The following is a 139,504-nucleotide window of genomic DNA, read 5'->3' as shown; positions in this document are numbered from 1 at the left end:
CAATGTGGTTCATCTTAGGTCTAGATGATGAATCAGATCCAGGCTTTGAAAAAAATAGAGGGAGGAAGCCACTAACTAGCCGTTAGAAAAAAACAACTAGTTTGACTGAAAATATTTATTTAATTATTTACTTATTTATTTATATATATAAATTATTTAATATAGATCATATATAATATTAATACTAGTTTTTTATATACTAATACAAAAATAGTTCAAGAATAGGGGAGAGCTCTGCCGTGAAACCCTAGCTGCTCCTCGGCGCCTCTGCGGTTGCACTGCGGCCCGTGGCTTTAGGCCCTCTACCCTCCTTCTGCGCTCTTTTTTTTGAGTCCCTACAGTTCAGAGCGCTCATCTTCTGCTGGGAGGGACGAGCAAGCCGAGCTTGCCCTCATGGAGGTCCCGAGCTTGCCCTAGGCAGGCCCGCCTTCATCTGCCAAAGCCTTCTCTCAGCTCTTGGCCGACTTGCCGCAAAAGAAAAAAAGTGAAGCAACCAAATGTGTCAAGAGGCTGGAAGACATCCCTAAAATCTCCCTGCCACCACAGACCTCGATCCAAGTTGCCCTTTCCTTGGTTGAGCGGGCTCTCGTTAGCCAGTTCACCGATCTATGGCCTTCTCCTAAGACCACCGAGACCTGGGTTAATAGGAACTGGACTCCCCTAATCAAGAGCAGTGTCAGCTCTTACTTCTTAGGACGAGGGTTTTTCCTTTGAATTCACATCAAAGGAAGACAAGGATCTGATTTTTCATAACAACCCCTACTTCATGGGCCCCCAGGGCCTTTGCCTCAATAGATGGACGCCAGACTTTGACCCTGTAGTCGACGTTCCCACTGCTGTCCCTGTTTGGGTCAGACTCCCTAATCTCCCAGTCCATTACTGGAACTGGGACTCATTGAAACACATCGGAAACGCCCTTGGGAAAATCATAGATAGGGCAAATAACAAAGATCAATATGATTGTGCCCATATCTTCGTTGAAGTAAACCTAGAGGTGGGTCTCCCAGAAGCCATCAAAATCAAAGTAGGAAACTGGACCCATTTGTAGAAGCTGGATTACAAGCAGTTGCCTTTCAAATGCCGAAAATTTCATGTCTACGGCCACTTCGCCAGAGGATGCCCAACCCATGTGGAAGTAGATAAGGGGAAAGAAGAAGGTTGGAACCAGGTCAAGCACGCCAAGAAAACCCAAAAGTAGGTTGGTCCAAATGGAAGAGGTACTCAGGCCCCTCCTCGGCACCCCCCTCCCATAATGGATCAAGTAAATAAATTCGCTCCTCTAAGCTCGCAAATAGAGGAATCTCAAGAACCAGAAAATCAAAAATCAACCCCACCCTCTAAAGGAACCCCCAAAGGTTCTGGAAATGGAGTTGAGCAAGCTGGAAGTGGTGTTCCAGCAATAGATTTGGCATTCGCTGAGAGCTCCAAAGGAAATACTGTCGAAGTAGAGGAAGATGAGCATGAATCGGATTGCTCGGAGGAAGAAGGAGAAATAGGAGAATCCTAAGCTTCGATAAGGAGATCCACAAGAGGCCGTAAATCAAATCGGGAAAAAAGAGAGCAAGAAACTTTCAAGGACAAGCTCCAAGGCAGCCAGCCAACCCTTGAGAAGTTACTAGCATCAAAAGCAAAGACGGCGAGAAACCAACCCCAAGGCTCCAAGGGAGCCAACCAAAAATACAAATGATGAAGATAGTCTCCTGGAACTGTAGAGGTATGGGGAGCAGAATCAAAGAAGAAGCCATCATAAGTTTAATAAGAACAGAAACTCCTGACATACTTCTCATCCAGGAGACCAAACTGGAAGACTTTGTCTTCCTTCAGGCAAGTAAGAAACTCTGGAACAAATGTGAGGCGAAAGCAATCTCAGCCCGAGGGGCTTCCGGAGGGTTGGGCACTCTTTGGAACGCTAGCAAATTCACATTCATCTCTGAGACCCTCAATACTCACTGGCTGCTCTTAAAATTGCAGCACATAGACTCAAAAGAGATTATCAGTCTCTTCAACGTGTACACCCCCGTGAACGTTGTGGAAAAAAAGGCCTGCTGGGACTCCATAAGAACCCAAGCAGATCTAGTTAATCTTGAGAATATCATCATAGTAGGAGATCTCAATCTCACTCTCTTATCAGCAGACAAGAGAGGAGGCAGCATTGTTCGAGATCCGGCAAGGGAATGGGCAAAGGACCTTATGCAGGACTGGGACCTGCTAGACATCAAGCCAATCTCTGGTAAGTACACTTGGACTAATAAAAGAATTGGTCCTGGCCACATTGCTGCTAGATTGGATAGATTCTTAATTCAAAGCTCTTTTCTTCTGCTTGGATTAGAGGCTAGAGTGCATATTCTCCCATGTAGCACTTCGGATCATAAACCCATCAAGATGAACTCATGTTTCAACTTGACCTTGGACCTATACCTTTCAGATTTAACCTACTCTGGGCTAAGGAATCGAACTTCATGCAATTAGTTAAGGACACTTGGTTGTAGCTGGTCAAAGGCTCCCCCTTTTTCGTCTGGGAAGAAAAGCTCAAAAGAGTGAAAAGGGCTTTGAAAAGCTGGGCCAAATCTCTGCCCAATCCAGCCAACGAAAGGAAAAAAAATCCAACATATGCTGGAAGTCCATCAGCTCCAAGCCGAAACAGCTGACATAACAAAAGAGATTCTAGATAAAGAAGCCCTGTTTCAGCAAAACTATCACAAGGCATGTCTAGCTGAGGAAGAATACTGGAGACTTAAGTCTCGCAGTCTTTGGCTTAAAGCAGGGGACAAGAACTCTTCCTTCTTTCACAAACAAGCTCAGGCAAGGAAATGTACCAATTCCATTTCTGAAATCAAAGATGGTACCATCATTCACAAGGATAATGCAAACATCAAAAAAGCAGCTTCTCTTCATTTTAAAAGCCTGTATAGCGAAGATATAAATCTGGATCAAAATTCAGAGATGATGGATGGGATCCCCTCCCTGATTTCTGCTGAAATGAATCACCTCCTTGAAGCTAAAGTCACCAAGAATGAAGTCAAGGTTGCCTTATTTGCCATGAACCCAAACAAAGCCCCTGGGCCGGATGGATTCTCAGCCAGATTCCTCCAAATTTGCTGGTCCATTGTGGAAAAGGATCTTTACAAAATGGTTCTAAAATCCCAAGCTTGCCAGAAAATCGGAGGAAGCACGAACTCTGCTTTTCTTGCTCTCATCCCCAAAGAGAAGGGAGCCAACTCCTTCAACAGGTTTCATCCGATTTCGCTTTGTAATATAGGTTACAAACTGATCACCAAAGTCATCGCTAATAGACTGAAGCCCATCCTCCCCAAAATCATTCCAGAAAGCCAAGGAGGTTTCATTCAAGGTAGACAGATTGTAGACAACTTCATTCTGGTTCAAGAGGCGATCCATTCAAGCATGAGTCGCAATGAAAAAGGTATGGTTGTTAAACTCGATTTAGCAAATGCTTTCGATAGAGTTAGGCATTGTTTTCTGTTGAAAGTCTTACATAAGCTTGGATTTGGTGAGAATTTTATAAATTGGATTTGAGCTTGCATCTCGGAGCCTTGGATTGCCCCATTAATAAATGGCAGAGCTGCCAAATTTTTCAAAGTCACAAGAGGGCTCAGGCAGGGGTGCCCTCTCTCACCTCTTTTATTTGTTCTTCAAGCCTCTATCCTCAGTTTTTACCTAGACAAAAAAAGGAGCAGATCAGGATATTGTTGGGCTCTGTATTGCAAGAGGTGTGAAAACTATTAATCGTGCCCTTTTCGCAGATGACTCGCTTCTATTGGGAGCAGCTTCTGGGCTTATTGCCTCCAGATTTAAAAGAGCTTTGGATGAGTATTGTTTGGTTTCAGGAAGTAGTCTAAACAAAGGCAAATGCCATATCTATTGCTAGAACACCACTTCCAGCTTGCTCAACTCCATTTCCAGAACCTTTGGTTTTGCAACATCCTCAAATTGGACTTCCTTCAAGTATTTGGGCCTCCCGGTTTTTCTCAAAAAAGCTTACAACAGAGATTGGCTCCCCCAATTGGAGAAATTCAAGAACAAGCTGCTTGCCTGGGGTTATTCCTGGCTTAACATTGCTGGTAAGTCTGTCCTCATTAAATCTGTTCTTTCCAGCCTTCCCTTGTTTCAGTTTTCTGTCCTTCTCGCTCCCACTGGTATTCTCAGAAAAATGGAGGAGACCATTCGAAAATTCTTTTGGAAGGGGGGCAAGCAGAATGAGAAAAAGATTCCGCTGGTCAACTGGGAATGTATCTCCAAACCGCTATTGGAAGGAGGCTTGAATTTCAAGAATCTTGGCTACCATAATGTAGCAATGGGAGCTAAATTAATCTGGAGAATTATTGCCCCTAAACCTGACTAGGCACAATTATCTCTTTGGAAAAAATACTTCAAAGACTAGCGTTCTCGCTGCCTAGATCACCCTAAGATGCACCCAAATACGCCCTTTCTAAAGATTTGCAGCAAAGCCTGCTCTCTCATCAAGGATCATGCCTTCTAGATCCCCGGTAATGGAAAAAGGATCAACCTCTGGACAGATAAAATTTTGAATAATGAGCCACTGGGAGACTTTCATTCACTCCAAATGCTCTTCAAATGGATGAATGAGGTTGGAATGTGAACTCTGTGGGTCATTTCAGCGTGGCAGAACTCATGCTGGGCTAGCTGGAATCTTCAAACACCCCCATAATTATATATGGAGCGCGAGATTCTGATTTCCAAACTCCACGGCCTTTCTCCATTGCTGGCTCGAAAAAGGGATACAAGAGGATGGGGTACGTAGACTGGTGGATACACTGTTGCTCAAGGTTACGCCAAGCTGTGTGAGCGCCCCCATGTGGCCACAAACCCTGAGCCTTGGAAAGGGATATGGCATTATCCCACCTTGCCTAAAATCGACTTCTTCAACTAGCTGTTATGTCACTCCAAAATCTCGACAGATGATAATCTCCAGAAACGTGGTTTTCACGGTCCTTCAAGGTGCAACCTTTGTAAGATAAACCGGGAAAGTGTAATTCATCTGATGCTTGAATGCACCTTTACTTTGCAGATTTGGACAGAATTGTTAGGAACTCTGAGTTCCAACATCGTGTTGCCTTCATCCATCCCCGATATTTTTACTAAATGGTTGCAAAGGTATCCCAGGACTCCCACAAAAAACAAAATTATCAGAGTTGCTTGCACTGCTCTCCCTAAAATAATCTGTTGGCAGGTTTGGCTTGAGAGAAATAAAAGGATTTTTAGAAGCTACGAACATGAGGCCAAGCTTGTGGCAGTTAAGATTAAAAGCCAACTTAAAGAGAATCTGAGAGAAATTAAAGATGATTTAATCTTAGCCAACAAGATATAAATTGGGGCTCCTCTCTCAAACTTCAGTTCCAAAATAGTGCAAATAGTATCTCCCTCCCCAAAGATTGGCAAATAAGACTTTCAGTAAATGACTTCAAGGATTGGGCCACGAATCAGCAGAGATTCTCCCTCTTTTTTGATGGGGCTGCAAAGGCCAATCATGGAAGAGTTGGCGCTGGAGGCATCATCTTGAACCCTGATGGCATAAGGATACACAGTTTCGCCTGGGGCCTTGGCATAACTTCTAGCATTCAAGCTGAGACTTTGGCTCTTTTCCAAGGTCTCAAGATTATGAAAATGTTGAACATCAGGGAAGCAATTGTTATTGGGGACTCCCAAGTTATCATTAACATTATGGTGACACATTCTAAGCCAACGGATCTAAGGCTTGCAAGGCCGATTTTCAGAGTAAAAGATCTTAGAGACTCTTTCCAAAAGTTGAATTTCTATCATGTGTTGAGAGTTAATAATAAGGAGGCGGACATCAAAGCCAACAAAGTAGCCATCCTTACGGGTACAACCTTACTCAGAGGAGGACAGGAATCATGGGAATCAATTCCTTAATTTAGATAACTGTCATGTTTTACTGCGTTTTGTTAAATCAGTTTGTATGTATCCATAAAGTTGGGAAAATCTCTGAAATAGACTACATAGTAGCAGTCAAAAAGAGATGTGAGCTAAGCATAAACGCCATGGCGTTGCGTGGTTGTGCGGGACTTGTGAAATTGGACTCACCTTTTGTAATCCGCTTTTTGGCATTAAGGCCAACTATCTAATATATCCTCTATCTGTTTCTGTTAAAATATATATATATATATATATTGCTGATGCTCCAACCATCGTCTTTGTTCTTAACAGGCCTTTTTTCAATTTCTAAGGCCTCTCTGAATTTACTAATAAATAAATGATAATAATAATTTATTAGTATATAAAAAACTATTAATAATATTATATATTATCTATATTAAATAATTTATATATATAAATAAATAAGTAAATAATTAAATAAATATTTTTCAGTCAAACTAGGTGTTTTTTTTCTAACAGCTAGTTAGTGCCTTCCTCCCTCTATTTATTTCATAGCCTGGATTGGATTCATCATCTAGTCCTGAAGATGAACCACACTGGTGGGTTCGAAACGCATCGACGAAATTGCTTCTATGTGATTATTTCCGAAAGAAAACTTTTAAGAATTTGTGTTGTGTTAAGAAGCACTTAGCATAGGAGAGAATTCACATACATTGCATTAAAAGATTTTTTTAGAACAGGTTATTGTAGCGAAGGAATGGGTTGATGGAACCCTTCTTTCGGTCTCATCCTTCAGCATCAACAATCGTCAAACCTCCTCTCGTCGACATTGCTCCGTTCCCCTCCTCCTCCCGTCAACCTCGGGCCCCACCGTTTGTGGCCTCCCGAGAGCCCCTCCTCCTCCCCTGCCCCCACACCCTCTCTTGCCCACGAACCCCCCGTCCCATCACCCCTCCTCCCCTACATTAATTAAGATGTTCTAATTCAAAATGTCATTCCTCTGCACGCCCACTCACTCTGACATTCCCCATTTCACCATTCTGACATTTCACCATTGCAATTCGGAGCTCGACAGGCTTGCATTACACTCAGGTAGTAGCGCCCACTCACTCCGACAATTCGGGCAATTCGATAGCCTCCAACTCCAGCAATTCGGCAGCCTCCAACTCCAGCAATTCGGCAGCCTCCAACTCCAGCAATTCGGCTGGCTTCAACTTTAGAAACACTATAAGTATGAAAAGACTCTGCAAATTCTTGGAAGGCCAAATTGTACCTCGAATGTTATGAAGGGAGGCATCGTTTGGTTTGATTTATATTTAAATTTCTATGAAGACATTAAATGAAAATTACTTAATTTTGAAGCTCAAAAAAAAATCTCCACCCCAGTCCAGCACCCATCTACCTCTAGCATGAATGCAAAAGTGATTAAATGAAAGCTTGAAGTTGGGAATATAAGGCCCGACATCCCTCATCTTTAATACCTTTTAACATAAGAGAGCTAAGAGGAACAGAAATTGTCCTGAAAATGGAAGAACCAAGGGACCTAGAGTTGTTATATTGGCCTTCAGTGCATGTCGTGCTACAGACATCAGATCTCGTGAAATCGATAAACCCTTTTCGTTATTCTCATCTTCTCCTTGATAAACACATTGGTAGCTCTCGTGCTCGGCTCCTTTATGGGTTCTCACAATATGTTTCAGTTGGTACCCTGATTTTCTTCTCTCGGTTCTTTTGTTAGACAGAAGAATTGCATAGCCCCCATGCGAAACAGGCAATTGGGCAATAACATAGACCTGTCATTGCCTGTGTACCAATTCAATGTTATGTTCTTAGTGCTCAATACAATTGCATATGTATTGGAATGGACCTGCAATAGGTCTCTAGCTAAATCCACTGCAATAATCCTTGCACTGCATCCCATTCCTCCACAAGTTGAAGCTCAGACTATTGCTTCTCATCTTGTAGTGGCTTATGACCAGGATTCATGCAAAGTTGTAATGGTAACGTATGTTCGCATATATACCTTGGATTAGACTACTTTTTCAAGCATACTCAAAATTACTGTGTAGCATGCTAATTCAACTCATACAAGCCTCTTTCACCAGATTTATAGACACTCAACATGTACCAATCAACTCACTAAAAACATGTTATAATAAATTAATTAATAAATAAAACCATTATCCTTTGTTGTTGATGCTATTGGGGATTTGAGGGGAAAACCAAGAAACCCTAGGATGGGAAGAGAGGAAGAAAGGAGGGGGATTTTAGGGCAAAACCAAGAAACTCGAGGATGGGAAGAGAGGAAGAAAAGAAGGGGATTTTAGGGCAAAACCAAGAAACCCTAGGATGGGAAGAGAGGAAAACTAGTCAGCATGAAGTATTCAAAATCTTGTCCCTTACAAGTTGCCTTGATAAACCTTTTCAGATTCCCTCTCATCTAACTCTCCACACAAATTGATTGAACTAATCTATTAAACTAAATTCTTAAGTCTATCCACTCAAATTGATTGAACTAATCCATTAAACTAATTTTTTGAGTCTAAATTGAGTTCAACAATTTGTATTGAAATATTTTTCATTTTCCAAGTTAAGTTGGATGAAACTTAAATATATGGTATGATGTAAGAATTATGACATGTAAGTTTATTATTTGTGAAAAAGGAAGTAGATGTATAAGTGGTATGTACCTAATTATGTAATTAATTGCTTGGAAGATAGGGTATATTCACACAAGTTGAACATCTTAAGGTCATTGTTCACAGACATGGACCAAATACGAGTACACTGATATATGGATGGTTTAAACAATTTTTCATTATATCAACACAAACCATTCTTTGACAATTTTTCAAAAGTTAAATTCCTTCACAGCCATACTACTTCCATAAGTAGGTTGTCAGCTAGTGATGAATTCACCATTAACACATCAATCATTAAGAAAATACAGAACTAGTTTCCCCAAGTACTAGTTTGAGGGGCCTTGAACATTTGGGGAAATTAGATATCAAGCAATAACAAAGCTAGTAAGTGGGAAGTTGAGAATATACATACAACCATAACCATCTTAATGGCAGTTTTTTATAGTTATGTAGCAGAATCTGTATGCTTTCCTGATTGATTTTCTTATGTTATTACCCTAGCCTTAGTGCCACTTCTAAATGACTAGTAATTTTATTGTATGTTTTTCTCTTTTGTATCCTCATTTATTATTGGCACTCCAAGTTCTTTAATGTTAAAATTTAAATGACTAGTAATTTTATTGTATGTTTTTCTCTTCTATATCCTCATTTATTATTGGCACTCCAAGTTGTTTAATGTTAAAATTTAAATGCATCATTCTAATATCATGTTATTGTTATCTTATTTTTCAACTATTGTAAGCATAAAATTGGTGCAAAGGTGGATCATGTGCATTGAGGTCTCCTGTTATCCTAATCCGAGATGAGCAATCGTTCAATTTGTGCTTTACAATAGTGCAACCAAACATGTGTTGCATAGAAAGAAAGAAGTGCATGGAAAGACTACAAACAATGAGGCATACTACATTGCCCTTATTGAAGGGTTGAAAGAGGCAACAAATATTGGTGTCAATGATATCACCATACTCACAAATTCAGAGTTAATTTGCAACCAGATGAAAGGCACATATCAAGTTCGAAAGGACAATCTCAAACCGCTTTACAAGGAAGCCAAAAACTGGAGTTATAAATTTCAATCTTTTAACATAAAATACCATGCAGATATACAAAGAATGTCCACTCATCTACTGTGTGGAGTTGTGAATGATGACATAGGATCATCATCTGTTACACTAGAAGTCATTGAGAAGCAGCAAGATAGGTCGTCGTTATGGGAATGCGTGTTTGTTGTCATTTTTGTGGGGGTGCTCATGGCATGGTTCTTCCATTAAAGAAGAACCCATTAATGTACTTTTTCCCCTAACCTGCAAAGATTGGGTTCTCTTGTATGGGTGACAAGTATATGGAAAAATGTGATATATTCCATGTATACGGAGAAATGTAACATTTGCATGATTTGAGAATAAATAATTGAATGTTGTTGAGGTTATAAATATTTTTTTTTGTGTGTTATTTTACCATGTTAGTGATTTGGATTTTCTAATGCATTGAGGCAATTATGTCTAGATTTAAAGTTTAAATTAGTCAAGGGGCCTAAAAATGTTAACATTAATGTGAAAATGTTCTATTTTTGTGAGTTAAAACACAACACCTAGCAACCTCCATCGCCCTCTTTCATGTTTTTTATTGGAATTGGAAAATTACGCTTAAATTATAAGAAAGAAAACAATATTAAAAACATTAAATCCAATGACTTTTATATCCATAAAATTGAACAGAATGTGGGGATTACGCTATACATTTAAACCTTCTTTTTAAATTTTGCACAACTTTTGCATTCTGGAAACCATAATTTTATCTAATAAATACAGGCTTATACTCACCTTCAAGTTGACAATCCAAAATTTTATCCATATAGTATAGGGGTAGTCTTACCTTCAAGTTTTCAATCTAGAAATTTTATGTATGAAGTACAGGTTGAGCCTCACAATCCAGGTCTAGTCTCAATTTGCACAATGCAATGTGTTATGTTTCCTTGGCACTTGCAAATTGCAGGAAAGATGGCTTAAAATGTTTTAATCTCTTGTTTTTGTGGGTTAGTTTCAGAATTTGATTTATATTTTTAGCCAGAAAAAATGAAACAGGTGAAATGTAAGTCAATGGGTTTGTTTCAGAAGTAACCTTGAAAATATATAACTCGGGTTGTCTCAATCACAAACAGGATTAATATGTCAATGTAAGTACTATTATGATGAATCTATCCAAATTATATGTATTATTCAAAACATCTATATTAGTATTTAGATATATTCTTGCAGATTTCAATGAATTACAAATTGCAATTCAAATTAACCAATAAAAATGTTGCCTAGATACCCATCTCATTACATGAGGAATAGAATGGGTCATTATGACTGCTACAAAATTTCAACTTGACAACTGCATAACTACTTGGCCTAACTAGCATGGTCCCTCTTCAACCAAGGATTATATTTTACATGTAAGAAAGACAGACAGTAACAAAATGAATACTTTTTAAAATAGAATCCTCATTAAACTTACTTGACTACGAAAAAATTGTATACAATGATAAATTTAAACACAAGAAATGTATTGCCTGCAATTCCAAAAATCTAAGATGGTTGTCTAATAAACAGAAAATTAGAAGCAACAAACCAAGTATTAAAATCTGGAAGATTCACATCAATGCCTTCTTTACATCACCTATGAGGGGTCAACAACATACAACTACCTAAGCATTATTTGTTACAAGCATTACTTACCAACAATATGAACGCCAAAAGCTGGCATGTAAAATATTCTCAAAAAGAGACGGCGTATTGTAGGAAAAATAGAGCAATGTGAAATGCAAATTGCGCAATAAATAAAGCAAAAATTAACCACCGCAGGAATTGACACGGAGATAACAAACAATACATAAAAGAAACGACACTAACATTTTGCAAAAGGCCCTTGTTAGAGGAAAACTACTGTAAAGGGGGTGCATAAGTTACCATCCCCTTCCAAAAACAAAATAGTGTAAATAGTTTGCAAAGAAGTAGTCTTGGAAAATAAATAAATCAGTTCATAACCTAACATCTACCATATGTAGCATTCAAAGCCCTTTATTTTGCTTCACTCGGTTTATTATTGAAATTCCCTTTGTTGACTTGATGTATGGGACTCTTTTGTTGAACATAACTACAAATTACTATCCCCTATGGGTAAAACTCGACTTTTATGGGTGAACGTTTGTAGGTGACTGTTTGCAAACTTTGCACCCGTTGTCGTGCTGCCTAGACAATCTATGCGATAGCGCGACAACGGGGCCATCTTTTGAGAATGGGAAGACCTTTGTAAAAGTAGTTATGTAACATAGATCATTTTGTTCCATATCAGGGATATTCCTTTCCTTTCCTTGGTTGAATTCAATAAAGGTAATCAAGTGTAATACATATCAATTATTAACATGATCATTGTTGTGAAAAAACTCTTAAGTATATCCTTTCTTTTGTGTTTCTTGAACACATCCATTCCCTTCTGAGTTAAAGTGGTTTGATATTTGCATTTCACATTTTGGGGTTCCATTTTAGCAACTTAGACATCTCAAAATTCTGACATGCAGATTTCCATGTCTAGTAGCCTTTGCCTAAAGAAAAGTACAAATTCAAAGGCCATTGGCACATCCATTAACGGATTGGACTTGGTAAAGACAATTCTTGAGAGGTTGGACATGAAAACAACCTCTCAGAGACCTGGACTCTCCTTTAAGAGGAATAAAGATGAGGCCATCTAAACATGATGCTACAGACCATTCCTGTACAGGGAATGGCTTGAACTCAGGCACATTATCTTGAAACAACATGTAGTTAAGAAAGATATATACAATTTCCTACAGGGGTTGGTTGGAAGAAACATGGTTTTTTGGTAAGAATCACTTGCAAATGACACTGCTAACAGAAACACAATGAATATATTCAACACCATGAAAACAAAATACCAAATACAACGAAGCATCCTTTCAACAAATTTTTAAGGGAAAAAGGGTAGGAGATGACTAAGGGGGAAATTATAGGGCACTCCATTAAATGTTATGAAGAAATCATTGCTTTGAATTAATTGTCTAATGAAAGGAAATTACCAACTTCATAAAAAAGATGAAATGAGTGTGAATGTTTGGTATGTAAAACACCAAAATGATTTCTTCTTTTACTTTAAATAAGAAGATTGAGGTTACCACTGTTAGGGTTTTTGAGGTTGTTGAATTCATCTTCCTAAGTTAAATTTAGATTTTGTTTGGTTCCTGCATATATTGAATGTGATTATTCAGAAAAACCAGACAACGTTGAACATAACCACCAAGCTGTAGATTCAAACTACTATTTTTGCCCTCTTTTTTTTAAGATTTATGACCCTTTTTTGGTAGGGATTTTACAGTTATTTTGAAGTCATGTATTTGCTTAAATACAACAGTTTGAATGTTAGCACTTCAAGTTTACAATCTTTCCACCTTAGAATTGTGATTTCAGAGGTTCATGAGTAGTCTAAATCTATATTAAAATTGCAATTTGAAGCATGAAAATTACAATCTAAGGATTTCTTGGTTTGACATATTTCAACACAAAACTGAAAAGACCATTGCATAACCTAAAAGGCATAACAAGAAATTCAAAATTTCCCTACCTTATCACACAAGTTATCTTCGACTCTTCTCTTTCTACAATCCTTACTTGGTAGTATTCCCACCTCAGTTCTAGCTTTCAACGAACCTTTTCCTCAATGAACTTGTAAAAAAAACACACCACCAAAGCTAATGGATATCAAATTTTGATGGTTTTCTTGATCAATACATGATAATCCAAGCACATCCATAATTATGGAATGTCCTCATTCTTTTGGAAGAGGACTAGTGTGCCATATATGGACTTAGTAGGCGGTGAAGTCAACATGAATGAGCTCAATCAATTTCCACCTCAACTCTTCCAGAATGGATTTGGAACGTCAATAGGGATCTCTAGTTGTAAGCTACAATTGAATTTCAAGATCAATATCATGGTCAACTATGAGCCTAAGTGGGGACAATTTATGCACAGAATTAGGCATCTAACCTACACACTCATCTAATACATGATTAGAAAGTGCTAGTAAAACATGCATCTCCACTCCACCTTCGTAATCTAATTGTACATGCACTATGGATGCAACCTTCGTTGTTTCCCTATCCTTGGTATTGACTACCTTAACTGAAACATTAATCCACAATCATCAGGTCACTTGACATGTCACTTAGTGACTTGAGGTGCTCAGTACTCAACTTAAAGAAGAGCAAGACCCCAACTAAAAACTCTACCTCCATTTTATCATGATCTACCCAATATTTCATCCTTTCTACAACATTTTTCAACTAAATGTGATTCATCTCCAATTTGTCCTTCCATCCCTCCATGAACCTTAAGGTTGATGGTTTTATGTCATAGTATGATTGCAAAACTATGAGGATTTACAACAATTACTATCCATTTTGCAACACAAATGAACTATAACATACTGCAAAACTCTTCAACATGATATAGCTAAACTAGATTAAATACAACAACTCTAGGAAATGATTTCTGCAGGCGCTGGAAAAACATTTTCCAGTGCCTACAACAATGCTAGAAAAGTGTGATATTGAAGTTATAGTTTTCTTACCTTGAAAAACCATTATTATTGAAGTTAAGGGGTCAATAAAGTGATTCTAGGTAACCATGTCTTGATGTCTTTTAGAGTCTAATGCTTCAAGTGAGCATCACCACTCACCAACACAAAGAGAAAAATGATATATAGGAAGGAATTATATAGATATATTGATTAACTTAGAGTAGAGGGCTAATAAAGAGTGATCATTTACAATATCTACAGTATCCACCAACTTGTTTGCAAATGAAATGATAACTAACTACATTCTTCCTAAGAATTCCTACACATGAATAACTTCAAAGTCATCCATCTGCAATATGTTAAAGTTTGCAAGGCCCTTCCACTAGTCTAATTGTACATGAACTATGGATGCAACCGTAGTTGTTTCCCTGTCCTTCGTATTGACTACCTTAACTGAAACATTAATCCACAGTCATCGGGTCACTTGACATGTCACTCAGTGGTTTGAGGTGCTCACTACCCAACTTAAAGAAGACCAAGTGCCCAATAAAAAACTCTACCTCCATTTTATCATGATCTATCCAATATTTCATCCTTTCCACAACATTTTTCAACTAAATGTGAGTCATCTCCAATTTGTCTTTCTATCCCTCCATGAACCTTAAGGTTGATGGTTCGATTTCATAGTATGGTTGCAAAACTATGAGGGGTTACAACATTTACTATCCATTTTGTAACACAAATGAATTGTAACCTACTACAAAACTCTTCAACATGTATAGCTTAAACTAGATTGCATCAACTATGGAAAATAATTTATGTAGGCGTTGTAAATGATTTTCTGGTGCTCTTGTAGGTGTTGGGGAAAATCATTTTCCAACACCTACATAAATCATTTTCCAAAGTTGTTGGGTGCAATCTAGTTTAACTATAACATGCTGAAGAGCTCTGCAATAGGTTATAGTTCATTTGTGTTGCAAAATGGATAATAATTTTTGAGCGCCTACATCAATGCTAGAAAATGGTGATATTGAAGTGTCAGTGCAAAGTTATAGTTTTCTTACCATGAAAAAAATTATTATTGAAGTTAAGGGGTCAATAAAGTGATTATAGGTAACCATGTCTTGATGCCTTTTGGAATCTAATGGTTCAAGTGAGTTGCATCACCCCTCACCAACACCAAGGGAAAAATGACATATATGAAGGACTTATATAGATATATTGACTAAATTAGAGTATAGGGCTAATAAAGAGTGATCATTTACAGTGTCTACGGTATCCACCAAATTGTTTGCAAATGACATGATAACTAACTACATTCTCCCTAGGAATTCCTACACAAGAATAACTTTAAAGTCATCCATCTACAATATGTTAAAGTCTGCAAGGCCCTTCCACTAGTCTAATTGTACATGAACTATGGATGCAACCCTAGTTGTTTCCTTATCCTTAGTATTGACTACCTTAACTGAAACATTACATGATCCAAATCTAAGTTCAAATTCACTTGCTAAATCCTTCCCCAAGTTCATTACAATCAAACATGAATTCTAGTTCATTACAAGTATATTCCAATAAGAGTTGCAAATCCTTCAAAACTCTGCCAAAGGCAAGACAAGTATTGGCTTCTTTGTTCAGATTGTAAAAATCATGATGTAATAGAAGAATAGCATATTGATCTAAAAAAAACAGAGCACCACACAGTGATTTTTGTAACCTCTAGATGGAAAATCGCTTAGAGCATAGAGGAAACTATATTGATCTTGAAAAGCCCACAATACACAAAAGTTTTTTTCCCAAACAGTTTTGAAGCCTTTATCCTTCTTTTTCATACATTATATATCAAAATGTACAAAACTTTAAGATCCATAATATCCGAGAAAGAAACCATATAATATTACAATCTTTTCATGATATAATTTACTAAACAAAGTCTATCCCTATTGACAAAAAACCCTTAGCAAAAAACCCTAGCTTGCAATGGCCTTTATTGTCTTTACAAGAATTCTTAGCTTGTCATTTTTTGTGATTTCCCTTGTGGCCCTTGCTCTTTCGCTTTTCTTCTGTGGGGTTTTCTCAACTGCTAGAGCTCTTTTTCTTTTCTTCCGTGGGGTATTCTCAGTTGTTGGAGCTTGTGGCATTGATTCTACTAACAACCCCTCCTTATCTATAGCAGGCTCATCTTCCTTTTCATCTTCAATGACAATAGGCTCCTTAAGCTTGGGATTCAGTTTAGCTTTAAACCCCAACCTTAGTTTGTTTGTGGGTCTAGTTCTTGGCCTCCTTGCATAATCTGTTCTAGGGTCAGGTTATATAGGATCTTCACCCTTCTTTTGGCCTTCCTCCATGGTCTCATCTTCCTTAGTCTCCTGGACTTATGATTGGTGTCCTCTAGTCCTTCTTCTATAAACCCTAGGGTTTTTTCTCCTATTAGGTTTTTCTGTTGTTTGTCCAACAACTTGTTGACTACTCTTGGCCTATATAGCAACAATTTTCTTCTTCTTATGCCTTCTAGAAAAGGGGTGTCCCAATGTCCTCCTCGGCTGCTATGATTTCTTGTTCATTTCATGGGTGTATAGCATCTTGATCAAACCGTGGTGGTATACATCATGTGGGTACCAAACCCTCCTTTTTCTTGTAGAGGCCACCATCTTAACCAAGATTTGATGAAGGTAAAAAGGCAGGTTCATCCTGTTAAAACCAGCCAAATGTACAAGAAATCGCATATGGTATAAGAAAACTTTGGAAAAACGACCATCACATGTCAGATAAAGTTGAATCTTCCTCATATGCTCAACCCATTATGGCTTTAAAATATTTATGTGCACCCCAACGCTCCAGCAAGGATCATGGTTGTCGTCCTTCAAGAAATAATTTAGATTTACTCCTTGCACCATCTATCTCTTAAACCATCGTTTCCCCTCAGCTAGTGTTTTCGTTGCCTCAGTGATGCTTTCTTCTATTACTTGAAATAGCAGCCCCTGAACCCTAGCGATATTGTTATCAAACGAATCAATGAAATAACTAGTGAGCTTAAGATCATACCCGGTGAAGAGTTGAAAAATCGGCTCCCAGCCAACTTCTCTAGAAATTGCAAACGTGTCAGCCCCATACACCTATAAGAGTGTTGCTCCATCTGGCTAATACCATTTTAGGTGGCCACTTTTATCCATTTGTCCAGCTAGTAGGTTCGAAGAATTGACCAATTGAACTTTTTCCCCTTGCATGCTGCGCTACCTTGGACATGGTTACCAATGCCTCGAAAATGGTTTCCACTGACTCAGATTTGATAAATGCTTATTTTTCATGCAATTGGGTGCCACCGGATCAGATTTGATAAACACTTGTTTTTCATGCACTTGGTTGCCACTTTATGCAGTAGGCCTACTTTACCAAACATCTAATTTACTAGTGCGTACAGCAGTGCCGAAAACTCACATTGCAACACTTTTTTTCTTCAAATCTTCTTCAATCTCTGTTAAAGGAGCATTACGATATGGGCTAATATCAGTAACATTATGATATGGGCTAATATCAGTGAGTACCTATTTCCTCACTATTCCCCCTGTTGGTTTGTGGTTTCATTCAAGAACATGGTGGAGACTCCAATCTCTTCCTGCTCTCTTATGGTTGTAGTTGGGTTAATTGTCTTTTATTCCAGCCTTGGATTTACTACATTTCCCCTTTTTCTCTCAAAATATGGGAATCTTTGGACATGCATCCTTTAAATAACTTATAAAACTCATCAATGAAAACTTAATGCCCAAGCACATGTGGACACCACAAATAAAGGGGTAAATCAATTAAATGTGCCCACACAACAACGATAGTTATAGCCATGGTTGTTGGATTGGGTTATGAGAACCTAGGTGTGATGAAAACACCCACTTTTCCCATAAACCATGGTCCCTCTTGTAAGGACATATGACATGGGGCCCTGAAAATTCATTAAAAAAAAAAAAAAAAAGGACAAAAACAAAAAAACAAAAAAAACCTTTAAATTTTAGAAGAAGGTTAAAATTTATGGACTATGTTTTCATAAGCCAATCATGAAGAACTACAATGAAAGGATACAACCCATTACATATGTATAGGAGACCATGGGTTTTGTAATGAATAATGTATTCAATAACCCCCTATATCTATAATTTTAGAAATTAATTAACATTGAAAACTCCAGTGTATGGAGCCAAAGGAGAGGAGGAATTCCATTTCTAAGGGTGTGCCTCTCCTCAACACACCACCACATTAGCATAACAATGACCACATAATGGCTTACTCATAGATGACATATTATCTTATAAATATGCATTTAGTTGCTTTCCAATAAATAGGAGATGTCATTGGACATGAATCCCCTACTTAAACCTAGGTTTGTAGTTGTGAACTAGTAATAATCTAAAGTAGTCATGAACAAAGTGGTAGTGCATTGAGTTGGTGTTCTCATGACGATTGAAAAAAATGTAGCTAATCCAAACGAGAGTTTTGGACTCTGGTTGATCCTTCCATTGTCTCTCTTATATTGCCATGTAAATTTTCCTTTTTCTGTCTCATTTATTCTCATTCACTTTCCTGTAGATACTATAAATGATCAATCTTTATTAGCCCTCTACTCTAAGTTAATCAATATATCTATATAAGTCCTTCATATTTCTGATTTTTCTCTTGGTGTTAGTGAGGAGTGATGAAACTCACTTGAAACATTAGACTCCAAAATACATCACCATTTTCTAGCATTGTTGTAGGCATTGGAAAATGATTTTTCAGCGCTCTTGTAGGTGCTGGAAAATCATTTTCCAGTGCCAACGGAAATCGTTTTGCAGCTTTTTTCAAACGCCCAAGCAGAGTTGATTTTTTCAACTCATTTCAACTCAAACACTAATGTGGGTCTCCTAGAGATAAGGATTGAAAGAACTTGGGGGTAATAAGGAATTTTGCCAATGAATATGCTCTTTGGTTTGCCATTATTCACACATGTTTGAAATCACAATCCTCAAAACAAATCTTTGCCCGATTGATCCATATAACTTTACTCGAGATCCCCTTTTAAGGGTGGTGCATGATACCTTTGAAGTGGCTAATAATGATTTCAGAATTCATTTCTAAGATGATGTTCTTGACACCCAGCCTTAGGGTGTCTTTCATCCCTATAGCTGACACTTCAATATTAGCTTTGATTATTTGTTTTCTTATCTAGGAAACTAAAAGATACTGTCATAAATTAACTAAGTTGCCAAATTGGGATTTCTTTTCAATGCTCCCTTGAAATTGACTTTTAGCTAGTCCTCTGGTGAGGAAAACCTCACTCGATTACGAATCTCCTTACCAAACTTAATATGCCAATGGTGGCCAATTCATGTGGTGGGTAGTGTGACCTATTTTTTGTTTTTAATGTGTTTCAAATTATTAATATTATGCACATAATGCATTCTTATCACTTTGTCTCAACCAGGCCCTTAAAGCTTGGGAATTTATGCTCCACCTGCAATGTTGTATGTGTTGTTGTAAGTTCCCCAATTTCGATTAATTTTTTTGTCTTCCTTTCTAATGTCTAACAATGCTTCCCAATAGGGACAAATTTTGGAAACCTGGAGAGTTAAAAAGTGAGAGGTTCTCCTTGCTCCAGAACCAATAACATGATCTGTTTATTGCTCTTATGTAATGGCAACATGACGTACGACTCCCATAAAACAAGAAGGTGTATTATTCAATTACAAGTATTTGAGCTTGCATGTAATGGCAGTATCGCGTTAGTTTGGAGGGTTTGTGTATTAAGGTAAAGTTGACTCCACCAGCATAACCTCGCAGATAACATCATGCCATGAAAGCACTTGTCAAAAGTAAGGGAGAGGTTCTCCTTGCTTCAGAAGCAATAACATGATTTATTTTCTGCTCTTACGTAATGACAACATGAGGTAAGACTACCATAAAACATGAAGGTGTATTATTCAATTACAAGTATATGAGCTTACATGTAATGGCAGTATCGCGTTAATTTTAAGGGTCTGTGTATTAAGGTTAAGTTGTCTCCACCACCATAACCTCGCAGATAGCATCATGCCCTGAAAGCACTTGTCGAAAGTAATATTCCATGGATTTTACAACATATACAGATGGAATTTTATTATTAGAATGTGTTGAAGTAGCTGATGACAACACAACAAATGCAATAAATAACATCCTTGAGGGCTTGTCTATATACATTGTTGGATGTAGCAAAAGAATGGAGAGCAGGGGAGCAAGACACATACCAGTTTTGAGCGTAGGGGAGTTGTCGGAGAGTAGGGGAGCTGACGAGCCCCATAGATGAGTAATTATATGGGCTCATTCAGCCTCCTAATTCGACTTAATCCACCATTATCATTAGTTTATTGCATGTATTTTATTATATTTATGCTAATAGAGTGAATTAGGTTAGTCATTATGCCAACAAGTCTAATGTGTGCTTTATGCAGATTTGGTCAATTTTGAGACAAAATCAAAGGTTTAAATGAGCACTTGGCAGCCAAATTCGTGGAGAGGATTTGTAGGAAGGTGTCCTCTTCATTTATGAGCCCTTACCTCGAATTCTCCATCAAAAACTCGGAGCACAAGGGGTAGCCAAGCAGGTCAAGTAGGACTGCTGTTAACTGCAAGTTTTGGCAGCCGAGTCCCTAAAGTTTAGGAGGGTTGTTGGGGTCCTCAATTTGTATAAATAAGAAGGCTTAGGGCCTCATTTCAGTTAGTCAGTTTGTAGGCAGATGGTAGTCAGATTTTAGTTGGATTGTAGTTAGATTTTAGTCAGTAGGTTAGCACTTTAGTGCAGCTCTGTATCAGCACATTTTTGAGCTTCTCTTGTAGACAGTTTTGGGATGTAACTATCATTTTTTTTTATCAATAAAGATGAATCCAGCTTTGCACCAGCTTTAATCTTTCTTAGGAGGCTGTAGCTCTTGGGGTTGGGCCCAACCCAAGTGCCTAGTACCTCCTTTGTGTACTTTTATGTGTCTTTTCTGCATTCCTAGAATAATTTCTGTTACTTAGATTAACATATTGCTTTGTTATTTAGGTTTCTTTTGATGATTGAAATAGATTTTCATGTTCAGGTTGATTTGATAGGTTGGTAACAGAAAAGATCTTCCAAAAAGGCCATCAAGCAACCCTTGATCTCACCTCTCCCTCCCCGGGACCATGAGCTGAGACCAAGGTGTCCTTGCTGCCACAAAAACAATGTTCTTGCTTCTTCATGCAATTGCTAGTGTTAGATTCTCAGTTGTAAAAGTTGATACCAGCTGTGATTACATGCATAAATCTATTCTTTCTTAGTTATCATAGTTATCTTACATGATTTCCTACCAATAAAGTTCTATTCATCATGATTGCTGGGTTTTTAGGTCAAATTAGGTCAAGATAGTTAGATCTTTGGTTTGCATAGTCTTTGTTTGATTAGTTTTGAGAAATAGTGTGCAGAGCATCTGTGATACTTCCCTGCCTATTCTTCCTCCATCATCCCACCTGCTCCAACCTCTAATTCCAGATTCCTTACCTTCATTCGCCACCCTTTTCCAACTTGACCTAATTTCCACATCTTTGTGCAACCTTGCTCCTTCCATCCTTGAACCAAATCCAACCACTTTCATCACTTATTAGCTTCATTTAATAGGTTCTAGACCCCTTCACATCCTCATCCATCCTCCATTCCCACTTTCCCACTATTTTTCCACCATTAACCCTCCAAAAATCCTCTCTCGGCCCTTCCTGTAGAACATCCTATAGAACCCCTGCAGACTTCCTGTAGATGATCACGTGAGCAGTTTCTCGAGATCTAATCACTGTGAAACTCTCTTGAAGGGTGCTAGGGACCCCTTAGGCCCTCTTCTCAGCTTCCCAACCTCCTGCAAGCGCCTACTCCATTTCCTTTTGCCAATCAACCTCTGCACAGTAAAAAACAGTTAAAGCACATGCATAATAATTCTACAAAATTACTCAAAAATGCAAAAAGATGTTTTTTCCAGATTTTACTTCAGAAGTAGCTTATTCACATGCATTTTACCTTTGTAGTAGTCCATGGCATCCATTTCAGTAGTTTCCTCCCTTTTTCTTGCAAAGGTAAGGTTAATGGGTAAAACTAGGGTTTGCTAGGGTTTGCGTTTCCTTTCAACTTTCATATTCTTTCTGCAAGTAGAATAGCCCTTTTGAGATTAGCTTTCTTCCATCATGATTAAAAGCTTCTTCTGAGAACTCATAGAAGTTGGCTTGAGCTCCTAGCGAACTTGTGCCAGCTGATCAAGTGACAACCTACAGTAAGAGCTAGTACTTGTGCATACAACATTGTCACTTCCAAGTTTGTTACGAACTACGGGGTTGATAAAATTAAAGAAGGGAGTCCCAGGAGTTGCAGCATCATTGCTGCAGTACTGGATCCCACCATATTTTTGGTGCCGTTGTCGGGGAAGCGTCAGAGTATTGGTGATTGCTGCTTTTCTTCTATTTTCTACTACAACCTTCTGCTAAGTAGTTTATTTCAGCAAGAGTAGAGTAGTTGTTTCATTTCCATTCTGCAATTTCATTTCCGCAAAAGTAGATTAGACATTTCCTGCTTTCATTTCATTTCAGCAAGCGTAGATTAGCATTTCCTGCTTTCATAGATTAGCATTTCAATTCCGCAATTTCAATTCTACAAGCGTAGATTAGCATTTCAATTCTGCAAGCGTAGCTTAGCATTTCATTCCTGCAATTTCATTTCAGCAACATAGATTAGTCCTTTCCTGCTTTCATTTCAATTCTGCATTTTCATTTCAGCAAGATAGATTTTAGTTAGTTGCAGTTCAATCTATTTCAGTTTTGCAGGTACAAGCAAAAAAAATAAAATAAAATAAAAAAATAAAATAAAAAAATCAACCAAAAAGATTTCCTTTCATGCCTTGTAGGAGTAGAGATAAGTCAGAAAAATGTTTGCACAACACCCCCACTGCTTCACATAGCCAACCTTCTCTTCTTCGATGGCTGTGATTAAGAAGAACCCCTAGGTGGACAACAAGACATATTTGAAGAACCTCTAGGGGAGAAGAAGAAGAAAACATTCCTCTCGAGCAAATGGCTAGAAACAGAAATGTTGGGAGTAGTACCTTTTCTTCCAACTCATCCATTGAAGGTGAAATTGGAAACATGTGGGAAGATGTCAAGAGCGAGATCAGACAGACTATTGCCATGCAAATGGATACCTTGTGGATCCAGAGGAAGCAAGAGGAAGCCAAGAGGGCTTTGGCCATATTTTGTCCCAGGTGCACTAGAAAGCATCCTAGGAATGAATATCCATTGCACTCCATAGAAGTGTGTTTTGTCTGTGAAAGAGACCATCCTACGAACCAGTGCCCTTCCTTACCTGGACTCAAAGCTGCATATCAGAGGGCCAAAGGAGCCACTGAACCACTCTACTTCCTTAACCAAAGGAGGCCACATGGATACAGACCTTACCAGCAGGGGATGCAAGGAACATCTCAAACCTATTACAACCCCTATCAAGCCACTTCCATACCATCTTGGGGCCCCCCTACTCATCCTTCATGGTCCACACCCCCTCCTTGGTCATATCATCCTCAATATTATGCCCAACCAGCTGCTCATTTATTTCACTCTTATGCTCAGCCACAGCCTCAGTGGAATGCACCTCATCAGGGGTGGAGGCCCCAGTACAACTCTCCTCCTGCTCCTTTGCCTCCATCACCTGCCCAACCACAACCCCATCGACATCCATCTCAAATATACACCCCCACTCAACTACCCATACCACCATTTCCAAACCCGCACATTGGAGTAGCTCAACCTAATTACAACGCTGAGGTACAACACTTCCAAACAACTCCTTTTGAGCTCAATGATATTCACCATAGCTCAAGAAGAGTATTGCAAAAAAGAGATTATATTGACAGCATTGAAGGACCACATCTAGCAAAAGAAGATGCAAAAGAGAAGAAAAAAGAACCATGGGCTGCACTTGATGAAGAGAAGACATCAGAATCAGAGATCGAGAGAGCTCCCTCATGGTTACCATAAAATCCTCCATGTATTTAAGAGAAAAATCAGGAAAAGGAGGAAGATGAGAAGGTCATGATAGAAGGTGACATGAAGAATAATCCAGATCAGCAAAAGGACCAAGGATATCAGAGCTATATTGAGATATGGTTCCAGACAGTCACTAAGTTGAAGCAGTACTCTCTTCCTCAGCTATGTTTGATCCCTTCAAAGTCAAATCATTTGGTCTCTGAAATCCGGATACCTGTCAAAGCTTGCATTTCAAGCCTCCACATCATTTTGTCTCTAATCTCGATGTGCACATGGCTCCATTGGAAGTATTCTTATACTTGAAAATGATTTTGTTTTTTAAGTAGGGTAGGCTAGAAAAAAGAAAAAATGAAAAAATGAAAAATAAGAGCAAAATAAAAATAAAAATCTAAGGTGAAAACCTCCTTGGAGGCGCCTCAGATTGGCTCATTGATTGAAAACCTCCATGAGGCGCCCTGGTTGTTTTCAAAAAAAAAGAAAAAAACAAAGAGAACAAGAAAAATAGACCTAATTTCTGGTGAATAAATTGCAGGTTGCAGGAAGGACATTGCAGGTTAGGAGGATCGCATAAGAAAAAGACAGAGGAAGTTTTGTGTCTTCTACAAGAAGATCCTGTAGAACCTACAAACAAGCCAAAATCGATCTCAGAAGAGGACCCGAAGGTTGAGAATCTGTCCATGAGGCCTGTAAACATCCCTGTTTCCATCCCTCACCCTTCTCCATCATTTTTCCCACCTCATTGTGCTTCTTTCCTGAAAACTGTGTTTTCTACAGGGAGTTCCTGTAGAAATTAGAGAAAGCTAGAAATGGATCTTAAAAAGCAGTTTGGTGAACATGGAAGCTTCATAAAGCGTTCATAAATAATCTTACAATCTTCAAACCTCTCTCCCATCAATTCCAAATCTGCATTATAGCCCAAGCTCATTTTTTCTTACTGTGCAAAAAACTGCAGAATGCTTTGAAACAAAAGTACATAGAGCAGAAATTTGTTTTTCCCCTAACTTGAAAACCGTGCATCCATTTAAAAAACTGTTCTATGGGGAGTTGTATCGGAATGATGGCAACATGCCCGAGCAATTTTAGCCAATCCCAATGCATGGTTTCCAAGAAATCAACCTCCATCACCTTCATCCATTTTTGCATTTTCTCCATATCCATGCATCCATTTCAAAACCCGTTTCATGGGGAGATGCATATAGGTGATAGTAACCTAGTCAAGCAGTTTCAACCAATTCTAGTGCACGATTTTCGAGAAATTGACCTCTGTCATCTTCAGCCATTTTCATTTTTTCTCGATATCCATGCATCCATTGACCACAATTTTGATATGGGAGGTGCATACCGATGATAGAAACAAAGTTTCAGGTCAATCTGATCTATCGTTTGGGAGCTATGGAGAAAACAAGTTGTTGTCCTGTAAAAATTCAGCATCAACAACATGAGGGTGCAAATCTGAAGGATGAAACAAACTTCTGCAGCTTAGATCCAGCCAGAGGATACCTGCACAAGAAAAATAGCCACACATCAGACAACAAAAAGCATATAGCATAAGGGATCCAGGCATGCAACAATGGAATATGAGCATGCAGCAGCAAAAAGAACCAAGCAGCACGTCGACTTACAGGTAAGTGTCTAAACCAGTTCCTCTATTTGCATCTGTATGATTCAAAAGTGCATGAACGAATGAAATGGTTGGATTAAGCCAAAAAGCTAGCCAGTTAACCCAACACCCTCAGCTAGTTCGATTGCACGCATCTGGAGATCACCCAGTGTACGTGTATAGTCAACTCACGTGAAATTTAAAAAACAGGTAGTGACAGATGTTCTGAACTCCAGCGCACATGATGTCAAGTGATTAACAGGTAGAAAACATGAAGTTGCATAATAGCACTGCAGTCTACATGTGGCCACGTACACCTGGCCACCTCATCTCCTCACCATGAATCACGCCAGCAGTTAAAAAGACAGCTCAGTTCATGCATTCGCCACTCTTTGTTCATTGTGCCTTCACGACGTCCCCAACTGGAGTACACGTCCACCACTTCCAGAGCAGCTAACCAATGGTCCTCTGCAAGATTTCTGCCTATTTTTTTTTTTAAATCTCCCGCCTATCGGCATTCTACAGGAAGCCTAGTTTTGTTCTACAGGAAACGAGAGCCGTCTACAGGAAGGCTTCTACAGGAAAGGCAGAACAACTTTACGGAGCAGGAAAACCTGGGATTTTTGTTGAATTTGGAGCTCCAAATGAGGTAGGCTCAAAAAATTCTCTGTGCATGATTTTTTGGTGCAAAATGGTGAATTGAACACGGCATTAAATTGAAAAAGGAGAGTAAAAGTCTACCTGTGTATTCAACAAACTATGAAAGATTGCCTACATATTTCACTGTATTTGCCCAAGTTCTTTCTCTGCACTCCGAAATCTCCTCATCATCTTTAAATTTCTCCTATAAAGAAGATATATGCTGCAGTAGAGGCCACCCTGTGTGCATGAAAAAACTAAATTTACATATCTATCTATTTGTTGAGAAGAGAAGTTGTGCCCTTGTGTTGTGCCTGTAAAAACAAAATTCTTCCTTTCATAAGCAAACAATCAAATTCTAGGTGACAACAGTTTTAAAATAGGGGAATTACTGCCATTTGATTTTGTAAGGAGCATATGAAAAATTCCTTCTTGGGTTCAGAAAAAACCGATTTTAGCTATCCTCTGTTTCAGGGATTGACTGTGTTTTTTCCCAACTAAGAATTTTCTTTCCTCGTTAAAACACAAACTCAACACCATGCTAATTGAATAAATTGAGAAGAACATTGATAAGGGAGCACAGGACATTCAAGCAGAGGGCAAAACAGAGGAAGAATAGAAGGAAAAAGAGGAATTTGACAAGACCCCTGAGCATGAGACAGAACAGAGACAACAACAAAAACAGAGAAGGCGAAAAAGGAAAAAGGTTGGGAAGAAAAAGGCCAAGAAAGCCCAAATGAAGGCTGCCACAGCCAAAGCAGGCACACAAAAACAAAATGAAAATAAACACCCTGAGATCTCAGTAACACGCATAGAAAAAGTTGACACAGGGATTTCTACAGGAAGCAAGGAAAAAGAACAACAAGAGGAGAAATCACCTGAGATATGGGCAAGGGAGGCAGCAGTTGTGCTTGCTACCTTAAGCACACCTCCAAAATAAAAAGGGAAGCGAAAGAGGCAAACCTCCATGTACTTTAAAGCAAGGAGGAGCACACGGATCAAAGTGGGCAGACCCCAGCCACAGTCAAAGGAGCCAATTATCATTGAGGACACCACAGCTAAACAAAAGGAGGAGTCTCCTTCAAAGATATCCATCACCTATGAACGAGGAAGCCCAAAAACCTCCACCTGGAGAGAGAGAATTAGACTCAAAGATAGCTCTACAGGAAGCTGAGACGGTTCTACAGGAAACTCTGGCTAAGTTAAAAGAGACTAAGAAATTGGAGGAAAAGGCAGCCAAACCATCACAGGAAGAAGAAAAGGCTGAGGAAATATTGGAACCAAGCCCTCAGCCTAGCTTGGGCTCATACTACAACCTGTTAGAAGTCGGGAAGATAATTCCTCAGAAATTTGCGGTACCACTCTTCTTTGCACTAGAACAAGAAAGGGTGAGGACTCACACTTGGATGAGGATTGCCAAGTCCAAGGGTGTGGCAGACATAGGTCACCTGGAAGAACAACTCAAGGAATCAAGAAAGGAATTGGCCATGGTAAGGCATGTGGAAAGTAGTCAGAGGGCCAAACTACAGGAAGAGAACGAGTTGTTGAAACAACAACTACAACTACAGGGACACTATAAGGAAGACATGCCCTCCGTTTTGGATGAATAACAGCAGCAAGAGGGACCTCCATCAGGCAAGGAAGCATCTGATGGACAATAGGAAGAGGACAAGTTGTAGGTTGAGGTTGAGGCGCTAACAAAACAACTACAGGAGAAGGAGTCACAGGCAGTGGGAGGAAGTAGAGAGAAAAGCAGGGTTTCATGACCGAGAAGAGGACATCACCTCGGAAGTGTGGGATGTGAGAGAGGCAGTCAAAGCAATCAAAGATGAAGAGATAGATTAGTTGCTCAGAGGATGAGAAACACTTTCAGTAGGGGGGTGATGATGAGCCCCATAAATGAGTAATTATATGGGCTCATTCAGCCTCCTAATTCGACTTAATCCACCATTATCATTAGTTTATTGCATGTTTTTGATTATATTTATGCTAATAGAGTGAATTGGGTTAGTCATTATGCCAACAAGTCTAATGTGTGCTTTATGCAGATTTTTGGTCAATTTTGAGACAAAATCAAAGGTTTAAATGAGCACTTGGCAGCCAAATTCGTGGAGAGGATTTGTAGGAAGGTGTCCCCTTCATTTATGAGCCCTTACCTCGAATTCTCCATCAAAAACTCGGAGCACAAGGGGCAGCCAAGCAAGTCAAGTAGGACTGTTGTTAACTGCAAGTTTTGGCAGCCGAGTCCCTAAAGTTTAGGAGGGTTGTTGGGGTCCTCAATTTGTATAAATAAGAAGGCTTAGGGCCTCATTTCAGTTAGTCAATTTGTAGGCAGATGGTAGTTATATTTTAGTTGGATTATAGTTAGATTTTAGTCAGTAGGTTAACACTTTAGTGCATCTCTGTATCAACACATTTTCAAGATTCTCTTGTAGACAATTTTGGGATGTAACTATCATTTTTTTTATCAATAAAGATGAATCCAGCTTTGCACCAGCTCTAATATTTCTTAGGAGGCTGTAGCTCTTGGGGTTGGGCCCAACCCAAGTGCCTAGTAACTCCTTTATGTACTTTTATGTGTCTTTGCTGCATTCCTAGAATAATTTATGTTACTTAGATTAACATATTGCTTTGTTATTTAGGTTGCTTTTGATGATTGAAATAGCTTTTCATGTTCAGGTTGATTTGATAGGTTGGTAACAGAAAATATCTTCGAAAAAGGCCATCAAGCAACCCTTGATCTCACCTCTCCCTCCTCGGGACCATGAGCTGAGACCAAGGTGTCCTTGCTGCCACAAAAAACGTTGTTCTTGCTTCTTCATGCAATTGCTAGTGTTAGATTCTCAGTTGTAAAATTTGATACCAGTTGTGATTACATGCGTAGATCTGTTCTTGCTTAGTTTTCATAGTTATCTTACATGATTTCCTACCAATAAAGTTCTGTTCATCATGATTGTTGGGTTTCTAGGTCAAATTAGGTCAAGATAGTTAGATCTTTGGTTTGCATAATCTTTGTTTGATTAGTTTTGAGAAATAGTGTGCAGAGCATCTGTGATACTTCCTTGTCTATTCTTCCTCCATCATCCCACCTGCTCCAACCTCTAATTCCAGATTCCTTATCTTCATTCGCCACCCTTTTCCAACTTGACCTGGTTTCCACATCTTTGTGCAACCTTGCTGCTTCCATCCTTGAACCAAATCCAACCACTTTCATCACTTCTTAGCTTCATTTACTAGGTCTTAGACCCCTTCACATCCTCATCCATCCTCCATTCCCACTTTCCCACCATTTTTCCACCATTAACCCTCCAAAAATCCTCTCTCGTCCCTTCCTGTAGAACATCATGTAGAACCCCTGCAGACTTTCTGTAGAAGATCACGTGAGCATTTTCTCGAGATCTAATCACTTTGAAACTCTCTAGAAGGGTGCTAGGGACCCCTTAGGCCCTCTTCTCAGCTTCCCAACCTCCTACAAGCGCCTACCCCATTTCCTTTCGCCAATCAACCTCTGCACAGTAAAAAACAGTTAAAGCACATGCATAATAGTTCTACAAAATTACTCAAAAATGCAAAAAGATGTTTTTTCCTAATTTTACTTCAGAAGTAGCTTATTCACATGCATTTTACCTTTCCAGTAGTCCATGGCATCCATTTCAGTATTTTCCTCTCTTTTTCTTGCAAAGGTAGGGTTAATGGGTAAAACTAGGGTTTGCTAGGGTTTGCGTTTCCTTTCAGCTTTCATATTCTTTCTGCAAGTAGAATAGCCCTTTTGAGATTAGCTTTCTTCCATCATGATTAAAATCTTCTTCTGAGAACTCATAGAAGTTGGCTTGAGCTCCTAGCGAACTTGTGCCAGCTGATCAAGTGACAACCTACAGTAAGAGCTAGTACTTGTGCATACAACACTATTGCTTCCAAGTTTGTTACGAACTACCAGGTTGATAAAATTAAAGAAGAGAGTCCCAGGAGTTGCAGCATCATTGCTGCAATACTGGAGCCCACCAGGAGCTATCGGGACCGATCTTTTCGTTCGAGGGCCTGTTGAGTTGAATATGGAATGGTCAAATGTGTCGAAGGTAGATTAGGGAACAACCTGCATGCGCAATTTTCATTTGGAATGTTCAAAATCAGAAATTTAATGTAGTTAGGGCATCGGGTTGTTGGGTAGGGGAGGGTGGGTGGAGGGTGTGAATAGCGGAGGAGGGTGGCGAAGGAGGAGGGTCTCCAGGAAGGCAATGTTCGGTGGGGCCCTCAGGTGACGATAGGAGGAGGTGGGTGGGGCAGAGTCACCGGGACCCAATCGTCGGAGTTGTCAAGTCAGCTCCATTCTTTCGCTATAATAGCTTGTTCCAATTTTTTTTTAATAACGATATTAAAAAATAAAAAGAGTTTAATAACAAAAAAGAATAAAAATCTTTCATTATTGAACATAAATATTGATAATAAGAAAATATTTCAATGTTGATGATAAATAAAACAATTCGATGTCCACAGTAAATAACATTGGAAAAGTAATTGATAGTAAAAAATTCTAATTTCTTCCACAACCTTTCTACTTTTCAGTATAAAGGATATGTGTAATTCTTTCACCACACAATATGGAGATTCCGCATGGCATCTAAAATAACATTGATATTGCAACCCATTATGAAGAGAATGTGAAATGCAGTCCATGCTCAACAAAGGGTTGAGATACAATGTTTAAAAAGGAAATATTAATAACAAAAAAAAATTAGTGTCAGCCATAAATAATATATTTCATTTCCTACATTAAGTAACATAATTTTATATCAAGAGATAAAAATAAATTGAATGTAAAAAAATTCTTATATTTTTACTTTTGCATTACTATAGTTTGAGATAAAGAATTTGAATGTAAAAAAAATCTTATATTTTAACTTTTGTAGTATGAGCTAGCTATGTAACTTCTCTAATATGTAATTTGAATAAAATATTTGAACATTCCTATCAACTAATATTTTAATAACAATTTCATACTTACACACACATTAATATATATAAAAAAATAAAGTAAAAAATTTTATTTTAACGTTAACTATAAATAAAATATCTCAATACTCACCTTATGTAAAATAATTGTATATCAACTTAACAAGTGGTTTCTAATTTAGTGTATGAGGTAGATGTGTAATTCCTGTAATGCTTAATATGGAATTGAGATGTAATATTTTACAATAATATTAATAACAAACAAAATTCAATGTGTATACACACACAAAGAGAGAGAGTGTGTGTGTGTCTTCCTATTCCATAGGTACATGCTTTCTAATCCCCAATATAAGAGATAACTCTCTATATATATATATATATATAGTTTGACCCATGAGGGATTTGAACCTTGATTTCATGGTTTACATAATACTTCATAACATGACCATCACAAATTGAGTTTCCCTATGGGTTTGTCAACTATGTATATATTATATAAAAATAAAAATTAGGTATGGTTAAAATGTTTTATTGGTGTGTTATTCAAAATAGAAGAGACATGGAATTCTTTTTATGCTCAACAAGGAGTTGGCATATGGCATATATTCATCTTACATTGGATTTATCGTGGGTTGAGAGGGATCTAAGCTTATGGGGTGTAAACCTTTTCTCAAGTTTTGCGCTATAAAAGACGTTTACACCTTAAGAGATTTGATCCCTCTCGGTGCTTGGTAGATACAAGCTTAAATGGACCTGTGCTTATTTAATATAATAAAGAAAAAAAAGATACACAAGATAACAATGCTTTAAAGAAAATCTAAATGGGAAAAACTCTAACATAATCTTTAATTTAAATAAGACAACTAATTAAGTGTTTACAAATAAAAATTTGCACTGCCTCTAGAATTCCACATGCGCAAGGTTACATACACAAATGCCTTACATTTTTATTCTATTAAAGAAATTATGTGTTGCCTCTATTGTCTCTCATCTAGGAATTTGTCTTACCTATTACAACATTTAGCACACCAAATGATGTTCACATTGTCTAACAACATCAACTTTGAAGTCAAAGTCCCTTTCTGCAAAGTCTGAGATGGTTGTGATCCTTCAATTGACTTCCACTAGTATTCAGTGGCAATAACAACACTACATATACAACTTATTGTGCATACATCTGCTGCAAGTTCGAGAAATATTTTCCAAGTCTTGCAATTGTTTTTGTGATATCACCATCGATCTTTTGACATTCATTTTGTATACGTTTAAACATTGACGTCATCGTTTTATCTAGCTTTGTTATATATGAATTGCAATAAGTAGTTGTAGCATATGAGTTGAGTACAAATTGTGCATCAATATTTTCACCCCCGATTAATGGAATGTGCTGAGAAAACCTATTAGTCCATATGTCTATTGGATCCCTTTTCAATAGAATTATTCTTCGTTTCAGGGTATATTTAATTGCATGGATGTAATCACATTCACTTATACCTAATTTTTCAAGAAAACTATCAAATGTATGTGTCTTAACATCTTCCATATTTTTTGGTGCATCAAATATTGTCCTTGCATTCACTTTTGTTCTTGCATTGTCGAATTCCATAGGCTCAAGTATTTGCGACTTTCGCATTGGTGGAATTGGAAAATTGAATCCGCAATGAATTTGTTTTCCTTTCTTACAAGTTTTTATATGACGATGATGTTGAATAGTTTTTAGATTTGCAGGTAGTTTACTTGAATCACAACACAAGTACTTGTCAACAAAACTTTCAATATCAATGTTTGTACTTGTTCTATAGATAGGAGAATTTTTAATCCATAGCAATCCATGTTCATGTTGGCTTCCTCGATTTTGGAATTATGTTACAAAAAAATAGTCAATGACATCACCAAAGTACTTGGACTCATGTAAAATTAACTGGCGTAGAGCATTCATTCTACTTCTATAATATTACACACAAGTAACGATGTCATTTCTAATCAAGATGTCAATATCATTTTCCTCTACTTCGTTTTCAACAGAAGATTTTTTCTCTCGAATTATTTGTTGCAATGCATTTACTAAAGGCTCCCAAATATGTTCAACATTGCTAAATGAAACAAAGAAAGTCGGTGGATGCAATAGTTGGATCATTGCATATAAGTTCTTGTGTAAATGCAAAAAATAGTTTGGTGATGTTTGTATTCATCTAAGATCCATATACGTAATGTTCGATGCCAAAATGTGTTTAAATTTTTCTTTTGTTCTAACATATTTAGCTATTATATTTTTTCCTTCTAACTGCCATTTTCTTATTCGAATCCAAATACAATTGAATACTTGACTGAGGATAATTCACATTGTTTTGTAAAACAAATTCCTTGTATGATACACAAAATCATGATCTTGATGCAAAAATTCCCATTGAGTAGTATTATGGCATGTAATTTTTTTGTAACATTGTCTGATCGGTTTTTCCCGTAAAACAATGTTAGAAAGATCATCTCTTTCGAATATTTATCTCTAACTATGCCCAAAGTCCTATAGCCTTCGCCCAGAGTAATGTTTATTTGATTATTACGAAGATCATAAATATTATATGAATCACTAAGTCCATGTAATAGTTTTTTTGCGACTGACTCTTCATCATAGTCACCATTATCATCATTTATTTTTGTATATGTCTCACATGCATATGCCTCCTTTTTTTATCAGAGACTTGTTTCCAGTCTTCATTTATTTTGATGTTCTCTAGTGTATAAAGTAGAGTATTACACAATCGTTTCAACGCCTTCATGACTTTATGAACACATATTCGCCCAACAACAAATATGCTTTTAAACACTAAACATATTCTATTTTCCACAACCATTGTACTAGATCCATTTATGTCATGTGGAAGCGCAATTTGGATTCGAGATATGTCGGTAGGTACATTGATTAGTCCACCAGTCAATGCCAATTGTGGTTTTCTAAAATGCTGCCCAAGTTCCCGTATTTTCAAAAATGGTAATCTTAGTGACATTAGTCTTTCTTCCAATTCATAGAGTTCTTTCACTATGGATATTTTCTTATTCCACCTTATCCGCTCCGGAACTACAAATTTAATAGTTTTGTCATTGCCTAAAGCTTTTTTGTATATACACTTATTTTTGGAGACATTCATCAATTGTTTTTCTATGACATCATTTTTAATCGAAGTTTGATTGCATATTGCATAATCATAAACATGAACATCTTGTATTTTTTTAAAATATTGTTATTTGGTCGTTGTTTCAAATGTATAATCGAACATCTATAACGATTCCTTATGTTTATTTCTAAATGTCATATTCTGTCTTGATTTTGTTGGAAATAATACTGAGAGGGGGGGTGAATCAGTATTATATAATTCGTTTAATAAATCTTCTTTATTTGTTCTTTGAATTATTTTTGCATGTCAGTACCATAAAATAATGAACATGAACAAAAGAAACAGATAGTCACACCAAAGAACACAAGATGTAAGGTGGAAACCCAATGTGGGAGAAAACCACCTGCTGCAATTTGTCTCTATCTTCTTTCAAATTAGAAACTCCTTTTACAATGGTTTTGTACTGGTGCAGTCCTTTACCAGTACGCAGGCTGCAACCTGCAGAGAGCTACAACTCTCTCTCGTTTTCCAGTCTCTCCTGGAAGGGAGCTACAACCCCCTACTTCTTTTCATACAAGGACCACTTTTCATAAATTTTCAAACTGGATCCATAAGCATCAATTGATCATCAAGTGTAAGAGAATTACCCAATCAACTGTAGTAACCAGATCAACAATAATAGGACCAAACCCAGAACACAACAGTGATAAACAATGATTTTAAGAGAAGGAAGCACCCTGCTCAACTGCTAGCCTGAGTCCGGACTCACCCTGCTCAACTGCTAGCCTGAGTCCCGGACTCACCCTGCTCAACTGCTGGCCTGAGTCCCTGGACGCACCCTGCTCAATTGCTAGCCTGCGTCCCGGACGCACCTGAACCCTTACTGCACCTGCGTCCCTCCGGGCATAGATGATTTCAAGACTTCAGAAGTAACCCAGACAATCAGATCCACAGATCTGAACATGCGCCAAGAGATCTCGGTCCATTAATAGATTCGCCTTGATTAGATCTAGACCAGATCTCACCCCATAAGATATTCAACAAAGACATGCTCAAACCAAATGATCTCCTTTGCTTTATATAGGCAAGCTCCTCCTCAAATCAAGGAACAATACCACGAGCCGACACCTTAAAAACACAATACCGTCGGCTAGATACCAGGAGTAAATCACAAGAAACCCCCACGTGTGCTTTTCTCTGCCTTAAAAAGTGTGCACTCGGTGGACGCACCTTCTGAACGGCTGGACTGCGTCCCTGGACGCGGTCTATGCATGGATTACCTGCGGGTACGCACTTTCTGAAAGGTGTACCTGCGTCCTTCTTAAATTTTTCAATAAATTAAGAGCTGATCATCAATCTTTGCTGTTGACATGAAGAACAGTGATCTACCACCTGAATGGGTTGCCATCAAGGACAACACCTGAACCATAATGCCAACATATTTTGCTCGTTTTGATGGTTTTTTTTTATTAGACTTGTTTCAACAAAATCATTGTTTCTTATATGTTTTTTGAGTTTATGCAATGACAAATATGATCTCTTGTTTCCATTGATAAGCTTTCTATTAAGTTTCGAGGTATCTTCATCCATGTTGATGTTCTTAAAGGTATTCACATTATGCCCATAATATTTTTTTATAGGGTTCTTCTACACATTACTTTTCCTTGGCTATTTTAATATCGCGTAAAATGTTTTTTCCTCTTTTTTTTTTTTTCTTTCAAAGTTTCAGAATGCAAATGATTTTCATTCATATGAAAATGTTGTCGCTTCCATGGTTTTCTAACTAGACTTGTTTCAACAATGCCCTTATTTCTTATATGTTTTTTTGAGGTGATGCAAAGATAATCACAATATCTTGTTTGCATTGATAAGTTCTTTATTAAGCTCTATGGTATCTTCATCTATGTTCATGTTTTTAAAGCCATTCACATTGTTTCCATTATGTTTTTTATAGGATTCTTCTATATATTTCTCTTTATTAATTGTTTCAATACCACGTAAAATGTTTTTCTCTTGTACTATTTATTTTTCATAGGTTCATAATGCAAATGACTTATATTCGTTCAAAATTGCATAACATGTAATACTATTACATCTTCCTTGAATAAGAAAAATTCAACTACAATAGTGAATGTATCAACAGACCATATGTATATAGTTATATTCAAGATATACCGTATCCAATCATAAACAAAAAGGCCACCATCTATCTTCCCTTTTTCATATGGCACTGCCAATTGTATAATGTATCCTTGCCAATCTACTATTCTAGGGAATTGCATAATTGCATTTTCGTTCATGTATTTTTCTATGCAGTTTAATGCAAATGAATCATTATGCATGATTGCATTGCAAAAAGTTTGTGCAATTATGCGTCGTAAACAGGAGACATCATATTCATTTTGCGTCAATTGACATATTGTTTCAAAACAAATTTCACCGTAAATACTCTTTAACCCGGACAATCTCTCAAACCTATGTCTCCTCATGATTTCCTCTATTTGCACCTGTTTATGTTTTGTTTCTTAGTACTTTGTTACATTCATCATACGTTCATGGTGCGTTCTTATCAAACATTTTCTCTTGTACAGAAATTGTTCAAAATGTACAATAATTGGATTTTCATCATGGAATAATACGTCGTAACTTTCTTCACATAATTTTGAATTAAAATGCAAATAGATTTTCATTCTTGTCTTTGACCAAAGTCTTTTCGATTTTTTTAGCCAATTCGATAACCAATGTATACAAATATGCCCCCATAGTCCTTGTTCTTTTTCAACCATAGAAGTTGAAGTTGATTTTGTCATCCTTTCCAAATAAACAATTGTGCTATTCATACCATGCATCTCTATCAATGCATCTATGTTTAATTCATGTTGATAAGATAATACTGCTTCAACATCCCGTATATCTAAACAATTTCTGAAATGTTCTATCGTTCCTTCTTGTAATTCTATTAATATGTATATAAAATGCAATAGAATTCACATAACATCAAATAAGAAATCTCCTACAACATGCGCAAAATTGTTTAAACAAAATAGATTATGTTGGTTTAGAATTGCATCTGTACGCTCTCTTTTTACAACAAACAAATGCTTCTTCGTTGATGATTTAACAAACACACTTCAAATAGGTTCTAAATTTAATATGAGCTATTGCTCCACAATAAGCAAAAACAAATAACATTTAAAGAAATGAACAACACGATATATCTATACATGATAAATCCATAAGATAATAGAGAATATACACATTAATAACATATGCAGATATCCACATTGACGATGCAAATTTACTCAAAAAACAATGGTAATTTTTTTGTTCTTGTAACAACCAGAGTTGGAAGTTAATTGTAACAAACTAAGCCACGAATATGGTCAACCCCACTTACTCTTACATATACTGCGGAAACGCTCCAAGGACTCGCATTAAGAATAAAGGAACCACAATGTACCTGATAATGATATCATAAAAATTTTCCTTGTCTTCAAAAACAACTTCTCTACATATTTATTTTGCTAACAACCAAAGTACACAACACTTAGCACAACATTGATTATTGTTGGTTCTAACAACTAGCAAAACGACAACCTAGTAGAGCATCTAGCAAGGCATTTTGAAGAAAACCATTAGTAACAAGCCCCCTCGAGAAATAATCGAGTATGTGTTTGCAACGTGCATGCCAAAAATTGCATTGTAACAACCCCTGGTTGATTTTCCATGTAAATAAAATAAGGCCAAGATTATGGGACATGTATTCTAGGTTGAATGGTGGGAAAAACATTATAGTGGGCATCATTTGTAGTTTATTAATGGCTATGGAAATTGACAAAGGTATTGCCAAAAGCAAAGAGGCAATAAATGATATTTATTAAGGGAATAAAGGAAAATGGGAGAAAAGGAAGGCGAAGAGACACAAATATGAATACAAGGGAAATTGGAGAGAAAATGAAGGAAAATGAAGAAACAAAGGAAAAAGGAAAAGGAAGAGACTAGACATCAATGATAAAAAGGCATTTGAGAAACAATTGACAAATTTTGCTCAGCTTTGGATCAATTTTAGCAAAGGAGAGAGGCAAAGCACTTGGACAAGCAAGCAAGGAAAGCAAGGGTGCACAAGAGGAAGTTTGGACAATGGCGAGTAAGGACTGAAATTAGCTATGGATTGCAGGTAACAATGTGCATGTGAGATTTAGCATGCTAGGATTCAAATGTATTGTGCATGCATTGGTTTATTGTTTATGTTTGTTGTCATTGGCATGGGATTTGTGTGGATTGACAGTGGTTTCGACCTTGCCTTGCCATTTCCTAGATAGCCATGGTGTTGTGGGTTCTTTGTTTTGGTTTTAGCTTTAGATGGGCATTAGACTTGGATCGTGGTTGAGGTGGTCAAGAAAATTCCAAAGGGTCAAGGGTGGAGACTGGCTTTCTCCTATAACTCTTGATGAATGGGTGGAGACAGGAAAATTCCTTTGGAGCTGGTGAAGGAAGTCGAAGAAATCCAAGCTTGTTTGGTGTTATTTATTTTTGGACCGGTTTAGGTGAAATCACTATGGTTGAGGGTTGAGGTGGTTTGGCCTTTGGAAGCCCTGTTTGGTTCTATTTTGGTTTAAACCATATGATCCCACATTCATGCTTTGAATATGGCACGAGGGTGATTAATTGAAAGAGAGTTTTGATTAAGCGCAATCTATGGTCAAGTGGTATGTGGAAGTCCTTGACTTGGTGGGATTTTGCATATGATTAATATGAGTCATTTTCCCATGGTGATCAATAAGAATATGTACTAGTTATTATGTTGATCTTATGGCTAGTTTGCCATGGATTTTATTTTGAATATATGCTGGGTATAGGCATGGTTGAATGATGTGCTCTTACTATGGATCTTGTTCATGATTCGATAAGTTATTGAATGATTGATGGTTGTATGTGATAATTAATGTTGTTTCAACTAGCTTGCGAGGGCATTCAACCTTCTTAATGATTCTCTGACGAAGTTCATAAGTTCATGATCAAATATGCATTCACGACCTATAGCTATTATGTTTACCATATGTTTGACGAAATGTTTACCATGTGTTTGACTTGTCTCGAGCAAGATCTAGCTTGATTATTGATTTTTCACACTTGTTATCATATTAGATTGCATTTTGGAGAGTTATGGGGAAATATGGGTAGTGGGATGTAGGTCAATCCTGAAAAAGTGGCATAGATCTTGCCACCGCATGCACCAAACTAGAAGATTTCGGCCATAACTACATGTAGGAAGGCTTGTGGGTGTGATTGGAGCCTTCCATCCGCATGCACAATGTCTAAAGGGTGTGATTTGGAGGTAAATCTTGTGAAAATAAGTTCCATCTTAGGGATTGAGCACCGGGGGTGGTTGTCAGACTTCTGGGTGATCTGGTGTTGCTGAGGGGTATCAGTAAGTTTCTTGTTTGTAGGCCCCACTTCCACAACTGGAACTTGGAGGTCGGGTCATATCATATTAACACAACTCATGTTTACCCTGGAGAGCTTGTAAAAGAGCCAGAGGGTAAATGTGGGAGGAAGTGTTACATGCATGATGAACACCTAGCCAATGCAACTACAAACATGTTATTTTTAATTTTTTGTTAGGTTCTTTATGCTGATTTGGATTTATGTTCATCCATAATAAATATAGTTATTGTTGAATGCTATAGCAACAATCATGCGTATAATTGTTGATACATAAAACTTAGATTTCTTTGAGCATTTGTGAATTGAACACTTATTGTCCAATATTAAATGAAATGTGATTTTAATCCTTGTGAGATATAAATGTTCTATGATAGAATGGATTTGTAGAATAACAAACAAAATCTTTCTCCTGCAATGTTGTTAGGTCCCTATAATACTAGTGATTCCCCCATTAGTATTGTCGTTGTATCCCTTATTGTTATTGTTGTACCCTTATTGTCCCCATATTGTTATTATTGTGCCCCATAGAATCCCTCTATTGTTATTTTTGTGCCTTTATATTATTATTGTTAGGTCGGCTTGGTTATATTGTGACCCCTTAGACTCCTATATATAGAAATGAGGTTTTGTCATTTGAATCATCCAAGAATTGTTCATTTGTGTAATGTAAAGGAGGTTTCCCCCTCGAAGAGGCTTATTTCTAAGGCGTTCATCTATCTTTTCTATCTTTTTGTGAGTTGGTTTCATAACATTTGGTATCAAAGCTTTGGATTCTAGGGTTTTGCTGCTCCAAACAGGTCATCATGACATTTTCGCTATAACTTTTTTTCTGCGACGTTTCAGAAGCTAAAAAAAAAACCCATTTGAGACGAAATTGCGCTAAACCTCTGGTATGAATTTCAGATCTTGTCTCACTATATTTTCAGAGATATAATTTGAGGAAGTTAGGGTTTTTGCAGACCCCCAAATTACATTCCAAACAGGTCACCTTGGGAAAATCATCATAACTTTCGCTCTGAGCATCAAATTGAATTTTCGTAAGAAGTTATAGAAAGAGGACAGACTGTAGTTTTCTTGGGTATCATTTTCAGAACTGAAGGTTGAAACAGTGACCCGCGGCACGTCGTACAAGTTCGCTCTACTGAACCAGTCTATACTCAAGTCATCGTGGGAGATTTGGCATAACTCTTTATTGGAGAATCCAATCTTGATCAGACTTGCGGGGTTAGAAAGATTGCTCAGAGGGTTACCACAGGAAGCAATTTCAGACCTAGGAGATCCAAAATTATAGAGATACATCAGATTCAATATCGAGCTCCTACAAAGTGAAAAAAGGTGTGTAGTTTTTTTTTTTAAATTTTTGCATAAGCTTGGTTTGAAAAATTAGTTTGAAGGAATTCAAAGGGCATAGTGAAGCATTATTATCGGTAATTGATGCCCTGAAGAAAGAAAATGGAAACACCTAGTAAGCAACCTGAAAGCTCTAGCATGACTCATGAAGAAGAGGAAGAAATGCAACATGATATATCAAAATTAAGAGACCAAGTGCAACAAATTTCACTCGCACAAAAAGTAACAGAAAATAACCTGGATGGTTTAAAGAAAGACGTAGAAGCTATTCTATTAAGATGGATGGTTTAAAGAAAGGCGTAGAAGCTAAGATGAATGACATGGAAGATAATATGGGCGGCATGGAATCCAAGATGGATGGCGTGGAATATAAGATGGACGACGTGGAAGCTAAGATGGATGATTTTAAAAAAAAGGCATGGAAGATTTGCAGACAAATTTGAATACAGATTTGACAAAGTTTCTACAAAAAATGCTTACTAATGGCGAAAGGGTAGGAAAGGGAACTCATGATGAGAACAAAATAAATGTTAATCATGATTTCATAGACTCTAATGTTGGATTGAAGAACCACCATGTTCCAAAGATCAATATGAGGAAGTTTTATGGCAAGGATCCCAGAACGTGGATACTACATATGGAGCAATTTTTCGATCTCCATAATGTGCAAAACACACAAAAGGTATGCATTGCAACTTTATATTTGGAACCAAATTAGTTTGTATGGTATCGATGGCTTTGCTCTCGTAAAGAAATTGTCACTTGGGCTATTTTTACGGATGAAATGATAGCACATTATAAGGATACAAAAAGCAACAATTTTTTTAGCCAATTGATAAATCTCAAACAAAAGGGTTCAATGATGGAGCACATTTAGGACTTCCAAAAACTGAATATAAGGGTAAAAGATTTCTAGAGGAGCATAGGATTGATGTGTTCATAGGGACTTTAAAAGATAACATCCAACATGAGGTTCGCCTTTGGGAACTAGATTCATTGGAGAAGGCATTCAGGTTGGCAAGAAAAATGGAAAGCAAAATTATGGCAACGAGGAAGGCTACCACTCACAATCATAAAGATGGAAGTGTTATTGCCCCTAGCCATCCACAACCTACAAGGTTGACACCACAAACAAATGTTCTGCACTTCCAAACGCATTCACCCTCTACACAGTTCTTCCTCGCAATTTTTAAACGATCAAAGCCATTGAACATAGTTTTGAAAGCCGCACATCGAATCATCCACAAAGTAGAACTTCCATAGCTCCTTTTCATCTTGATATCAAATAAAACGAGCCCACACTTATTTCGCACCTGATATACCCTCTAGCAAAGGGAAACGAGAGCAAAGACATCTACAAGGATACGAGTTCGTAACTTGTTATATGTATTAATTTTTTTAAATTTATGTGAAGTGTGGAGATACATAACAAGCTTTCATCGTTCGCACCTCCATAAATAGAGCCACTGAATATAGTTTTGAGAATTGGACATTGAACCACCCACAAAGCAATTTTGCTAAAGCTTTTTTGCATCTTGATGTCAAATGAAATGAGCTCACTTCGATATATTAATGTGCGCATTTGTTGTAAAGTTTGAAAGATGTTATATGTTCTAATTATTTAAAGTTATGTGGAGTACGGAGGTGGAGAAAAAGCTTTCATTGTTCTTCTTCCGTACCTACAAACAAGCACACCTTCGCAATTAGAGCTACCCGTAAAGCAATTCGTAAGCACAATTTATCGCTCAGCCTTATTTTGAAAGAACTGTGCACGAGGGGGAATTTATGCAAAGATACGAACATTATGGATACAAGTTTTCATTAGTTATTTCACATGTTTGTTCTCTTGCACAACAATTCTTCCTCACACGCATTCACCCACCCTTATTTCCAACCTGATATACACGTAACCCAAACTTTTCATGCCCCAAAATTTTGTAATTATTTTTATTATAAAGTTCAAAAGATGTTATATGTTTTAATCGTTTAAAGTTACGCGTAGTACGAAGATTTAGAAAAAAAATCTTTTATTGTGCTTCTTCTGCATCTCCACACTTGGAGGCACCAAACATACTTTTGAGAATCAAACATCAGACCAAACGAAAAATCACATGCCCTAAACTTCAATATGCTTTGGAACCTTCGAGTGAAGGGAAACGAGAGCAAAGCTTTTTAGCTTTTTTTTACTAGTGGCTATTTTGTCAGTGAATGCTCTCATACTGATGCTAACAATGTTATGCTACTATTGCGCCCAATGATGCTAGAAATGACATGGTTGCAACCCCCTTATGTAGGCGAGGGGGAGTTAGGGGGGAGGGAATAAAATTAACTTGGATCTCCATAAAGTTGATACATTGTGTGGAGTGTGGAGGTGTAGACGAAGAAATGAGCGAATGGGAGGCTGCACATTCGCATTTCGCATAATGTATCAACATTTCCTTTCGGTAGTGATAATTATTTTTAGCTAGTATTTGATCATGAAATCGACACAAAGCTAACCATAATTATTTGGAACTGATGATCAGATATGCCCAACTATCTGAATGCAAATGCATAGAGATTACAATTAAGACTTCCCAGCGTTATCCTCATCTTTTACCACATAAACCATTTGTTCTATGGTGGACACAGGGTGAAGATTATCAAAAGAAAATGGCGTGTATGCCTAATTTGTATTCATATGCCTATTAAGATTTTTGTGGATGTTGGCATTTATGACTATAGAACTCGAAATTGAAGTTTTGAAAAGAATTAATACGTGAAGTTCAAAAAACACGAATTTGTCTTTTCACGTTCATGCGATTCCATCCATTGCACCAAGTGGGAAGATTGTTGAGATGATAAAGATTCGTGGAGACACCACAACAATAGATGGGCGACCAACGTTGCAATTTTGAAACTCTAGCAATAGATCAACAATTAGCATAACAATTTTATGACTTTGAAATGAAATTAGAAGGAAATAACTTACCAATCAGTACTGATCAAGAGAATGAGATTACCAAATCCGCAATGAAAACTAAAGGTATACACATAACCCAAACTTTTGTAGTCCTTTTTGTTATAAAGTTTGAAATATGTTATATGTGTTAATCGTTTAAAGTTATACAGAGTGTGGAGGTGTGAAAGAAGATTTAATTGTGCCTCCGCACTCAGAGCCACTTGTAAAGCACTTTTGCCAGAGCTCATTTGCATCTTGATATCAAATAAAATGTGCCCACGTCGACATAGTTGTGTGCACAATTATTCACCCATCCTTATTTGATAGGTATGAACTTAATTCACAAATGTGAAATCACAGTTACTATTCGAGAAACTCAAATAAAATTAATCGCCCACCCCTAAACTTTACATGTTCCAATCTTTAATAAGCTAAAAACACTAATTATTAATTGATTAATATGTAGTGTTGTATAAATGGAGGTATGTGGAAATGTATGTAAAGATACGAAACATTGTGGAACAATGTTTATGTTCCCTGTTCCACACAACCTTTCTTCTACACAAAAATACACTTCACTTAATATTGCATAATAAGTATTTAATTCACAAATGTATGCAGAGATGCAGAAATTTGCGAATGAAAGCACCACCGTTCCTCCCTTGCTAAACACTGATTTCATGTTCATGTAGGGGCTTAACTTCCATCCTTTAGGGACTGTGTATAGCCTTGCAAAACTCTTGTTCATAAACTAGATGCATTCTCAACATCTCCTGAAAAGTTCTCCATGTTTACTTCGTCCTTTGAAAGTCTTGCCACTCCAAAGCTTGCCCCATCTCCTTTGAACTTGCTATATCCACTTGCTTTGCATATATCAAACAAAACAGGGAAGTGATTAAAGTTAAGAAATTGCATATTCTCACATATTCTTGTACAATCTCTATGCAGGTGTAGAGATGCTTCTTCGCACTTCCTTAACTTCGCACATACCCCTCTCTTGCACATCTTTCATTCCTTACAAATTCAAAACTCCATGCACCTGTTCTCCCGCACAAATAAATCTGTAAAAGTTTAAGATTAAAAAAAAAAGGTTTAAAATGAAATAAGAGGAAAATGCACTAGCAATATCTGTGTTAGTGTGAGAGCACTCATCAATGATACCCCCACATACATAAAGGACTTACTTAGAGCATTGTATAAATGTCAGTGCCAATGCACCCATTGACGGAATGACCACTCACAATTTTTTTTTAAATGATTTCTAATATCGAAAATAAATCCCAATTATGTCACATCAATTTTCACTTAGGAAATTGAAAATTACAAATAAAATTTCCATAAAATAGAAATTTGTTTTTAAATTTACCAAAAAATGAGAAATATTCAACATTTTTCCTAAACTTTAATTAATAAAAAAACCACCAAAATAATAAAAAGTTCAATCACTTCTACTGAAATTTTGATTAAAATTACACGAACTCGAAATCAAAATACTTTGACAATGAAGCAAGTACTATAATGGCACATGCTAATAACACACAACAAATTTGGAAATGCAATAAACCATAGAATTTGACTAATATATTATGGTGATTTGAAAATGTAATAATAAATGAGAGTTTCGAAAATGCGAAAAGTGCTTCTTATGTGATAAGCTCGTTTCTCCCAAGGTTATTCCCAAGGAGGTCTTGAGTTCGACTTTCTAAAGGCACACTGTTCCATTTACCAATCTTGGAGATCAAGAAAGAGGAGAAATGGAGCAAATAGCCCTCCCGTTCCTTAATTTCATGCGAATATCACCTGGCCATCGCTCCAGCATGGCTCAAACTCGAGGTAGACGTTAATTATATTTTCCTCCAAATCTACCACAACGCAGTGCTATAATCAGTTTAATCTCAATGCTTGCTTGGTTTGGTGCAGCGTTAATCGGCCAATTGCTGTGCAAATTGGAAGGATTTTCGGTGGATTCAGAGAGGGATCCCAAGCGGGAGCGTGCAGCAGCTGAGAATTTAGTCAAGTGTGTGAGTATATTTACTTATTCTCACAGAATCAGTTCTTGAAGTTGAATATTCCAATGATAATGACAATGCTGAAGTTTTTCAGCTTTACCATGAAAGAATGATGTTGTGTGAGCTCGAAGCGAGGGAATACGTGAAGATTGTTCGGTTTCTGTGGGAGTTTGAAGATCAGGGCTACATTGCTTCCAGGCACCTTTTCTTTCCTCTTTAATCAATTATACCTAGGGAGCACCGTTTCTTTTCTTTTGACCAATTATAGATAATTTTACCTCACGAACAATTATTAACTAAATACCTTTGCCAACTTAATGAAATTTTATATTAATGTATATATATTGAGACGAAATGACTCTAAATGTCATCAACAATAAAAAAAAATTCAAGATAAATCACAGATAGGATCCAGGTAATTACAGTTCAGTCCAATTTTGACCGGATATTTGGAACATAAACGAAGCTTAAAGATTTTGTGTGGGGTTCATTTGCATTTTTTAACAATTGAGGTTAACTTTGAGAATCTCACACCGAAATTAGTTTCTATAATATTGTTAATCCGTGCTCTAATATCGTTCGTCTGAAACGGCAGTGTAAAATAAGGGTGAAAAGCCGACGTTTCTGTAATGGTCAGTTAAAAGTTAAGTTCCAATGCAACGGTATTTGATCGAATTTAATTACGTATACCGTAGTCTACCGAGGCCCACAATTTGGTAGGAAATTCAATAGAATTTCTGGTAGAATTAAAAAAAAAAATTGGCCAAATTTTTTTGGAAATCTTGATTACAGCGGTTTAGCTTCAAAATTTTGAATGCTTTAACATTCCTGCGATACTGAATTCATTTCTGCCATTAAAAAAACAAATAAAAAAATTCAAACACCATAATTAGATTTTTTTTCACTGGATTACACAGTTTGCTAAATTGTGACCTTGGCTGACGACGCCATTCTGTATTATTGCTTGCACAATTCCTGAAGGCAAATTAACTGGTGTCACTGATATGCCTGCTTTTGAATTTTTTTTCAAAGCACCTCGTCGAAGATTACAAGTGGCGAAAAGTATTATAACTGGTTCGAAAAGGTGGGTGGCTTGTGCATGGAAATGGTTTTTGCGATGAGAGTCATTAACACATGCATTTTTATTCGGCTAAATTACCATGGCAGAGAGGATTATTTTGTCGAAGTCACGCAGACTTGCACCTGATTTTGCCCCACTTATTCATATCTTGGGAATTAAACATTGATGGTAAGGTGAGATGCACCCCTTTCCCTGAACCATGACCTACTATCTATTTAATTAAATCCTTATGCGTTATAAGGTGAGCGTGACAGCTTTTACTACGGAATAGATGAAATGTGGTATATTTTATACTATTTTTTCTGTTTAATTTAAATTTAAATTTGATAAATTTTTTTAAAAATTTGAGTTTAATGTTTGGTTTTAGATTTTTGTGATTTATATTGATTGTGAGAATGTCTTTTTGCATTAGTTGTTGGTCGACCCTTCAAACTATCCAATGTAGTTCATGCTCAAGGCAAAGGTGAAAAAACCAATATATCATCTTGTTTAAATAGCAAAAATGCAACCAGATCCAGAAATCACCTTTACTTAAAAACAAATATTATAATTAAAATTGATCAATTAAAAAATTGGCTTAACATTCAATTTTATTTGGTCAATTTTAATTATAATATTTATTTTACCCTAACGGTTAATTTCTTGTTAAGGCATCTCTGTCCTGACGTCCATTTGTGTCCACAATACCTACATTTGTTTGACTCTCTTTACCTGAGTATTGTTGTAGGTCTTAATCTTCCTTGAATGTTGACATTTTGAACTTATGTTTTGTTCAATAAACTTTGTTGCATGTCTAGCTTCTTCGATAGTTTGTGGATTGTACAATTTTAATTCCGCATGAATATAATTTTTAAGTCCACATCTATACATTTTAAGTAGTTGTTCATCAGTAAATCCTCTTTTTCTTGTAGCCAATACTTCCCATTCGTGGTTATATTTGCTTACATACCCTTTTTGCTTGAGATGAACAAATTTTTAGTAAGCATCATCTTCTTCTTCGTCCAAGAATCTTTTTAGCAAAGCATCCACAAAAGTCTTCCAATGAAAAGAACGGGCATCACATTTGCTAGACCACCATAAGAACCAATCATATGCCTTTGCTTCTAAATTGTTGGAATGCGTCATGATTTTTTCATGTTCACCTAATGGTGGGTTTGATTGAAAAATGGAATCCATTTTACTAACCCAAACAATAAGGCCTTATGGTCTTTACCATCGTACTTGGGTAGCTCCTTTTTAATTCACTGATATTCTTTTTCTAGAATTTTTGTATAGTATTGGCTACCCGAGAAGTGTATTTGTGGAATCTCATGATTTATGGGTCCTTCGCTTTCTTGGGATTTGGGACTTTATGTAGGTTCTTGAGCATTTAAGGGATTTACAAGAATTAAATTCACCCTTTCAATTAACTGATCCATTCTTTCTTCTTGTTCAACCTTACTGGTTGATTCGCACTTGTCTTCATCAATCACTTGTCTTCATCTCTCAATTTTAAGAAGGGGCTAATGATAATCAAAATCCCTTTTTTCTTGATTCTGCATTCCTTGCAACACTTTTTTTAATGTTGTCTATCTTTTTTATATCACTAGCTAATTCCTCTAGAGTTTCAATTATCTTCTTTTGTCCTTCTCCTGACTTTATTTCTCTTTTTTCGACATTGTCAAGGCGATGACGTACCTTATCAAGTTTTTCTTGATATTTATTAATGTTGACATTCTCATTATTATTCCCAATTTTGTTTTTTTTTTCAGGGTAGAACTGATTTTTATTTTTGTTTTCATTAATTAACTAATTAATTATTATATAAATAATTAATTCTTATAATTAACTATTTATTTAAATATTAATTAATTAATATATATATATAGTTTATATAAGTTAATTGAAAAATTTGTAAAACACACACATATATTATAACTTCCCAAAGTCTCGTTGTATGACTTTTATTATGTAACTTTATATAACTTTTGTAACCAGCGGACAGGAGTTCTGACACCTTCGTGCCGGTCGGGGAGGGTTGGCGGAGAAGTCGCGATGGTCGGGAGGGTGGCTGGCAGAGTGGAGATAACAACAGCCAAGGGTGTCGGCACTCTTCGCGATGGCAGGATAGGTGATTGACTGACAGACAAAACAACTAGAATAGGGCAGCAGAGTGGATGGCGGATAGGTTAGGGTCTTGAAGGCTAGCAGATGGTCAGGAAGAAGGCAGCAAGGGAGGGAAACAACGATGTTCACAGTGGAGGGGAGCAGCAGAAACAGGGGTCAGTGGACTGGCATAAGTGTGTCGGGTAGACCAGGTGTCACAGGAACAGGAGACAATGGAAAAAAATGGCGGTGATGGTTTGGGGACGAAGTGTAGGCAAGGCGGACAGAGAATTGGACGGTGGAACGCAAGGTGTCGAGGAGCTTGGTCGAGATGGATAGGAACAATGCAGACGAAGACTGAAATAATGGATCAATTGTGGTCATCGGAATGTAATAACGAGCACAGACGGGAGGTTCGGTGCTCTGATACCACTGTTAAGAGATAACACCAATACGCAAGATAATTGTGTAGATTCTGTAAGTGTAAATAGTAATTGTATTATTGAATAAAAACTGAATGGGGTGAGTACAATCCTTCGTGGCAGTGTGCCTATATAGGCATTGACTGGCCATGAAGGTGAATGGTAAGAACGTTTGACCCTTGCCGTTCATAATTAATAGCCATTAATTAATTATTATTAATATTATTATTTCATTAATATTATTTTTTATTATGAATATTCTAGTATTCATAACATGATCCTTGACAAGTGGTAAACCCCCAAGCAGAGATCAAATTTGGTTGTGCATGATCCTTGTCAAGTGGTAATCACCCCAAGTAGAGACTTGGTTGTGTGTGATCCTTGACATGTGGTAATCCCCGCAGTGATCAAACTTGGTTGTGCAAGATACTTGTCATGTGTTGGCAAGTGGCAATCCCCCAAGTGAATATACGGTGATGGATGAATTTCCCTAGTTATGATTTTTCTTCATTAGATTATAACATCACTGTTCCAAAGCAGAGATCCTTGTTTTAGAAAGAAATTCCTCTCTAGCGGAGAGGGAGTGTTGAAAATTAGCAACTAAGGGATGAATTTCCTTGAATAAAATCACATTTTTGACTATTCTAGAGTGACTTTCTAAAAATAGAAAGTCATGTCTATCATTTCAAGCATGACTTTCCAAAAATAGTGAATCACCTTGCTTCAATTACTAATCAAGTATAGATGATGGAAAATCACTTAACTTATCCTTAATCAATCTTAATTGCTCAATTTTTACTTAATCATCAATATTATTTATTATCCTTATGATACTACAATATTATTATTAAAAAAGAAATACATGTCATTTTTCCTACTTGGCACTCAATCATGCCACTTCGCACCTCTCTCTCTCCTTGATGGCACTTGTACCCCTCTCTCACTTAATGATGTGTTACCCTCTCTCTCTTTTAATGGATTCGTAGCACTCCTCTTACACTCTTACGCGCATTAAAGACTCGTCATAAAGGATTCCTCTTACACACTCTTCAATGCATATGTTACACTCTCTCCTTCAAGGCATGCATATTCCTCTTTTTGGCATGAGTTACAAAGACAAACATATCTCCTTAATGACATGAGTTACAAAGGCAAGCATATCTCCTTAATGGCATGAGTTACAAAGGCATGCGTACCTCCCTAAATGCCATATGTAACTCTCCCTCAAGGCATGCGAGTTACTCCTCCTTCATGGCTTGAACTCCTTTCTCCTCCTATATATATGTGTCTCTCATCTTCACTACTTACTCACTTGTGCATTGTGAAAGGAGACTTCGAACTTGTGAAAGAGAGAGTTGGAGAGACTAGAGAAGGATTGAGAGAGTGAGAGAGAGAGTTGGAGAGACTAGAGAAGGATTGAGAGAGTGAGAGAGAGACTTGGAGAGTAAGAGCAAAACTTGGTGAGCCAAAGTGATTCAGTGTTTGCATCAGCTGCTGCTATCAGAGATCTTCTTGCTACAGCTAGTTTAGATTTGGGTGAACTTCTTCATTCTCTTGATATCTCATTGTATTTTGTTTCTCTGCTAAACAATTGATTTCTAATAGAAGAAGAATCTGGTTGGGTTTTCCCCTTGTGGGTTTCTTCCTGGTCATTGGACCTAAATTCTCTGTCTCATTGTCTTCTTTGTTGTCTTTTATTTTGCATATGGTTTATATAGTGTATGTTCTATTTACAATTTCTTAACTGATATTTCCGCGGGAAGAAGTTTCATTTTAAGTAATTTTTTCAGCACAGGACATCGATTTTCAACAGTGGATTGCTTGTGGATATACTCTGGGATGTACCTTCTCCAACATTTGACTCTCCATTACTTCCCTTGTTGCCCTATATCTGCCCACTATTTTTCTGCCTCAACATATCAAGTTATCAACTATCTCCCTTTGGCCTTTCGCCAAATCATTCAGAGCTTTGAGAAGGCTTTGAAAGGCTATCTCATCCTTGTCCTAATTCCCCATCTATTCTGTGTCTTCTTGTATGGCTAGACCCCCTTCTCTATGCTCAGGTGACTCTGGTTCTGCATCAATTTGCAATTCACTTTCCCTACTCATGTACCTCTCTCTCTCCTATATGTCATGTTTTATCTATCTCCAAGGGTCATTTGCACAACTCAAGAAATCAATCTACTGAAAAAATCTCCACAGTTGGACAAGATCATGCTCTGATACCACTGAAATATTATTTTTAGGAAAATTACTAGTGATAACCAGAACTATAAAATATTCAGCAAATAAATATGTAACAACTAGAGAAAAAGTACCAAATGCTTTAGCCACACATAATTTCAATCAGAGAGACAATGAATTGCTAACTGGGGCAAATCAAAACTATGAAGATGTCTTACGAGGGAGGGTTTTTAGAACTTGGAACCCTCATGAAATTCTGCTAATGAGGATCAGATCTCATGCTTTGGAAGGATTCAACCCTAACAATGAACTTTGCTCCAAATACACTTGACCCCTTTGCAACTAACTCAGACTCAACAATGTATTTGGCCTAGCAAGGAAAATGTATGTACAATGAGCACACTTTTAGATTCCTGGAGGTGATGATAGACTCGGCCTCCTGAGAATTAGGGGAACATGAACCTGACAGCTGAAAGATAACTCAACCCCAACACGTGATGAATTTGGTCCCTAAGAAACTCAAGCAACCCAACCTCCAATGGATAATTCATCCTCCAAGATAATGGCTATAAGATCCTCTATAGTTCGGCCCCTCTAAAGTGCAATTTTGGCTTCTTGCATTTGGGCCTCTTGGAAGTTTGAATTCGGCGCCTTCAAATAGCTTGATCTCTGGAAATTAAACTCGGTCCTCAATATTGAATTTGGCCTCTAAAGATGGATCTCTGCTTCAACACTATTCGACCTCTCTCTTTGAAGGAAGATTCGACCCTCCAAGCAGTGTGATCACCACAAGGACAAACTCGCCCTCCAAAGATCAATTAGGCCCCCAAGGAAAAGTGAACTGGAAATACAATTCAGCCTCCAACTGGAACTATCAATTCAGTCCCTTGAAGATAATGAGTTTGGCCTCCTATGAGTTGACCAATATGGTCTCTTTAATGGTACAAATTCGACTCTCTTGAGAAATCATACTGACATATATTGATGAATAGGACATACATTGAGCAGGTAGATTGGAAGAGAGAATGAAGGCATTGATAGAAGGAAGGAAAGAAAGGAGGCATCTTCGTAGTTAGACAGGGGAGTCCTCATCACTATGTCAGGGGGAGTTTGATGCATGTCAAAGAGAACTTGACCTATTGACATCAATGACCATCAATTTTTAGTGGTGTTGCCATCAATGACAAAGGGGGAGATTCTTCCACATAGTGTTGTCATTGATAACAACAAGTGTCATTGATGTCATAGGGGATGTCCAATGCAGAGGCAATATCATTCATAAATCGAAGGAAGTAGGATGACAATTGGATCTCTTGCATGAACAGAAGTCAAAGAGGTATGAAGTTTCTTGAGTTTTTGTCAAAGTTATGATGTCTTAACGGCTCTATGGATAGTATGGTTGGATAGTCCTTTGCGAGACCTTTCCAACAATATATTAAACTTTGAAAAACTCCACCCAGATGAGAAGTTATGGCCATTTGAAGATCAACATTAGTTGAGGGCCTAAACTATTGGGAAAAACCCAAAGTCACCAAATTTGTTAAAGGTCACAAATGTTGAGGGTGGATCCATCTCTTGTAGGGCAATCGACAACTTCAGGTGCATGAACTGGCACACTGTTTAATGGGGTTAAATTGTGTGCATCTTTAATCTAATCTAACAATGGTCATAAGTGTAGATGGTGGATGATGAACAAAGATGCATGACACTTAATCACTCCCACTGGATCAATAAAATATTGGCACACGACGCAGTTCTATTGGTTAGAAATGATGATGTCCACAGGTGACATGGTGTCTCCAAGGTTTGCCACATGGTAGGGACAAATGATGGATTCTGGTTGGTCAAATGGTCAAAAATGGGTGACACCTGGCACCCCTCACGGGCTGCCTTGTGGCATGATGATGATGTCATCATGGGGACGACCATGGACCCCCAAGATAGGGTCACATGCATGGTTGTATTGTCAAAAGGGTTGAGTGCTAAAGTCACACGACATGATCATATTTTGTTCGGTCACATCATCGACATTAGGGAAGGGCTAAAGCCCCAGGTTCCATGGGAAACATTGTATTGAGCAAAGATCACACTATGCGTTGGTCGGCCCCGAGGTCGGCTCTCGAAGCCCCGGGTCCACGTTAATGTATGTAAATACACTGTGTCAGAACCCCATCAGAACACACAATTTGAATAATGATATCTCAGTGAAAAAGCCCAAATTGAACTCTGTGGAACGTTTGATGGTTTCAGATGGTTGTTTACATACAGGTTGGTGATCAAGCCCAAGGGTGAGCTCTGTAGTACTAGCACACCTGCTTTTTATGACCGGTTAGTGATCAAAACTGAGGGCGAGCTTTGTAGCAGTGGCACGTCTGTTTTTTATGACCAATTGGTGATCATGCCCGAGGGTGAGCTTTGTAGCAATGGCACTTTTGTTATGATGGGTGATGGTTCGAATCTTCAGATGTTCGTTTTTATACATTGTGTTAGGTGGTCGAGCCCGTGGTAGAGCTCTGTAGCAATGCGCACCTTTGTTATGACTAATGATGGTTCGAGTCTTGGGACGTCCATTTATATACATTGTGCTTGTTGATCAAGCCTGTGGTTGAGCTTTGTAGCAGTGGCACGTTTGTTATCATCGGTGATGATTCGAGTCTTTGGAAATTTGTTTATATACATTGTGTCTGGCGATCGAGCCCATGGTAGAGCTCTGTAGCAGTGGCATTGTTTCGTTATGTGATGACTGGTGATGGTTCAAGTCTTCGGACGTTCGATGATCGAGCTCGAGGTTGAGCTCTATAGTAATGACTTGTCTGTTTCTCAGATGTATATACTCCAATGGGTCGAAACAAATTTTTGTCTCAATGTCTGTAATCTTGATTATGTAAGTACTCATCTCTCATAGATCATGACTCAGCACTCGGGTTGGTTGGTTATATGGTATGGTTTGTTCAATGATAGTTGTGGGTTCGAGTCGTCATAATTGGTCAAAAGTTTTGTATAAGGGTTATTGGCGCACCTGATCTGTCCATTTTATCAAACAGTTAAGACCTTTTGCAGCGCTTGTAAAGTGTTATTCTATAGAATACGCCCTGATTCTGCCATTTTGTAGAATGATTCATTTTTGTATAGATTTATATAGTTCTATATGGTTTTTGGATGTTTCTAGGCTCATTTTAAGTTCAAGTTGGATTCTGGAAGAAGCAAGATGATCAAGGCTCAGTGGTGAATAATTCCTGAGGCATAAAAAGTCTTGATGATGTATTTTCAATGTTCAGATTCAATATTGTGTTTTGGGAACTTATGAGAAGGTTGTAATTGAAGCTGGGTATATGGTGAGAACAAGTTTCGAGAAGGGTTTCATTTGACCAGATTGATGAACAGGTTGGAATAGTGTTGAATTTTCTTTACACCCTAGGTCTGGTCTATGGCTTACCAAGCGCACAAACACACTAGGTATGTTCTACCAAAACAATTGGCATAGATGCCCTTCACTACTAGCCCTTTCGGTCCTCTTGTCCTTGATGTACCTAGCTATCCTTTGCCTCCAATAACCGCAAAGAAATAGCTCCTTTAACTCCTTTGTCCATGTAGTTGCTCACAATGCATTTAATCCTTCAAATAGACTGCATATACTAGCTAGAACCACTTCAACTACTCATAGTCACATAGTCCTTCAATATCAGTATATAATTAGCCTTCAAGCTAGTTGTTCACACCCTCCTTTGATCAACAAAGTTCAATAACTATGCTAAAAAATCGTCCAACATAGAATATCATCCTCCTTTCCACAGACTTAAACAATTTTGTTCATTGTTCTAGGCTTCCACAAGGGTCATGACCTTCCACAGAGCAATCGGTCTAATTTGAGGGCTTCTTATAACAACTGTGGCACTTCTATTCCTTTTTCATATGATCCTGAGACCTTTCAACCCTTTTGTTACCACTCTGAGGCATTTCGTCTTGCTTGTAACCAAGAAACTAGGGCTTCGACCTTCTATCAAGACGTAGAACAAAGATTTAGGGCTTTGGCCCCTTTTCTTTGGATATAACAACTCCTTCTGAGACTCTCGACCAACACTTCTTTGATTCGGTCTGCTCAGAAACAAACAGAAAATCCACTCGACCTTCTTCTAGAGATGCCAACGACTAAGTCTGCTCCAGCTCTGTTTTCTTGAGGTCTACGGCTCTCCTTGTTGATTTACTATTCACAAATGGATGAGTTGCAATATATGTTGAGACCTCTCACGGTCTCTCATATAAATAGCTCTCTAATTATTGACATAAGAGCCCTTTGATCCATTTAGGTGCGTCCTCTACAACAATTAGAATAAACAATGAAGATATTTGGGTTCCGAGCCCACACTTTGGGTCCAAAACCTACTTCTTGGGTACTTAGCCCGCAAAAGTATGTTTTTCGTGCGTTTTCTCCACACAAGTCAAGTACGTTAGACTTGTGGGAGTACCTCCTGTTACTGCTCAAACTAGCAGGGGTCCTAAAAGGGGATCCTTGAAGGGCTACTAGTAGGTCAAGGGCAACAATGGAGCAATATCCTAATGTCACGTCGGCTAAGGCTTCGTACCCTTTACGAACTTTCACCGATGGGAGGAAACCTGTTATAATAAGGATCACGAAATAATGGATCAATGATAGGATGAGAGGTGATCCTGGAAGCCTATTCACAAGAGAGGCTCATATATATGGCTTGCTTGCTTTGAAAGCGAGATGAAAGGCTCTCTAGGAAGGGCTTAGGGGGATTCTAAGAGCTAGGGTTTGAGTTTATAACTTGTTAAGAAGATTGTTAGATCCTAAAGTCCTTGTGGACTTGGCTTCCAAGCGGTCTTTGTGAAATTAGCTTCAATAAGTTGTGGGACCACACGAGACCAAGTGGACCCGAGGCTAGGTCAAGAGAATGGGGTTGAGCAACCAATGATGTGCTTGACCTAATCAGGGAGGAGAATGGGATCAAGGAAGGAATTTTCAATGAAAGTTAATGCAATGATCCCAGTGAGGTTTCTAGCCTAAGGAAACCAAGGGCAAGATTCAATCTCGAGGCTAGGACTCGGGATATCTCAAAATCCCATCATCAGAATTTCTTCAAAATTGGAGGGCACCTAGGAGATACACCAGCGCAGTAGGAGCCAAGAGTTCGATTTTTTTTTTATGGGTGGTTTGCAAGAAATTTGATGCCCTAGGAGACCCAATTGGGCTAGACCTAGAAAAGAAAGGAAGAGGGGAAAATTTTAGGGTTTTAGGGTGATCACCTATGGTGGACTAGTGCCTAATCCTTTGGGGAGATTGGAGTCAAGAATGACTATGAATATGGATTTTTATTCTCTAGGTCAAGGAGGCTTCAAAGACAACTTCACTTAGCATTAGGGCAGAAGAAACGCAACTTCAAAGACTTTACACTTCGTTTTGCAAAATAGATAGCTTATCAAGATGAATTTCAACGAGGCCTAATAGAACCCCTAAAATAAAATAATGTGCAAAATAACAATCTTTTGGTGACAAGCCACCAAACTAGCTCAAAATCAAAAGAGTAAGCCTCTCAAGAGGTCGAATGATAAATAATACATGTCGTTGGGCATTAGAGGAGTCATAATGAAGTCCATAGGTGCCATAATATGAAATAGGACTACCAAACGCAGTGGACAAGGGGTTGGCCCCTTGTTCTCCAAATAATGAACTTGTGGTGCTCCCAAATGGGTGTGGGGGCACACAAGTGTCCTCATGGGTTTCTAAACATATCAAAGATGCCTGTAGACTATCTGCAAGGGCTCGGATGATAGTATAAGTGATGCCACATCATCATACATGTCCTGGGTCATCTGCCAAGTACATGATATAACTATGGGGTCGGCTAGGCATGGTGAACCAGGTGCATCTTCCTCGTCCAATAGGTCAACCATGAGAAATCTCTGAATGACTTTGGGGATCCATGGAATGTTGTCTACATGTGTGGAGGCCCATGGCTCTCTACGCACACCCTACATGTGCCAATGTAGTCCTCTAGAGGGTTAGGACCCTGTATAGGGAGACCAAACCCTAGATGGAGACCATCTGCAATCTTGCATGAGATCCAATGTGTCCCCTTGCCTTCTAGCACACCAAGTCATTAAAGAAATCAAGTTAAAGAGTTTAAAAGCATGGACAACAGGTAGGCACTTCATAATGGCATGCCCTCCATAGTGGGCTTTGGCATGTGCTAATGTCACCAAGCTCCAAGGGCAGTTAACCAAGTACCTTATTAGGTGGTTTCTACTTTTAAAGTGGATAGTATGTCTCGGGTACATCCTACAAATGGTGGTGGCATGTGATAAAGTGATGGAACGAAGTAGGGGATGAAGGGGCAATCCTGGGTCACATGCCAGGGTACAAGGGTAGATGACAAAGGGAAGCCCACACTTGGGTAAGTCATGTATTGGAGGGAAAAATTGTGGTACATGATTTACCCCACCCTTCATATTTCCACCCTTTTTTAGATGCCTTTTTCCTTTTATGATTTTTCTTTGGTTAACTACTTGGGGCTCAAGGAATGAGAGCATGATGTGTAAAGTATAACAATGGATACCCACTTTAAGGTGGGTTCGTTCATTGCCCACTAGGGGTTGGAACAATGATGGGTTCCTGAATAATAGAGGAGGCTCATCTAGGGCCTATGGGAACTAGGGTGATGGCCATGGAAATGGGGTAGAGCTTGTTGTCGCACAAAATGTCTAGGCACCGCCCTTGATTTTTCCACCTTCTTCATATGCCTTTTGCCTTTTATGATTGTTCTTTGGTTAACTGCTCGGGGCTCAAGGAATGAAAGCATGATGTGTAAAGTATAGCAGTGGATACCCCCTTTAAGGTGGGGCCATTCATTGCCCACCAGGGGTTGGAAGAATCATGGGTTCCTGAATAGTAGAGGAGGCTCATCTAGGGCCTATGGGAACCAGGGTGATGGCCATGGAAATGGGGTAGAGCTTGTTGTCGCACATAATGTCTAGGCACCGCGACAACGACTCAGATTGGGGGCTGTCACCCTGATCCCCAATCTCTCTGTTTAAGTTGTTTCCCTACATCAGGCTAAGGGGGGTAGACCCTACGGAAATGGAATGAAGGAGAACTAGTTGGGAAACACAGTGAAGCGACCAAGTAACTAATCAAGATTTAGCAAGATTTATAGGATTTGATTAGATTTAACCGATTAATACCAATGCCTTATGGAGTCAACAAACTTGCTAGTAAATTTAGGACCAAGTAATTGATTTGCAACTGCTGCTTAGATGAATAACTATCTTATATGAAATGCAGATCATAAAGTTAATGTGAGATGCAAGAAACTTAGTTAATTTTTGTTAAATGCCTATCTAAGTTTTAACCCTTCGATCCTTTCTATATTGAGCCTGATTTCGTTGTAATTGGCAGAGAGAAGATAAGGTGGAGCACACTAAAGTGTGATTAACAATACCTCTCCAGAAAATCTAACATACCCGGTGCCTTTGGCGCTGCAGAGAGTTGTGGCTCTGACGACTGCAAGGTCACTATTTTAAGTACTATTAAAAGCAAACTTCTCAAGCAAAGTTGGATGGGTATCTATCTCTCTATCGACCAAGCTTATGCTTGGAAGTAAATTTTAATTATGCAGAACTAACTTAATATGCAAATGCACGAGATGATTAGAAGATGAGATGAAGTTAGATTCGAGGATTAGAAGCGCTTATGTCGCGATCTATCAAAGCTCTTAAACACCAAAATGAATTGCTCACTTCACTAGACAAAGATTGAAAGATAAACTTCTTAGTAGTATGACAATTAAACCACAAGCTTACTCCAAATATTTCTAATACAATTATAGCTCAAAGAGAACAAAATATTCTTCACCATTCAATATCAGATGCTCAAAAGAATACTCAGCTTAGGAAACAAAAGGTATGCAATTTATCACAATTCCATGACAAAGTACTTAATAATTACTTGAAAAATTCACCAAGAAATATGTAACAAATATCCAATAGTTCAAGTAATTAAACCACACTTAGAATTAATTGAATGACGAACAGTCTCGATAGATGTCAAACATAAGAAAATGTTGAAAACCTTAGCATGAAAAATACTCTAACAATTAAATCTCGAAAATTTAAATATCATGAAGAACCATGAAATTCAAATGCTATGCAATTCAAATAATTCCAAAATAAAAAATGATTTTTCTTAACTAACACCAATCCAAAAAAATTTATGCTTTCCTATAGTCAATCTCTAGAGATGATTTAAAAAATTATTTAAACATGTTTGACTATAGAGAAATTAAAAATTTTAATACCACAAAATTTTCCCTTTAATTTTAAAGTCCCAAAACACTTAACACAAAAAAACCCCAAGAAGGAACTTTAGATTAAAAATTTAATTACTCCTTAGGCAAATTTTATTTTGCCAAGTTTTATAAAACAAATTTAATGTGGCAACTGATTAATTAAGTTTTTTAATGTAACAAATGTAAAAAATCAAAAGGTTTAATGAATTAAATTTTTAATGGGCCAAAGGCCACATGAAAATTTAAAATTTTAATGTGAGAATACACAATTTTATTTAGATTTAATTCTTTAGAAATATGAAAGTCACATTAAAAAAATGGAAATGGAAATTTTTAAAATTTTTATCTTTTGTTTCAAACAAAAATCAAAATGTCATAAAATAAAAATCAAAACCGAAAGGGAAAAGCAAAAATAAAAAAAATGAAATTGAATTTCTAGCAACAAAATAAAAATAAAAAATGATTACGGTTTGGGTTTTGTCGTGAGCGGTTTACTGGAGGCTATACCTGTGATTTTTTCGTGGTGTTATGTTGTTCCGGTCCTTTTGCAAGCTAGTTTCTTTTGTCTGCAGGCGGTTTCAGCGCTATTCCCGGGTAAACGGTTGCGAGGAGGTGTCGCTATTACGGGGTTTAGTGTAATATTTACCATGGTAATTGCAAACGAATCAATGGATCTTGACCCGACCCCTGAAGACATCCTCTCGGTTTGGGGAAAGGATATCAATGAGCAGAACCTCGGTGAGTTCTTTGGGAAAGATGACAGTCATGGGTCTGGCGCATTCTCGGCAGGAGCTTCGCGAGCCTCTAAAATTGCAAAAGGATTGTTGGACGAGAGTTGGGACCTCTCTGGCGGTTTGGGCTTTAACGGCAAGGGCTCTGAGGGAGAAAACCCTCAAGCAAAACTAAGCGCGTGGGGTGTCAAGGGTTTCGTCCCACCTGGTGGTAAGTCATTATCTCCCTCAAAAATCTTTTGCCCGACTGGCGGCCTTGAAGATATCATCAGCTCAGCTCAAAATATAGGGATTTGGAGGCCTGTAGGGGGAATACAAACATCAGGGAATGAGGTCGGCGGAAATTCCCATCTGTCGGCTGTTAACAGAGTCCTTTTCTCAAAAGACTCCTCTCAGAGGCTAGCAGGGCCGGAGGGGGTTTCTACCGGTGCTGGAAGGCCTGCAAAGCAGGGGCTTGCTTCAAAATCTCTCGGTGCAGATAAGGGTTCAGAGGAGGGTTTATCGGTTGAAGGAGATGTGGGCAGTCCGATTGAAGGGCTGATAGAAACCCCGCTCAGCAATGGGGTTGAACAATCAGCAGGCATTGAAGGTGGGACGTCAAGGGAAGCTGGAGATCAAAACCCTGATGTCGGAGCCAAGGGTGCGGAGACGGAGTCGCGGAAGGCAGGGGAGAAAAGAAAGAAGGCCAAACCTCTGAAGAAGAAGCGGTTTGCGAACTTGGTTCTTGGCATGGATGTGCAGGTGGAGGAGGTTCTGGATGTGGCAGAGGTCACTCTTGTAGGCAGAATCAGAGGACGGCCTGTTTCAGGCAAATCCCTTAGGCAATGGGCGGAGAGTCAGTGGTTGGATACCCCAGCCTCTTCTTTCAAAACAAATTCGCTGGTTAAAGGTTGGTTCATGGCTAGTTTTGATAGTAAGGAGGCTCTGGAATGGGTCGAGGGGAGGATTTGGGAGTTCGGGAATCGGCCTGTTTTCTTCAAAAGATGGTTCCCTCTGTTCGACGCTTCCAAAGAAAAGGTCGAAGAATTTCCAGTATGGGTAAGTGTTAAATTTGGACAACTAGGTCCAAACTCCATGTTCTGATGCTCAGATTAAGAGGCTAATATTTTTGTTGGATTCCTCTCTCTGAGAGGTGTAAAATCCATATAAAAATAGTCTTAATCCGATGAGCAGAACTTATATTTTGAATTTATTATTCTTAATAAATTATATGTGCAAGGTCAGCCAGTTTTGTAATGTAGGCTCACATGCCCAACAGATGTGTCACACACCCTCATTGATGGATATATATACAGGAAAAGTTGGAGAGAATTTGATCACAACACAACTCACATCTTCCTCTCTCATCCTAAAAGTACGAGCTACCTGGAGGACGAATTTCAGCCACACGTGGGAAGGACGAAGAGGATTTTTCTGCTGCTAGGGTTTCTGCTGCTAGGGTTTCGCAGAAGTTTGACCAGCGTTGACTTTGGTCAACGCTTGGTCCAAACAAGCTGAAAACTTGTGGGAGGTTCGATTTTTGAAGGCCGTACTACCTGGCACAAAAATCGAGGTCAAAGGGTTGACTGTTTTGCTAATGCGTTGACTTTTAGCTTGCTGCCCCTGCGTTGACTTTTCAGGACAGCGTTGACTTTTGTAGAACTGACTTGGGTTGACTCATCTACTGGTTGGAGGGTTGTTGTGACACATGCTGGGCTGGCTGACCAAAGGAGACTTTGTTGGTTGAAGCATCCTGTTGACCGCCGAAACGAACACATACATTTTTCTTGTTTCTGATTTGTCTTTTGTAAGATCTGCTTATATGTTCTATCTGCATTTTGCTTATCTACTTGTATGATTGCTGTGAGAAAAGTGAAATTGCTCTTAGCATAGAACATCTACAAAACTTTACATGGTATCAGAGCTGAGGAGAAGACAAACTCTATCTATAGCAATCATCATCGAAGGAAATGGATTCCTCTAAGCTTGAATTTAGGGAGAATGACAAGCTGACTGGAAGTGATGACTTCCATGCCTGGAAGATGTTATTAGATCTCAAATTAGAAGATCATGATCTCCTAGATCATGTGACAGGGAAGATTCAAGAACCTCCATCAAATGCCTCTGCTGCTGTTAAACACAAGTATAAGAAGGGAGAAATCAGAGCAAAGCTGCTGATTAGGGAATCCATAAATAAGAGTCTGGTTGCCTACATATCTGAACTAGGCACATCCAAGGAGATGTATGACAAACTGATACTTATGTTCCGAGTAAACAATGTGAACCAAGTGCTATTCCTCAAGAACAAGTTGAAGAATATGAAGAAGGGCCGAGACGAGTCTATTCAAACTTTCTTTATGAAGTTGACCGAAACCAGGAACAATCTGCTAGCTATTGGGGAGACAATAGCTGATCGTGAGATGGTTCTCACCGCACTTGGAGGACTTCCATATGAATGGCAAGTATTCACAACTACCATTCTCAACAATAATACCATCCCTAACTTTGATGAGCTTCTGTCTAAATGTATGCAAGAAGAAACAAGGATGAAGGAATTTGATAATGAAAGAAATGCTCCCTATGTTGCTCATTCCCGAAAGAAGAACTCTGGTGGTTCCAAGGACAAAGGAAGGACTAAGACTCAAAAGAAGAAGGGTAAATGTTTCACCTGCCATAGGACTGGACACTATGCTAGAGAATGCCCCTTCCAGAAGAATTCTCCCGATAGTGACGACAACAACAACAACCGAAGGAATGGGAATCGAAGAAATGACAAATCCAAAGGAAAGAGGAAGGCTCACTTTGAAGGAAACAATCCACCTTCTAAAAGGACCAGAAATACCAGGTATGAGGAGTCTAATGTTGTTAATAAAAGAAATGAGTATATTCTAATATCTGCTCTCTCAGCTGCATCTCCGCCCGACACTATGGATGTCTGGCTAATCGATAGTGGTGCCTCAAGACACATCACCGGATTCAAGGAAGCACTTTCTGACATGGTTGAAAGGGATACTAATCTAGAAATTATCCTTGGGGATAATGCCACTTATCCTGTGAAAGGGACCGGGACTGTGACCCTCCACTTGTCTCAAGGACAAGTCCTCCATCTACAAGATGTACTCTATGTACCCAAATTGAAGAAAAACCTTGTGTCTGTATCTGCCATGGAAGACAAAGGTTTCAATGTAACTTTCTCTGATGGAAAGGTACTCATGTGGAAGAAGAGCTTCAAGGAAGCTATCTCAATTGGTTTTAGAGTTGGTACACTCTACCAGGTTGGAGGGAGTCCGTTGGGAGCTATGACTTGTGATACTATCCGTCAAACCGAACTATGGCACCGAAGATTTGGACACCTTCATTACAAGGCTCTTCCCGAAGCAAGGAAGGTGGTGACAGGGATGCCTGATTTTGGAAATAATCATAAAGGTGTATGTAAGGGCTGTGCTGAAGGAAAACATACAAGGGGACCTTTCCCCTCAAGTGTCACAAAGACATCTGAGATATTGCAACTGGTCCATTCTGATCTTTCCGGTATGTTGCCTGTAACATCCCTGGGGGGATGTTCTTACTATATGACATTTACTGATGACTTCTCTCGCAAAACCTGGATATACTTCTTGAAGAAGAAGGATGAGGCTTTCATGTGGTTCCGTACCTTCAAAGCCTTGGTGGAAAATATGACCGGAAAGAAGATCAAGATTTTGAGGACTGACAATGGCACTGAATATGAGTCAAATGAGTTCAAAGACTTTTGCAGAGAAGCTGGCATTAAGAGGGAGACTACCACTGCATATACTCCTGAGCAGAATGGTGTTGCTGAATGCAAGAATAGGACTATTGTGGAAGTTGCCCGTGCCATGCTATGTGACCAGGGTCTTCCAAAGTTTCTGTGGGGAGAAGCTGCAAATATTGTTGTGTACATTCAAAACCGATGCCCTCATTCCGCTTTGGACTCCAAAACTCCCGAAGAGGTTTTCTTTGGTAAGAAACCTGATGTCTCACATTTTAGAATTTTTGGATGTCCTGTCTATTTTCATGTGCCGAAAGAAAAGAGAAGTAAGCTGGATGCTACTGGGAAGAAAGGAATGTTTGTGGGCTACAGTAAGACTTCTAAGGCATATAGAGTCTATGTACCTGGTCAAAGGGAAGTAGAGATAAGCCATGATGTCACTTTTGACGAAGATGCTTCCCTGAAGAAAGTAGTAGATCTTCCTAGATCTGAAGAAAACCATGAAGAAAGACCTGGAAATTTGGAAGAACCCCAGGATGAGACTATGCCTGATGTTGAAGGGCCAATGGACCCTTTTGATCCTTCCCCTTCTCGAGGAAAGAGGCCATCATGGCTCAGGGACACCCTCGAAGATGCTGAGGGTCATGCTGCCCCAAGGGGAACATTCCGAGAAAGCAAGAAGCCGTGTAGATACCAAGGGTATCTAGCTGCCATGAGTACTATTATACAATCTGAACCTGGATCTTTTGAGGAAGCCATCAAGGATCAAGTCTGGAAGGATGCTATGCATGAAGAATATGAGGCTATTATGAAGAATGATGTCTGGGATGTGGTCCCGAGACCGAAGGACAAATCTGTTGTCACCGCTAAATGGCTCTACAAGATTAAACATGGATCTGATGGGAGTGCTGAAAAGTTTAAGGCAAGATTTGTTGCCCGGGGCTTCTCTCAAAAGGAAGGAATTGACTATGACGATATATTTGCACCTGTGGCTCGATATACCACCATCCGATCCATCATAGCCCTTGCTGCTACGCAAGGATGGAGTCTTCATCAGATGGATGTCAAGACTGCTTTTCTGCATGGTGCAATAAAGGAAGAGGTGTATGTAGAACAACCTCTGGGATTTGAAGTTCAAGATCGAGACACTTATGTCTGCAGGTTGAAGAAAGCCCTCTATGGGTTAAAGCAAGCACCCAGAGCTTGGTATGAGAGGATGGATAGTTACTTGATGAAGCTGGGCTTCACTCGAAGCAATGCTGATCCAAACCTTTACTTTAAGGTTGAGGAAGGAAAGCCTCTCATTCTAGTGCTGTATGTGGACGACCTCTTCCTGATAGGTGATGACCCTCTCATTCATCAATGTAAGAGGGAGCTTGCTGCTGAGTTCGAGATGAAAGACCTAGGATTGATGCACTATTTCCTAGGCCTGGAGGTCTGGCAGAGACCTGGAGAGATTTTCCTTTCTCAAGGAAAGTATATTGTGAAGCTTCTGGAAAGATTTGGGATGGTGGACTGTAAGTCCGTGTCGACACCAATGGAACTCAACTTTAAGAAGTTGAGTGGCAGCGCTGCAAGGCCTATCTTGGCCAATCCTACTGAGTATCGTCAACTCATAGGAGCTTTGATGTTCTTAGTGAACACCCGTCCGGACATATGTTTTGCAGTGAATACTTTGAGTCAACAGATGGTTGAGCCTCATCATTTTCACTGGGTTGGTGCCAAGAATCTTTTGAGATATCTTCGGGGCACGATAAACCATGGGCTGAGATACACTGCCGGGAGTGTGATACTCCGGGGATATACTGATGCCGATTGGGCTGGCAGTGTGGTGGATTGTAAGAGCACATCTGGATGCTGTTTCAATCTTGGTTCTGCTTCGATCTCATGGATGAGCAGGAAGCAGAAGTCGGTGGCTTTGAGCACCGCGGAGGCCGAATACATTGCTGCTAGTATGGCCTGTTGTGAAGCAGTTTGGTTGAGGAAGCTCTTTAGTGAGCTGTTCCAACATGTGCTAGATACCACTGTAATACTCTGTGATAATCAGAGTGGGATTCGTATGACTGAGAATCTTGTGTTCCACGACCGATCCAAGCATATTGATATCAGGTACCACTTTATCCGGGATATGGTACAGCGAGGCGCCGTAAGGCTCGATCATATAGGAACTGATGAGCCGGTCGCGGATATTCTCACTAAGCCCCTGGGGAAGGTCAAGTTCCTAACCTTCCGTGAGAGTCTTGGTGTCGTGGAAAGACCCTATGATGTGGGTCCTGTTGGACGATGAGCTCTGGGAGCTCTGGGGGGTTTTGGGGATAGCTTCTCGGAGCTATAAGCACTCATAATGCTTCTGCCCCACCCTTGTGATTATTGAGCTGGTTCGCCACTCATTTAATCTGTGCCCCGTATGCATCCTACCCATTGAGTTCAGGGCTCATGGGAAGTACCTCTCATTTGGCCAATGAGGTGTGGAAAAGCTAGAGACTATTAGCAAAGACTGATGGACGCATCAGAGATTGCCGTACTCTCTATCTAGGATGGCATGGTCCAACCACTTGATCTGGGATCAAGATTTGTGAGGTCTGGGACCTCTGGACTGATTATGTCAGTCAGGGAATGATGTCTTTGTGACTGACCCACTTCTGTTCTGAAATAAAGAAGCCAGCAAAGCAAGTTTCGACGGGATGACTCACGATGTTAATTGCACTAATAGATGGAGTTCTCCCTAGTTGAGAGGGAGTGTTAAATTTGGACAACTAGGTCCAAACTCCATGTTCTGATGCTCAGATTAAGAGGCTAATATTTTTGTTGGATTCCTCTCTCTGAGAGGTGTAAAATCCATATAAAAATAGTCTTAATCCGATGAGCAGAACTTATATTTTGAATTTATTATTCTTAATAAATTATATGTGCAAGGTCAGCCAGTTTTGTAATGTAGGCTCACATGCCCAACAGATGTGTCACACACCCTCATTGATGGATATATATACAGGAAAAGTTGGAGAGAATTTGATCACAACACAACTCACATCTTCCTCTCTCATCCTAAAAGTACGAGCTACCTGGAGGACGAATTTCAGCCACACGTGGGAAGGACGAAGAGGATTTTTCTGCTGCTAGGGTTTCTGCTGCTAGGGTTTCGCAGAAGTTTGACCAGCGTTGACTTTGGTCAACGCTTGGTCCAAACAAGCTGAAAACTTGTGGGAGGTTCGATTTTTGAAGGCCGTACTACCTGGCACAAAAATCGAGGTCAAAGGGTTGACTGTTTTGCTAATGCGTTGACTTTTAGCTTGCTGCCCCTGCGTTGACTTTTCAGGACAGCGTTGACTTTTGTAGAACTGACTTGGGTTGACTCATCTACTGGTTGGAGGGTTGTTGTGACACATGCTGGGCTGGCTGACCAAAGGAGACTTTGTTGGTTGAAGCATCCTGTTGACCGCCGAAACGAACACATACATTTTTCTTGTTTCTGATTTGTCTTTTGTAAGATCTGCTTATATGTTCTATCTGCATTTTGCTTATCTACTTGTATGATTGCTGTGAGAAAAGTGAAATTGCTCTTAGCATAGAACATCTACAAAACTTTACAGTAAGGGCCCCAAATCTGCCCCCCTTTCTCTGGGCGGACTCTGTTTTCAAATCTATAGGGAATCTTTTGGGTACCTTTCTGGATGCTGATAGATCGTATCTCCATACCTATGAAAAAGCTGTGGCAAGGATTCTAGTGAGGCTCAATCCGACGGATGGCTTAGCAGAATCAATAACATTACAGTACAAGGAGTATGTCATCGAACAACCACTGGACTATGAACTTCTTCCTTTTCGCTGCCACCGTTGCCACGAGTACGGGCATCTGGTGAGGGATTGCCCGATGGGAAGGAGAAAAAGGAGGACTCAAAGCAGAGAAGAGGAGAGGGAGGGGTCTTGGAGACATGAAGTGAAGCCGATGGCGGGGTCTGCTCCATATGGCAATTCTTCAGAAGAGCCCTTACATCAGTCAGCGGAGGAACAGCCTCAGGAGGATGGTATCCCGGTGCGTCCTTCAGATGTCCAACCGAACCTGGAACCGCCTCCTGCTGATCCGGTCGTCGTTGCTGAAGTTGATTTACCCGGGACAACAATGAGGAGGCAGACCGGCTTTCTAAAGAAGGTTTGCAACAAGCTGTGGGCGCATGGAGAGTAACAGAACAGCTTCAGGATCAGATCCGTGTGTCGGATCTCCCTCCAAACATTTAATGTCTTTTTGTCTAAACTCATATGCATCAGTTTTTATCAGTGGTTTTATATGAAAATGATGGCATATGAAAACTGTTTTTTCTTTTATATACTATTATGCTCTGGTTTTGATAGAGCGGGTTGTGAACTGTGTTACTGTATGTGTTTTCTGGGTTGTTTTCCTCATGAAAGGAGACCCAGGAGACATCTTGGATTTCAGTTTCCTTTTTGGTTTGGCTGTACAGGCCGGGTACAGGAGTCTTATAGATTTCTGTAGATATGCTGATGCTCTTACTCAGAGGAGTTTTTGCTCCTTCTCATGCAGTTTTTGCAGAATGTTTACTCATATACTATGTAACTTTTTTATTCCTTATAAAAAAGTTCGTTTTTTTCCTTGGAAAAAAAAAAGAAATCAATATTACACACAAAAAAAAATTAAAATCAAAATTTTAGAGTTTACATTTTTATTTAATCAAAAATCAAAACAAAAATAAACGTGAAAAAGCAAACTAAAAAAAAATCGAATTATATTATTTAGAAGCCTAACCCTAGTGAAATCACCACAAAAGAATTAAAATAAAAAAATGAAAGTGAATTGAATGCTTGTATGCAGGCTCAACGGCGACAGCGAGGGAGAGAGGAGCTTTGGTAGCCAGTTTGAAGGAGGAGAGGGCGAGGAAGGATGAGGGATGGAGCTCGAAGGAGATGGCAGCGACGACAGCAGAGGGAGTGCAGGGATGAGGAAGGAGCTGCAAGCAAGGGAGAAGAGATCGGTGCACAGGTGAGCAACAAGGAGGGATAGGTCTGCGAGATTGAGCAGTAGAGGGGAATGAGGGGACACGTAGGGAGGTAGCGAAAGGTGGCAGAAAGATATGGCCATAGGAAACATGGCGCTGAAAGAAGAGAGAAGAAGCAAGGAAATGCGTGAGGGTTTGCAGAGAGAGAACTAGTCGAGGGAGAAAAGAAGAACACATAAATAAGAAGTAGAAAAATGGATAAAGAGAGAGAAAAAATGCAGTAGCAGAAGGAGAAAAAGAATTCGATTTTTTCCAGAGGGTAAAAAACGCAACAGAAAATGGTAGCTCAAGAATCCCAGAAATTTATAAAAACAATTAAATTTTTTAAAATTTTAAGACAACATATTTCTTCTTTAAAGTTTGCTCTCAGAAAAACTTCAAATCTGAGTTTGAAACCCTCAGACTGAAAATAATCTTGAATAATGTCCTTGCAAAATGGTATTGAGGCTAGACCTTGCCCTCCAAGGTTTAGATTTGTCTTCAAATTAAACCTCTTTCAGAACTGCCCCTACAAAAACGAAAACAAAAATACCTAGAACTCAGATATACAAAAATAAATAAAACCCCTGAAACCCAAGTTAGAAGATTAAAAATTTCAGATCTATGCACAAAGATTGTAGATCTATCAGATCTGAGGAGTATGAGTCCAACTCTGCTCCCATATTTGATAATCTAAGGCTCTTACTAGCGAGATCTATAATTTTTCTACAAATAATTAAAAGATAAAGTTTAGTCTTTAGAGAGGTACTAGCCTAAAAAACCCTACAGAAAAAGAAATTATGTTGAGATAAGTCCTGGAGCTTATATGAGGTAGGCTTTTCAGAAAATATATGTTGAGAGTTGGTTGGTCCAACCGAGGACTATCCCCAAACGCTCAACAAAAACCTGAGAGATCTCCTGCAAACACTAGATCAACCATCAAACCAAGTAGAGAAATAGAACAACAATGAAATTCTGAAGAAATAGAGATACCTGCTACTTTGATCAAAATTAAAAATGTTACCCAAGATCCAACAAACTGAATAAGATACCAGTGTTCTGATTATTCTAAGAGAGATATTGATTGATAGTTTTCACATAACATTAAGCAGGAATTAAAACAATGTTACCATAAATTCATGAAGAGGAACACCACCGCACGTTGAAACCCTAAAGACTTTTGCATTAAGTTCAAAAAAAGTATACAAGAGAGCTTGAGAGCTTAGTACACGATTCAAAGATCAGATGAAAAGAAACACTGACACTGACCTCTAATTTATAGGTAAAATCTCCAATGGCTAGTTGGCTTGATCCCTATCAAATTAATCTCAACCGTTCATAAAGATTTAATTAATCTTTAATCATCATCGTCGAAATTATTTAATTTTTGAGGAAAAATCGAATTTATCATTTAATTGATTTTAATTAACTCAAAATTAATTATTTTGTGTTAATTTCCTCAAAAGTTTGGCTTTGACTTAACCACCAAGTCCCAAGGGTTCAAATTTTTTTGATTTCCTCAATATTCCCTTGGTCGGGAACCTCTAAAAATTAACTTCTTTAAAACCCACGAATTTTACCATTGGAGAATTTAATTTTGCCGAGGACCCAAAATTAATTAAATTCTTGGCTTAGGATTTAATTTAATTTTACCAAAAAATTTAATTAATTGACTTATGAGGGGATTAATAATTTTTCCAACCCTCTAATACTTAGCCATGGTGTTTAATTACGAGGGACCATGCACTAAATATTCTTTACATGGAGATTTTACAATGTAATACATGAAGGGGGAACACCCGTTTGTTATAGACCCTCAAAAAATACCCATTTCCGTGACACAAAATATAATCTAGTAGGCCAAGTGACTTGTAATAAAATAATCTAGTCAATTAGCTAGGATTATTCCCAAATCACTTTTACGTAGACTCGATATAAAAGACTAGGACACGCCTACGATCTTATCGACAAAATCCACCCTAGCTTTGGCGTGAGGGTGGAGGGAAAAACTCTACTGACCATTTGTGTCTAGAGACACAGATGAATTAGTGAGACAAAAAACCTCCTAAAATGGAAATCGTCACCAAAACCATAGGTTTACCTTGGTGGTTACATACAAGCATGGTCATACTAGGATTATTTACATTATACATATGTAGAAATGGGTTGACATCTTTACAAAACTGCCGACTGAGGATGAAATCTGAAAGGCTCGAACATGATAGATCCCTTTTGCGAAAAAAGGGGTGTACTGCTGTGGGGTCATTGACACAGACTGGTCAACAGAGCTCACGTATTGGCTTTTGCCCATGTGCTAAATGTGTTTGTTCCGACCATCTTTCGCATTTTGTGGTACACTTTCCTGTTGAATTTGGCCAATTATGCTTTTTCTTTTCTTTTTAGTTGCATCAACCTCTGAAGCATCATTCCTATCCCAACCCAAGGTGTGCACAAGGGGAGGGGAAGGCTAACCCTATGTGGACCCAGGTGGGAGGAATGATGAATGGGGTTATAATGAGCAGAAGGGGAGTGATATATGTGGATGAGGGAGTAGGAACACACAACTGAAATCATGGTTTCCTATGTAGTAACATCCCTAAAGCCCAAAGGTCAATAAAAGAGGTCCCACAGGACTAAGGTTCAAGGGTAACATCCAAAAGAGCTCTAGGGGACTAGCACATGCCTAGCCCACTCTTTCTGCCAAATCCCCCCATTAATCCATGCCCAAAAGTTTCCATGATAAGTAAACTACAATACTCAATTACTAAATGACAAGGCATACCTTTAGGTTTGGGAGGCCCACCTTCAAATATACGATCATGATAGATGGATGAGGGACAACGTGGCTAGCTCAGGTGGCGGAGAAGTGGCACAACGAGCTATTTGGTGGCTGCAAAGGGTTGCTGGTTTCCAGCTGAGGACCATCTTGGAGAAAAATTTTCTCCTAGGGATATCACCCACAAAATGGTGGGTAACATTTGGCTCCAACTGGGACGTGATCTCTCGAAAAGTGGGCGAAGCTACTCGAATGGGAGGTCACGAGAACACCAACAATCTCTTGGTTACCATAGACCTGCTACCTGCACATATCAAAGACTGAACCCATGGGGAAACTTGTTTCTACGGTGTTTTATGATCACCCATGCTTGGTGTTAGGCCGTAAAATCAACAGAAAAATAAAATATGCAATTTTTAATCTAAATGCAACTAATCTACCCTGAGAAATATCATATGACGTTAGTTCTAATGCAAAAATGAGCATGCAATGCATCCTACCCTAACATGGATATTGCAAAGCTAATATTAAGTTTAATCATAAAGCCAGTGCAACCAACATATCATCAAATCAATATAAATATGCCTGCCTATATGATTACTCATGCAGCAAATCCCAAAGCGAATGCAAACCCAAACACATGGAGGATGTTGCGGGTGGGAGGTGGGAAAATATGGTTTCCATGTGAGGTAAGAGAAATTCCTAAGAGAAGGAACACGAGTCAATCTAGAAATGCGGAGCCTTCCCTCTAAGTACACAATGGTGGAATGAATGATTATCCTTAAGAACTTCTTATCACAATCATTGCTCATAATATTGTGCTTTGAAGATGTCACAAGGTTGTGATGAGAAGGGAACGAAGGGTGAGAGAAAGGAGGGGTGCAACAAATAGGTTGACCAAGGTGATGGTCACATTGGAAAGGGGAGGTCATGGAGTGATCAAAACCCCGAGGGTGTGTCCAAGGAGGTAAAGTATAATCAATGAGGGACTCTTCCTTTGACACTATCTCGGAAGGGGGAAAGGGCTTACTATCACTTGAGATCATACGACAAGGGGTGAGGGAATCACTTCATGAAGACTCAAGATGATGAACGATAGGAAAAGGCAAAAGGCAGGGTGAAATATTATATTCAACGGATTTCTCTTCTTCAAAATCATAATCTAAAGCCTTAAGTGATTCGAATATAGAATCATATTAAGGAGAGGTGGGAGCCTTATTGATTTCCTTAGTATCAAAGATTGGGTCTCTGCTAAAAGGAGAATTGATCGCTTCCAATTGCCTCTCTTTATGCAAGCGAAAATAATAATTCTCCTTCCTAAGGGTATCAATGGATATGTCATCATACGTAATGCCTGAGGTAAAGGGAAGACCAATCTTAGCCTCATCCTCCTTGTTGGTGTCCTAAATGGGAGCACAATCAAATTGAGGACCAACAATTTCCATTTCTCCCTTTCAATGTGGATGTAATCTCCAATGTCATCTTCCAAGGGGTTAATGAGATCACCTTCCTCAAGGTTCTCAAAAGGAGAGTCATCAGGAGTAATATCCTTGAGAAAGGTAAGGTTAGTCTCAACTTCACCTTCCATAGACTCATCCTTCCCAACACGTGTTCTCAAAATCATCCTTTTCATCATGTGGACCCAAGGAGGACTTGTCTTCCTGCTCATTACTTAGGTTCTCAATGTCTTGATGATGCTCGATGAAGGCTTCCTCTTGGATGCTTAATGTAGGATATACTTGAAAATGTCTAAGAAAGCCATCAACGGACTCCTCAATAGATGAGATGCTCTTAGGTTCATGATCATGCAACCATGAGTTATGACCACTAAGAGATCCCATGAACAACAACATAAGAACATCCTAATGAACCACTTTCTCTCTTGAATCATGTGCATTAAATCTTTCTACATGGTCAATTGCGGAGAGTGGATCGCCATCAAACACAGGCACCTCATGTACCATCCTTCTTGTGACATGATTAGGGTGCCCAAGGACGCTAATGATCTTCAAAGTGGGAAAATCATCAAAGAAAGAAAACCTATTTGAGATATACATGAAACATATGTAGGAGTCGCCAGGGTGAATTTAAAGATTCCTAGAAATATGCTTGCTTCACCCTACGAGCATCTACCTTAAAGTTCAATGAAGAACTAGGGCTTTGTTCTTCCAATAGAGTCGCCAATAATGATATGTCAATATGTCGTATGGGGAACAAAATACACGTCTCATGTCCCTGACAACGGTGCCAAAATGTTATTGCTCAAACTAGCAGGGGTCTTAAAAGGGGATCCTTGAAGGACTACTACTAGGTCAAGGGAAACAATGGAGCAATAGCCCATTGTCACCTCGGCTAAGGCTCCCTACTCTTTATGGACTTTCACTAATGGGAGGAGACCCGTTATAATAAGGATCACGAAATAATGGATCAATGATAGGATGAGAGGTGATCCTAGAAGCCTATTCACAAGAGAGGCTCAGATATATGGCTTGCTTGCTTCAAAAGCAAGATGAAAGGCTCTCTAGGAAGGGCTTAGGGAAATTCTAAGAGCTAGGGTTTGAGTATATGACTTGTTAAGAAGATTGTTAGCTCCTAAAATCCTTGTGGAAACTTGGCTTCCAAGTGGTCTTTCTAAAATTAGCTTCAATAAGTTGTGGGACCACACGGGACCAAGTGGACTTGGGTCTAGGTCAAGAGAATGGGGTTGAGAAACCAATGATGTGCTTGACCTAATTAGGGAGAAGAATGGGATCAAGGAAGGAATTTTCAATGAAAGGTAATGCAATGGTCCCAGTGAGGTTTCTAGCCTAAGGGAACCAAGGGCAAGATTCAATCTTGAGGCTAGGGCTTGGGATATCTCAAAATCCCATCGTCGGAATTTCTTCAAAATTGGAGGGCACCTAGGAGATACACCAACACAGTAAGAGCCAAGAGATCAATTTTTTTATGGGTGGTTTGCAAGAAATTTGATGCCTTAGGAGACCCAGTGGGGTAGACCTAGAAAAGAAAGCAAGAGGGGAAAATTTTAGGGTTTTAGGGTGATCACCTATCATGGACCAGTGCCTAATCCTTTGGGGAGATTGGAGTCAAGAATGATTATGAATATGGATTTTGATTTTCTAGGTCAAGGAGGCTTCAAAGACAACTTCTCTTAGAATTAGGATACAAGAAAAGCAGCTTCAAAGACTTTACACTTCGTTTAGCAAAAGAGATGGCTTATCAAGATGAATTTCAACCTTGAAACATCCCTAGGAACATTCATTCATTATACATGGCCCATACATGAAGCAACACTGTCTAGAAACAAAATTTCCACAACTTTGCATAGATGGATGCAATAATTGCCCTAGAATAGCAATATCCGAGCAACAATGTATGTGACAAAATAGAAATAAAGAATAGCATTAAATTGCACTTACATGTATAAGAGTATATCCAACCACCAAAATTTTGCCAATCAAGAAGCTCCAAGAGAAGAGAAAATGATCCAAACATCAAAATTTATTCCATGCTCCAAAATTTCGTCCTCCAAGAAGGATAGTGAAGTTCTCTTAAGAGATACAAGTCCAAACCAAGTGATGATGATGAAATGAAATCATCTCGCTTGTATTTATACATGTCCAAATGAATTTGATTTGCCTAATGAGGGGTAATAGAACCCCTACAATAAAATAATGTGAAAAATAACGATCTTTTGGTGGCAAGCCCACCAAACTAGCTCAAAATCGAAAGAGTAAGCCTATCAAGAGGTCGAATTATTAATAATACATGTCGTTGGGCCTTAGAGGAGGCCTAATGAAATCCGTAGGTGCCATAATGTGTAATAGGACTCCCAAAAGCAGTGGACAAGGGGTTGGCCCCTTATTCTCAAAATAATGAACCTGTGGTGCTCCCAAATGGGTGTGGGGGCACACAAGTGTCCTCATGGGTATCCAAACAGATCGAAGATGCCCATAGACCATCTGCAAGGGATCAGATGATGGTATAAGTGATGCCACATCATCATACATGTCCTGGGTCATCTGCCAAGTACATGATATAACTATGGGGTTGGCTGGGCATGGTGAACCAGGTGCATCATCCTCCTCCAATAGGTGATCCACGAGCAATATCCGAATGACTCTGGGATCCATGGAATGTTGTCTGCTATTGTGTAGGCCCATGGCTCGTTACACACACCCTACATGTGCCAATGTAGCCCTCTGGAGGGTTAGGACCACTTATAGGGAGACCAAACCCAAGATGGAGACCATCTGCAATCCTGCATAAGATCCAATGCGTCCCCTTGCCTTCCAGCACACCAAGTCATTAAAGAAATCAAGTTAAAGAGTTTACAAACCATGGACAACAAGTGGGCACTTCATAATGGCATGCCCTTCCATAGTGGGCTTTGGCATGTGCTAATGTCTCCAAGCTCCAAGGGGGGTTAACCAAGTACCTTATTAGGTGGTTTCTATTTTTAAAGGGGATAGTATGTCCTTGGTACATCCTTCAAATGGTTGTGGCATGTGATAAAGTGATGGAACAAAGTAGGGGATGAAGGGGCAATCCTAGGTCACATGCTAGGGTACAAAGGTAGCTAACAAAGGGAAGCCCACACTTGGGTAAATAATGTATAGGAGGGAGCAATCGTGGTACATGAGTTACCCTAACCTTGATTTTTCCACCCTTCTTCATATGCCTTTTTCCTTTTATGATTTTTCTTTGGTTAACTACTCGGGGCTCAAGGAATGAGAGCATGATGTGTGTTGTCGCACAAAATGTCTAGGCATCGCGACAACGGCTCAGATCGGGGGCTGTCACCTTGATCCCCAATCTCTCCGTTTAAGCTATCTCCCTACAACAGGCTAAGTGGGGTAGACCCTGTGGAAAAGTGGAATGAAGAAGAACTAGTTGGGAACCAACCAGTTCGGGAGACACAGTGAAGTGATCAAGTACTTGATTAAGATTTAGCAAGACTTATAGGATTTGATTAGATTTTAAACAATTGATACCAATGCCTTATGGAGTCAACGATCTTGCTAGGGAAATTAAGACCAAGTAATTGATTAACAACTGCTGCTTAGATAAATGACTATTTTATATGAAATGCAGATCCTAAAACTAATGTGAGATGCAAGAATCTTGGTTAATTTTAGTTAAATGCCTATTTAAATGTGAACCCTTCAATCCTTTCTGTGTTGAGTCTGATTTCGTAGTAATTGGCAGAGAGAAGATCAGGAGAAGCACACTAAGATGTGATTAACGATACCTCTCCTAAAATTCTAGCATACCTGGTGCCTCCGGCGCTGCAGAGAATTGTGGCTCTGACGACTGCAAGGTCACCGTTTTAAGTACTATTAAAATAGGCTTCTCCAGAAAAGACAGATGAAGATCTATCTGTCTATCGACCAAGCTTATGCTTGGAAGTAAATTTTATCTATACAAAGTTAACTTATATGCAAATGCACAGGAAGATGAGATGAAGTTAGACTCGAGAATGGTAAAACACTTATACTGCAAAATCCCTCAATTACCTAAATGAAATGCTCACCTTTTTTTAGATGAAGACTTAGAACATAAACTCTTGAAGATACTATAGTTAAAACACCAACTTATTTCAAATCTTCTTGATACAATTTAGCTCAAAGAGAACAAAAACAACTTTGCAATTTGATATCAATGTCAACAAATGTTAAAAAAAATACTCAGTTTATGAAACAAAGGATATGCTTTTTATCACAATTCCATGACAGAGTACTTAATTTTCAGAAATTAATTTTTAGGACAGTAGTAAGAAAAACTTTGACAGCAACAATATGACAATGAAAATAGTAAACTATCAATGATATCTTTATGCCAAAAAATTTACTGAAGTTTTTCCAAACTTGCCTACATGAATTATAAAAAAATTTCAGTTTGTTGTGATATGATTTCCGGAATTATACCAGATCTGATATACTTATTATAGCAAGCAATTAAAACATGAAATAAGTTTAATGATGAATGCTCAACTCAAGAAATTAATTCCTTAATGTATTAGACTAGGTTGCACGAAACGAGGAAACGGGTACGAGTTTCCGAAACGAGCAGCGATACGAAACGCGACCTCCCCAAATTTTTGAAACGGGGAAACACGAATATATCTATATATATATATATTAGGACATTTAAGAAATATGTGCAATCATAAAGCATATATGATACATTCTAATTTATTACATTATGATAAAATTGTCAATTGTCAATGCATAAACTATAAGTCTCTAAATTTACATCACATTTACTCACGAATGATCACAATAAAAATAGAAATATCCAAAATCAGCCATGAGAAATTTCTAATTTCTTGTTTCGTGCTCGATTGAGAGTCTCCTCCTACATAGTCGAACGACCTTAGTGCTCTTGATTAAATACAAGTTTCATACCCTAGTACCCTACATCCTCTTCATTATTGGGAGTCTTCTCTGCATAGAGGGCTTGGTTCTCTTGATTAAATACAAGTTCCATATTCTAGTACATGATAAAATCCAATGGAAACATTGCAATCCCCCCAAATCCTGAAATCCTGAAAAATAGATAAGTCTGCTGGATTTTGAGTGCGATCTAAAATTTTACTTTCTCCATATGAAATCCAATGAGGGCGAAACCACTCTCAAACATCCTGAGTCATTTCATGGTAATGTTAAAAATTTAAGTAAAAGTGATATTCTCGAACTGCATATGCCTCAAACTTCCTGATGAACTGCATATCAACACTAGGGCAAAAGTTCACTTTTATAACTTTAGACAGGCAACTAGAAGTCACTAGGATAACTTAAAAATAAATTAAAAAACAAATTAAAAAAATTAAAAAACACAAGTAAAAAGCTGAAACGTGAGTTGTACAGCCTTGAAACGCGTTTCAGGTTGTACTGGCCACGTTTCAGTTTCGTGAAACGTGGTAGTACAACGTGAAACGCGTTTCAGGGCCGTACCACACGCGTTTCAACGTTTCGTACTCGTTTCCGTACGGAAACGCCCCCTTGCCCTACATTTCCTGCAACATAGGGATTAGACAACTTAAGAACTGATTTTAGGCTAAACCACATGAAATTTTTCAACTGCTATATTTCAGACTTCAGAAACAGAATTATTTAGAGATGACAATGACCCAAAATGTAGATCTAGGCCAAATTCTTGATACACATCAAACATAAATGAATTATTAATATATTTAACAATTTTGTTTAGTTAATTTCAAACTACTTAGATGTGTTTTCCCACCACTATTAGAAATGTATATGATTGTTGTAGCAAACAATGAGGAAAAATATGGTTTAGAGATCAAACCCTTAGGCCCTAGGCCTTGAAGATCACTTGCCCAAGTTGCCAAAAAAAATTTCAATATCTGAAACACAAATTTTTACCAAATTTTCTGCAAAAACCCACCAATGATTAGCTTCAGAAAAACAAATATTCAAATCAGAAATGGAGCAAGGTAATCTAGGGCCAATGAGAGCTAGCACTAGGCCTAATAGAACTAGTGTTGGGCTAGGAGAAGGCAGATCTGGGCTTAGGAGCCTCAAAACTTGAAACCCTTGTTTTGAAAAAAATTATTTTGCTTCAGATCTTCAGATTTATTGCAAAATTTTTAATGGTTGGCCTTGTAAAAAGATTTGGGATAAGATATTGCCCTCTAGGGCCTAGATCTGTCTCAAAATCCCTAGATCTACTTGAAAAATCTCAAATATGAAGATTTACTTGGTTGATTTCTCAGATCTATTCCTGCAAACAATATTTGAGCCCAGATCTTGCCCTCCAGGGTCTAGATCTAGCTCAGGTCTGAAGATTTACTTGGCTTATTTCTCAGATCTATTTCTGCAAACAATCTTTGAGTCCAGATCTTGCCCTCTAGGGTTTAGATCTAGCTCAGATTTGAAGATTTACTTGGTTGATTTCTTAGATCTATTCCTGCACAAATGAAAAGAGAAAAACCTAATACCCAATATGTACAAAGATAGAGAAAATCTCAAAATCCAAGTGTTAAAATTCAAAATTATGTTACAAAAATTTCAGATCTACACAAGTAAATGACAGATCTATCCAAATGACTTACAGATCTATACATATAAATAACAGATTTATCAGATCTGAGGAGTATGAGTCCAAATCCGCTCCTAGATCTAATAATCTAAGGCTCTTAATAGCTAGATCTATCAAAATTTCCACAAAATATTTAAAAGTTTTTGAAATTTTAGAGAGGTGCTAGCCCAAAAACACCCTGCAAAAAAAGATTATCGTTAGATAAATCCTGAGGCTTATATGAAGTAGGCTCTTCAAAAAATATGTGTTGAGAGTTGGCTGGTCCAGCCGAGGACTATCCCCAAATGCTCAATGAGAACCTAAGAGATCTTCTGCAAACACTAGATCAACCATCAAATCAAGTAGAGAAATAGAACAACAATAAAACTATGAAGAAATAGAGATATCTGCTACTTCAATCAAAATAAAAAATGTTACCCTAGATCCAACAAACTGAATAAGGCACCTGTATTCAGATTATTCTAAGAGAGCTATTAATTGATAGTTTTCACATAATATTAAGTAGAGACTAAAACAATGTTACCATAAATTCATGAAGAGGAACACTACAGCACGTTGAAACCCCAAAGGCTTTTGCATTAATTCAAAAAAGTATACAAGAGAGCTTGAGAGCTTAGTACATGTTAGCTCTGCTACATGTTTGAGCATTTTGGAAGGTCAAGGATAGCTCGGCTGTGGTGTTTTCTGCAAGGAGGGGCTAGCAGCAGTGTTTTTAATTTTTTCCCCCTTCATTTGTTTCATATCCTTATAGCTCCTGCCACTCTTTTTTTTGTTTTTTGTTTTTGCCTCCAAAACTCCTCATAAACCTTTTTCGGGCTCCTGGGCTTCTTTTGTGTAAAACCTATTAAACCCCGCCAACCCTTTATTTACCTCGTTACCTTGTATTAAAAGCCCGAAACTTTTTTAACCGTGTTTAAACCTTTATGTGTTATTTCCTCGGCACTATAGTCATAACCCTAAGCTTTAATAAATCCCGGGCCCGCTCTCACCTGTCATATCAACATTGTGCACGTGTTTTAATCTGTTGACTGTCCGATCGTCCTGCGGAGGATCTGACGATATACGCTTTCCTTGCTCTGCAAAATCGCATGTCCATTAACCCGCGGGAAAGTGGTTTTCCCCGCCATCTTGTCAGCCATGTGTCATTATTTCATTACATCGCTTGCCCTCATACGGATATCGCCGAGAGAAGTGCGGGGAAACCGCTTACCGCCCTTCCGGTACGGTTCCCCGCTTGTTAACCCGTGTTTAACTCCGCCGCCCGTCAACTGTCGGATCTCCCCGATCACGATCCGACGGTCTTCGATCCTTCATTCGCATTTCTTCGCGATGGTTTGCATATTTTAATTTTTGCTGTCGATCTCTCTGATCCGATGGTCAGCATTCATCCGTTCCTATTAACTTCCGATAGCCCTCATCTCGTGATCTCTGCCGTTGGTTTGTATAATCCGACGGCTGAGATTCATTCCTCCGATTCAAGTCTGCTTCCACCATCCTGTTCTCAACCACACCCTGTTCCGTGTTTTCAAAAGAAGAAGGCGACCATTGTTTCAACTATCCTGTACCTGCACAATAATATCTCAGCGACTGCATTTAAGGAGCAACATGGCCGAGGACAAACAGGACTACCTCGAGTAGTGGAGCATTTATCAGGCATGGAATTTAATCCATAATTCACTCCAACTTCCAGAGAAGGACATCAGACTATCAGAAAGAGCCATTTTGTTCATTGAAAATAATCAAACTGTTATCAGAGACCCATATCTAACTGTAAATGTGGTTGGTGGTCTATTATGACTCCTCCTGATCCGGATTTAAACAGGAACGCAATAGATTACAGAGATAACCATAAATACAGAGATTCAATAACCATAAACACAGAGATGCAGTGGAAATAATGCTTCATTTCATTAATGGAAAATATTGAAATATGCTTACAACCAGAAATGGAAATAAACCAGCTAGGGCGATGGTAGCTTATCTCTGAGAAGAGATGTGCGGCTACATGCCTCTGAACTGTTCCGAACTGTGTTACAATGAGGCTCGAAGGCCTATTTATTGTTGAGAAACAATAGAAAACCCTTCACATCCCGAAACCTAACCCCAGAAGATGAAACGCCAAATTGTGGGCCCCGTTTGGGTAAATTGGTACATCAATTTCCCGGGGTCGTAACTTTGGCATACGATCTCCGTTTGACGTGTACGATAGCTCGTTAGAAAGATCTATCCGAGTACTACCACTTTGGGAGGCAACATGGGTCCCCCAGATTCCCAAAAAAACGTCGTTTAGGGCCTCAAAACGGCTCCGGAAGTTCAGGACCCGAAAAACTGCTAAAAATAGTAAACTGTGCTACAATTTAGGAAACTGAAAAGACTGAAAGAGACAGTTGTGGGGGTCCAAATGGGTTGGTGGGTGGCCACCAACATCCACCTGGATCACCTCCACGCTTAGCAGCGGAGCAATTTTTGTAAACAGATTCTATAAATACTGAAAAACAAGATGTAATGAGGTTGATAAATGTAATTCTGGTGTAAATTTCAACTTCTAGACACTGTGACTATTATGAGACCTGCAGCTTCTGGTCTTCATTTCCAGCTAATACAAGCTTCTTTTGTTGTTGATTGCTCACTTTCCACTTCTTCTTCTTGTTCCAGGCTGTGCTTGTTTTGCATTTATTCATGTGCTGTTAATGTTCAACACTAGAGGGGCTATCATCCCACCTCTGTGTTAGGATTTAGCATGTATCATTGAATTTGTTTGCAGGTTTCTGTTATTTTAATACCAGAGAGCTGTCATCATGTCTGTGTATTAAAAGACAGATTTATAGACTTTGTAACTGGTTGCAGCTAGCCATCACAGGGTCTTGTGCATTTGTTGGTGTGATCAATCTTCTCCATCAATCACATTTTCCTTAAACTGTGAGTAATTGGTGGTCTAAAGTCTTGTTGTCTGGGGGTGTTCACCCATGTCTGGGGTTAAGCATAGTAGGAGTGGTTATCTGGCTTGAATATGCAACATTTGTTTCATTCATCCACCAATTTATCCAACTTTTTGTTGAGTTTGTAATGTTCCCGAGCATTTCTGATATACAACCTAGGAGAGTTTCTTGGGGTGATAACATTAATTGGCACCGTTGCCAGAGAGAGGAAAATCGAAGTTCAGCTTCCTGGGAGAACGACACAGCTTCAAGCTTTGATGACAGACAAGGTTTGAACACAGTTTCTGGTTGTAATCATCTGTCTGGCGACTCCATTGGAGGAAGACCAACATTTGGCGACTCCACATCGAAGTTCTGGATTAGTTTGTGAGACATACTCGAAGAAATCCTCAGAAATCACCAGCTGAACCAGTGCCTGAACTTGAGAGGACTGTTAAATCGAAGAAATCTTCACAGAAAGGGGCATCAGGATCAGGTAAGCCTAAGAAGTTTCATTCATCTCTGAAAGATAGAGTTATTGTTGAAGATTTACAGTTTGAAGATTTAGAGCACAACATTATTAATAAGGAAAAATCTGCAGAGATTAGTTCAGCCCCTTGTGCAGTGAGTTCCCATTTGAATCTTAGTCTAGAGAAAGCTTCCCATTCACTCCAAAACATCCCTTTATCTCTGCCATCCATCACATTACTCCCTACCACTCAATCTGTTAGTATTCTTCCAAATATTTCAATCATGGCAGGACAACAAGCACCTACGAGGATCGAAAGAATTGTAGCTGCCAGATATGGACCGTTGGTGTTGCCTGTGCCTTTAAATCCTATGCCTGTGGGAGAATATAAAAAATATATGCTTAAATTCACTGGCACAGAGGGAGTAACAACAGAAAAACACCTAGAAGCCTTTTACAATTATGCTGATAATTTAGATATAAGTGAAAATGATGTGTGGATGAGAGTTTTTGTCCAGAGCCTTGATGGAGAGGCTAGGAAGTGGTTCAGAGAATTACCCCAGAGATCCATAACAAATATTGAAGCATTAGATGATGCATTTTTGAAGCAATGGGAAGATAAAAAGGACTTGTTGTATTATCATACTGAGTTTGGTAATCTGAAGAGGGAAAATGGGGAATCAATCCCTGATTTTAATAAAAGATTCAATCGAATGTATAGTAAGATACCAGCTGAGGTAAAGCCTACTCCTACCTCTGCCAAACTCACTTATGCCAATGCTTTTGACTCTGATTTTTGCCTGTTATTGAGAGAAAGGAGATGTGCCACGCTGGCAGACATGCAAGATGCAGCTCTAGAATTGGAATCTAATATCATAGTAGCAGAAAAGCTCAAAAGTCAAGTTGACAGGAGAAGACAGAGAGGTCAGGCTTCTACTTCTTCTGCATCATCTACAGAGCCTAAATTAGATAAAATGACCAAGATGATAGAGTCACTGGTTGCTGAAATTTTTAGGCTGAAAGTTGAATAGAACTCAGGGAAAACAAGGTAGCAGAACACATTTGCTCCAAGAAATCTAAATCCTTTCAGAAGAGCAAATGAGCAGTTACAGATTATGCAGAGGGGTGAAGATTCAAAGGAAGATCAGAAAGTAAAGGCTCCCTTTCAAAATGTAGTCATGGAGGAGGAACAATTCGAAGAAGAAGAGGATGAAATTCACTGTATGGAAGATAAAGGAAGCGCTGCATTTTTTACATTGGCTGAGTATGAACAATCATTGCTGCAAGAACAAAACAATCAGGAGTGGGACAGAGGAGCTGTTCTACAAACCGTTGACCAGTAGAGATATACCCTGAGGTCGAATGCAAAGAATGTCAAAGAAAACTCTGCCCAAAGAGCTGTTGTCCAGGCAGAACCACAGAATGTCGAACAAAGAAGACCAGCAGCTGATCCAATCATCCTAAAAGCTCCAGTGCAAGAGGTAAAAAGTTCTGATAAAGCATCTTCTTCTTTCAACTTTGAGTTAGAAGTTCAGAAATTGAAAATATATGTGCCTATGGTTGAATTGTTGAAGAGTGAGCTATTTAGGAGGCCTATGCTTGAAGCCCTTGAGCTAGAAACCAAACAAACCTCCACTGACTCTGTCAATTTGCAAGATGACAAGCCTGCCATTGTGCTTAGCCCAATGATTGAACCTGCTGATAATAATTCTCCATATTTTTATATCTCATTGACCATTCATGACAAAGTCCTCCACAACTGCCTGCTAGATACAGGGGCCAACCACAATTTAATGCCTAAAGCTGTCATGGAAGAGTTAGGCCTTGATATCACTAGACCCTATCATGATTTATTTTCTCTTGATTCAAGGAAGGTGAAATGTCTTGGATTGATAAAAGATTTGGCCATTACCTTAACTCAACTGCCTATGAAGAGTATGATGATGGATATTGTGGTAGCAGATGTCCCTCCTAAGTTTGGCATGCTGTTGTCCAGAGGATGGATTAAGAGACTAGGTGGGATACTACAAAATGATCTATCTTATGCCACTGTCCCAGTGTTTGGAGGAGAAAGCAGGAGGTTGTATAGAGAAGCTCAGCTGGCATACATCATCAGTGATGAGAAGAATCCTACAAATCATCCTATATATGCAGTGGACACTGATTTTGGAGCATGTATATTCCAAATAGAAGAATCTCAGAGGGCCGAAATGCAGCTTAGAAAACCAACAGTTCAGGCCGAGAAGGAGCAAGGAAGTCAGATTTGGGAGATGTTCTTTGATGGAGCATGTACCAGGGAGACTGCAGGAGCAGGGGTGGTGCTAGTACCTCCACAACAAGAAAGGATTCAGTTGCCTTTTAAGCTGGTTTTTCAAGTCACAAATAACATAGCAGAGTATGAGGCTTCGCTGTTGGGCCTTAATGCAGCAAAAAACAGAGGAATCAGGAATTTGAAGGTGTTTGGAGATGCTGATTTGATCATACAGCAAGTAAATAAAACATTTCAGGCAAAGCATCCAAGGCTGAAAGCATACAGAGATGAGGTATGGAGAATTAGAGATTCCTTTGATTATTTCTGTATTTCATACATTCCTAGAGCCCAAAATCAGCTTGCTGATTCCCTTGCTGTCTCTGCTAGTCTATTTATACCTCCTTTGCCTCCCAAACTAGTTTATGAAGTCCAAATGAATTATAGACCATCCTTGCCCGATAATGTCCAGCATTGGAAAGTCTTTGAAGATGATAATGAGTTAAATAGGTTCCTTCAAGTCATTGATGAATTTTCAGAGATGCAAATTGACCAAGAGAATGTTTCCTTGTTAGAAAATCCTCAATCTCAGCTTAGAAATAAAATTGGCAGAGACAACATTGTCCAGCTTCCTAGTAACCATATTCCTAAGGGCATAATTCCTCTTGAAAGAATGTTTGACCAGAATGATGTGCCTTACAAGGCTGCCCAAAAAAAATACCAATCTGCAGTTTGTAAGAATAATATAGGAAGTCCAGGTCAGCCTAAATATGTAAATTTGTCCACTTATTTGTCTGCTGATCAAAGTGCTAAGTACTGCAATTTAATGAGGCAATTTGCTGATGTGTTTGCTTGGGAGTATAGTGACCTGAAAACTTATGATAAGAGCATAATTCAGCACAAAATCCCTCTGGAAAAAGACACTATTCCTTTCAAACAGAAGCTGAGACCAATAAATCCTATGCTTCTTCCACTGATTGAAAAAGAAATTAAAAATTTGTTGGCTGCCAAGATCATTGTTCCTCTCAGATATTCAAAGTGGGTGGCCAATCTAGTGGTGGTGAGGAAGAAGAGTGGAGAAATCAGACTGTGTGTTGATTTCAGAAATTTAAACAAATGCTCAAAGAAAGACAACTATCCCCTGCCAAAGATGGAGCACTTGTTGCAAAAGGTCTCAGGAGCTAAAGTGATGTCATTCTTGGATGGCTTTTCAGGCTTTAATAAGATTGTTGTGCACCCAGATGATCAAGAAAAGACTGCATTTACCACTCCTTGGGGCACTTTTATGTATGCCAAAATGCCATTTGGATTGATGAATGCTGGAGCCACTTTTCAGAGAGCTATGGACATAGCGTTTGTGGGAGAGAAGGACAAATTTGTGCTTATCTACCTTGATGATATAACAGTTTATTCCAGCAGCCATCAAAATCATTTGCAGCATTTAAGAAAAGTGTTTCTGAAGTGCAGGAGGTTTGGAATCTCAGTCAATCCCAAAAAATCGCAATTTGCTTTGAATGAAGGCAAGCTGTTAGGACATGTTGTGTCTGCTGCAGGTGTTCAGATTGACCCAGAAAGAGTAAAAGCCATACAGACTTTGTCTGTCCCAAGATCAAAGAAAGATATCTAATCCTTTTTGGGCAAAATAAATTTTGTCAGGAGGTTTATTCCAAATTTTGCAGAATTGGTTAAACATGTGACCTCCATGTTGAAGAAAGGATCAGAGGTAAAATGGACTGATGCAGCAAGAAAATCATTTGATTCCATCAAAAAAGCTATTATGGAGGCTCCCACATTAATAAGTCCAGACTACAGCAAGGAGTTCCACATATTTTCTTTTGCCTCTGAAGACACCATTGTAGCTATTCTATAGCAAGCAAATGAAGAAGGTTCAGAGCATCCAGTAGCATTTTTCAGCAAGAATTTAAGGGATGTTGAACTGAGGTATGATGTTGTAGAAAAACAGGCATATGTTCTTATTAAATCCTTAAAGGCTTTCAGAGTTTATATCTTGCATTCAAAAATAATTGCATATGTGCCTTCTGCTGCAATTAAAGATGTCTTGACACAACCTGATGTTGATGGAAGGAGGGCAAAATGGATTGCTAAAATGATTGAATTTAATATAGAGCTGAAACCCACAAAACTGGTCAGAGGTTAGGGTCTTGCTAAGTTGTTAGCTGAGGAAAATTGTAGGTCTTTAGACATTGATTTCCTATGCACGATGGAAGAAAATGGTCAGACAGAAGAAGAGGAAACAACTGAAACAGTGAAAGAACAGTCAGTGGTCGAGAATCTAGCTTCGTGTGATTGGTATATTGCAAGAATTAATTTCTTGTTGAAGCTAGAAATCCCTTCAGGCTTAAGTACAAGTCAAGCTAGAACTTTAAAACTTAGAGCAGCAAAATATTACATCAATGAAAATCTGCTCTATTGGAGGGATCCAACTGGAATATTTTTAAGGTGTCTGGACAAGGAACAATCAAAGGAAGTGATGCAGCAGTTTCATAACAACATGTGTGGAGGGCACCATTATTGGAAAACTACAGCCCACAAAATTCTCAGAGCTGGATACTATTGGCCCACTTTATTTTCTGATGTATTTGCTTTTGTTAAATCTTGTGACAGGTGCCAAAGATTTGAAGGAAAACAACAATTGAAGTCCTTGCCCCTAAAACCAATACATGCAAAAGGACCTTTTCAGCAGTGGGGTTTGGATTTCATTGGAGAAATCAATCCACATTCTAGTGGCCAGCACAGGTGGATATTAGTAGCCACTGATTATTTCACTAAGTGGATTGAAGCAATTCCTACCAGGAACGCTGATCATAATGTGGTCATCAAGTTTTTAACAGAGAATATCTTCAGCAGATTTGGTTGTCCACATAAATTAATAATAGATAATGCAGCAGCCTTCAGGGCAAAAGAGTTGGTGGAAATGTGTGATTCAATGGGCATTAAACTTGTTCATTCCACCTCATATTACCCACAGGGAAATGGTCTAGCAGAATCCTCTAATAAAAGTCTGATCAGGATAATTAAAAAACTGTTAGAGGACAATAAAAAGAATTAGAATTCAAAGCTCAAATATGCACTGTGGGCTGACAGAGTGACTATTAAGAAATCCACAGGGAATTCTCCTTTCAAGCTGGTATATGGCACTGAGGCTGTATTCCCAATTCAATTAACTCTCCCTGTGGCAAAATTCCTTCAAGAAGAGCAAGATGATGAAGAATGCATGGCAAAAAGGATCACTGATTTGGCAGAAATACATCAGATTAGAGAACAATTGGTTGAAAAGGCTGCAGCACATCAGAGAAAGATCAAGGAAGCCTTTGATAAAAAGGCAAAAGTAGATAATTTTTAGATTGGTGACTTGGTTTTGAAATGGGATGCACTAAAGGAAAAGAAAGGCAATCATGGGAAGTTTGATGCTTTCTCGACAGGGCCTTTCATCATTTCACAGGTTCAAGGGAACAACACCTTCATACTGAAAAGTATAGGAGGAGAGATAGTTTTGATGGCCCAGTTAATGGGCGGTTTTTGAAAATTTATGTTGTTTAAGGTCTTTGGCCTTAAAGGTTGTAAATATTGTGTTTTTATCAGTTTTGTGCAGGCAAAGTAGACTCCATACCCAATGGAACACTATGAATTTTGCTAATTGGTTTTCATCTGGAAAGGCATTGATCTGCAGGTTCTTGAGACCTCACAGGGAGGATCTCATCCCTAGAAGGAGCCAAATGTTAGCTCTGCTACATGTTTGAGCATTTTGGAGGGTCAAGGACAGCTTGGCCGTGGTGTTTTCTGCAAGGAGGGGCTAGCAACAGTTCTTTTAATCTTTTCCCCCTTCATTTGTTTCATATCCTTATAGCTCCCGCCACTTTTTTTTTTGTTTTGCCTCCAAAACTCCTCATAAACCTTTTTCGGGCTCCCGGGCTTCTTTTGTGTAAAACCTATTAAACCCCGCCAACCCTTTGTTTACCCCGTTACCTTGTATTAAAAGCCCGAAAACTTTTTAACCCTATTTAAACCTTTATGTGTTATTTCCCTGACACTATAGTCATAACCCTAAGCTTTAATAAAGCCCAAGCCCGCTCTCACCTGTCATATCAACATTGTGCATGTGTTTTAATTTGTTGACCGTCCGATTGTCTCGCGGAGGATCGACGATATACGCTTTCCCCACTCCGCAAAATCGCATTTCCATTAACCCGCGGGAAAGTGGTTTTCCTCGTCGTCCTGTCAGCCACGTGTCATTATTTCATTACATCGCTTGCCCTCATACGGATACCGCCGAGCACCAAGAGCGGTGCGGGGAAACCGCTTACCGCCCTTCTGGTACGGTTCCCCGCTCGTTAACCCATGTTTAACTCCGTCGCCCGTCAACCGTCGGATCTCCCCGATCACGATCTGAAGGTCTTCGATCCTTCATTCGCATTTCTTCCCGATGGTTTGCATATTTCAATCTCTGCCGTCGATCTCTCTGATCCAATGGTCAACATTCATCCGTTCCTCTTCGCTTCCGATAGCCCTCATCTCGTGATCTTCGCCGTTGGTTTGTATAATCCGACGGCTGAGATTCATTCCTCCGATTCAAGTCTGCTTCCACCATCTTGTTCTCAACCGCAACCTGTTCTGTGTTTTCAAAAGAAGAAGGCGGCCATTGTTTCAGCTACCCTGTACCTGCACAGTAATATCTCAGCGACTGCATTTAAGGAGCAGCATGGCCGAGGACAAACAGGACGACCTCGAGCAGTGAAGAGCATTTATCAGGCATGGAATTTAATCCATAATTCACTCCAGCTGCCAGAGAAGGACATCAGACTATCAGAAAGAGCCATTTTGTTCATTGAAAACAATCAAACTGTTATCAGAGACCCATATCTAACTGTAAATGTGGTTGGTGGTCCATTATGACTCCTCCACGCTTAGTAGCAGAGCAATTTTTGTAAACAGATTCTATAAATACTCAAAAACAAGATGTAATGAGGTTGATGAATGTAATTCTGGTGTAAACTTCAACTTCGGAGACTGACTATTATGAGACCTGCAACTTCTGGTCTTCATTTCCAGCTAATACAAGCTTCTTTTGCTGTTGATTGCTCACTTTCCACTTCCTCTTCTTGTTCCAAGCTGTCCCTGTTTTGCATTTATTCATGTGATGTTAATGTTCAACATTAGAGGGGCTGTCATCCCACCTTTGCGTTAGGATTTAGCATGTATCATTGAATTTGTTTGCAGGTTTCTGTTATTTTAATACCAGAGAGCTGTCATCCTGTCTGTGTATTAAAAAATAGATTTACAGACCTTGTAACTGGTTGCAGCTAGCCATCACAGGGTCTTGTGCATTTGTTGGTGTGATCAATCTTCTCTATCAATCACATTTTCCTTAAACTGTGAGTAATTGGTGGTCTAAAGCCTTGTAGTCTGGGGGTGTTCACCCATGTCTGGGGTTAAGCATAGTAGGAGTGGTTATCTGGATTGAATATGCAACATTTGTTTCATTTATCCACCAATTTATCCAACTTTTTGTTGAGTTTGTAATGTTCCCGAGCATCTCTGATATACAACCTAGGAGAGTTTCTTGGGGTGATAACAGTACACGATCAAAAGATCGGATGATCCTGACTGACAAAATGATCTCCTATTTAAAGATAAATCCTCCAACGGTTAGTTCGATTGATCCTTGTCAAATTGATCTCGACCGTTGATGAGGATCAAAATTTCTTTTAATCTCATCCGTCGAAATTTTAAATATTGAGAAATTTCGAATTTTTTAATTAAATGCATTTTAATAAATTCAAAAATTAAAATTTTGCATTTATTTCCTCAAAATTTTCACTTTCACTTAACCCCAGGGACCCAAGGCATAAAATTTAGCAAAATAATCAATTAACCTTAGTCCCTGGACCTGTGAAGATTTAATTTTTTAAAGGATCCACGAATTTTACCTCTGGAAAATTTAAATTTACCCAGGACTTAGGACCTATGAGGGGATAAATTATTTTTCTAACCCTCAAGACACTTTACATCATGTTTTTTACATTTTTTACATCTCAAGGGGGGAAACCCATTTGAAAAAGACTCTCACAGACTACCCAGTTCTGCGACACAAATATAATCTAGTAGATCAAACAATTTGTAATAAAATAACCTAACCAAATAGTTAGGATTATTCCCAAATCACTTTTACATAGACTCGATCTAGAACACTAGGATTTCCCTAAGATTCTAGTGACAAAATCCATTTCGGCTTTGGGGTAAGGCTGAAGGAAAACTCTGCCGACCATCCGAGAATGGATGGGTGAGACAAAAAACCTCCCAGAATGTAGATCGTCACCAGAAAAATAGATTTACCTAGGTGATTACATACACGACTCAAATCTGCTGAGATTATTTACATTATACACATGTAGTCTGGGTTTACATTATAAGATGATGATAGCTGGATGACCTGAACACATGGATCAGGCACTATCTCTTTTGTGAAAAATGGGGTGTACTGCTATGGGTCGTTGGCATGTAGTGGTCAACAATGTGTAAAGTATAGCAGTGGATACCCCCTTTAAGGTAGGGCAGTTCATTTCCCACTAAGGGTTGGGACAATCATGGGTTCCTGAATGATAGAGGAGGCTCATCTAGGGCCCTATAGGAACCAGGGTGATAGCCATGGAAATGGGGTAGATCTCACGTATTGGCTTTTTTCCACGTGCTAAATGTGTTGTCTCGACCATCTTTTGCATTTTGTGGTACATTTTCCTGTTAAATGTGTCCAATTATGTGTTTTCTTTTCTTTTTAGCTGCATCAACCTCCGGGGCATCGTTCCTAGCCCGACCCAAGGTGTGGACAAGGGGAGGGGAAGGATAACCCTATGTGGACCTAGTGGAGGAATGTGGACCTAGGTGGGAGGAATGATGAATGGGGTTATAATGAGTAGAAGGGGAGTGATATATGTGATGAGGGAGCGGGACCATGCAACCGAAATCAGGGTTTTCCATGCAGTACCATCTCTAAAGCCAAAAGGTCAGTAAAAGAGATCCAACAGGACTAAGGTCCAAGGGTAACATCCAAAAAAGATCTAGGGGACAAGAGCACAAACCTAGCCCACTCTATTTATTGAATCCCCCCATTAATCCATTTCCAAAAGTCTCCATGATAAGTAAACTACAATACTCAATTACCAATTGACAAGGCATACATTAAGGTTTGGAAAACCCACCTTCAAACATGCGATCATGATAGATGGGTGAGGGACCACATGGCTGGCTCAGGTGGTGGAGAAGTGGCACAACGAGCTAGTTGTTGGTTGCCAGCTAAGGACCATCTTGGAGAAAAAGTTTCTCCTAGGGATATCACCCACAAAATGGTGGGTAACACCTCCCAAGCTACACTTTTCAACACTTGCTCTTAGCAAGGGAGGTATTTCCATTCCTCGGAAGTAACTCATCAGAAACACAATCCCATGTTAAATTTTCTTAAAACTCTGCATCTACTTAGATGAATTTACTGAAAATCAAGGCAATTGAAAACTGAAACCAAGTTTAAGTTTCACCAAGATACATAGTTTCTTAACATTCAACATGTAACGGAAAATAGTTGAGATAAAAACACTTGCACAGACAAATTTGACACCATTGTTTTATCTAGGAAACCTAAATGGGAAAACTTGCATTCATTATTGTGGGATTTTGTTGATTGTTCTCTGAGCAAATAGATATTTCAAAAATTCATTATGGCTCTATTGTAGCCAACAAATAGCCTTTTAGGAGTCTCTCACTAATCTCAGCTCCACAATTGCTCTCGGCTTGTGCCTTGATCACTGCTATTGGCCTTGAGAAGATGCTCTCAACCTTGCTTCTTGATCTTGACCTGCACACAAATGTTTCTTGCTGAAAATTCAGTGTTGGCTTGCTCTTCAAACTTTGATCCTTGCTCATCAATCAATGTGCTCTGCCAACAACAATGAATTATCCAACATTGTGTCTTCATCCTTCTCAGCCTTAGTAGATCTTTGATGCATGCAAGGAGGTCAAGTTTGAATGTTTGTTCACACAAGTGCAACAAGTTCCTTTTTCCAATTAACTGGAGCAAGTCTCAATTACACTTGGACTAACTCTCATTTAACTGGCTCTAGTTTCTCCATGATTTCCTCTAGTTGTGAACCAAGTTAACCTAGGACTTAACTCATCCTCTCTTCACTTGTCTGTAAGTCTTAAATTGTCCTAACTAAACTTGTCTCTTTAGTCTTAATTCGTCCTAACTGGACTTGTCTCTGCTACCTCATCTTGTAGTCTAACCGAAGAAGACTCCAACAAACTAAAGCTCCAACACTACATATGCAATCTACTGATGACCATTCCATTGGACTAGAAATCATCTCATCACAACTGAAGTCTAACTTATGAATTCACATCCATTCTAGAGAAAGAGATCTTGAAGTCTTTACGGGCTAAGGCACAAGCCAGAAGACCTTGCTTCGTTACATTTTCAACATTCCAATCGCTGGCATCCATCACTACAACATACCCTAAAGAATGAACAACACGTTCCTCGGGAGTGTCCCTGCTACTAGAAGCCTCTCGCTTCTTCTTCTCATCATAGGCCTTCAGGCCATTTCGCAGTGACTTCTTGCCATTTGTAGAAAACTCCTTACTTTCCACTGACCATGAGCTCTTCTTGGGTTGTGGATTCTCCCATTGAACCTTCAAACTCTTAATCTTACTCAAATCCCTCTAAGTCTCAGGAACCTACTACTTCCCTTGATCTATAGGCTTTCCCTTCAGCTTGTATAGACCACTCTCCCTAACTCCAATGACTACTCCAATAGAGTTAGAGCCTTTGGGCCTGAGTATCTGTAAAGTTTTGTAGATGTTCTATGCTAAGAGCAATTTCACTTTTCTCACAGCAATCATACAAGTAGATAAGCAAAATGCAGATAGAACATATAAGCAGATCTTACAGAAGACAAATCAGAAACAAGAAAAATGTATGTGTTTGTTTCGGCGGTCAACAGGATGCTTCAACCAGCAAAGTCTCCTTTGGTCAGCTAGCCCAGCATGTGTCACAACAACCCTCCAACCAGTAGATGAGTCAACCCAAGTCAGTTCTACAAAAGTCAACGCTGTCCTGAAAAGTCAACGCAGGGGCAGCAAGCTAAAAGTCAACGCAACAGCAAAACGGTCAACCCTTTGACCTCGATTTTTGTGCCAGGTAGTATGGCCTTCAAAAATCAAACCTCCCACAAGTTTTCAGCTTGTTTGGACCAAGCGTTGACCAAAGTCAACGCTGGTCAAACTTCTGCGAAACCCTAGCAGCAGAAACCCTAGCAGCAGAAAAATCCTCTTCGTCCTTCCCACGTGTGGCTGAAATTCGTCCTCCAGGTAGCTCGTACTTTTTAGGATGAGAGAGGAAGATGTGAGTTGTGTTGTGATCAAATTCTCTCCAACTTTTCCTGTATATATATATATCCATCAATGAGGGTTTGTGACACATCTGTTGGGCATGTGAGCCTACATTACAAAACTGGCTGACCTTTGCACATATAATTTATTAAGAATAATAAATTCAAAATATAAGTTCTGCTCATCGGATTAAGACTATTTTTATATGGATTTTACACCTCTCAGAAAGAGGAATCCAACAAAAATATTAGCCTCTTAATCTGAGCATCAGAACATGGAGTTTGGACCTAGTTGTCCAAATTTAACACTCCCTCTCAACTAGGGAGAACTCCATCTATTAGTGCAATTAACATCGTGAGTCATCCCGCCGAAACTTGCTTTGCTGGCTTCTTTATTTCAGAACAGAAGTGGGTCAGTCACAAAGACATCATTCCCCGACTGACATAATCAGTCCAGAGGTCCCAGACCTCACAAATCTTGATCCCAGATCAAGTGGTTGGACCATGCCATCCTAGATAGAGAGTACGGCAATCTCTGATGCGTCCATCAGTCTTTGCTAATAGTCTCTAGCTTTTCCACACCTCATTGGCCAAATGAGAGGTACTTCCCATGAGCCCTGAACTCAATGGGTAGGATGCATACGGGGCACAGATTAAATGAGTGGCGAACCAGCTCAATAATCACAAGGGTGGGGCAAAAGCATTATGAGTGCTTATAGCTTCGAGAAGCTATCCCCAAAGCCCCCCAGAGCTCCCAGAGCTCATCGTCCAACAGGACCCACATCATAGGGTCTTTCCACGACACCAAGACTCTCACGGAAGGTTAGGAACTTGACCTTCCCCAGGGGCTTAGTGAGAATATCCGCGACCTGCTCATCAGTTCCTATATGATCGAGCCTTACGGCGCCTCGCTGTACCATATCCCGGATAAAGTGGTACCTGATATCAATATGCTTGGATCGGTCGTGGAACACAAGATTCTCAGTCATACGAATCCCACTCTGATTATCACAGAGTATTACAGTGGTATCTAGCACATGTTGGAACAGCTCACTAAAGAGCTTCCTCAACCAAACTGCTTCACAACAGGCCATACTAGCAGCAATGTATTCGGCCTCCGCAGTGCTCAAAGCCATCGACTTCTGCTTCCTGCTCATCCATGAGATCGAAGCAGAACCAAGATTGAAACAGCATCCAGATGTGCTCTTACGATCCACCACACTGCCAGCCCAATCGGCATCAGTATATCCCCGGAGTATCACACTCTCGGCAGTGTATCTCAGCCCATGGTTTATCGTGCCCCGAAGATATCTCAAAAGATTCTTGGCACCAACCCAGTGAAAATGATGAGGCTCAACCATCTGTTGACTCAAAGTATTCACTGCAAAACATATGTCCGGACGGGTGTTCACTAAGAACATCAAAGCTCCTATGAGTTGACGATACTCAGTAGGATTGGCCAAGATAGGCCCTGCAGCGCTGCCACTCAACTTCTTAAAGTTGAGTTCCATTGGTGTCGACATGGACTTACAGTCCACCATCCCAAATCTTTCCAGAAGCTTCACAATATACTTTCCTTGAGAAAGGAAAATCTCTCCAGGTCTCTGCCAGACCTCCAGGCCTAGGAAATAGTGCATCAGTCCTAGGTCTTTCATCTCGAACTCAGCAGCAAGCTCCCTCTTACATTGATGAATGAGAGGGTCATCACCTGTCAGGAAGAGGTCGTCCACATACAGCACTAGAATGAGAGGCTTTCCTTCCTCAACCTTAAAGTAAAGGTTTGGATCAGCATTGCTTCGAGTGAAGCCCAGCTTCATCAAGTAACTATCCATCCTCTCATACCAAGCTCTGGGTGCTTGCTTTAACCCATAGAGGGCTTTCTTCAACCTGCAGACATAAGTGTCTCGATCTTGAACTTCAAATCCCAGAGGTTGTTCTACATACACCTCTTCCTTTATTGCACCATGCAGAAAAGCGGTCTTGACATCCATCTGATGAAGACTCCATCCTTGCGTAGCAGCAAGGGCTATGATGGATCGGATGGTGGTATATCGAGCCACAGGTGCAAATATATCGTCATAGTCAATTCCTTCCTTTTGAGAGAAGCCACGGGCAACAAATCTTGCCTTAAACTTTTCAGCACTCCCATCAGATCCATGTTTAATCTTGTAGAGCCATTTAGCGGTGACAACAGATTTGTCCTTCGGTCTCGGGACCACATCCCAGACATCATTCTTCATAATAGCCTCATATTCTTCATGCATAGCATCCTTCCAGACTTGATGCTTGATGGCTTCTTCAAAAGATCCAGGTTCAGATTGTATAATAGTACTCATGGCAGCTAGATACCCTTGGTATCTACACGGCTTCTTGCTTTCTCGGAATGTTCCCCTTGGGGCAGCATGACCCTCAGCATCTTCGAGGGTGTCCCTGAGCCATGATGGCCTCTTTCCTAGAGAAGGGGAAGGATCAATAGGGTCCATTGGCCCTTCAACATCAGGCATAGTCTCATCCTGGGGTTCTTCCAGATTTCCAGGTCTTTCTTCATGGTTTTCTTCAGATCTAGGAAGATCTACTACTTTCTTCAGGGAAGCATCTTCGTCAAAAGTGACATCATGGCTTATCTCTACTTCCCTTTGACCAGGTACATAGACTCTATATGCCTTAGAAGTCTCACTGTAGCCCACAAACATTCCTTTCTTCCCAGTAGCATCCAGCTTACTTCTCTTTTCTTTCGGCACATGAAAATAGACAGGACATCCAAAAATTCTAAAATGTGAGACATCAGGTTTCTTACCAGAGAAAACCTCTTCGGGAGTTTTGGAGTCCAAAGCGGAATGAGGGCATCGGTTTTGAATGTACACAGCAGTATTTGTAGCTTCTCCCCACAGAAACTTTGGAAGACCTTGGTCACATAGCATGGCACGGGCAGCTTCCACAATAGTCCTATTCTTGCATTCAGCAACACCATTCTGCTCAGGAGTATATGCAGTGGTAGTCTCCCTCTTAATGCCAGCTTCTCTACAAAAGTCTTTGAACTCATTTGACTCATATTCAGTGCCATTGTCAGTCCTCAAAATCTTGATCTTCTTTCCGGTCATATTTTCCACCAAGGCTTTGAAGGTACGGAACCACATGAAAGCCTCATCCTTCTTCTTCAAGAAGTATATCCAGGTTTTGTGAGAGAAGTCATCAGTAAATGTCATATAGTAAGAACATCCCCCCAGGGATGTTACAGGCAACATACCGGAAAGATCAGAATGGACCAGTTGCAATATCTCAGATGTCTTTGTGACACTTGAGGGGAAAGGTCCCCTTGTATGTTTTCCTTCAGCACAGCCCTTACATACACCTTTATGATTATTTCCAAAATCAGGCATCCCTGTCACCACCTTCCTTGCTTCGGGAAGAGCCTTGTAATGAAGGTGTCCAAATCTTCGGTGCCATAGTTCGGTTTGACGGATAGTATCACAAGTCATAGCTCCCAACGGACTCCCTCCAACCTGGTAGAGTGTACCAACTCTAAAACCAATTGAGATAGCTTCCTTGAAGCTCTTCTTCCACATGAGTACCTTTCCATCAGAGAAAGTTACATTGAATCCTTTGTCTTCCATGGCAGATACAGACACAAGGTTCTTCTTCAATTTGGGTACATAGAGTACATCTTGTAGATGGAGGACTTGTCCTTGAGACAAGTGGAGGGTCACAGTCCCGGTCCCTTTCACAGGATAAGTGGCATTATCCCCAAGGATAATCTCTAGATTAGTATCCCTTTCAACCATGTCAGAAAGTGCTTCCTTGAATCCGGTGATGTGTCTTGAGGCACCACTATCGATTAGCCAGACATCCATAGTGTCGGGCGGAGATGCAGCTGAGAGAGCAGATATTAGAATATACTCATTTCTTTTATCAACAACATTAGACTCCTCATACCTGGTATTTCTGGTCCTTTTAGAAGGTGGATGGTTTCCTTCAAAGTGAGCCTTCCTCTTTCCTTTGGATTTGTCATTTCTTTGATTCCCATTCCTTCGGTTGTTGTTGTTGTCGTCACTATCGGGAGAATTCTTCTGGAAGGGGCATTCTCTAGCATAGTGTCCAGTCCTATGGCAGGTGAAACATTTACCCTTCTTCTTTTGAGTCTTAGTCCTTCCTTTGTCCTTGGAACCACCAGAGTTCTTCTTTCGGGAATGAGCAACATAGGCAGCATTTCTTTCATTATCAAATTCCTTCATCCTTGTTTCTTCTTGCATACATCTAGACAGAAGCTCATCAAAGTTAGGGATGGTATTATTGTTGAGAATGGTAGTTGTGAATACTTGCCATTCATATGGAAGTCCTCCAAGTGCGGTGAGAACCATCTCAAGATCAGCTATTGTCTCCCCAATAGCTAGCAGATTGTTCCTGGTTTCGGTCAACTTCATAAAGAAAGTTTGAATAGACTCCTCTCGGCCCTTCTTCATATTCTTCAACTTGTTCTTGAGGAATAGCACTTGGTTCACATTGTTTACTCGGAACATAAGTATCAGTTTGTCATACATCTCTTTGTATGTGCCTAGTTCAGATATGTAGGCAACCAGACTCTTATTTATGGATTCCCTGATCAGCAGTTTTGCTCTGATTTCTCCCTTCTTATACTTGTGTTTAACAGCAGCAGAGGCATTTGATGGAGGTTCTTGAATCTTCCGTGTCACATGATCTAGGAGATCATGATCTTCTAATTTGAGATCTAATAACATCTTCCAGGCATGGAAGTCATCACTTCCAGTCAGCTTGTCATTCTCCCTGAATTCAGGCTTAGAGGAATCCATTTCCTTCGATGATGATTGCTATAGATAGAGTTTGTCTTCACCTCAGCTCTGATACCATGTAAAGTTTTGTAGATGTTCTATGCTAAGAGCAATTTCACTTTTCTCACAGCAATCATACAAGTAGATAAGCAAAATGCAGATAGAACATATAAGCAGATCTTACAGAAGACAAATCAGAAACAAGAAAAATGTATGTGTTTGTTTCGGCGGTCAACAGGATGCTTCAACCAGCAAAGTCTCCTTTGGTCAGCCAGCCCAGCATGTGTCACAACAACCCTCCAACCAGTAGATGAGTCAACCCAAGTCAGTTCTACAAAAGTCAACGCTGTCCTGAAAAGTCAACGCAGGGGCATCAAGCTAAAAGTCAACGCAGCAGCAAAACGGTCAACCCTTTGACCTCGATTTTTGTGCCAGGTAGTATGGCCTTCAAAAATCGAACCTCCCACAAGTTTTCAGCTTGTTTGGACCAAGCGTTGACCAAAGTCAACGCTGGTCAAACTTCTGCGAAACCCTAGCAGCAGAAACCCTAGCAGCAGAAAAATCCTCTTCGTCCTTCCCACGTGTGGCTGAAATTCGTCCTCCAGGTAGCTCGTACTTTTTAGGATGAGAGAGGAAGATGTGAGTTGTGTTGTGATCAAATTCTCTCCAACTTTTCCTGTATATATATATCCATCAATGAGGGTGTGTGACACATCTGTTGGGCATGTGAGCCTACATTACAAAACTGGCTGACCTTTGCACATATAATTTATTAAGAATAATAAATTCAAAATATAAGTTCTGCTCATCGGATTAAGACTATTTTTATATGGATTTTACACCTCTCAGAAAGAGGAATCCAACAAAAATATTAGCCTCTTAATCTGAGCATCAGAACATGGAGTTTGGACCTAGTTGTCCAAATTTAACAGTATCACCTTTCCATCATGGAATAACACTTCAAACCCCTTCGCCTCGATCACTGAGATAGACAACATGTTGCACTCGAGCTCTGGTACCCACAGTACATCTTGGACTCGTAGCAACCCTCCTGATTCCATCCTGAATGGCATCATACTTGACCTGATAGTCTTCTAACTCTTATTGCCATCCTCCACGTGCAATTTAGAGTCCCATTCGGTTAGAGTCTCGAATACTTCCCGCAATCTTGTCATATGTTTCAACGCTTTGCTATCAATGAACCATGCACCCTCATCAATGGTGACCTCAGAGAAATGAGAGACTAGAGCAAAGTCCTCTTCGAACCTTCTTGTGAAGTCATCTTGCTCACCTGTAGAAGTAGTAGTCATTGCTATCTCCTTCTTCTTCTCATTATCTCACTTCTTCCGATGCGAACACTTACTAACATAATGACCATGCTTGCCACATGTGAAACACTTTACCTTGCTCAAGTCCTTCGCTTTGCCCTTCATCTTACCTACGAGAGCCATGTTTTGTCCATCAAATTTCTTCTTATGAAGATCCTCGTCTCGCAATTCCTTTTGGATGAAGTTGTCCCACAACTTGTTCCAATTTGGCAACTTATCTCAAGAAACTATTCCTTTAATAAATGGTTTCCATTCCTTGGAGAAGCCCTTCAAAGTTGTCCTCACTAATTTAGAATTTGGAACGTTATCACCAATGACAGTTAGCTCATCACAAACTTGAGACGCTCTCGTGAGATACGAAGCCACATCCTCGCCATTGAACATCTTGGTGTTCTTGAAGTTCTCTCTCAATACGAGAAACTGATTCTTGTTCTTATTTTGGAAAAAGTACTTAAGAGCCTTCCACATATCATGTGCAATGTTCTTCCTAGTAAGATGAGGTATCAACTTTTAAGTGATGCTTTACACCATTTAGGATGATTATCTTGGCCCTCACATTCAACTATTCAAACTCATCCAACTCTTTAGGAGTTGTTGGATTTTGAATCTCCTTATCAGCAAACTTCCATATTTTGTTCATTAACAAGACTAGCCTGATCCTTTCTTTCCAAGGAATATATTTGGACAACCCATCCAATCTATCCTCATACCTCAGACTAGCAACCAACTTTGCCATGTTGTTAGTCCTTCAACAACAATCAATCAACTCCCTCTTAGGCTTCTTGTTGTGCGCACTCTGATTCACAGCCCCTTCAAAGTAGCTTTGATACCATGTTGAATTTTCATTACACCCTAGGTCTACTCTATGGCTTACCAAACACACAAACACACTAGGTATGTTCAACCAAAACAATTGTTGTAGATGCCCTTCACTACCATCCCTTTTTGCCCTCTTGTCCTTGATGTACCTGGCTCTCCTTTGGCTCCAATAACCACAGAGAAATAGGTCCTTTAACTCCTCTGTCCAAGCAGCTGCTCACAATGCATTTAATCCTTCAAATACATTGCATATATCAACTCCAACCACTTCAACTACTCATAGTCACTTAGTCCTTCAAGATCATTGTATAATCAGTGTTCAAACAAGTTGTTTACACCCTTCTTTGATGAACAAACTTCAACATTTATGCTCAACAATCATCCAACAAAGAATAACAACCTCCTTTCCACAGACTTCAACACTTTTGTTCATCGTTCCAGGCTTCCACAAGGGTCACAACCTTCCACAGAGCAACCTGTCTAATCTGAGGGCTTCTTAACATAGCTACGATCCTTCTTTTCCTTTTGTATATGATCCTGAGACCTATTGGACCATTTCCAGCCACTCTGAGGCCTTTCGGCCTACCTATAACAAAGATACTAGGGATTTGGCCCTCTCTCAAGATTCACAACAGAGCTTTAGGGCTTTGGCCCCTCCCTTCTGGACAAAACAACTCTTTTAAGACTCTTGGCTAGCACTCCTTTAATTCGGTTTGCTCAGAAACACAAAAAATCCACTTGGCCTTCATCTAGGGATACCCACAACTTTAGGTTTGCTCTAGCTCAACTTTCTTGAGGTTTGCGACTCTCCTTCTTGTTTTACTATTCCAATGGATGAGTTGCAATGTATGTTGCAACCTCTCATGGTCTCTCATATAAATAACTCTCTAATTATTGACTTAGGAGCCCTTTAACCCATTTAGGTGCGACCTTTACAACAATTAGAATAAACAATGAAGATATTTGGGTTCTAAGCCCACACTTTGTGTCCAAAACCCACTGCTTGGGTACGTAGCCCACAAAAGTCCATTTTCGTGGGTTTTCTCCACACAAGACAAGTACCCTAAACTTGTTGGAGTACCTCCCAAGCTACACTTTTCAACAAATCAAGTATGGACAAGGTATGACAGGTGGTTGAAAATAGCATGAAAGAAACCATTTGATCAGTTTGAAGTTTTATATTTATTGAAGAGCAGGTGGATCCAATTTGAAATATTATGAAAAGTGGTCCACAAGAAGTTGAAGAAGAAGGTGGGTGCCTCCACTATGGTTGGTGCCTCAATCAAGTTGAAGCCTACAACAAGTCGAAGTTTGCATATCTTTGAGGTTGGTGCCTCAATCAGGTTGCAACCTACAATGAGTAGCTACTTGCACATTTTCGAGGTTGTTTCCTCAATCAGGTTGTAGCTTACCACAAGTAGTTGTTGTTGAAATGTGTGACTAGGCTCGGTCTTCATAATATCTATTGTAATCATGATTTTATATATTTGATATTAAAAAGAAAAGAAATTTATTATTGTCATTCTTGATGCATGGGTTTCATGCTCAAGATAAATTTATTTATAGGTCAAGCACACATTGAGTGCTTCTAGGTTTGTCACAGTTTTATGAAGTAAAAAGAGTCATTGTCATACATGTAAGACCTCTTTGGGCATCCTGTATTATGTAAAAGAAATTTATTTAAGTCATAAAAGACCCTCCAAGACCTTATCGACGAGCTGCAACAAGTCGACCTACATGAAAGAGCAAGTCGGCTTCATGGAGGCAATTCGTACTCTTGGAAAGCCTATAAATAAGAGGCATCCTCATTTGAAGCACACATTGAAGACATATGAAGAAGCAAGAAAAAGAGTTTGATCTTAAAAGGAAGAAGTTCTAAGGCATGCAAAGTTCGAGAAGGAAGCTAGAGTCGAAGTTTTGTGGTCTCTCTCTCTCTCTCTTAAGTGCAATGAAATTTTGAAGCTACTAGGTAAAAGTTGTTGGAGAACAAAGTTGCTAGAAGTCAAAATTGTTGGAAAATTGCTAGAGGACGAAATTGCTAGAAGTCAAAATTGTTGTAAAGTTGTTGGAGGTCTAAATTGCTGGAAAGTTGCTAGAGGTCGAAGTTGTTGGGGTCGAAGTTGTTGCTGGAAGGTCAGAGTTTGTTGCATTAAATTGTGTGAGGAAAGCTCACCAAGAAGGAAGGTTGACTTGGTCTTGGAGGGGTCTTTGTCAAGGGTCTTAGGTCTTGGAATTCGTCATTTGAAGATTCTATAAGAAGAGAAGAATTCTTGTGGGTTTTCCTCTCAAGAGGAGAGGTTTTGGCCCTGGCTAGCAACATACAATTTGTGTCCTCGTCTCTTTGATATTTATTGTTTGGTAGTTGTTTGATGATAGAGAACACAACAATAATCAAGTGAAAGAAGAAGTTAATAACAAGTACCTCATGTTAAGTTAAAATAACATCACAAGCAGTGATCAAAGTAAGAGAAATCACCTAATCTAACTGCCCCTACGTTATGAATATAATTCATAACAATTAAATAAATAGAATAAATATAAATATTAAATAATCAAATATTAGTTAGGTTAAATAGTCATTAAGTTAAGTGAAAAGGCATGTCTAAAAGACATGCCCATTCACGAAAGGTCACCTGTTGAGGTATAAAAGCAGGGCCTCATTGTAAACATTCATATCATCTTATACAATTATATATATATTAATAAATTATTATTACAAATACCTGTGTGTATTTTAACAATTAAATTTACAAGCTATCAGTTTTCATACTTCAGCCATAGTTTTTATGCTTCAGTGGTATCAGAGCCATGGCACACGAGATAATCATGTGGGCCTTTGAACGTAGTTTGCCGCACAATGTGCCATTATGTTCACATCTTGATTATGTTGAACAAATCAGTGTTCAAGAAGTATTTCAGCATTTAGAAAAATCATGTGCCGATGCTGCAACATGTTTTAAGGAAGATGAAAGAAATGACGGGGATACTAATTATGTTTATGAAGATCAATATGAAGCTGCGAAGGACGATGAATCACACGAGTTGCAAAAAAGACAGCCCCGAAATCACAAATTGATCAATCACTCGCCCGACAACGATAACAACCACGAAAATAGGTAGAAGGAAAAATATACGCAGAAAATCTCGAAACAAAAATCTATGACGCAACCACCAGAGTTTTTATGCTACATTAGCCAAAACCTCAGTAGGATGAGGTCATATGCTAGTTCTCGTTGTGACAATATTGTATCGGACAGTTTTATGTCGGACTTGCAACTAGAAGTTCCGGATGCAGAGAAAACATACCCGACATCTCCTTCGTTTCAGAGATTGCTTGTATTAAGTGCCCCTGAATGGAAAAGGATTGTGATGGGCTGTTTAGACGCTCTTGGATATGGTGTTATCCAAATAGTATATTCTTTCACTCTAGTGAAAATGGCTTCTACGCTGTTTGTGACAAATATACAGAAGCTGAAATCTGAAGTCAGAATTTATTGCATCGCTTTTGTAGCGCTTGCACTTGTTGCTTTTATAACCAATTTGATGCAACATTATAACTTTGCAGTGATAGGCGAGTTTCTATCAAGAAGGATCCGACAAAGAATGCTTTTGAAAATTCTTACATTTGAAGTAGGTTGGTTCGTTCTGGACCAAAATTCCAGTTCAGCAGTATGCTCAAGGCTGGCCAAAGAAGTTAATACCGTGAAATCCTTGGTTTCGGACCGTTTTTCACTATTAGTGGAATGTGTCTCTGGAATACTTGTCACATTCATTCTAGGACTAGCCTTATCATGGCGACTTGGTATCGTCTTGATCGGTCTACAGCCGTTGCAGGTTATTTGTTTCTACACTAGAAAAGTTCTCCTTCAGGCCATCTCGCGTAAATCTGCAAAAGCACAGGTTCAAGGAAGCCAAGTGGCCTCAGAATGTTTTACGCATCACAGAACCATTGCAGCCTTTTGCTCTCAGGAGAAAGTTATTGACTTATTTGACTCCACACAGGCAAGCCCACACGAGGAGATTAAGAAACAGTCATGGTACGCAGGAATCGGCCTGGGAACAAATCAGTTTATCACACTATGCTATGTACCTTTTGTTACTGGTATGCGGGAAAACTTATGAAGAGTGGAGACTTAAGCTTCTCTATTTTTTTGTTGAGCTACTTTATTTTTCTTAGAACCAGTTGAATGATAGCAGACACAGGAAGTATGACCTGGGACCTGGCCAAGGGATCTCAAGCTGTCCCATCTGTGTTTGAAATTCTGGGTAGAAACAACCTTATTGACCCAGACAATGAGGGTGATAGTTGTGATGAAGTCCGAGGTGTTGTGGAGGCCAAACATGTAGATTTTGCTTATCCATCTCGTCCTGAGGTTGTTATCTTTAGCGATTTTTGCTTTAAAATCAGTGCGCGCAGTGACTTTGCTCTAGTTGGAAGAAGCGAGTGTGGTAAGTCCACCATCATTGGACTGATAGAGAGATTCTACAATCCACCGTTGACTGTCCCGTCTTTGGTCGTTACAGCCACGGAGCCATCGACATTTGCCACGGTCAGCCAATAGTAGGGTCAACGTGACCATTCGGCGGAGGGACATGACTGTCCAAATAGAAGAAAAAAAAATGCGCCGTGTTAATTATATATATATATATATATTATTAAAAAACAAAATAAATAAATAATTGAAAAACATTATTATTTAAAGAAAAAAATAAGACTTATTAAAAGAATTATTATTAAAAATAAAAAATCCAAGAAATATTACTGATGACCTATAAGACAAGAGGATGGTCAGAATATAGACATCGAGACGACATACACTAAGTGAAGAAAACCCCCAGCATTAAAGCTTTGATGAGATACACTAAGTGAAGAAAACCCCAGCATTAAAGCTTTGAGGACAAAGCTTCTGAAGGAAGGCGCTATGTTATGAATATAATTCATAACAATTAAGTAAATAGAATAAATATAAATATTAAATAATCAAATATTAGTTAGGTTAAATAGTCATTAAGTTAAGTGAAAAGGCATGTCTAAAAGACATGCCCATTCACGAAAGGTCACCTATTGAGGTATAAAAGCAGGGCCTCATTGTAAACATTCATATCATCTTATACAATTATATATATATTAATAAATTATTATTACAAATACCTGTGTGTATTTTAACAATTAAATCTACAAGATATCAATTTTCATACTTCAGCCATAGTTTTTATGCTTCACCCTAGATTTCTCAACATGGTATCAAAGCTAAGGGGACTACAACAAGAAGAAGAGGCAACTTTAAGATCACATCATTGAAGAAGGATACATAAGGGCCTAACACAAGGAAATTATTAACAAGGACTAAGAAGCACCAAGGAGGAGTACTCATCTCAAGGATTACATCATCACTAGGAGGAGACCTCAAGGACCCTAATTCCACTCAAAGAAAGAAGGACTACATATTTGAAGCATCTTGATGTTTCCATATTCTACATTCATACATCCAAAGGAAGCAAGACGAAGCATTGCCATCATCAAAGAAGAAGTCAAGGTGATCTCCCTCACATTGAAGCAAAGATCACATCTCAAACATTCTTGAAGAAGATCATCATCAAGAAAGCATCACATTGAAGATATCATCATCAAAGGAGCATCTTCACTTGACAAGTAAGTATCTTTATATTTATGTCTAAATCTACTATCAAAATGACTTCATTTTGCAAGGAGAGCAACAAACTGGTTGGGTCATCAAATTTCTTTGCATGGAAGAAGAGGATAGATTTGATCCTCATAGAGAATGAAGTTATTGAATATTTTAAGGGTTCAATCTCCAAAACATCTCAAGAGCAAGCTCAAGCACTATCGAAGTATATGAAAGGGGAAATAAGGGCTCAAAGAATCCTCATAGAATCAATCAAGGACTCCATCATCCCTTATGTAGCAAAGTTGGAGAAATCAAAGGATATCTATGATAAGCTAGTAGAATTGCTTTCCGTAAGCACTACGGGAGAAGTTATATCATTTAGAACCGAGCTATACAAGATGAAGGTATCAAAGGAAGAAGGGATAGCCTCATACCTTATGAGGGTGTCACAAATAAGAGATCAACTACAAGAATTAGGAGAAATAATGTTTGATAAAAAAAGGACCACTGTTGTGCTAAATGCACTACTTCATGAATGGGGCAACTTTGTATCAAGTATCTATGGAAAGAAGGAAGCCACTATGTTTAGTGGACTTTGGTCATTATGTAAGATTGAAGAAACTAGGTTGAAGGCAAAGAGAGATGTTGGGTCAAATGAACAAGTTGAAGCATACATTGCCATGGCTAGGAGAAATGGAAAGTTTGGAAATTTTGATCCTCGGAAAAAGAATAAGATTGATATGTCAAAGATACAATGCTATGAATGTAATGAATATGGGCACTTTAAAAGGAATTGTCCCAAACTCAAGAAGGACAACAAGAAGAGAAAGGAAAGAAATGAAGCCCATGTTACCGAAGAAGTGGAAGAATCAAAAAAGAAGAAATCAAAGGAGGAAGTGAAAGATCTCTACTATGACTGAGATAATCTCCTTCACTTAGTTCTTTTCAGTTATAGAAGAGAATAGAAAGCATCACAAGTATGATAGGATGCATTATAGCAAGATAGAGATGACATCATCATAGAAGCATGGAAGGATAGCTGAAGTAGAAAGTCTACATGGTTATAACAGTCATCATGATAGAAATGGCATCTCCATTGGAAGCATATAAGGACAATCGAAGTAGCAGTATATATGGTTGGAGGAAAGTCATCTAGCAAGATAAAAGATAAAGAAATCATCATACATCATCATCATTAGGAAGGAGCATTTGTAGAATGAGGATCATCAAGATCCTCCATTGGAATCTTCATTAATAAGGTTCACTTCTACTTAGAAGAAGAAAGTGCCTCGCAGATAGTCCACATTCCACCTTGTGTGGGATTTGCTGGTAAGGTATGATGACCAAGATGCGGAACATGTCAAGTTGGAAAAGGAAGCTGCTAGAAGGAAGTCTAGATTACCAAAAGAAGGAAAATGTATGTATATATTTAATAGATAAAGTCATGTCATCATATAGTTGTAGATAGCATGGTTGATTGCTCTATCTCATGAGCATGATCAAGGAAGAAGGATCTCTTCTATTAGAATGATGCATGAAAGTTTGTAGACAATATGCCTTGAACTCTTCTCCATATCAATAAGATGAAATCAACATAATATGACGTCATATAGAATATGAGGTGGTTGGCAATGATGGGTCCTATGTTGAAAGAACCATGTAAAGAAGATCCCGAGGAAAGAAATATGTGAAGAAAGGAAGAAGAGTTCGTGAAAGATGCAACTACAGTCACGTACAGTAAGATAAGTGATCAACATCTGATAACTAGAAGAATTAGCTATGACATCTCCATGGAGAAGGTATGAAGACCCTTGGTATTGAATGTCTTGGAGATGGATTCATACATGTGCAGGATGTTGATGTCATGACCAAAGGCGATCATAAAAAGGTAATTTTGATTTGATGTTCATTTTAATTTTTGAAAACATCTGGTTGAGTTGAAACAGGGCTACCAAAAGGGAGTTTTAGAAGTCACCTACAATTAGTACTCATGAGAATGGATGGAAGATCCTGAAAGAAACATGACTTGGAAGACGTAGTTGTATGAAGGATAGTTAGATGTGGACTAGAAGATCACTTTTAGATGAAGAGAAGGATGACATGACTATTGGTTCAACATTATGGCTCGTTGAAAAGAAATTGATGTAGAAGATGGTCGATGCCCTACGAAGAAGTTATGATGAAGAAGGCTCTATAATGAATAAGATGAAGTTCATGACTTGATTGAGAAAGAGGAGCCCTCAAGCAGATGATAGTACCATGATCTCCACCAAGGAGCAGAGAGTTGATGTTGGAAACAAGTCCCTAGTCAAGAGGGAGCTTGGGTATATTCCTTTAATAGGAATGTGTTGATCCTCCCTAGTTAAGAAGGAGAGATAGACACATCATTCTTGTCTTCATGTTATGAAGAAAGAATGGAGGATTGGGTAAGCATCTGGTTTTCGATACTCTTTGAGGATGTGGTAGGGCATACAATAGGTAAAAGTAGTCGAAGAGGAAATTCCTTGAGGATGTGTTATTCCAAGATAGGAATTGTCCTAGAAGGACATACCTTGTGAACATCTGGGTGGTGTATGTACCTTAAGAGATAATGTTGATGGTGTCTATTAGTCATTGTTTTGCCAGCATTGTGCTCTAATCTTGTGGAGAGACATAGGTATTAGTCAACGCCTTACTATGTGACAATGCTATTTGGTATGATGAGATGTACTGAGATAAGCTGAAATAATAGCTTATAAGATTGCTTACCAATCTGATTCTTCTTATGAGAATTCTTCAATATGAGAATGTCCAAGTACCTTATATGGATTATGAATACCCCCCTAGTTAAGAGGGAGTGTTGAAATGTGTAACTAGGTTCGGTCTTAATAATGTCTATTGTAATCATGATTTTATATATTTGATATTAAAGAGAAAAGGAATTTATTATTGTCATTCTTGATGCATGGGTTTCATGCTTGAGATAAATTTATTTATAGGTCAAGCACCCATTGAGTGCTTCTAGGTTTGTCATAGAATTATGAAGTCAAAAGAGTCATTGTCATACATTTAAGACCCCTTGGGCATCTTGTATTATGTAAAAGAAATTTATTTGAGTCATAAAAGACCCTCCAAGACCTTGTCAATGAGTCGGTTTACATGAAAGAGCAAGTCGGCCTCGTGGAGGCAATTCATACCCCAGGAAAGCCTATATACAAGAGGCATTCGACTTCATTTGCAGTACACATCCAAGACACGTGAATAAGCAAGAAAAAGTGTTCGATCTTAAAAGGAAGAAGTCCTAAGGCAACCGAAGTTAAAGAAGGAAGCTAGAGTCAAAATTTTGAAGGTCTCTCTCTCTCTCTTAAGTGCAACGAAATTCTGAAGCTGCTAGGTAAAAGTTGTTGGAAGATGAAGTTGTTGGAAAGTTGTTTGAAGTCAAAATTGTTGGAGGACAAAGTTGTTGGAAGTCAAAATTGTTGGAATGTTGTTGGAGGTTGAAATTGTTGTAGGTCAAAATTGCTAGAAAATTGTTGGAGGTCGAAGTTGTTGCTGGAAGGTCAAAATTTGTTGTTGTAAATTGTGTAAGGAAAGTTCATCAAGAAGGAAGGTTGAATTGGTCTTGGAGGGTCTTTGTCAAGGGTCTTAGGTCTTGGAATTTCTCATTTGAAGATTCTATAAGAAGAGAAGAATTCTTGTGGGTTTTCGTCTCAAGAAGAGAGGTTTTGGCCCTAGCTAGAAGCCTACATTTTGTGTCCTCTTGTCTCTTTGATCTTCATTGTTTGGTAGTTGTTTGATAATAGAGAACACAATAATAATCAAGTGAAAGAAGAAGTTAATAGCAAGTACCTCAATTTAAGTTAAAAGAACATCACAAGCAGTTATCAAAGTAAGAGGTATCAACTAATCTAGCTGCCCCTAGATTTCTCAACAGTTGCTTGCATATCTTGGGGGCGGGTGCCTCCAACAGGTCGGTGCTTGCAAATCTATGTAATGGATTGAAGAAAAAGAAGAAGAAGAATTTGTGGTTTTCTCCCATAAGGGTTTCCACATAAAAACTTGAGTCCTCTTGTGTTGATGTGATGACTCCTTGATGCATTGTTGATACGATGATGACTTTTTGATGCATTGTTTTATTTATTGATATGTTGCAAATGGTTATGGTACATTTCTATAGAATTGCTCATTGATCAAATTTGTGAAATGATAAAATTGCCACCACATTGATTCACCCCCCCTCTTAGTGTGATGTTTGGTCTTAACACTTTGTAGTTGATATGCCATGTGGAGGCCATTACAGATTACCTTGAGATCATACTAGAGTGCCAAGAGTGATATTGCAACAATTGGCCAAGTGAGACAATGCATTGAGAAACTAGTTTTTTTTATTCCACTAAGCGAACTTGTTCATGATATAACAACCATGAGTGAAAATAGATTCTTGGTTTTTGCAAAATAATCCTTAGTCACAAGAAAGAACCAAGGATTTGAAGAGTTGGAATTTTATTGCATTGTGGTCACCGATATCTTGTTGTGGTTCAAAAAGTGGAGCTTCAACACTCTTATATTGCATCGTGAGACATTTGTTGTTTGGATGACAGGATTTCTTATAAAGGGTACAATATTCCCTAATGCCCTTCTGCAACTCACTGTTATTTTATAGCTACTAGAAAGGAGGAAATATGAAAATTGAGGTACAATGGCCTTTTGTGATTATTGTTGTGGGTTTGGCCTAGAATGCACTTTTTGTACTTTGGCTTATACTGTCAAGGCAACCTAAGAAGCTTGTTCAAGAGAATCGATGGTTAGGAGTCTAGAAAATTGGAGATGAGGAAGAAGACCAAAAATAAAATTAATGCAGTGAGATTCCTAAAAATCCTTTACCTCAGACTTGATAGGTAAGTTTTTGAAGCCATTAGTATATTGTAGAGAAGTTCACCTAGTAGCTTAATACTCTATTTTTTACCCTTGTGTTGTATGTAGTTTGTTTTGTAAATGTTGTGCATACATTTATGTTTTTCTTCGGTGTTAGGCCATGTGGGAAATGTATAGAAAACACTCATGATGTGTATGTGCACATATGTTGTATAGATTCCTTATGAGGAACCAAAGGCCAAGACCCCACTAGAGAATGACTATATACTCAGGCTTGTTTATATTTCCTATGCAAACATGATAATGTCATCCTTATGTAGGCACATAAAATATGTCAATATATATATACACGAAATGGTTTTTCTATGAGCGCATGATGGGATGATGAAGCAATGACAGGTAAGGGGGTCAAAAGGGGAAAATTACCTTTCCCTCTTTCAAGCCATGAACTTGCCACACATGATTAATATGTTGCCAAACAAATATGGCTTGAGGAAGAAAACCAACAACATATTCCTGCATTCAAGGCATTGTATATAATCTATTATCATTAATTGGAAGCCTCTTCAATCAATATTTTTCCTGGACTTTTGTGATCATTGCAATACTTTGCTTTGTTTCTTCGATATTATGGCTATTAGGTTGTTTTTGGACATGGGGAGTGTCACTTTGGTAGAAATGAATTTGGCTGTATGGAGCATGAGAACTTGGAATGGATAATTTTGTTAATTTGAACCCTGTGCCCAATCTTGATCATCTTAAGTTGTTGTTCAGCTCAATTATGCTCAACAGAAGGTTTGAGATTGAAGTTCCTTGATGAAAAATGTTGTCTAAGCGTGGTCCTTACTAGATTTGTTGCTTGACTTGGATCTCCATCATAGAATTGTAGTGGCTATGAAGGGTTCCTTGTACAATAGGATATATGATAGAGGAATGGTAGAGCTAGTGTGAGTGTTGGCTGTGAGGAGATGCCCATATGTCAAGGGAGTGTTGGTAGAGGGTGCTATAGAGTTTACACTGTTTTGGTTGGATTAAGATTCACGACAGTTGCAATTATTCAGACTAGATCATGTGACATTGTTAGGGTGTGTTTTGAAAGAGAAAACCAGCAGTAAGATTCACGACGGTTGCTATTATTCAGACTAGATCATGTGTGACTTTGTTAGGGTGTTTTTTGAAAGAGAAAACCAGTAGGCAGTTCCTTATCGTACTTGCCTCGTATCCTAGCTCAAGGATGGTGTTCATAGTGTGATTGAGAGAGAAAACCAATAGGAAGTTCCTTATCCTAGTTGCCTCATATACTAGCTCAAGGATGGTGTTCACAATGGTATAATAAGGCCAAATAGAAAAGTGCTCCTATGCATGATTCCATTGATAAATATAATCTTGTAATGTATCTTGTTTTCATTTTTTTTTATGTTGTGATGCATGCATAGGAGGTGAATTAAGATGGATTGTTTGTGATGACTCTAAAATTTCTAAAGTTTTGTGCTTAGTTTTTATGCATAAATCAAATGAATTGTATATAAAATCAATATGTTGTGTTGGGATCCTCCCTAGGGTTGTCATAAGGGCTTATGGGCCCATTAGAGTTAAGAATAAGATAAGAATGGTGGCCATTTAATGTAATGTGGACTAGGTCCACAATGTTAGTTATTAATATATAAGGTTTGTTACCCACCCAAGTGGTGACCCATTGGAAAAAAAAACTTTTCTCCCTTTTTGTTCAGCGTGCCGCCAATAACCCTAGGTAATCTACAGATAACTAGCGTCAAAGGACCCCCAATTATGATCTAGTCAGTGCTTTGTGACATCTAGCCTACTTATCAGATGAAGGTGGGTCATCCATTATAAGGTACATCAATCATGGTTGTCATCAAGTGATGTCATTAATGTTTAAGAGCATATTAGTAGGAATCATAGGTTGAATTGGATGATTGATCTTTCAGTTGTATTCTTGTTCCTATGCTTTGCCTTGGTGGCTACCTCTTGATCCTGTCCAATGTGACCTTGTTTGAGGCCTTTCTTTGCAGAAGGGGCACGAATCAGAGGCACTGATTGATGTTGCGCACCCTTGGTAATCCATACTCCTCACTTTCCATCTTTCCCTGGTTTCATGTCCCAATCTTTGGGCTGATTGTTATTTATCACTAGCATTGGTTCCCTGATTTTCTCATTCTTGAGTAGGAGCTTGAAAACATTGCCTTTAAAGGTTGATGTAGTAGAAAGAAAATAAAAAGCATGAGACATAAAGATAAAATGCAAATATTGGCTGGGATTAAAGAAAGTGCGTGGACAAAAGCCTAGCTTGGGCTCTACCCCACTCATTGGCACTCACCTAGTTTTTGGTTAATGCATGAGAAAATCAAAAGAAAAGTAATTTTGAATCACAATCCTGATGGACGATAAACTCCTTCATCGTATAGGGTTATGAATACATAAATCAAGCTTGTAGGCTAAGTTATACAAGAAAAAGAAAATCATTAAAGAAATAGGCGCACAAGAGGGGTGGTAAAAATAGGTTGACAAAAGGGGTAACTCAGGTCTCATGATTGCTCCCTCTACACATTATGATGCTCAAGAATGATGGCATTTCATAGCTGGTAGATTGAAACATACAATAGCCCTCTTGAGAAGTACTTAAGCAAGGCTTGTAGCACACTGAGTTCACAATTGCATGGGAGTAAAGATGTGAGTAGTAAGCAACCTTGCACATTATTGCTCGGCCCACATAAAGAGAAGGTGACAACACATAAGTATGGGATGGATGGATGGTGCGAGGAAGTAGGAATCCAATCTTGCGGGTTGTTGGAGGATGGCATGTATATTGGGATGCAAAATCAGGAGTTAGAACTATGGCATAGTGGCATCTCAATTACAATTGAAGTAGCGCAGCGTTAGCATGGTGGTCGGTTTCAGGGATTGCTGGTGACTGGTGGGTGAGATGCGCTTTGGGAAGTCATGGACTCCGGAGGCGTTATGGTTGCAGTTGACATCTACTATGACAGAGATCCCCGACAGTTAGAATGGAGGGAGATTATGAGATGGTACCCTATCAAAGGGAAAAGTTATGGGAGAATACATTTAGCTAGGGGTACAACACAGGTGGAGTGTTTAGACATTTGGGACGATAGATTCCCTATTTGGCAGTGGGATCTAGGTGGGTTATCTCATCTTATGGCAGGGCTTGACCACCCTATTTGGCAGTGGGATCTAGGTGGGTTATCTCATCTTATGGCAGGGCTTGACCACCCTATTTGGCAGTGGGATCCAGGTGGATCATTCCATCATATGGTAGGGCTTGACCAAGCGGGAAAGCACAGCTGGGAGGATGAAGAAAGTGTCATGGCTCTAGCAGCATACAATTTTGTTGGGTGGATGTCCCACTTGTTGGGGGGGATACGCCAAGAACAGGTTTGCCAGTGAGCACTGGAGGTCAGATCTTCTACAAACAGTGGTTAGTTTGGAAGATGAATGCAGTAACATGAGAGCTCAACTCCATGATAGCAGATTTCTAGTCTGCACCTATACCAAATTGGAGCAGCAGAAGCTTCGGGGAAGCATGACCAGGGAATTGTTAGTAGGTCTATCGGTAGCATATGGCAGCACATGCCAACACGTAAGTCCCTTGGATGATGATCTAACTAGAGTATTGTGCCCACAGGAATTCTCACTTGTCAACAATTTCTTATGGAGCAGCATGATATGGTTTATCAAGGGAAATCTTTGTGAGGAGCAACAATCTTCAATCTTATCAGGATTTTTTGGGGAGGATGAACTACATCTTTATGATATGGAAAAGTCTAGGAGGATTGAGATGATACAACAGTTGCATAAGGAAGCATTCTGCAGAATGGTGTGGGATCATTGTATTGATGTTGGAATTGCCTGGGGTCAAGCAATTTTGAGAAGGGAGGACTGTAATGTCCCTTTTTTCGGGCATTGGGAACAAAGAGCATCTTAGTAGTCTACGCTACAAATTAAAATTAATTGATTAATTAAAAGTGACTAAGAAAAGAGTATATTATAAAGTCACTTTACTAGGAGAAAAGGTGATCCATGGTATTCCGATAAGCCACCATATTAAAGAGAAGCAGGAGCCCATTCGAGGATATGTGTGGATGGTTTGGTTAATTGAATTTGTGGGCTCATTTAGCTTTGTATGGGGGTTGGTAACCCTAGTGTAGATCTTCAGGGGTGAGACTATCCTCTCTATGGATATTACAGTAAACTAGTTGCGGTGGTGAGACACCCACCCTAGCTAGTCAAGAGGGAGAACCATTTCAGGTTCTCCATTGGTACTTAATGAAGCAAGGAATATCAAATTGCAGCAGTGTCCAGGAGTCCGGAATTTTGCAGCAACTCGTATCACCATCAACCAGGTTTCCAATAAATCAACTTGGTATTTTAAAAAAGTTGTCAGCATGTGCTTTTCTTCATATGATTAATAAAATAACTGGCTGCACTTATTGCTGCATATATTTTCCTCTGTTTGATCTATTTTGATTAGCAAAATAATTTTCTGTGGCATTTTTCTGTGAAATTATAAGTGAAAATTTCTTGAAGAAATCTGAAAAGAAAAATTATCGAAATTTATAAAATAATTATAAAGGGATATTACAGAATAGGATGAGTATGGTAACCATTTAATGTAACATGAACTAGGTTCACAATGTTAGTCATTATATTATAAAGGGATATTACAGAATAGGATGAGTATGGTAACCATTTAATGTAACATGAACTAGGTTCACAATGTTAGTCATTATTAAATAAGGACCATTAGGTGGTTAGCATGGAATAAATGTGATGTGGCCTCATTAAAAAAGGGCCACTAGGTTGTCAGATTTGGTAGCTGTAAATAAATTAATAAATTCAGGCATTCAATGGCTTTGTATTATTAATTGCAGACTTTTATGTATTTATGCCATCACTTAGTTCTGAATATTTTTTTAGCATTCACTGAGATTATATCTGTAACTTTCAATGAGATTCACAGAATAAAGGCTGGGATTTGGCTCAATTACTTAGTGGGAATCTTGTGCATGATTGCTAATATTTAGTTTACCTAATCACCAATGCAAATGCACAGTTTGAGTTTCTCATATATAAATCCTGCTTTGAAATGAGTGCTGAGGCTGTCTACTTTCATGTGTAATGTATCAGCTCATTCATCAATGACTTGGCAATCAGGACATTGCTTGAAACATGTCAGGACAATAAATGTAAACCTGTTGTAATCTCATCTCTACAGCACATGTTTATCACAGCTACACAAGAAAATAAAAGAGTTCTTGGTAAGAATGTAGCATTTCTACTTTGAACAAGCAGTTAGCTATAGATCCCACAATTCCTGCAGTCTTCTGTTACTGTTTTACTCTGAAATTCAATTGAATCTTTTTGATTTCAAATCTAGATAAAACAGATCATAGGATCTTTATTGCAAGATTTCATAATCCTTTTCAAAATGCTTGCATTTTTAATACTTAATTTTCAAGTAACAGTTTAAAGGGCTTGCTGCAATTCAGTTGACTTTTTTTTATATCCCATGAAAACGAAGACAGATTTACAGGATTTCTAATCTTTCACATGTCTGGTCAAAAGGTTTGTGTTTTTCATTCCATGGTTTTCAAGGAAGAGTCTTATGGGTTTTCCCTGAAGGCTAGATCCATAAATTGGCTATTATGTTGTATGTTATTTATGCCAATGCCATTGTTTTAGAATATACTGGCATGAGTTTCTTACTATCCATCTTCAGTAAATACTAAATTGTCTTTGACCTTTCAAGGAACATTTTTCAATTTATTTTTCTTTAATTTACATCCCTATAAGAGTTAAATATTTTGTAATGCATTTTAATTGTTTATGATGACACGCTTTTATCTCCCTATATTCATTTGTCCCAGCACATCGTACTGTGGCAGTAGATGCAGTGCTACTTTCTATAAGTGGCCACAATGCCAGACATACAAACATGTTGGATGTATGGGAACATGTGATTGTGGCGAGCATTGGGAAGTCATCAATGAGGATGGAAGTTGTTGAATCATCTCTGCTGGAAAAGGTTCTTTTGTACCTTTAATTCAGTTTCACTGCAGCTTCATAATAAGTTACTGATATTAAAGAGTCCACTATCTTGAGTTTACATGAATATCATACCTTGAACTAATTTTTATTCTGACAAATATTGGTCTGGTGATTTTATGAGGCCTACATTATTGATACCTAATGCAATGGGCATAACACAGTGCACCAACAATCATCTTATATGTAGCAGCTCGAAGAACTCCTTGCTTCAATGTATAGCGTCTGTGTCTTCTTCAGTGTATCCTTACTCCCAGTTTAACTCTTTTAATCGGTTGTATGAAAATTGGCTGTGCATTCCATAACAATGCTGAGATTATTTGACTGGAAAAAAATTCAAGCAGCAGTAATTGAAAAGATACATGTATCTGATGAAAAGACTGCAGTTGCCTATGTCAGGTAAGCAGACATGAAAATTTGTCATAACTTGCATTATACACATCCTTTGCTACACCATCATTCAATTAACTCTGATTGAGCTTCAAAGACTAGATTCCCAGTGCATCTCAATTGCCTAAAAAGAAGTTGGATGCATGTTTCTTTTGATTCTTAACTTTCTGCACATAAACATACCAGTGGCTTCTTCCTGCATATCAGGTTTTTCCATGCTTTTGCCAACATACAAGACATTGATCCCATTTGCTATATAAATTACTGTAAGTTTACAGTTTTGTTCAAGCTCTGACTTATTAAACTATTTTTTCTTTCTGAATCATTTATATAAAGTTCACTCAATTGGTGGCAGATATATCATTCCTAAGGACAGCCAAAAGGCCTGAAATTGATCTGCAATGTGCAATTTATAATACTATAGATGATCTGAAGAAAAAGACAAAAACAAATGTGTATCAGGTTAGCATCTGCCCATGCTTCAGGGCTCCTGAAAGTTCTTAATATTTGAGCCTTAGTATTTTTTTTAATGCTGTGCAGGAGCCTTTTTCAAAAATCTTCTCAGAAAAATGGGAAACCAAGTGAACTAAGGTTGTCAAAAGATGTAATTTAGTCAAATTGGTGCACTTAAGTGTAGGAAATGCCATCACGTCTTCTGGAAGAACCCAAATAGTGATTTTGGTTCATATGCTACAGCTTTGTAATGCTGAGCCCCAAATAGTGATTTTGGTCCATATGCTACAGCTTTGTAATGATGAGCCTTATCACGTCTTCTGAAAGAACCCAAATGTGATTTTGGTTCACATGGTAATTTAGTCAATTTGGTGCGCTAAAGTGTTGGAAATGTCATCACGTCTTCTGGCAGAACCCAAATAGTGATTTTGGTTCATATGCTACAGCTTTGTAATGCTTAGCCTTATCAAGTCTTCTGACAGAACCCAAATGTCATTTTGGTTCACATACTACAGCTTTGTAATGCTCAGCCACATCAGCTCCTAGGTTGAGGATGTATTTTTCCTTGATCAAATCAGTAGACAAATTATATGGAAAATAGATGAATGAATGTGATTTAGCTAATATGAACAGTGGACAAATTATATGGAAAATAGATCAATGAATGTGCTTTAACTAATGTGAACAGTGGACAAATTAGATATGCGAGTTCGTGTTGAAAGTTATGCAAGTTCTGTGGATAGATATGCGAGTTCCTGTGGAAAGTTATGCAAGTCCTTGTGAGAAGATATGCAATATTTTTTGTGACTTAGAATCTGAAAAGATGCAGATTCCTCTGTAGTATATGATCTTGAAAAGATGCGAATCTTTGAAGGCTTGAATTCTGTAAAATATACAAGCTACTGAGACTATCTTTGTGATGATATACCAAGCTAATGAGGCACTGTAATAAGCAATGTTGCACGACTCGTACTCGTATAAGACTCGTCACAGCGTTGTCTTGTCGACTCGTATAAGACTCGTCACAGTGTTGTCTCGTCGACTCGTCATAGCGTTGTCTCGTCGACTCGTATAAGACTCGGGAATGACCCTTATAAGACTCGTATAAGGCTCGTCAAAATACAAAAAAAAAAAACTTAAAATATGGTAAATTTTAAGCACAAAAAAGAAACTAATGACAATTCCAATCCATATAAGTTATAAAAACCACAATATATGCAATAATTCATAACATCATCTCATATCTATAAAAGTACAACATAACATATTCAATTTTTGTAAGCAAATCATTTAGATACTAAATAAGAAAATGACTCATGATTCCATAATTAAAATAAAAAATGTCAGCAAGTTCAAATTCAAATACATATGTCGTAAATGATAAATGATTGTCTCATAACAATCTTGAGTCTCATCACTCATGGACGACCACGCCTACAATAAGCCCTTGTAGAGCTAGTGGTAACATCGGAAGGCTGAAGCAACTATGAGGTAGGTGTATTTGGAGTCCCCATTTGAGATGGCAAACTAGAGAGATCCTCAGTCTCTTTCTCAAATCAACTCAAATCAGGGGCCTCCTCCTCCACAACCCAATCAGACTCTAAATCAATAATATCCAATAAAATTGGATATGTATCCTGTGGTTGCACTTGTTTTGTGAGCATTCGAAGGTTGTTGTAGATGAAAACCAACTTCTCCAACTTCTCATGCTCCAACATGTTTCGATTTTTGTTGTGGATGTGCTCAAACACTGACTAATTGTGCTCACAAGAAGAAGCATTGCAGGGTTGACTCAGAACGCTGATGGCGAATTCTTGTAATTGTGGTGCCTCAGTTCCACAATCTATCCACCAATGAGATGTAAAAAAATACCAATCAGTTTGCAATGCCAAACATATAAAAGAGAACTAGCAAAATTACAAGCTAAGTTCTAACAATTTTCACTTACAAGGCATTTTCTTGTCCTTGAGATGTTGGATTGTGCTGAAACCAAACATGCCAGATGCTTCCTTGTACATATCTCGTTGTATGTTGATTTTGTCCTGAATATCTTGATTCAGGAACATCTTCTCAATGCATATCATGACACCTCTCATCACCTCGGGATCTCTTTGAATGTTAGACCCCTCATTATAGAATAAGCTCAGATTGAGATATGCTCCTGCTGCATGCAATGGTGAATGTAGTTGCTTGTCCCACCTGGAATCAATAATTTTCCATATATGGAGATATTTAGATTCATTTCCCTTATAGAAAGTCTTGATGGCCTCTCTGCTCCTGTTTATGCCCTCATAAATATATCCCATTGCAAATTTCTCTCCATCCATCAGACTCAAGACTTTCACAAGGGGATCAATGAAGCTGACAATCTTAGTTATTTTGTCCCACAAACTATCACGAAATACAGATGCTTTCACAGACAATGCTTCTAGTTTTGTGTTATCTTTCCAAAATACCCATTGTTGGCTACAAAACATTTTTCTCAAAGCTTGGTACTCATACAAAAGGCTTTGGAGGGAAAGAGAGTTTGTAGCAAACAGTGTGACAGTTGGGCGACTAAGCTCACCTTGTGTGAATTCCCTCATAAGGTTTAACACCCAATCATGATTATAAATATACTTGGTAATTTGCTTGCATTCTTGCACAACATCTTGCACCCACTCCAACTTCCCAATGTCCTCTAGCATCAAGTCTATGCAATGGGCAGCGCATGGAGTCCAAAAAATGGTGGGATATTTGGCACAAAGCAACCTTCCAGCTGCCACATAATTTGTTGCATTGTTCGTGATTACTTGGACAACATTTGCAACCCCAACTTCCTCCACCACATCAGCCAACAATGAAAAAATCAAATGTGCATCTTTTACATTTGCAGATGCATCAATGGATTTTAGGAACATGGTTCCTTTAGGGCAAGCTACAACAAAATTTATTATTGTTCTACCCCTCTAATCTGTCCACCCATCAGACATAATTGTACAACTTGTAAATTTCCATGAGCTTTAAATGCTTTCCAATTGTTCCTTGATACACTCAAGCTCCTCATCTAGCTCTTTCCCCCTAAGTGTATTATAATGTGGGGCTTTGCATCTAGGGCCAACACTTGCAATGGCATCCACCATGGGCTGATAAAAATAAGACTTTGCATGGTTGAATGAAAGACTATTATGGTACCAAAACCTCCTCGCTACCATATATGCCTCCTTCCTCTTCTTTTCATTAAAACTCCCCAAGGTTGGTCGAAATCTTGAAGTTGTACGAGAACTAAAGAAAGAAGAGGTTATACTCTTGTTTGCCACAACACTTGAAAAAGAGTTACCAATATCTAGACTTTGAAATTGTGTTTAACTCTGACATGAAGATCTACCTATCCCAACAATCTCATCCTTCCTTCTTGCCCTCTTAGAACTTTCTTCTTTAATGGATTCCAAAGCAGCTGCCATTTCAGTAGTGACTTCATCAGAGCAACTTTGACAACATCCCACACCATTCCCCGACAAGATGGCTAGGTGGAATTTCAGCGTGTTTATGCCTGCATGCATTGTGGCATTGCAATAATTGCACTTGATATGGTGGTCATTACCAGCAATGATTCGTTGACCATGTGCCCATGTCGTATCACGAGACTTTCTAGAACCCTTTGGTGGCATGGTGACAAAATTTGGAAGAAGAAAAAAGATTTTATTTTTTTTTGGCCTTGTGGCTGAGTTTCTTAGCTACATAGGGTCATTGTGTGGTTGATAAACGTAGCCACACAGGGACGTTGTGTGGCTGAGAACTCAACCACAGGCAACCAAAAAAAATAATTTGCAGACACAAAAAAAACAAAAAAAATACACAAAATTGAATACATGGAAAACATTCAAACAAGGTTCATGAAGCCTACCTGAAGCTGAGTTTGATCCGATGAAGCCTCTTTTAGCCTCCTCCAAGAGCTCCTTCACTGCTAAACACTCATACAAAGTAGCCAAACACTCAAATGACAAGTGTATGAGAAATGGAAGGGAGAGAGGTGCTTACAAATTTTTTTCCCCTTTAATTTCCTTTTCCCTCCACCTCATTTCCAAAAAAATAAAAAATAAAAAATTGAAGAGTTTGTACCTTTTGAGGCTCGACGGGTCCTATACGGGTAGACAAGTTTAATGATAAACCCATTGGGTAAGGGTCTTATGCGGGTTCTATGCTGGTGACCTGACTCAGTATAGGACCCATGCAAACCCGCGGGTACTCGCCAGTCTTATGTGGGTCATGCTTCACTCGTAATAAGTGAGAGCTAAAGGAGGACTATAGAGCCTGTAAAATATGAATTTGTGACAGATCTGTTTGAGGACAAAATATGACAGGGAATGGAGCGCTGACTTGGGGATCGTATGGAGGTATTTGTCTTGGTCTTGGTCTTGGTCTTGGTCTTTGATTTCTCATTTTATCTGATTCTATAAGAAGAGGATTGTTCGGGTTTTCCCCAATTGTGAAGTTTTGCCTTGGTGTGGAGCCTATATTTTGTGTTTATTGTCTCTTGTGATCTTCATGTTTATATTTTGGTAATAACTTGATGAAGAAAAAGAACACAAAATTTAATAAGAAGCTAACAAAGTTCACAAGTAATTATCAAGTAAGGGGAATCAACCCTAATATACAATTACCTTGATTCTCCAACATCTTTGAAGACAATGTTCCCTACACTGAGGTTCACTATCATTGGGCACTTAGTTTTCTTCTCTCAAATGACAACATGGTTGCTTTAGAATCAAGGATGCAATGACTGATGTTTCAATACAACCTTGTGTTGTCACTAGTGCGATGGGTTAGCTCGAGTGGTTCAATGCTTTGAGCTTCTTGCAGGAGGTCTTAGAATTGATCTTGGGTCAATTGTCTCTATTGCATGCCTCAATCAATGTCCTTGCCATGTTAGGCACCAAAAGTTAGAAAATTTCTCAGAATTCAAAATTCAATGAAAAACAAAACTTGAGAATGCCATTTGGACTACTAAATGTTGGTTCCACTTTCCAAAGGGAAATCAACTTTGCTTTCTGGGACCTCATAGGTAAGATTATGGAAATATATCAAGACAATGTAATTGTAGCATCTAAAGAAAGACATGACCATTGCAAGAACGTGCTTAGGAACAAGGTAGTGAGCATAATGAGTGAGGTAGAGCTCATGCTAGGGTTTTGCTTGCGTGGTAAGTTGTATGTCCCTAGCCATCCTTTGCATTTTGATTCTTTTTCTTTTGTTTCGTTGTGGCCATGATATGCTATTTTTGTTTCTTTTAGCTACATCAACCTTTTAGGGCAAAGTGTCCAAGCCTTACCCAGGTATGTGGACATATGGGTGCTAAATCCCAAAGAACCAATGGTCAATTGAACTCAAAGAATGGAGGTGAGATAAGGGCTTGTATTGTATGATGGAAAGTGTTAAGTGACAAAGAGATAGATGGAACTATGCTATCTCAATCAGGGTTTGGAGCGAAATTGTCTAGGAGGGGAATTTTTGGGTGTGGAAGGATGTAACATCAAGGGTACATTTGGTTGCCTCAAAATCAACCTCCTTGGTGGAAAATATATCCATTTTAACCCTTGATTTCTCTTTCCCTAACTAATTTTCCCTAGGAGAAACCCTCATTTGGTTAGGCTTCAACTTGAGGACTTCTTGAAGGTTTCATGTGCCATTGGCGTGCTAATATTCATTGTTGGAAACCTTTTCCTTGGCACCTTGACCTTAGGATATTCCATTTTTCATACTATTACTCAAACCTGAGGTCTAGCATGACCTAACTTGGCCTCACTAAAAGATGTGAATTGCCTTGCTATCATTGTTTGAGCCTTGTACCTAAGTGGTGTCATCCTTTAGGAGCATATTGTGTCACCTTAAACCTCTAAGCTTAGAATATCCCTCATAGGTGACCTATTTACTAGGAAGCCTCCCATTAGTGAAAGTCCATAAACTACATGGGGTAGTGGTTGTGGTGACAGTGGGCCACACTTCATTGTTGCCACTGAGTCTAGTGCTTGCCTTGTAGAGCACTCCTTTACGAGACTTTCCTTATAGAGTACCCCTCTACAAGTCCTACTAGATTTTGCGACAACACATATGATAGCCTTCTTTCAAGGCTAATACAAATCCTCATAGCTTTCCAAATCCTAGCTAGGGCAAATCAACAAACCCAATCAAACAAGAAGATCTAATGTGCAAGAATCACTCCAACACATCATTTAAAAAAAAACCTCCTCCCTCCTCTTCTTATTTAGAATTACACCCTATGGTCATATCACAAAACCATAACCTCCAATATCCAAAGGATAAACCCTAACCCTAAACCTCCAAGATACTCTAAGAAGATGAAGCAACCCTAGTGACTCAAGAGAGAGATGATATAAGTTAATTATATTAATGTCCAACAAATGACCACCAAGGTAGGTCATTGGGATTATTGAGTACAATGATGTCTACACAATGCAGGTGTACCAAATGTCTCCTATATAAAGTGTTGAAAATAGTAGCGAGAAATGCATTCCTTGATTTGTGCCTTAATTCGAGTCAAATCAAGTTTCTTCTTTGGCATGCTCAATTTCTTAAAAAATAGGACGAGTTATTTAGCAGTTAACTAATGTGTTAAAGTAGAAGGCTGAGTTCATTTTCTAGTGCGATTTGACTTGGAAAAGGACGAGCGAAAGTCACTAATTCTAGATCGATACTTAGGACGAGTTGCATGAGCCACTCAATCACTAGTTTGATTCCTAAAATAAGACTTGCTAACTTTAGACATTCGAATTGCCTTTAAAAGGAGGAGCAAAGGCACTCATTGTATCATAAGTGAGCACAAGTTTGTGTGAGCTTGTGAGAGACAGGTGCCAAGAGTTCTTGTGTGAATTATTGGAGAGGAAAGCAATTCCTTAAGGAAGTGTGCATAGAAATAGGAGGATTTCTTATTTAATAGGGGCTACTAGTGCGCATGAAAATCAGAGGCAGGATCAGGGATCAAGCAAGTGTTTCAAGCCTGGTCTAAGGCAGTGAGAACCATTGTATTATCTAGTGAAACAAAGATTGTTTGTAAGAGATCTATTGCTCATTCTTCTTCAATAATATTCTCAATCAAGCAGAGGGTTTTCCCAGTTGGGTTCCCTAGAAAATTGTGTTGTTCTATTATGTGATTGTGTATTTATTTATGTTCCTATTCCACTGCAAAATTTAGTAGAGAAATTTGGTGCTTATATGAAATGAAAGTAGCTTTCAAATTGTTCATATTAGCAGTTGTAGAATTTTGTAATGTTCCACCAAGTTTCCAGGACGAGGAAACGCGAGAGCGAGGATACACACAAAGGGGGTGTATATAAGCAACCCCAAAATTTAGGGAAATTTCGGGGAAACGGGGGGATGTCAGAGTCATAAAAATTATAAAATTATTAAAAATTTAATATATAAAAATAAAAAATAAAATCCCAACAATATGTCAATAACTAAGTTAGTAAATAGTAAATCTTAATAATTATGAAATGTACATCTAAATATGATCATCATTTTATATTAGACTATTATGAATCATAATTATCGTTTGACATTTCTGCAATCATTAATGTAAAATTGTAAATCTAAAAGTAAATTGCTAAATTGAATCCATCATTTGACATTATGCAATTTTCCATCTAAATTTATCATTTGGCAACGGGCATTAATATTATGCAAGGTACATCTAAATTAAATTAATCATTTGACAATTGAAATTACACAATGCACATCGAAAGTAAATTCATCATATGACAATGACATTATGCTGAAGTATAAAATAGCAATAGAATACTAAACTAAAAGTAAACATAGAAAGCAATGAAATACTAATAAATTTCTCAAAAGTACTAAATAATAAATCGCAACTCCAATTTGGTGGCTCCAAGTCACAAAATGAAAATCACAATTCCAATCTGGCAACTCCAAGTCACTAAATGAAATCATAGCTCCAAATGTCTCAAAACCCCGGTTGATGGTAAATCTGAATCGCAACAAATTCTAAATGCAAAATGTTGAGCGGGGGCAGCCAGAAAATGTCAGGTGGCAAGGTAAAATGTTGAGCAATAGTAGAAGGAAAATGTAGGGCGACAAGGTAAAATCATAGGGTTAATGGGAAATGAATGAGTAATGTGAATTATTAGGTTTTAAAGTTTTAATTTATCCTTCACAAGGTGTTTTCATTTTTAATGTTTTTAATTGTTATTAGCAATAAAATTTGGGGGTGTTGAAAAATCTAGGGCAATTAGGTGTAGTGTGATTCTTCTTGATCTTGATAACAATTTGTGAAGCACTTTTACAATTATCTTAGCTTGATCTTCTTCTTATTATTATTAGTATATGTGTTTCATCAAACTGTTACCAAAAACATAAGGACAAGAACACAAGTGTTGGCTCTCTGCCAGGGCCAAAACCTCTCTCTCTTACAGAGGAAAACCCTTTGGTAATTTTCTCTTATTTAAGCTTCTTATTGATCTATGCCAAACATTAGACCCTTGACTAGGATGTCCTCCAAGCAAATTCAAGTCCTTCCTTTATTCAACGCTCTGTTCTCGACACAGACTTCCTCCTTCTGGCACTTTGCTTCCCAGCACTTCGTCCTCCTTCTTAAATCTTTGTCTAGAGATAGTCCTTGCTAATGAGATGTGCTTCTTCTTTACTTAGAGATGATATTCACTAATGAAGACACCCTTCTGAGGTTCTTCTTGAGATAGGTCGACAAATTGATGTAACTGAACAACAACCCTAGTTTTGCCACATATGGTCGGAACCCTAGAGAATTAGGGCTCTTTTCCTTCGCTGGAGAGAGAGAGACTCATTCACTAGACTTGGGAGGCCTTGTAGACTTGATTTCTCACCTAAACAATGATAATTCATGAACTGTTTTCTAGTTGTTGTTATGCCATAGACTTGCCTTCCTTTTCTTTGCATGTGTGACTATTTCTAGCCCTAGAAACAATCCTCTATACTTCAGTCTTCTTCTTCCTATCTTCACTTGTCTTGGAGACCCTTAGACTTGCCTTCTACCTTCACTTTCCTTAGCTTCTACCTTCGCTGATTTCAAAGCTTAATTGATGACATTTGAGAGGGAGTGGACTACCTCTATATATAGAGGATTGTCACTCCTTTAGGCCGACTTGACTATTTCTTCATTATTTTCTTTGTTTTGCTTCTCTTGGAGGACGTTGTTGCATGGAGAGGACTTGTTGACTTTGCTTGGAGGTATTCTCTTGACTCTAATACATAAATATACATGGTGTAACATGCCCTTAATGTCTTCAACATTTTCTTATGACTCTTTGAATCACCTATAGCACTCTAATATGTGCTAGACCTATTTCAATGAGCAAGAAACTCATTGACATATATTATACAAATAATATTTCTTTTCTTGAATAAATACAAATATCAAAAGTACATTTATGAAGACCGAACCTAGTTACATTTCCTTCAACACTCCCTCTTAACTAGGGAGGTATTCATACAACATTACAAGGTGTTTGGCTATGTTTCAATCTTGAAGAATTCACATAAGAGAAACTAGATTTGCAATCCATCTGTTATAGCATAATAATAACCAACATTGTTTCCACAGCAAGGTCTTGACTGACAACTCTATCTCTCAATAGATCAGAGCATAATGTTGGCTATACCAATGACTTATAGACACCTTAGTCATTGTCTCTCAAGGTACATACCCACTTGGGTGTTCACTAAGTATGACTGATCTGAAAATGGGGCACTTAGGCTCCTTGTCTAACTTACAAGGACCTCTCCCACTTCCAAAGCTTAAATATTCCCAAGTCCTTATGATTAACCAATGCAAAATTAATAATGTGCTTCAAAATAAGGTGCATGTTTATGGTTGTTTTAAGTTGTTTATGTGTTGTAAATTGATTTGCTTAGACTAATATAAAACCTATAATAGTGAAACAATGCAGCAAATAACAAACACACATTCGACTAAGCTCTCTGGGATTATGGTCTAAGTTCTTTTTACAAGCTCTTGGCTCAACTCCATTGTTTTACACAAAAACAATGGGTTTAAACACCATTTTATCCCTGGCTCTTGAAGCTGTCAGCTTTCTGGCTCTCAGCTCTAGCTCTGGCTCTCGGCTTTGGCTCTGGCTTTGGCTCTTTGGCTCTGGCTCTGGCTCTAGCTCTTCGGCTCTAGCTTCTTTCTTTGCCTCTGCTTCCTGCTTTGTCTTAGCCTTCTGCGCTCCTGTCTTAGCACTGCCCTCTGCACTGCCTTCTCCGTCTCTGTCATTCTGTCAGTCTATGGCTTTAAAGCCAATCGGGATGTTTGTTCGTTTCCCCTTCTCGGGCTCTCTCGCTTCCGACCTTTATCTGCTCAAATCCCCCGCTGAGCATTAGAAATCATTGTTGAACGCCTTCAGGGATGGTGGCCACCTGTTATGTAACGGAAGGAACCATCGGCGCTTGAAATCCCCCAGAAACAGTTGTGCCCTATTTACATAGAGAAATAATGTAAAACACGGGAAAATCCGCCAAAACGCAATCTATCGGAATTCAAATTATATTGCATCCACCCTAATATCGCATTGGGTCCGCCTTTGGCTGATATCGTGCTCTCCAACGTCGATCTACAAGATCTCTGATCCAACTGTCACCTTACATTTTCGAGTGGCTTAGGAGTACAGGGGTTACCTGCTCGAAAAGGCAGTTTCCCTGTTCCTCCGCCAAGCCACGCATCGTTCATTGTGTGGGATCCGACGGAGCCAGCGCAAAACCATTTACCGCTTGAGGCCCACTCAAAATCCGTCTTTACGAAACTCAAACTATATAGATCACGCCTAAATTCCCCTTCGGGTCCGGTTTTATTGCTTTCGGGCGTTTTCCTTTGTATTTGTAAGAATACATTAAAACACTGAAATACCGTCGAATGGCTTCATGGCAGACTTCAAACAATATACATTTGCATTTATAAACCCTTTCGAGTTCGGATTCACCGCTTATCGCATTGCATATGCGTTTTGGGTAAAATCCCAAATACATGGGAAACACGTGAAAATCTGAATTCTCGGACTTGAAATTTTATACAATCGGGCTTTGAAAACTTATCGGGTCTCACATTTTTATTGGCATTGGGGGTCGTCGATCGTCGATCGTCGATATTGGCAATCGCAATGTCGCTCGGCCCGGGGTTCTGTGCATTGCCAATGTCGATTCGCCAATTCGATCATCGACGATCGGCGTATAGCATGATCACAATCTCCAGATCCAGGGTCTCGATATCGCATATGTGTCTGCCTCCGATCCAATACATCAGGTCGGCGGATTGGAGGTTTCTCCACTTTCCGCTTAAGTTCGCTCTTTTGCCCTGATCCGATGCAATTTCCCTTTATAAGGGTTTTTTTGCCCATTTTAGAGGATTTTTCCTCTTTTTCTAAAGAACATAGGGCATCTTCTTTTGGTGATAACTTCTACATCCTAATTCCATTTTTTCCCGTTTAAGTTGAAGTAGATTTAGAATGAAAATATCTCTGCAATGGGGCTATGTCCAGGAACTTCCTTGTACTTTCATTTTCCTCTGTGAGGAACACTTAGACTTAGAGTCTATCCAAAATCCATTTTGGATCACGCCTTCCCACTAAAATAACTTTTGGTCTCCAAAGACTGACATACTGATCTGAACAGTACATGAGAGTAACAACACTCTCTTCTTTCAACCTCCATACTCTTGCATTGCATCGTGCCTCTGAACCAAAGTCTCTTACCACTTTCCTTTCTAGATGTGTTGGTTCTCCTGGGAAGAATTGTCTTCCTCCTTGTCTTCTTGCAGAACTTCTGCTAAAATGGTCATAGAAGGTGGTTTGAACTTCTTTGCCTTGATCATTGATCCAAGGTTGCTCAAACAAATGTGAAGTTCATCTGCTCCACAAAACTTTTATTTGTATTTATTTGACAAGCTATCAACAACTGTTAACAACAACAGAAATACAGACAACAACTGGATGGCCTAAACTCCTGCTTCAACAAAAGAAATAGATTTCACAGCTTGTAAATACCTCCATGTCTTACATCTACATACAAATGATGGACTAGATAACAAGCCCACAAAACATGCCTTTCAACAAATGACCCTTCATGTCAAGCATGTGGAAAAAAACCATTAGGACTCTTTCAAAAGATGAAACACTTCATCATTATCTCCATTGGAGACCAAGTTAACTTCTCCCAAGTTCAGCATGGCATCACATGCATGTCAAAGAAATCAACCCTGCAAGTTAATTACACATACATGTTCAAAAACAAGGAAATCATCAACATCCCTGTGTTCATGCATCTTCCGCTCATGCATGCATTTCATCCTTCGACTTTCACTTAAGCACACTGTACTTTCGAAGCTGAAATGAAATATAATGTAGATGCATCAATAGACATGCAATCTTAATCGGATAAGAACTCTAACCATTTCTTACCAATCTTTTTCAAAGGTACTACCTTTGTCTGCACATTAGCATCATCATGTGAATCATCCTGAGACACATCATTCATGGAATCTTCCTTTCCATTTCTGCCATCTTTCCCATTCAAGTTGCATTAGATTCAGAATGAAAAGATCTCTGCAATGGGGCTATGTCTAGGAACTTCCTTGGACTTTCATTTTCCTTTGTGAGGAACACTTAGACTTAGGAGTCTATCCAAAATCCATTTTGGATCAATGACCTTCTAGGACTATTCTTGTCTTGGGTTCTCAGCCCTTAAAGAATATCGATCCTCTTGCCTACTCTTGTCTTGGATGCCCTACACATCCTCAAAGAGTATCAGATACCAGATGATTACCCAATCCTCTCATTCTTTCTCCCCAAGTGAAAACAAGAATGTTGTGTCTATCTTGTGTCTACATTTCTATTCATGGCCTTCATCTAGACTTACAGATGTTAATCCTGGTCTAGTGCATGACACATGAAATGGAAAAACACAATTGTCACTCCTTTGTAATCAGGGGTGATCCAAAACTCCCTCTTGATCAAGAATCTGTCATAGCTCCCTCTTAACTAGGGACTCTTTCATTTATCAGCAACTTCTTCTTCGTGGGTCATTCAGTTGCTTGATCCCTTCCTTCTTTCGATGTCATGAAGTCTTGGTTCGAACTTCCTTTTGGTAGGGCACCATCCATCAATCACTTTCGTTCCTGGTTTGTCATGTCATTGCTTCCTTTGTGAAATGTAGTCTTCTTGTTATATATCAGGATCTCTTGTCATCTTTCTACTCCTTTGTTATCTTGTCCATGCTTCAGAATACACTTCTCATGGATGCTTCGTTGAATTTACTTGTTCCCATGCTTCGGTCAAGTAGCCCTTCATGACTTCATCCCATTGTTTCAACAAGTTTTTCTAGATATCTTCTTCATCATGACATCTTCGTAGAGTAGAATCAATTATCTACACCTTTCATATCTCCAAGGCCTTCATAGGTGTCAAGGTTCTTTTGATCTTTTTCTTCCTTTGTCAGAGTTGTCATGCCTTCTTTTGGGAGATGTCTTCAAAGTATCTTGTCAGATAGTTATTCTTGGTGATCATGGTGTTCTTCACATGCTTGATCTCTTTCTTCATTTGCTTCTTCTTGGATAGATTGGTCAACCACTTTCTGCTCCTTGTGAGAAAACTTCTTTAATGCTTGCTTCTAGGACTAGTTAGCATTTCTTCTTTACTTGCTTCTTAGTTAACAATCTTATACTCCTTATGTGAGTATTTTCTTTTTTTGACCTTCATTGCATTGTAGTACATGCCTTCGGGCATGTCATTGGTGAAAGATATTATCTCCTACTTGATCATGTTATAGAACTATTCACATGACTCAACAATATGCAAATGATAACATGACTAAAATTTGATGCATACATACCTCATCTTGGTTCTCCTTTGATCATCTTAGATTCATTTAGTTGTCCTTGGTGTGGCCCTTTGATGCAGGGTTACCCCTGCTTATACCCACAGTATGCATATCAAATTCATAATCACATTTGTCCCAGGAATTTTAACTCACTATCGAGTCAAAATCTTTAACCTTCAATGGTTTAGCCCCTCTTTATTAAACTGTAAGGAATCATTCATTACAATAGCCGAGTCTTTACCAAACCACCTTTCTATCAGACTTAATCACCCCTCATAAACCTTGTTTAATTCTTATATTAAGTCCTTAAAGCTGCATATATACATCAAACCTCACACTTTCCTTTGGTTAGTTCGGACTTAACCCATAAAACCTTCACATCATGCTTTATTCTATTATAAACCCTTTAAAAGGTAAATATACATAAAACATACATTTTCTGCACTTTTAAAAGCCCTTACATAGTTTCCGAAATTTCCCTTATCACTAATCGCAATCGCCATAGTCTGCGGTTTACATTAACCTTTCTTTCGGATTTCAAATCATATAAACCACACTTAATAATTTTTTGGGTCCGCTCCTATCGCATGCCTCAATACTCCTCTGCAATAAAGCACCATTGAATGTTTGCGATGCGATATTTACTAACAATCTCCACTGTTGATCCTCCTTCTGATCCGACGGCCGATGTCTTTTCCCTCTCAATCAAACTTGCATGACATTTTGTGACCATTGATCTGGATCCACTTGATTTGACGATCCAAAATGATTTCAGGTGAGACACAAGCATGGAGAATACCCGCCCGATAAAGTGGTTTTCTCTCTATGCTCTCATGCTACGTGTCAATTGCTTAATGGAATCGGGTGGCTATCCTATAATACCATTTACCACTTTTCCTCCGCCCGATAATCCGCCTTCCTTCGCGACTAACACCTGAGCTTGTTAGCTCTGATGACTGTAGATCTTCGTATCAATCGACGGCTGCGACGACTTCTCCAGATTCTTCTTCCGCCAACGCTTCCAGTTAATCTCCACCGTTCATTCCTTAACTCAATCCTACGCGATTTAATCTTGGTTGCCCAATTCCTTCAACCTCATCCGTCGATCTCCAAGATCCAATGGTTCCCATCCATCGACGACTTGCTTCTTCATTCGTCCCTTTACTTTGACTTTACTTCGTTTCTTCAATGTTTACTCTGTGGTTTTGGGTTTCTACAATGGTTCCCATCCTTCTGCTATTATGCTGCGCACTCTCTCCTGAGCTTAACTTCGCATGCTCCTTTGATCACTGTCCTCTTGGACTTTACTTGATCCTTCAAATGGATTCAAAGATCCATTACGAACCTCTGTCTTGTTCTTTACCTCTGTAAATTCTACAGAACTCTGCCTGCACACATATATTATACATAATTCCGATTCACTCATAAAACATCATTCAATACTCGAAACACACACATTATACAGTTTTAGAATAAACCTTTGTATTATATAAATATAAACAACAATTGCAGAATGAGATTCTCTGTCTCTCTCTGGCCTGATTCTTCTGATTTGTGGCCTCTTTTCGCACTCTGCCCGTAGGCTTACAATCAACCTATCTCACCGATCTAACCTATCTAACTTTTGTCTTTTCCTTTTAAGCTTACACTTATACAAAGGGATTCTAAAACCAATTCCTGATTTAGATCCATAGATTCCTCAACAAAATCCTAAAATCTCTTCCTCATCCCTAAGGATCCTCTCTAATCCATAAAATCATGAACTAACTCCTAATCTGAGGAATACAATTAATTCTCAAATCCTCTCATCTCTCAATTATCCTAAATCCCTCTTGTTTTCTTACATTCGAGAACATTTACAAATATGCCTCACTATATTCAATTAAATCTTATTCTCATTAAAATCACTCAAAAACCTAAATAATTACATTAATTCACACTTAGGAGACCAACTCCCTTGAAAACACAATACCCCTATGTCTACTAAAATACAATGACATTATTGGGTTGAATGCTCTTGCATTAGAATCCAAAAGTAGAAAATTTTCATGATCTCCTGATCATGTGTCTTCATAAGTTGATAGAAAACCTCCAGGGTCCCAAACTTTAGTTTGTAGCTGCCCAAATGCCTTGCACATTTGTCGCTGCTATATGTATGTTGTATTCTATTTCATCTTCCTCTCCTTGTCAATTAGGTTCAAGTTATGATTGATCATCCTTCCTGCTGCTATCAATTTCCTCCACATGGATTGTTTCATCATCAACTGCCATAATTCTTCAATCTTTTTCTCCAGTTCATCCTTGGACTGGTCCATATTCTGCCTCTTCTTCCTCTTTCTCTTTGCTTCATGTTGTTGCAGTTGTCCACTAACTCTTCAAACTGTTGTTGGTTACTTCCACTTTGTAGTTGATGGTTTATTTTTTCTTCTACTTTTTCTCTTGCTTCAACTTTTGCGTTGACTCATACGCTTACTGCCTCCCTTTCATCCTTACCCTCTTTCATGATTATTTATGTCTGCACTGAATCATGACTTTCCAGCATTCTCTCCAGCAATTGAACATCTATGTTCCATGGATTAAATTCTTCCATAGAATCTTCTTCTTTCATTTTTATTTGGCTGCTCATCTGTGCCAAATTTCCTCCAACATCTGCAACTAAACCTGCACTCACAAAACAATTGTTAAAATAAAAAACATAAGGCTTCTGCGCCTTTTCCTCCTTTGGCAACAATTCAGTTTGCTGCTCTGTTTTCTCCTCCTCTATCAGCACATCAGTATGCTGATTTGAATTCTCAAAAGAATTCATGAGACTATCAGCTAGTCTTTCCTCCACATCATCTGTTCTTATGATGTCTTTCTGTCCTTGTTCACTGTAGTGAACTTCTTCATTCTCGTTCAATTCTGATTTTACAACCTAAACACTTACTTTTTGGTCTTCTAGCCTTTTCTCCAAAAGACTTAACTCATGCCACAAATTTGCCATCTCACTTGGAATTTCTCCCAAAAGTTCTGTACAATCCTCACTATCTTCTTCTTTGTCACAAGCATAACTTATTGATACTATTTCTTCACTCTTGATTAGAATAAAATTCTGATCCTCTATCTCTTTGATAGTTTTAGATGTTTATCCATCACTCTCCCTTTGATCATTTAAAAAAATCAATTCCTCGTTATTCTCTTCAATAGCAAATTTCTTATCATAGGACATAACTGTCTCATCCCTATTGAAGATATTTCCTCCATTAAGCATGGAATTTATGAACTCTTTCTACTGTAATAACTCAACTTTCTCTTCCTTTGAAAGGTAGTCATCATCATACTTTACCTGGCAATTTTCAACTTCATTCAAGACATTTCCATAAAATGGTTTGTCTTTTGCAATCCCTACGTTCATACACAACCTGTCAATTGTAAAACCACAAGACCTCATGATCTCATCTAATGATTCAATCACCAATTCCTCCTATTGTTCCAAGTCCTTTACATGACTTAGAAATATTTCGATGGTCTTCTCCTCAATCTCATCAAGTCCTTTACTTGATTGCTTGATATCCTTCCCTACTTCCTCTTTTAAAATAGAATTTAGATTATGCCTGCCTTCTTCCTCTTTATGTCAATATCAACAATTTGTCGTCCTTCACATATTTCTCCTGCAAACATAAACAAATTGTCAGATTTAAAATCTTGTGATCCTTTGATCTCACTTGAAGTTTTAGTCTTCATCTTCATTCAGAACTTCACCCTGCTCTGGTTTACAAATGGACACTTCCATTTCCAACTCAGCTTCTCTGAGTTTTCCCATTAGCCACCTTACTTGCCTTTGTTGTAGCCTTCTCTGCAACTTATGCCACTTCACTAGCTTCTTCTTTAATACCCAACCTTGTCTCTGGCTTTCCTCTAGTATCATCATCAATACATCGAATTGTTCTTTGAACTCTGCAATTTCCTTATTAATTTCCTCTTGACTCACCCTCTTGCCATTTGCCTTGGCATTCTCTTTCTTCATCTTTCTTTTGTTGTGGTCTTCCTCAGAACCTCTGTTATGACTATCAGTATCCATCTTCTTCTCCATCTCTATGAGTTCCTCACTCATTCACTATGAGTTGCACTAAAGCCTCTACAACAACAAATCCTCCCTGCTGCCATTTACCTCACCAAGCTCTCCTCTATACTCGGTCTTTTGGCAAGCACTTGGTTCTCTATCTCTAGAACCTCCTTTGAGCACTTTTCTTTGCTCCTTCTAGGCTTCAACTCATCTGCACTTCTCAAGAACACAATTGTCCTCTTGTATTTCAATCACCATGAAATACTTGGTTCTGACCACTTCTTCTTTCACTTAGAAAGTCTTACCAGCTTCCTTCATTACCTTGGCAATTCTACCCACATCCTTTGTGGAATTGCCTTTGTGATCTGCAACAATACCTCTACAGTATCAAGTCTCTTCCATGCTACATATGCCTCACTAAGCTTCTCTCCTTTGAGCTCAGCGTTTTAGCATCTCTCTGGTTCTTTCCTTTGGAACCAATCGAGCACTCCTCGTTATAGGTTGCTGCAATCTTCTAACCTCTTTATGCTACTACTTGTGTATCAATATACAAACACACATTCTCTAATCAAATCAAAACAAAACATATCACCTCACTTCAAGATCTTTGTGTGATCTTGTTCCACCATTTCGCCTGTACCTTGAATGGATTATCCTCTGTTTCTTGCATCTGCAAGTTTTGCTACACATCACCTTTGTGTGCCTACTTTCTATCATATTAGAATATGATCCTTCCTTGCCTGCATAAACATCTTGACACATAACTTTGTTCTCAATTCTTTCACATATAATTTCTTTGTTCTGTTTTACACCAATTGTTTCAATTACAATTCTGCTCTGATACCAAATGATGCAAAGTTACCCCTGCTTACACCCACAGTATGCATATCGAATGCATAATCACATTTGTCCTAGGAATTTTAACTTACTATCGAATCAAAATCTTTAACTATCAATGGTTTAGGCCCCCCTTGTTAAACTATACGAAATCATTCATAATAGCCTAGTATTTACCAAACCACCTCTCTATCGGACTTAATCACCCCTCATAAACCTTGTTTAATTCTTATATTAAGTCCTTAAAGCCGCATATATACATCAAAACTCACACTTTCCTTTGGTTAGTTCGAACTTAACCCATAAACCTTCACATCGCGCTTTATTCTATTATAAACCCTTTAAAAGGGAAATATACATAAAACATACATTTTCCGCACTTTTAAAAGCCCTTGCACAGTTTCTGAGATTTCCCTTATCACTAATCGCAATCGCCATAGTTCGCGGTTCACATTAACCTTTCTTTCGGATTTCAAATCATATAAACCACACTTAATAACTTTTCGGGTCCACTCCTATTGCATGCCTCAATACTCCTCCGCAATAAAGCACCATTAAATGTTTTCGATGTGATATTTACTAACAATCTCCATCGTTGATCCTCCTTCCAATCCGACAGCCGATGTCTTTTCCCGCTCAATCAAACTTGCACGACACTTTGTGACCATTGATCTGGATCCACATGATCTAATGATCCAAAATTATTTCGGGTGAGACACAAGCACGAAGAATACCCACCTGATAAAGCAGTTTTCCCTCTCTGCTCTCGTGCTACATGTCAATTGCTTAATGGAATCGGGTGACTACCCTCTAATACCATTTAACACTTTTCCTTCGCCCGA

The 139,504-nt window shown here is 38.8% G+C and overlaps 1 protein-coding gene across 3 annotated transcripts; it reads left to right on the top strand.

Moving 5' to 3' along the window:
* The first annotated feature begins 45,804 nt into the window (after window positions 1–45,804).
* LOC149155035 (uncharacterized) lies at window positions 45,805–120,618 on the top strand. 3 transcript variants are annotated; one of them, XM_089443300.1, is made up of 10 exons: window positions 45,805–46,017; window positions 46,105–46,205; window positions 46,288–46,391; window positions 118,157–118,287; window positions 118,918–119,054; window positions 119,239–119,315; window positions 119,390–119,473; window positions 119,672–119,730; window positions 119,820–119,926; window positions 120,005–120,618. In XM_089443300.1, exons 1-10 carry the CDS (start codon window positions 45,939–45,941, stop codon window positions 120,047–120,049), a joined length of 924 nt encoding a protein of 307 aa, XP_089299426.1. In that variant the 5' UTR covers window positions 45,805–45,938; the 3' UTR covers window positions 120,050–120,618. The 3 variants fall into 3 exon arrangements, with proteins under 3 accessions (XP_089299426.1, XP_089299425.1, XP_089299428.1); XM_089443299.1 differs by having other exon boundaries at window positions 118,915–119,054; XM_089443302.1 differs by lacking the exon at window positions 119,820–119,926 and having other exon boundaries at window positions 118,915–119,054.
* The last annotated feature ends 18,886 nt before the right edge of the window (window positions 120,619–139,504 follow it).

The sequence above is a fragment of the Pinus tabuliformis genome, chromosome 9 (assembly GCF_031772625.1).
Source record: "Pinus tabuliformis cultivar Carrire ecotype Pingquan chromosome 9, CPIR1, whole genome shotgun sequence".
Classification (NCBI taxonomy): domain Eukaryota; kingdom Viridiplantae; phylum Streptophyta; class Pinopsida; order Pinales; family Pinaceae; genus Pinus; species Pinus tabuliformis.
The sequence above is the reverse complement of the archived record's forward strand: the minus strand, read 5'-3'. Positions and strand labels throughout refer to the sequence as shown.

Bases quoted from the DNA above. Each gene is read 5' to 3' on its own strand.
- LOC149155035 (XM_089443299.1), top strand. From the start codon at position 45,939: ATGGAGCAAATAGCCCTCCCGTTCCTTAATTTCATGCGAATATCACCT. The intron at 119,316-119,389 runs GTATCCTTACTC...AACAATGCTGAG, and splicing joins GCGTCTGTGTCTTCTTCAGT to ATTATTTGACTGGAAAAAAA. The intron at 119,474-119,671 runs GTAAGCAGACAT...CCTGCATATCAG, and splicing joins ACTGCAGTTGCCTATGTCAG to GTTTTTCCATGCTTTTGCCA.